General features: G+C 32.6%; 4 protein-coding genes across 4 annotated transcripts; 2 read left to right on the top strand and 2 right to left on the bottom strand.

Moving 5' to 3' along the window:
- The first annotated feature begins 30,373 nt into the window (after positions 1–30,373).
- LOC134683367 (secreted frizzled-related protein 3-like) lies at positions 30,374–46,207 on the top strand. Its single transcript, XM_063542629.1, has 6 exons — positions 30,374–31,267; positions 35,499–35,579; positions 37,371–37,436; positions 40,768–41,042; positions 43,835–43,971; positions 44,751–46,207. Exons 1-6 carry the CDS (start codon positions 30,805–30,807, stop codon positions 44,782–44,784), a joined length of 1,056 nt encoding a protein of 351 aa, XP_063398699.1. The 5' UTR covers positions 30,374–30,804; the 3' UTR covers positions 44,785–46,207.
- Positions 46,208–50,289: 4,082 nt separating this feature from the next.
- Positions 50,290–68,272, bottom strand: LOC134683366 (nuclear receptor subfamily 1 group D member 1-like). Its single transcript, XM_063542628.1, has 7 exons — positions 68,154–68,272; positions 63,933–64,225; positions 62,899–63,049; positions 58,494–58,723; positions 56,207–56,435; positions 53,486–53,725; positions 50,290–50,652 (listed from the first exon to the last, which is right to left on the bottom strand). The coding sequence occupies exons 2-7, from the start codon at positions 64,191–64,193 to the stop codon at positions 50,393–50,395; spliced, it is 1,371 nt and encodes a 456-aa protein (XP_063398698.1). The 5' UTR covers positions 64,194–64,225; positions 68,154–68,272; the 3' UTR covers positions 50,290–50,392.
- An 8,750-nt stretch (positions 68,273–77,022) lies between these two features.
- On the top strand, positions 77,023–89,438 carry LOC134683365 (synaptonemal complex protein 3-like). The gene is made up of 8 exons (XM_063542627.1): positions 77,023–77,210; positions 80,239–80,299; positions 81,199–81,233; positions 84,590–84,707; positions 85,299–85,398; positions 87,426–87,524; positions 88,574–88,678; positions 89,251–89,438. Exons 1-8 carry the CDS (start codon positions 77,093–77,095, stop codon positions 89,302–89,304), a joined length of 690 nt encoding a protein of 229 aa, XP_063398697.1. The 5' UTR covers positions 77,023–77,092; the 3' UTR covers positions 89,305–89,438.
- A 21,203-nt stretch (positions 89,439–110,641) lies between these two features.
- LOC134684920 (chitin deacetylase 7-like) lies at positions 110,642–111,736 on the bottom strand. The gene has a single exon (XM_063544237.1). The coding sequence runs from the start codon at positions 111,734–111,736 to the stop codon at positions 110,642–110,644; it is 1,095 nt and encodes a 364-aa protein (XP_063400307.1).
- Between the last annotated feature and the right edge of the window lie 32,443 nt (positions 111,737–144,179).

The raw sequence follows: 144,179 nt of genomic DNA, 5'->3' as shown, positions 1-144,179 counted from the left end.
TTCTTAAGGTTTTTTTAATATTTTGGTTACGAAACTTTTATCACTTATTAGTTTTATGAATTACTATATGCTTAACATATAATGAGATAATCTGTATTTACTATGAAGAAGAAACTAAAGTTTGTGTCTAAATTTGCAATTAAAATAACCTCAATTTTAAACAGTCCAAACTTCGCAAATTTTATAGATTAGAAGAAAAGAAAATACTGAATAGAATATTTTGACATATAAAAATAGCTTCAGGAAAAACTATTTCAATTAAATGTAAGCAAACAAAAACAATTTTTCATTTTCAAATAGGGGGGTTGAAATTCTCCAATATTCTACTAGTCATTAAAACGACTTTTTAGAAAAATGTGACCGTTCGAAATTTTGACGACATGGCAAAAACGAAAGAAGACATATTTGTCTTTAAGTTAAGACCATTTTTAGCCGTGTGTTATTTTGGGAGATTAAACTCGCGATCTGGAAAATGGCATTGTTTATTTCATGACATATTTGAACGGGGGGTGTCCTTTCGCGCACTTTACGTCCAATAGTGTCCCATACATGCTCGATATGGTTCAAATTCGGGGATACGATCGGGCCAAAGAAGATAAATCGAATTTCATTGGAACAATGGATCTTCCTCCACGATGCAGATTTCCAACTTTGGCGAGCTCTGCACTACATTGAATACGGGGAACTGTATGTCTGTTCGTAAGCAAAGGTCCCTGAAATGGTTTTATCGCACGATAACCAGTAGCAATGAGTCAATCTCGAACAGTTCTTGTTTAAATTCTCCTGTATGGCAACCACTCTCTTTCAGAATTTTATTGTTTGCAATTGGTTTCTTTCTGACCAACCTCAATTATGCTTGATGTTCCCTAGCAGATTTTATAGGGGGTCTTCTTGATCTCGGCAGGTCTTTAACATCGTTAGTTGCCTGATTTGTATTTTCAAAACGGCTAAGGGGCCATTTGATATTCTACAAATACCTCATGTAGGAAATTTACAAAACCAAACGCTTGTTTCCATATCAAAAAGTAAAATCACAAAAATACTGAACTCAGAGGAAAATCAATTAGGAAAGTCCATAGTACATGGCAAAATCAAATAACAAAACGCATCAAAAACGAATGGACAAGAACTGTCATATTCCTGACTTGGTACAGGCATTTTCAAATGTAGAAAATGGTGAAAATTGTGTTCACGGCAAGTTCCTTGCAATAATCAAGTTCAGTTTTCCCTCAGACATAGCCTTGATTTTTCGGGATCAATTTTTCTTATTTATTTGTCTTTTTTTCATTGATTGCCCTTCTGCATTCTGTTAGTGTTGCATTCCTTTTGTAATCTAGTAATTTTTGTATGAACTTGATCATGGGTTTAAAAAAACTACTAGTATATGCATTCCAATTTTGCTTTATCATGCACATTGGTCTCTTAATGTTGTCTCTAGAAACTTAAGTCTTACACTGAATTTATACATTTTGCTTTGAGACCAAAGTATTGTCAAAAATATATTATAACAAAACTTTCATTTTTGGATTATGAAAGGGTCTTCGGAACATCCAGAAAGCATGATTTTGCATCATCTGTTCTATTGCTTGTTTGGCCTTCAGTGGCTCCAAAACCCTTCAAAAAAATATTTTGACTCGCTCCGCTCGTCGAAATATTTGTTTTCTGTAATTAGTTAATACTTCAGTTTCATTATGTATATCTCTTTCATATTCATTTGTTAAAATTTACTGTTTGCAATAGCATGAATTGTTCTATATAATAAGGATTTTCTTATCCCGGTCATAAAAACAATGCCGTATTTGGCAAAACCTTTTCAACTTTTGATCTTCAGTGCTGTACAACTTTGTACCTTTTTCACTTTCGATCTTTTATATCTGGGCGTCACTGTTGATTTTAGTGTGGATTAGGCGCGTTTTTGGCGTATTGAATTTTTAACCTGATGCTTTTTGTTATCTATAAATCATGTTTTTCTTTGTCTAATATGTTCTCCTATTTATTTGTATTGTAGTCCTGTAATATTATGTTGTCATCTCAATGTTATATTTAACTTTGCCATTAAAGTGCGAGGTTTGGCATGCCACAAAACCAGGTTCAACCCACCACTTTTATTTCCCTTTACAAGTGTTCTGTACCAAGTCAGGAAGATGGCCATTGTTATATTATTGTTCGTTTATGTGTGTGTTGCATTTTAACGTTGAGTCGTTTGTGTTTTCTCTTATTTTTGAGATATTGAGATAAGACGTCGCACGGTACTTGTCTATCCCAAATTCATGTATTTGGTTTTCATATTATATTTGTTATTCTCGTGGTGTTTTGTCTGATGCTTGGTCCGTTTCGGTGTTATGTCGTTGTTCTCCTCCTATATTTAATGCGTTTCCTCGGTTTTAGTTTGTTCCCCCGATTTTGTTTTTTGTCCATGGATTTATGAGTTTTGAACAGCGGTATACTACTGTTGCCTTTATTTGCCAATACGCTCAAAAGAGGCTAGTTAGAACCAAACTTTAATACTATGTATGTTTATAATACAGAGGATGATGATAAAATCTGAAAAAATGGTACATGACTTGACTATATATGTATTATTTATAATAAACAAATCATTTAAAAACTGTATGTTTTCGAATGGGGTAAATATCATGAATATAGTGAAAATAAATAATCAGTCTCTTGCTTTAATGAAAATGAAAATTCTTGCTTCAATAGTGCAGGAAATGAATAATGTGTCCTCTTAATTTACAAAAAAAAACAATTACCGATCAAAAACAAATCTCCTGCCCACCCCTCTACCCCCGAAAATCAAATGGTCGCCCCTTATAGTGGAACGATGATGACCAGCAATACGTGCAATTGTCACAACGATATACCTGCTTATCTCATGCTGATAATCGGCCGTCTTGCTGCAGTTAAGAGTTGTGGAGGACACATTACAAGGTGTCAATCACATAACTCTATAAACTTAGTTTGTTGAGAACAATGAGGATAAAAAACTTCTGTTTTGCTGTTTATTGGTACAGTAGCTGCATGTGCAGATAAGAATTTATCGAGTCTATATTTATTGACTAAACTAAGGTGAGATTTAAATAATGTTTAACTAGTTCTATTTTAACAAACTAAATCACAAAATAGAGTGTTTTTGTTTTAGTTTTAATTTCAATTATGTGTTGCAATACTTTTTTCCATGTGTATATATAATAGATTGTATGCTTTTGTCATGAGTAAATATTTTGTATTGCTTAACCAATCATGGCTTTCTTTATGCATGACAGTATCAAAATACACATATTGCAAGTACGACATGATGTTTTCAAAACAAAAAAGATATCACTTGCAACTGTGATATTATCAATGTAAATAAATATTGAAAAAATGACCCTGCTTTATGATGAGTTTATTTACAACAACTGGGTCGATGCCACTGCTGGTGGAAATTTATTTCCCCGAGGGTATCACAAGCCCAGTAGTCAGCATTTTTTGTGCTGACATGAATTATCATTGACATTGTTATATTTATAAATTAACTGTTTACCAAATTTTGATTTTTTTGAAATTCTAAGGCTTTTCTACCTCAGACATAGATTACCTCAGCTGTATTTGACAACACTTTTAGGAATTTTGGATCTCAATTAATGCTCTTCAACTTCGTACCTTATTTGGCTTTTTTTTAAACTTTTTGGATTCGAGCGTCACTGATGAGTCTTTTGTAGACGAAACGCGCGTCTGGCGTATACATAAAATTTAGTCCTCGTATCTATGATGAGTTTATTTAAATAAATAAAGTTGTAATTATTTCATTCAATTAAACTCATCAGTTGAGTATTTACAGGTTTATTTAACGTATTTACATAATTACAATATTTTACAAAATTTCTTAATCTAACGTTTGATTTAAAAAAGAATGTAACATAAAGTTTTCACATTTAAACATATTGATTATAACAAATAAGAATATTTATAAAAAGCCAACACAAAGACTTCAGTTGTAAATAACTAGTTCGAGTTATTTCGCCTGACGCATTCCATTTACATTCATTTTAGTGAGAACAATAAACCTTTGGATAGTTTAGCAATAAATAGTAACAAAATGAGTCTGTGATTCGTGTATTCGTGGTCTGAACGTCACTGAACTATATTCAAGTCTTTCCTTCCGCATCAACCAATATGAACTGGCTGATATCGTTCAAGGGGTGTCCATGGCTATTATCCTGCAAGTGGCTTTAATGGATTTGAAACGCAAAACGTACTTCAGATGAGATGCAAATGGTCATGACCTCATACAAAAACCGCTCATATTTAGCAGCTGTGTAGACCCTACTTACATATCCGTATTTTTTTTCATTGGTTTCCAAATTTCAAAATCAGTTGCAAAGTTACATTGCATGCATTATTTAAGCATATCCAAACGGATGATAAGTACACACCACTTGCCTAGAATGGTCTTGGGTAAACGATGATAGTCCATCGGAAGGGGACGAAAAATAACTGACCCGTGTTAAGAGAGAGCCATATCTCTTGCAGGTTAAAGACAACCTTGTAGATTTCGAAAAAGAGCAGACTAATTCCGCTACAATGGAGCACTCGTACCCGCAAAGTGGAAAGAATTAATAAAAGTTGTAAAACTTATTACCCAATCAACTATAAATAAATATGTTTAAACTAAACATGTGATGATCTACGTATTTTAAAAGAAGGAAATTTCCAAATCCCTTCTTTATGGTCTAATAGTGTTACTATTATTATTTTGTTTTAATACCATATTCGAACACTTTTACTGAAGACGAAACGCGCGTCTGGCGTAAAAAATTATAATCCTGGTACCTTTGATAACTATTTACACCACTGGGTCGATGCCACTGCTGGTGGACGTTTCGGCCCCAAGGGTATCACAAGCCCAGTAGTCAACACTTCGGTGTTGACACGAATATCAATAATGTGGTCATTTTTATAAATAATCTGTTTACAAAACTTTGAATTTTTCGAAAACTAAGGATTTTCTTATCCCAGACATAGGTTACCTTAGCCGTATTTGGCACAACTTTTTTGAATTTGAATCCTCAATGCTCTTCAACTATTTACCTGTTTGGCTTTACAAATACTTTGATATGAGCGTCACTGATGAGTCTTATGTAGACGAAACGCGCGTCTGGCGTACAAAATTATAATCCTGGTACCTTTGATAACTATTTACACCACTGGGTCGATGCCACTGCTGGTGGACGTTTCGTCCCCGAGGGTATCACAAGCCCAGTAGTCAACACTTCGGTGTTGACACGAATATCAATAATGTGGTCATTTTTATAAATTATCTGTTAACAACCTTTGAATTTTTCGAAAACTAAGGATTTTCTTATCCCAGGCATAGATTACTTTAGCCGTATTTGGCACAACTTTTTGGAATTTTGGATCCTCAATGCTCTTCAACTTTGTATTTGTTTGGTTTATAACTATTTCGATATGAGCGTCACTGATGGGTCTTATGTAGACGAAACGCGCGTCTGGCGTACTAAATTATAATCCTGGTACCTTTGATAACTATTGAATATAAAGAGTTGAGATCAACTGACACAATCTGAAATAAAGAAACTTAAAAAGGCAACACAACGCACAACGGGTTGAAAAAAAGAGAATAGTAGAAGTAAATATAATAAAATTAATAAGAAAAAATATAAGATAGGGAAAATCAAACAGAGGATGAATTAAGACTAGCAAAATAAATTTGAAATAAGTGATGTAAACCTTAAAAGGCCAAGAAAAAAAAAGAGACGATATGATGCAATCTAGTCGAGACAAAAACAAACAAGAAACATAAGAAATGTCGAATCAATTAACAAATTTTTAGAGACTTTTTGATGTCATCAAAACACAGAAATGAAGATTGCGGCGTAACTTGGTGTACACATATGCTTGCGAGAACACGTTTGAAGACTTACTTTTAACAAATAGAGAACACATTTTCGGCATTTATTTCCAATGAAAATATGCAAAATGTAGATAGAAGATAAATAATCTTTACCATATTTACCAAAAACACCAACAAAAATTTCTTTTTATGAAGTTGATGCAGTATTATAATCCAACAAGGTCAAAGAGGGGATACAATTACTAAAAGTACAAAGGTTCCTACCATGAAAGGGGTGACAATTTTTCGAGAATAGAAAGGGTGACAATTTTTCGAGAATACAAAAGACGACTTGAAATTGCTTATGCCATTGTCTCATCAATAGCAGAATGATACAGATGAAGTAAACTAGTCAGATAAGTAGCATACCTTTTGTATGATCAACCGAACTGAAGAAAGTTATAATCCGATGTATGAACTAAGAAATCTGTAAACGGACAATGGTGGCGAAGACAGAAAAGAAAACGAATGAAAACTTGGTGAATACATTGAATTGTTTGTGAAAAGGTACTATTTATCTACTGAAGCCATCAGAGAGGTTTAAAGGGAGCATTAAGTATTTCAAGTTAAAAAAGATGATGGAACACAAAGATCATTTAAAAGCATCAAATGACAAAACCACTTCAGTTTGCATTGAAGAGTAATGTAATGTTCACACCTTTGTTCTTCGGTAATTCAATTGCAGTAACTGTCGGTTCGGTGCGTGGTGTAAAAATATTAATTGTAAAGTACAGGACGAACGAACTCTTCTGAAAAAAACATGAAAAAGAAGACACACGGAATAGCACAACACTAATTATTATAATTAGAGAAAGTCTTACTAACTACCAAACATAGCACTGTTATCTGTGATTATTGTAAGTGCAATAATAAATATCTGTACTTCGTAGATGCCTTTGGTGTGAAAAGATATTTGAATTTAATGAAAGCTAAAAGAGGGGCGAAAGAAACCACAGGGACGATCAAACTCATTAAGCGATAATAAACTGACAACGTCATGGCTAGAAAAATAAAAGAGAAGCAGACAAATAATAGTACAAAAGACACAACATAAAAATCTAAAGGCTAGTCTGTGCAAATAGAATACTCCTACTTTATAGGGGTTTGTACTGTTTTTATGTTTTGTTTAAAAACAGTTTTCCACAAAAACTAATTTAAACAATGAAAACAGAATCAATTACTAATTGGTGTTTTTAAAAATCAAGTTCGGATTTATTAAATGAAACGCAAAGACTGTTATTGTGCGCTGCTCTCGCGCATGACGGACAGTGAAATGACCTTACCTTAACCAATAAAGAGATCATTTTAATATCAGCAAGTTCAGAACAAAGGAAATTGTATCAAAATCCGTTCAATAAGAATACATATCATATTAAGGCGACACTCGTTAGTCAACTACCAAATCTCGTAAATCGAGCAGGAAAAGAAAAACATTAACTCCAAACGGTGCATGCATTACCCATCATGCTAGTTCACACCAATAAAAATTGCATAACCAGAATCAAGACTCGCTCGGAAAAACGAAACATATCTGAATTTCTGTATAAGAATATTTTAACATACAGTGTAAACTTTAATTGGGTTCAAACCCCTCGTTTTGTATATAATGTAAATGTAAAACCACCTTCAACCTAATACGAGACGAATAGACGATTGAACGGATGCACAGACAGAAAACATAATGCCCTCTCCTATCGTTAAAAGGAGAATAAAACAGGTAAATACAAATTCTATGACTGTTTTCTAATAGCTATATATGGCACAACTTTCAGAACTTTTTGGTCCTCAATGCTTCTATACTTCGTACTTTATTTGGCCTTTTTAATATTTTTTTATTCGAGCGTCACTGGTGAGTCTTTTGTAGACGAAACGCGCGTCTGGCGCAAATATAAAATGTCAATCCTTGTACCTATGATGAGTTTATTTACCACTTGAATAACAAACACCAAAGTATCTGTGATGCCATTAACTGTTTGCTGGGTCTATACGTGGGTTTCCTTTCATCTATTTTGTATTATAGTTAAATGAAAATATAATTTCAAAATTACAATATATCATTTCCTATACGGTCCTCAAAATAAAACGCCTTGTAAAATAAACGAACGTCTGATAAGAGTTTAATTATGTTACAGCTTCGAATAACTCCCCCAACTTTTCATACAAAAGAATAAATCTGATGGAATATTAAAACCTTGATTAATGTTTCATTAAATATTAAACCAAATAATTGATTGTTGGTATTTTAGGAAATGAGTACTGATAGTGGTAATAAATTGGTCTATTTATGGTAAAATTACTTAAGAAGTAAGAACAAATACGTGGTTATGTAAAATGACTCTTCTTATTTTCTTGATTGAAGTCATGGAAAAAAATATTCTAGGCTACAGAAATGTGGATTATTAGCACTTTATATAACTCAAGAATAAATATAGGATAAAATCTAAACTATTCTTGCAACTCTACTTTAAAGTTAAATCTAAGCATGATTGTTACATAATGTTCATCTTTCTCTTTGTAAGCAAAGCCATTTCTAATTCTAATAAAACATGCACGTGACTGATGTCACAGTTTATATTGCAACGTCAAATTTTTTTATGACAAATGGACATCTCTGTTTGTTTTAACCCAGAGGAATCTCAATTAAAAGAGGGACGAAAGATACCAAAGGGACAGTCACACTCATAAATCTAAAACAAACTGAGAACGCCATGGCTAAAAATGAAAAAAACAAACAGACAAGCAATAGTATATATGACACAACATAGAAAACCAAAGAATAAACCACTCGAACTCCACCAAAAACTAGGGGTGATCTCAGGTGCTCCGGAAGGGTAAGCAGATCCTGCTCCACATGTGGCACCCGTAGTGTTGCTTATGAAATATGTCAAATCCTTCTTCAAACATGTACGGTTTTGATAGTGAAGCTGCTTGTTATCTAGAACATTTAATTTTTTGTTCATCATTTTTCTGGCATATCGTATGTGTCTGATAAAATGTACTACAGATCTGTACTGTATCGGTAAAGCTCGGTGAAAATATTTTGACAGATATGGTCTACACATGTAACATAACTATAGAGTATGACAAGAAATTATCATTCCTTAAATACTGAAGTAAATTATTTTTAATCTTAAGGCAAGAGCAAAGAAGTTTAAGTCGCTCACATTTCAAACACAAATATGCATCGGAAAGGAAGCTTTTCCATATGATAAAAGTGATATATGCTAATAGTACAATTGATATATACTACAAAAAGAAATCATAGAGGCATAACACCAAAGTATTACAAGTATTTGAGCCCTTATAAGCAGTTAAGTTTATAAAAAGTAAGTGATTCTTAAAACAGTATGATTGAAACTTTATGATGTGTCCTTACAAAACAAAAAAATCCATACGCTTATAACATATATTGACTCGAACGAATACTGTTATTATAAACACTGTTGATTGTAAGCTGGTAATTTTGGGGTCAGTCAAATTGGAAGAGGACAACAACACAGTGTTCTTATTATTTGTTTAGCATTTCTATCTCTTGAATATACATGTATGTCCTATATATTCTTTTACTAATTAATGATTATTTCATTTTGTGTTTAATGAGAATCCAGATTTTTAATTTTAGATAAAACAAAAAATAATAGGTTTTCACTTTGACTTCGTTATATTATAAGCTTATTTTTTTTTTATCAAGCTATAAAACCCGTTATTTAATTAGTTATTTTCCGTAGCTAAACTGTATTTTCGTATATGAATCTTCTCTTAGTCTTGAGATGGGAATGTACAGTGGAGGGTTGACTGGTCAAAGTTCAGGTAGCATCTCGTCAATGCTTGTAAAATCTAAATATTTTTTGTTTTTGTTGATCATATATATTTGCGGTGATGAAATAGTCTTATTTCACAGTTCACTTTTCATGGAAAAAAGTAAAATATTAAAAATACCGACCTTCAAAGAAAATGTAAAACGAAAAGTCCTTTATCAAATGGCAAAGGCAAAAGCTAAAAGAAATTAAACGAATGGAAATCAACAGTCATATTCGTGACTTGGATGAGACAGAAATAGACATACCAGTGCACGAAGCTATATACTTGGAATTCTGGGTACTCATGCAATGTATCGTCAGATGAGGACGGTGCACAAATGGAACAAAAGCTATTCATTATCAACTGTAATTAGCTCCAGTTTTGCATGGGTTTGTGTGATAAAAATGATTTACCAATTGCATGCGTTCGAAGCGCTTTTCTGGATTTACCTTCATCAGGAACGCTCATATCCAAATATTTGAAAGTCGAGGATGTATAAGTACCGAAACATTTGAAAAACTTTGGCAAATATCCCTGGAAATAGTGTCATATCCATCTAAGGTCAACTGTGCCTGGTCTAAGTTTCCATATGATTTTCTAAATTTATAAACGGACATTTTTAGAAATTTGCTTCAATTTTCTGTGTTGTATATGTAAATATTTACTATATATATCTGTGTGATTCGATTTTGTCGTCTACGGTTTTGTGTATCACATAAACGATTAGAAACTAACTTGATATTTTGTCGAAGAGAGCTTACCGACAGAATGTATATGCCACAAATCTATCCAATTACATGCCATACCTCGTGTAAATTTAATTGTCAATACATGTAAGAAAAGTGGCAAAATCATAATCACTAGGTTCCATAAGAAAGGTATTTTGAGCGAATAGCAGTACAGTCCAACAGTACTAGGATTATAATTTAATACCCCAGACGCGCGTTTCGTCCACATAAGACTCACCAGTGACGCTCAGATCAAAATAGTAATAAAGCCAAACACGTACATAGTTAAAGAGCATTGAGTAATAAGAATTCCAAATATTTGTGCCAAATACGGCTAAGATTATTTATGTCTGGGATAAGAAAATCCTAAGTTTTTCGAACAAATTCAAAGATTTACAAAAGGAAATATATAATATTGGCCACAAAGTTCATGTCAGCACCGAATTGCTAAATATAGTGCTGGTGATACCCTCCGGGACGAAACGTCCACCAGCAGAGGCATCGACACAGTGGGGTAACAAGTTATCAAAGGTACCAGGATTATGATTTAATACTCCAGACGCGCGTATCGTCTACATAAGACTCATCAGTGATGCTCAGATCCAAATAGTTAAAAAACTAAACAAGTACATAGTTGAAGAGCAGTGAAGACCCAAAATTCAAAAAGATGTGGCAAATACGTCTGAGGTTATTTATGTCTGGATACGAAAATCCTTATTTTTTCGAACAAATTCAAAGTTTTGTAAACAAGAAATTTATAAGAATGACCACATAAATGATATTCAACACCGAAGTGCTGACTACAAGACTGGTGATACTCTTGGGGACGAAACGTTCACCAGCAGTGGCATCAACCCGGTGGTGTAAATAGTTATCAAATGTACCAGGATTATAATTTAATACGCCAGACGTGCGTTTCGTCTATATAAGATTTATCAGAGACGATGGCTAAGGTTATCTATGCCTGGGATAAGACTCATCACTGACGCTCAGATTAGAATAGTTGTAAAGCCTAAACAAGTACATAGTTGAAGAGCATTAAGGGCCCAAAATTTCAAAAAGTTGTGCCTTATACGGCTAAGGTTATCTTTGTCTGGGATAAGAAAATCATTTATTTCGAACAAATTCAAAGTTCAAACCGTTCATGATACACTTACTCCTCTTTTTGGTCCGTTTAAAATAAATCCTTGTTGAAATCATTTGTATCATTCTTTCCTTGGTTTCCAACATATGTCAAATGAGAAATTCACGGAGGTACCAAACCGATCAGAAAGCAATCCACTTTTTCCTAATTTCATCGATAGTTTGCTGGAGTTTCTTATTGACAACATATTTGTTGACATTCGCGGTAGACTCTCTCTGATAACGTCTCTTCAGTTTCACTTGAATCACAGCCAAGAACATGAAGATCAAAGAAGCCTTTAATTCAACATACAGATATATTAAAAATGTTCTTTCCATTAACAATCCGAACTTTTCTAACTGGGTTCTATTCATATATCCTTCAGAACTAAAATTAAAGAAACATCAGACACGACTTCATTTGTCCCATTGTAATACTTATACCTCGAATTTGACATAAGCTGACAACTCAGTACCAGAAGATAAAGGAGATAGTTTTAAATTTTGAAATTTTCAATTTTCGAAACCTTAGTAGCAACAAACCAACTTCATCTGCATATGGGATATACATTTCCCAACTCATTAGATGTTCAAGCGCTTGTAGCTGCTACTCAGACTTTGTAAAACTGATCAAAACTTGACGAACCAGATGTATGTCAAAGAACGTCTCGTCCTTTTTCTAAAAAAAAATATCATCGGAAGATATTTAGACCTTGTTAATAAATATTAAGTATCAACTTCACAAATAAAACACGATAGTCTTGACGTATAGATTCTAGCTACTGACTTTGTTTATCATTTAAATAACGTATAAATATTTTTAATTTGTCTTTGTTTGTCATTACTTTTACAGCTAAGTCTATTTTGGTAAAATCGACGTGGCTCGGTCCTTATACATGTTATAAGCGGGAGGGTTGGCATGCCACTAAACCAGCTCTAACCCATCATGTTTTTTGTTAAAATGCCCTGTACCTAGTCAGGAAATTGTCCATTGTTGTATTATAGTTCGTCATATGTTTCATTTTCATGTTGTGTTTCTGTAAGTGGGTTGAACCTGTTTATTTGGCTAGCCAAATCTCCCGCTTTTATGGCAATGTTCAATATAACATTTAAATGACAACATTACATGACAGGACTTAGAAGCAAACAAATAATAGTTATCAAAATCTTATAATTTAATACGCCAGACTCGCGTTTGTCTACATGGGCATTTACCAAATAAAATCTACTTAAATGACAAAAGGATGACATCTTTGAATTTTCATTTGCAATGAAAGATAGACGTAATCGATAAATAAGGGAATACCTTTTTTCCTAGCTCAATCTGGTGGAGAGTTGCCTTTGATTAAAGAGGGATCGGAGTCCCAGAGGTCACAATGTAATTTGTCAGTGAGAAACGTCCGTTCCAACTGAAGAGGTTACAATGTATATACCAGCCACTTGTATGTAACTTACGGACTCACAATAACCTAACGATAAATTGATAAAAATTAATAAAAAAAAAAGATTCCAGTTTCAATAGTGTTTACGAATAGTTGAAGGTATTTCAAATTTTAACAAATTAAAATAAAAAAATCTGAATGAACTTTAAAAAGTCTCATCATAAAGTAACATCATGCAATCTATGATTGTTGTTACAATTTAAAATCTTGTTCTTGCATGTGTTGTTTTTTCTGGTACAAGAAGACATCAATTTAATGCAATCCTTTTTCCTTCATACTTTAAAATAATTTTTAATCTAAAATGACTAGCAAGTTAACTGGGCGTTTGTTTCCATCGGCATAATACTGACTTAATGTAAAATATCAATAGAAATCAAATGGGATAAAATAAATTATAAGACATTTAACGAGTTTTTTTCTTCCATAGATTATAAAACTGCTGGTCTAATATTGTATACCTTTGGTATGTTTTATGTACCCAATCTTGGTAATAGAAACAATCATAGTTTCTGATTGTAATTCTTAAGTTTGTATCCTTGGTAAACCGCAAATTATTAACACTTCGTTGAAGACCTCTAAATAGATATACAGTTCTTGTTTTTTTATTGACGAAGTTACAAAATCTTCATCAGATAAAAATTGTCTACATTAAAACTGCGTCAACTGATTCTACAAGTAAAACGGTCTGTCATTGTGGAAATATATAATTATAAGTAGACCATAATATGGACTAGTACTATCTATAATTATAGGAGAACCTCAGTAATTGAATATATATATATATATACCTTGATACGTCAAATTGTATTGAACTTTTGGAAAGAAAACTGCGCTTTTCCACGCCTTGAAAAAAAAAGCAATTTAACAATCTTAACTTGTTCTTAGTACGAGTGACCACTGTAGAATCAGCAATTAACAATCAATTTCAATTATAATGTTGATTTCATGATAGACTGAAACTTTGTCTCAATATTCATAACAAAATTACTGAAGGTTTTAAGGCTGCAACATTTCATAACATATTAATGGAGAACCTTTAAAAAGCTTTATGTTGTCAATTAAATACCAACAACGGTGCGACGCTCAATATTTGGAAAAATGACGGGAATTCAAGACTTGTAAGGGAAAATGATGAAGTATTGATTGAGTACATCAGGTAACATATGTGCCTTTCAAAGCTTTTTTGCCATTGTTCTTAAACTCGCAATAAGATAGACAATTCCCTACTTGCATTTAAAACGGACGTTGCTGCTTTTTTTTATACACCCCGTGATTACGTACGCTTTACATTCAACTGCGGGTGTGGATAGCTCACTGAGTTCTATATTATATCCCCCTTTAGTTGACTAAAAAAAGAAAATAGGCCAAACATATATATGTGCGTGTCTCATATACCATTTAAACTCAATTAAAAATAATGTCTCAACACTAAGTTGTTATATAGACGTAATACTAGTTGTAAATATTATACAATATTAATTTGGAATTATACTGACCCAGAGGTTGCTTAAATATTTAAGAAGAACTGACTAGTTGATATAATATACTTTTTGTTTCCGAAAAAAGACGAAAATTATCACTTCAAATAATTTTAAAGTACTTTAAATTATTTAGGTTCTGTTAGTTTTGTTTAGTTTAAACATTTCGAATTCGCACAAAGCAAAAGGGATTAGATCAACTACACAATAGATAATGGTAAAAAGGGATATGTTAGAGACAACAACCAGACCAAAGAGCAGAAACAGTTGAAGGATACCAGTGTGTCTTCACCACAGAGAGAAGAGAAGGCGGATTGCAGCTGGTCCTATAACAAAAATGTGTATTGGTTCAATGAAAATGGACGCCACACTTAACTTTAAAACATATAAATGACTAAAATTTGAAATACATACAAGAATAAAAAATGTTCTTCACTTTGGACAGGCACAAAAATATGTTTGAGTTAAACACACAGTATACATACAGTCAAACTCAGCTTAAGGGAAGTCCGAGTACGATGTCAAAATTGAAAACAAAAGTAACTGAGCAAAATGACAATGAAACATAAATAACAAATGACTACTAGTAGTTACTATATTGCAAGCTCCAGACCTTATTAAACTGATTGAAAGATTGTGTCTCCTTCAAATGAAAAGCAGACAGAATGTCTCCCGTTAGGGATTCAGTATCATAACATAGTTTAAAAGTATATGAGAAGAACATAAGCCGTATCATGCCAGCAACTAGTTTTTGAATAAAGGCGTTTATTTTCGATGCAAAGACCCTATGTGTGGATCAATTCAAAATATGCCATCTTCAATGACGTGACAACAGTAGCGCAATTATATCCATTTTTTATAAGTCTGTTTAGAGGTTAAGTTAGCTTAAGAAGTCTTCCCAACAAATTATGCAATATATTACAACAAAGGATGAAATATATAATTTAAACAACAAAAATATTTCTAAACTTTAATAACAAAAGGAGGCGACACAGAAAGAATAAGAGATTAGGAGGAGGATGTGATGATGACGAAATGTGGTTAACATACATGATTAACGAATAAGGTTCTCTTGAGTAATGAATAAGAATTAGCGAATTAAGGTTCTCCAGGTCGGTAATGTGACTGTTGTTGTCCATTCGGTTGATGCGTTTTATCATTTTATTTGCCATTTGATTTGGGATTTTTTGTTTCGAATTTTTCTCAGAGTTCAGAATTTTTATGAATTTGCATTTTTTGGGGAAGGAGGGGGGGGGTAATGAAAAAGAATAATGGAATTTATGTTCTCTTGGGTAATAAATAAGAATTACCAAATTTAGGTTCTCTTAGGTAATGAATAAGAACGAGCAAATTAAGGTAAGGAATTGAAATTACCGAATTTATGTACGTGTAGAGATTTCTCCGTCGAGAACAACATTTCAAAACTAATAAACACAAATTAATCTTCTTCAATTGAACTTACTGCTAAAAAAATACAATGTTGGAATTCGGGAAGCTTCGATCGATCAATATTCTTTCAACATAACGGTAACTTAATATTTTTGTATAAATCATTATTTTGAGGAAAAAGCTATAAATTGCACTCGTTGACTTGGTTTTGAAAAAGTGTCATTATAAACTCTTGTTTTTAAAACATATACTGAAAAATAACACACAAACAAAGATATTTAGGAACATTTCTTAAGACTACTCAAACAATATAATTATATTTTGAAAAAATGAGTTTCTGATATATACCATGTTATTTTGCTCTTTAGTGTTCTCAATTTTTTTTTATAAAACTGAAGATATTTTTCCTGATCCAATTTGTTTCAAATCAGTTACAAACGACAATTCATTAACCTTTGACTAGTTATAGATATAAGTTAAATGGTTGTAAATGTTTTCACCATATTAAGAAGACTGATTAATATTCAAATTTCAATGAGTGTAGTAAGTGCAGTTGAAATTGGCCATACTTCTTATACAGTTAACAATGACGTTTGCATCATCACTAGCTAACACGAACCTGTAAAAAGGAAAATACTTTTTGAATTAATTCCAGCGCAATTTAACTGAAAGAGATGTAATTATAAAAAGACTGAGAATTTTTTGAAAATCATTTTATTAATTCTATTGGGTGAACATTTTAAAAAAGACAAGGGTTCGGGTTACAATTTAATGATTCATAACACGCAATGGTTAAAAAGTGAAAATGTACCATTCATAAAAATCAAGGACATTCTATCCAAAGAACATCTTAACGCCAAAACTATGAATGAATATGAAATAAGATCATAGAACCTGAAGATGATATCTGTCTTTATTTACAAGGTAAGTTGATCATAAAATATGATACCAATTTATTAGGGTGGAGATGGTGCGATAGCATTACAATCATTGCTCTGTTAATTGTTAATTTAACAACCTTGGGACTACACGATAACATATGTACACACCTGATTATACATACTATAGCCCAAGGGTTAGTAGTACCTATAGAATGTCGTAGGAACATGCATTGGAATTGGACGATAACGTTGGTGACCAGAGGCAAATTAGAAATAAAAAACATATTTTCAAACAGAGATTTTGAACTCGGTAATTATCGGGTGTTGTTTTGTTTTTTATAATATTTCCTATTTCCCCAAGCACTTAACAACTTTCTGATTCTTAAAAGTGCAATACCCTAATTTCATGAACCACTTCGGTGGTCTCTTTGTTTTGCATCGAGTCAATCTCTACCTTTATTTGGCAAAACCTTTTGGATTTTGAAATCAACTTCGTACTTTTGACTATTTTATATTCGAGCATCACTGATGAGTCTCTTGAAGATTATATGCACTTAGGTCGTACACAGTTTTAATCCTATGTGTGATGAATTTATTATCAAGAAGTAATATTGATATTGTGGGAGGTTTGAATCCTGACTGGGTCAAACCAAAGACTTGAAAATTGGCACTTGATGCTTCTTTGCCAAGCATGCGACAATAAAGTAGTAAGAGGAAAGACTTTCGGCCAGGATAAATAGAAAATGTCCATGTATGGTGACATGTAATTCTTGTGGTAGTTCCAATTATTTACCTTAATTATTTAAAAAACTAAGGTTTTTCTTCCTCAGGCATATTTGACAAAACTTTTAGGGGTTCTGGTCCTCAGTGCTCTTCAACTTCGTACTTTATTTTGCCTTTTTAGCATTTTTGGATTCAAGTGTCACTGATGAGTCTTTTGAAGACGAAACGCGCGTCTGGTGTATATACAAAATTTATTCCTGGTATCTATGATGAGTTTATTTGCTAATTCTTATTCATAACCCAAGAAAACGTTGATGCGCTAAGATATCAGTTGCGAAGTTGACGCTGAATATTTATGATCTTTATTTAGAAAACTGACAATACATTACAAGAAATTAGGTTCTATGGATGCTAGAATTGGAGAGGTTTGTTTGAATGAGGAAATGCTGCTAGATCGCATTTTTTTAATGATACATTGAGAGATCCGGATGACTTACTGAGAAAAATGCCTTGATGAATTGAGTGATAAGGTTGTGCGATGAAATGATACATTCTTTTCTACGATTGATTAAATACAGCACCAATATAAGAATTAGGGGATGTTGTATGATTGCCACTGTGATCACTATCCTTCAAAGTTTAACAAGTTAGGCTGCATGACTGACGAATGCGATATTTATTTGTTTGACTGATTAAATGAGGTATTGCGTTTTTAACTGAAAATAAGAAATCAATTTGTTTTATTGCTGGAGTGAGATATCAATTTTAATGACAGATGACATGCGATATTGCTTTGACCGATAAAACGCAAGATAAAACGAGATATCAGGTTAACACTAAAGGCAACAGTTGTATACCGGTGTTCAAAAATCTTAAATCGATTGAGAAAAAACCAATCAAGATTACATTTTTTTTATAGCAAAACCGAGTAATACAAAGGAACAACAGCAACACAAAAGTGCAATAAAAACAAAAGTCAAGACACACAGAAACGGACTATTCAGTTTTAACTGCCATATTTCTGACTTGGTACTGGAAATGTTAAGGGAAAATGGATTGAACCTGGTTTAATGGCTAGCCAAAGTTCCCGCTTAATGAAAATGTTAAAAATAAATATCACAAAATAACACCACTACATGGCAGAATTGCAGTACAATCACACGCAAAAATAATCAAAGCAGAGAAACCAAGTTATAAAGCCAAACAAGTACAAAGTAGAAGAGCATTGAGGACCCAAAATTCCAAAAAATTGTGTCAAATACGAATAAGGGGACGACCATTTGATACTCTAGGGGGCAGGAGGATTTGTTTTGGATCGGTTAATTATTTTTTTAAGTTAAAGGACAGGTAATCTATTTTCTGCAATATTGAAGCAAGATTTTTCTTTTTCATTAAACCAAGGCACTGATTATTTATTTTCACAACTATATTTATGATATTCGAAAACATACAATTTTTACATTATTTGTTTAATATAAATAATACATGTATAGTCAAGTCATTATGTACCATTTAATCAGAATTAATCATCATCCTCTGCAGAAATGAATCTTTTTTATTTCAAACTACATATACATGTATTGCATACAAACACAGTATTAAAGTTTGGTTGTATCTATTCTTTTTTTAAAGTATTTGCAAATATAGTTCGCCGAGCAGAGCAGTGCAAACATTTTTTTTAAAGGGTTGTGGAGTGGAACCACTGAAAGCTCAAGAAGCTGTAGAATAAAATCATGCTATTTGGGTGTTCCCCAAGACCCTTTCTTAATCTGAAAATGCAAGTATTTTTTTACAATATTTTGGTCCCAAAGCAAAATATATAGGTTCAGTCTGAGACTTAAGTTTCTAGGGACAACATCAAAAGACCTGACGATCAATCAAATTAATAACTAAATTACAAAATGGATGCAACACTACTAGAATACAGAAGGGTAGTCAATGAACAAAAGACAAATAAATAAGAAACATTGATCCCGAAAAATCAGGGGCTACGTCTGACAGAACTTGTTTCTTGCAAGGCACCAGCCGTGAAAACAACTTGATATGGAGACAAGCGTTTTGTTTTGAAATGTCCTACAAGAGGCATTTGTCTCAATCCTACATGAGGCATTTGCCTCAATGTTAAGTTACGGCCCTGTCATAAAAGCGAGGTAAGTGTTCCTCTGAAAATATACCTCAAGTTTAATGAAACCAATTTTTAAACATTTCAAGTATATTTAAATAATATTTATACTTTAATTATTTTATTACGATTTTTTTGTGGAAAAAAAAGAATTTATGAAGAATCTGAGGCCATCTCATACTTTCAATTAGAACTGCTGAGTTATTTATTTTCAATACACTGCAAGTCAGGTAATGTATTTTCTAACTACCACAGAACAAACCATTTATTTTTATCAAGGCTGAGTTATTTATTTCAAAATCCTCCTCTGCAGTGGCAGATGTACTAGGAAAAGCGAAATAAGGTTTTTTCGTTGAAGGATTGAAATATCTGGATATATAACCAATGACATAAAATATCTGCTTGTTTGTCTCTTGTAATTAGAGATTAGTTGTATGACTGAGGAAACGATAAATAAAATAAATGCTTAACGTCAAGAGGCAAAAGTGTCATGCATGCTCATGAAGAGAAAAAGTAAAACAATAAATGCAAAGGGGTCGATCGGGACTATTCTTGATAAAGAAATAACCATTTAGCCTTGCAACAAGCCACCAACGGAATTATCGTAGAGTTTTTGTACGGGTTATTAACATAGTGTGGGACTTTCTATACACGAGGTATCGGATTTAACGTCCCCGTTCTGAACGGATGTTGCTGTGTATTTATACATCTCGTTTAGTCAAACGAACACCTTACCTTGGTAAGGGATTAACTGCCTGCCAGAGGAAGATTTACAGTGACCATATTTATCTTACCCAGTCACTGATTAAATGAGATATCAGCTTGAAAAACTGTTTATATTAAATAATATCAAAAACAAAACAAAACAAATGATTGGTTTCTTCTTAACTCATGGGGTGATATCATAAAATGTCTAAAAATATAAGATTGTTAAATTTTCATTTTTGGTTTTTGGCCTTTCATAACAAATTTTAACATAGAACTCGTGATAAATTTAAACACTGCCCTAATGTAAGTTTTTATTCACCTGTCTTAGTGGAAGTTATAATTTCTGTATTCAATTTTAAGACACTGTTAATTTATATCCATGGAAGGGATCGTACTATATACGGCAAAATTCAGAGAAATATACACATTAGAATCTCAAAAGAGCTAACTGCCTAAAGCTATAATCAGTGATACGAAGCCGATACCTAGCGCGTCGGGCGCAGTGTAAAACGATCTTGTCCCCACGATATCTCTGTAGCTTGAGTTCGAATTGTCTACTAGTTTAAAGTTTTTGAATTCCTGCAAGGGAAGAACAAAAATTGCTAACATTTATTGTTCACTTGATATTCAGACTAATTAAATATATGAACCAATTCAGGAATATGACAGTTGTTTTCCATTTGTTTATTGTGTTTGATCTTTCGATATTGTCATTTGATAAAGGATTTTCCTTGGCTAATGGTATCTTTGATATTTTACTTTTTACTGTCCAAAACAGAAACTTAATGTAACTACCGCGGTGATTTTTAGTAATGTAATTTTAGTATCTGACCACTCAATAATACAACAGCGAAGGAAAATACAGCCCTGTTTTTTTGTACTGAGTACGATACAGTGTCGTTCATCGTCGGATGAACGTTACAATACTATCTTCAATGTAATAACAATGCTTTCAAGTGATCTTAGTTCATGAGATGATTACGAAAGTATTTCTGTATATTCTAGGTTCGATTTTTTCAATCTTTTTTCGCTTTTTGATTATTGTCTGAACATGAAAAAATATTGAGAGAAGAACTATCCTGCGAGTGTTTAGACTCGTCTAGGTTACTAAAGGTAACTAAAATGCGATTTCAAAATCTGTATTTTAATATCTATATTTGTATTAGAATTAACCAGGGTTTGGCTTTCAATCAAAAATTCTAAAGATTCGAATTTTGATATACTTAGTACTGCTTAAACGTCCAGCGGCTGATATAAAAGGTGTTTTCTGAACGAAAACCTGCTAATAAGAAATACATTTACTCTACTATGTGCTTAAAAATCACAATGAGAGGGTTTATAACGTGTCAATTGGCATGGTCATGTATTGCCCACAGAAAGCATTATTCTACCTATGAGCCGTCAATGTTGACTCTCTCCTATAATGAGAGCATGGTTCGCGTAGAACCAGTAAATGCAGAATTGTATAAATCGTTGGCTTAACACAACTTAGGAATTTAAGCCATGACTAGTGGCCTCCCGCACTCGAGGCGAGAATGGCTATTTTTTCAAAATAATATAATGTTACATAACATTATATGTATATAATGAAGGATACTTGAGGTGTTGTGCCTTTTAAGATAATATTATAATCTTGTACACAGCAAGTATCCTCGTTTTGTCTTTAACAGACTAAACCCTTCGACTTTTAACGTCGCTTGTATTATTCTCGTGTGGTGCAGACCTATTTTATCACAAGTAAAGACATAACCATATAACGATAATTATCCGTGTTAAATTTTAACATTAAAATATAAAGTTCTCATACTTTAATTCAAAATACTCATAATATAAAAACCAGTTCAAGAAGTAAAAGTAAACAAAAATATTTTATATTCTGAAGCCAAGCTTTGATGTTGTAGTACACCTGTGGGACAGACGCATTTTTTCATACTGGATTCCATATTCCATGCAAAGGTCTAGCAACAAATGTATTTAAGATTGAAGACGCGTGTATTCATTTATGTGATTCATACGGGAGTCTACATTAAAAAGTTTTCATATGAAAATTCTTTATGACTTAATAGAAAGGGGACTTTGATATAAGAAAGGAAAAGAGTATTTAGTTGGAGGTATTAATCATTATATACAAGCTAAATAAATGTATCCTCTTTAATGTTTAATGACAACACACCGAAATTTGATGAAGTATCTCGAATAACATAGCTTCGTATCGCTTCTGTTTCTTTCATATCACCTTACAGAAAGGACAGAGAATAATTATTTAACAATAGACGAATTCCTGAAGGGTTTTAATATTAGAAAGAAAAATCTATGTAAGAAAAACTTCAAAGAAATTAAAGTTTATATAAAACTTACTTCAAAGAAGAGAAATTACATTATCATTACGTTGTCATTGTAAATTTTAACTTAGAAATTTGTCTTTAAGACACAATCATTTTTCGTTATGAATTATAAATTAAAAATAAATTGGATAGAAAAGGATCTCATGCACATAAATGGCCGCATTAAACGATAATACATCTTAGTATGTGTCTAGTAATAAACAAATGCTTTCCTCCCGCGAAGTCGGACTTTGTTATAAGTTCTAAATAGAGGACTTTGATTAACTAACTCAGTAGCATATACATCTTATTTTATTCAAAGTTGATTTTACCACGACGAAGTGTATGATTAATAATAAATCTTTCGGTCATTTCATTTGGAAAACCTTGAAGTGTGTTGCTTAATGTCATGTGGTATATATTCTAATTGATAAGATTGCAGAATTAAGTTAACTGAGATGTGGTCAATTAATTTTGTACAAGGGATGATTGATCAAAGTCGGAACTTTAGACTCAAACAACGTAGTCCAAGAATCTCTGCGAATGGATCTTCTGATCAGTGCAGAATCGTGTCAGAACTTAACACCGCTGATTCATCACAGTAGATTGTAAAGTATTGCATTTCGCCTAAATCAGCTACATTTCAGGACAATTTTAACTGAAACTAGCTATGTGGTATGGGTTTTGCTCATTGTTTAAGGCCGTCATTTTGGTTTCTTGTTGAGAGTTGTCTCAATGTCATTCATACAATATCTTCCTATATCTAATCAATGATATATGGGAACGAGAATTTTTTTAATTTTTTTTTAGTAATTTTACCTTAGAAACACTTGTATACATTTGTATCTATATATCGAGAATCAAGCACTTAAAAGTATTTGAAAGAATTATGAACGATTAAATTTTCGGTGCCTTACCTTTTTAAAAGATGGTGATTTTTAGACCAGAATTGAAATTCCTTATGTTTCATGGCTGCAATATTTTTGGACAAACTGGTAATTTTAGAAAGAACAAACATAATATAATTTGTTGTTGTTGTTTTTTCAGGGGGAATGCTGAGCAAAATATGGGTATACCTGTTGTCGAACAGCAGAAGTTCCAGTGGCAAATATTACATGTTTATTGCAGTACCGGGTTAAGGTAATACCAATGAAATAGCTACGGTTATATATTAAACTTATATATTCTACTATGTTATAAGAGATAACTCATGGCTGCCCCAATGTTAAACAAATTTAATCATACTACATTTGAGCGAGTACAGCTGTGTTTGAAACACGATGGATTGCTTTTTTGCTCATATATTGTGAAGTTGCTGTCGCATTGATAGATACCAACGTCTTAATTTTTCATATGTATAAAAAAAAAAGTGATTTTAACATTATTGAAGATGAAAAACATGTGTTGTTAGGATGCCCAGAATGTGCAGATTTGAAATGATCTTTTAAACAGTGTATAAAATATAGAAAGTAGTTTTAGTAAATTTTGTAATGAGGAAAAGTTTTATTTATGTTTCATAATGACCGAGGAGCCCAGTTTGGTATTTTACAGCCAAAATCTGCCTTGAAGTACTTTTTACATGAAAGAATATGTTTTCTCGTATCAACGGTATAAATGTTGTTTGTTTTTTTATATAATGGCTTCTTAATATTATTTTGTTTAATGCTGAATTATATTGATAGATGTTATACATGTATATGTGATATAAATATATTTTTAATGCATGTGTGTTTTACAGTCTCTCATAACTCTTTTTATATTGGCTCTTTTATAAATTGATATGTTAATATTATATTGTGTTTTATATCATATGTTTTAAAGAGGTGAGACTCTAATGAAATATTCGTTTGTTTGTTTGTTTATTTTGCAATTTTTGCCTAAAAAGTAATTTTAGTGTTTACACAGATTCAGATTCATTATTTTAATAGAGCCTAACCACTTGTTTTACAATGAATGCACAATTATTTAATTTAGCTATATCATGCCGTTTGTTATCTTTATTTCTGTAAAATTTTCTATGTAAAATTAAAATAACCCTTTATATGTACAAAAATATAGTCCATAATACCGGTATGCGTTGATATATGGCCATTAACAGCATCGTAAGCAAGAGCTGCGTGGGAGCAGTCGTTGTGGCGCATTCATGGGGACGATTACAAAATATTTCACACTAACAGAAAAGATAGGAGGGTGATAATTGATGATAAGAACTATTAATCTCACAATTATTACTATTAAATTGAAGATCTCATTAAAATTCATGGTACAAATTACAGATTTAGTTCCGCGAGTAGTACGAGGTGTTTATAACTACGATTTGTCTTGATATTTCAATAACAAAATCGTGTAACGTGGACTTCACGTTGTTATGAACTTAAGGTGATCTCGATTACGCTTTGATCTTTTCGGGACTTTAAAAGAATTCGGTATTTCAAATTGGTCTCCACAGCGTGTCGCTTTTCATTTTAAGCTGATAAAACATGCCTCACTCGGTTGTACTTTCCTATGTAAAATTTGATCGAAGTTGTACAAACACGCTGGAAGTGTTTATAAATACACGTGTTTTTGTTAAATGTCTTTGATGTTAAAGTTAAATCAGATAGAATCAGCCAAGTATAAATTTAAGTATTAATCGTGTATTGTGATGGGATGGCTTTTTGATTGACTTCATTTCACACTCAGCTAGACTATCATCACTGGGGCCCACCATAGGGAAAACTGTAATGACATTTTACTTTTAGGTTAGCGTAGTCGGGTGATGCTCACACTCATCTAGACTATCATCACTGGGGCCTACCGTAGGGATCAACTGTATTGACACTTTACTTCTAGGTTAGCGTAGCCGAGGGATGCCCCTACGACGCATATTGGTATCGTTAGATCCCAGAAGCTTAAGCCGGGTGATGGCCCTACGAAGCTGGTTGGAATCGTCAGATCACAAACGCATAAGCTATGTTAGCGTAGCCGAGTGATGCCCTACGGCGCTCGTTGGTATCTTCACATCACAGAAGCTTTAGCCGAGTGATGTCCCTACGAAGCTGGTTGGTATCTTCGCATCACAGAAGCTTTAGCCGAGTGATGCCCCTACAAAGCTGGTTTGTATCTCCACATTACAGAAGCTTAAGCCGATTGATGCAAATACGAAGCATGTTGGTATCTTCACATTACAGAAGCTTAAGCCGATTGATGCCCCTACGAGGCTGGTTGGTATCTTTCCATCACAGAAGCTTTAGCCGAGTGATGCACCTGCGAAGCTGGTTAGTCTCTTCACATCACAGAAGCTGAAGCCGAGTGATGCACCTACGAAGCTGGTTTGTATCGTCAGACCACAGAAGCTTACGCCGATTGATGCACCTACGAAGCTGGTTGGTATCTTCACATTACAGAAGCTTAAGCCGAGCGATGCACCTACGAAGCTGGTTGGTATCTTTCCATCACAGAAGCTTAAGCCGATTGGTGCACCTAATGTGTAGGTTGAATTCTCCTTATCACAGAAGCTTTAGTCGAGTGATGTCCCTAATTTGCAGGTAGATTTCTTTGCATCACAGAAGCTTTAGCCGATTGGTGCACCTACGAAGCTGTTTGGTCTCTTCACATCACAGAAGCTGAAGCCGAGTGATGCACCTACGAAGCTGGTTTGTATCGTCAGACCACAGAAGCTTAAGCCGATTGATGCACCTACGAAGCTGGTTGGTATCTTCACATTACAGAAGCGTAAGCCGAGTGATGCATCTACGAAGCTGGTTGGTATCTTTCCATCACAGAAGCTTAAGTCGATTGGTGCACCTAATGTGAAGGTTGAATTCTCCTCATCACAGAAGCTTAAGTCGAGTGATGTCCCTAATTTGCAGGTTGATTTCTTTGCATCACAGAAGCTTTAGCCGATTGGTGCACCTAATGTGCAGGTTGATTTCTTTGTATCACAGAAGCTTTAGCTGAGTGATGTCCCTAATTTGCAAATTGTTTTTCTCGCAATACAGAAGCTTGAGCGTCATCAAAGAAATGAGTGATTCCCTTAAGAAATGAGTGATTCCCTAAAGTAACTTTTTGATAAAAAAAAGTATATTTGAATTGGATTCCTGCATCCTATTTGCAAATACGAGTGAGTGCATGTCTTTGAGGTATAAATATATGCATGTTATCGTAAATTGTAGAAAGTCGGTGATGTTTTGTATGAAATTGCACACATGCAAATGTTTGCTATTCATTTAAGGTCATTGCTTGTTTTAGTACTTATCTAAGCACGAAGAATATTTCATGGTCTCTTTTATTTAGTAATGAGTGAAACACATACATTGTATTGGTTTTAGTTACTAGTAACACAGACTCTTGTGTTTTCCTCTTATATTTTTATTTTTCATTCGGGGAGGATGTTGCAAATTAAAAGTTGAATGCCGGGAAACAAAATAGTCCACAAACATATATATACACTAAGCATTATTCTAGACTAATCTCAGGAGCATAAATGTCAAAAATAATTAAAAAAAATGTAAGATTAAATATATCAATAATATATGTGTGATATAGTGCTAATGTATGTCAAAACATTGAAAACGATGCACACCTTCTGGACCAAAAGTTCACCAAAAGCAGAATTGGCCGTCTTCGATTTCGGATCGCTTTATTTCATTTATAGAAATGTGTAAGCGTTTCAAGGCTTAGACATGCATACACGAATCGAAAACACGGGAAGCAACCCAACCAGATACTGTGCATCCCGCCGCTAAATAGATAAAAAAAATAACCTAATGATTATCTAGGAATTTCAAAAATCTAACCCTTTTCAATTTAATTTTAGGTTGTGGTCTCTTAAACAACTTTATTGGTGAACCACTTTCTGGTTCAAGTTAAAGTTTAATACTTTTATTGAAAAAATAACATACTTTTTTCGTCATATTTAATTTAATTTTAAATAAAATTATAATCGTAATAAAATTGTGTTTTCTATACCTTGAACTGGGCCCCTGAATGTACACATTTTATACTATGGGAGAATGTTTACCATAAAACGATGTTCTAAGCTTTAAATTAATATAAATGAATTCTAATGTTACAGATTGAATAGAATATTTGTGAATAATTATATAAATTTGTTGACAATTGTTGCTGGTAATCGGTTGGGATTAAACAGTGTGAAATGGGGACATACCACAAAGATCCAATCTCACCGCATGTAAAATATGTATAGATAAAACGATGGTACATGCTGGCTGGTATGTATAGATAATAAGATGGTACATGCTGGCTGGTAATTACTATTTTTGAAATACAACACAGAATGTGCACCTTTTCTTGATCAAATTATGAGTGAAGCCTTAGGAGAAAGTTAGCATACGACTTGTGTGGTACTTTTACTGTAAAAAAAAAAACCTAAGGTGTACAATTGACTTCTCAAAAAGCATCAACATGAGGTTTGCAGGAAATCATTTCAAGGCGTGGTTATTATGCTGACTATTACAGAAAAAAATATGGTTTTCTAGGGATAATAAAAAATATGGTTTTCTAGCGATAATAAAAATGAGTTAATATGTAAATGTGAGTGATAATGAAACTTCTTAATGAAATTGCGGAGATTTTTTTGTCAAAGGGACAGCAACCTTTAGATTTTCACAAAGTAAACAAAAATAATTTAGTGGTCATGAAATAGTCTTCATAGACAGACGTTTGTCAACCATATGCATTACCATATAGCAAGCTCTTAATCAGTCCGCTTTGGAATAATTCTACACAGACCAATGCTAAAAGTTTGTCATCAACACAAAAAGATGTAATCGGGGCAAAAACCAATAAGCTACAACTGAATGATTTATAGAATGAATGTTTCATTTTAGTGTCCAGTTTATATATGTCATGCATATTCGGGACGAGATCTATTGATGAATTAATACTAATGGTAGACTCTACAAAGTGACGGATAAAGGGGAGAAATTTTGAACATATTGCTTGGAGTAGATAGTTCAAGTATCCAAGGTACCCTCAAACGGCAATTGTAAGGGTTCGTAAACTAGCAGGCCATGATATTCTTGACATTTTCCTTAAATAAGATATCGGATATACTTCCCAAACCACCACCACCACCATTTCCAATCGAATGTGGCTGTGTATGTATATCATCTCGCACAGCCAAAGAAACGTCTTTGATAGATGCAAACTCATTAACTTGTTTTTAAATATCAAAATCGAATTAGTATTTTTACTAGCTTTTTTGGTTATTAATATATATGTATTGAAGAATTTAGTTTTAATTTAACATACTAAGCCAACAGTTGCGGATTCAGAATTTTTCATAAGTGGGGGCCCACTAAATGCCTAAGATGGGGCCCGCTCCGGTCATGCTTCAGTGGTTCCTATATATAATCAACCATTTTTTAACAGAAATGGGGGAACCCGGACCCCCTGAAAAACCGTCTAAATCCGACTCCGTCTCCTTATGGTAACCAAACCAGATTTAAAATGACAGTCTGACCACTCTAACGTTTTTCTTACTATTTTATCCTAGAACCTTTACTAGAAATAATATCTGACATTATGAAATTCGTTCATCGAGATTTGAAACCTATACGACATGACCTTTTCCGGATTCCATGCAAAGATTTGATGAAGACTGTTTTCTTCCAAAGTATCGTTCAAGTTACATATACATGTATATATTTATATAGAATTGAGAATGGATACGAGGATATTGTCAAAGATGTAACAACCCGCCCAAAGAAAAGAAAACGTCAATTGGCCACCAAATGGGGTTTAATTCCAAAATATGGAGACTGGCTTCAGCTAGCCCCTGAACAAAAATGTATACTAGTTCAACGAAATGAACTATGTCGATGTTCATTCGTACGAAGGCGTCACTAAGTTCTTAAAGATACTATTTACAAAAATAAATAAAACATACATATCAAAAGCTTTAAACCCTAGTCATTAAAAAGAAAAACAAAATTAGAATTATAGTCGTAGTCATATATTTATTCTGCCAATTCAAACTGAACGTTGTACTTAAATAGCTAGAATTAGCCAAAGATGATACCATTTTTATCCTTTGTTTAAAATATTTTTTTCCAATAATTTGTACTGAAAACTCATGTATGTTTTCGCACTGAATTATAACGTTATAAAAAGTATTAGAAGTTAATTTGAGAGCACCGACCTGCTAAATGAACTGTTTAACATTTTTCGCGTGATTATTGTTTTTGTCTTGTGGTCCAAAATACATTTAACAAATCATAATAAACTATCTTTAATGTGCATTTAACAGTTTTTTATTCGATTTTTTTCGTCTTTGTAAATGTAATCGAAAAACGAAATTAATTAGTTAACTTACAAATTCATTTATATTATAAAAACTCGTGGTTTGAAACAATCAAAACATTTTTTTATGACAAGCCCAAAAAATGTAAATGGAAAATTTGAAGGAATTTTAATCACTCCTTTGTATTGTAGTGATGTTTGTCAATCTTACTGCTATTTTTTCTTTAGTCCAGGGGTCAGTTGGTGTATTGAAGGGTAATATATCACAAATAGTTCAGATGAGCGTGTACAATGCACACAAATAGAAATCCGATATTTTTTCTTTGATTTATGTATTTTGTTTGTTGAATTTGTTTAATTCAAATATTTGCGTATATTAACTTTAATATTTCAAGTGGAAAGTAAGGTAATTTTGTTCGTAAACTTTAGTAATTCATAAAAATTACGAAGGCGTGGTTTGAGAATACGCCAGAAACGCCTCTCTAATAACATAATTCTTTATGAGTGACGAGTACATCGGATTTAATTTAATTTGTCAAAGTTTACAGACACGATTTAAATTTTAAATTTACTGATTGGAATTATCACTTTTGATTTGTAATTTAATTAATACCTTTTCATCGGACGTTGATGACTGTTTGCTGGGCGGGAATTAACAGCCTTGTCGTCTGCGAGATTTTTATGAATGGATTTGTCAAGTGATTAAGTATTAAATGGATTATAACGTTATGATGATTTATAAATTCACCTGAAAATCACCACTCAATTTTATGAATGAAAACAAGTGCACGTGGTTTTTTTCTTCTTTAAAGAATGTATAAATAAGCTGAACCAAGAAAGTAGCTTTTTCCGATAAGCAACTGAAGAGAAATAATAATAATAATTTTATTATCAATAAATTAATGTGACAAAATATCGTGAATATTTGACGACTTTTTGTAAATAATGGAGAGATATACACTGATAATTATTACAGTTTTTGATTTGTCGTTTGGTATTATGAACCACTATAACAATAGACGGAAAGACATCTGTGAACCGATACAGATACCAATGTGCCAACATATGAAATACAACATGACACGGATGCCAAATCTTCTACATCACAGTTCACAAGAGAATGCAAAGTTACAAATAGAACAGTTCACAGAATTAGTGGATCAAAAATGTAGTGACGTTTTGTTGTTTTATCTTTGTGCAATGTATGCACCTATATGTACAGTAAACTTTCAGTCAGAACCTATCCCGCCATGTCGAAGTGTCTGCGAAGAAGCACGTGCAGGATGTGAACATATATTGAATGAACATAATATTTCATGGCCGGAATATTTAGACTGTTCGTCGCTACCAAGATATGATAGAGGAGTTTGTGTCAGACCTGCAGCTATTGTTCCCTCTTTAGGAAACAGTTAGTATTATATTATCTCAGAATTTAAATTCAACATTTTAAAAATGTTCTTTTTAACCAAGTTTAAAGCATTTCCTCGTTCTTTTCCCTCTTTCACTTCTCACGTAAAACCTAACCCCCGAAATTTGAAGATTTCGAAAACCCTACAATGCAATAAAACAAGAACAAAACAAATAGATATTATTTATTTCGTATTGGTTAAGGAAATGTGGAAACTACTTTGTCAATTTTTATGACATTCAGCTCATATAAATTAATAATTTGGTCGGAATATGATTGAAATTTATGCAAATTATTTTATTTCAGCACGAAAATCAAATTTTCAGACATAAAATCAGTGATAGACGTATAATAAAACTATAATTTTTGCTCTTGTTTCACTGAGGTTAAGACCAATTTCATAAAGTTTTATTTGACTTGTTGAACCGCATGAATAAGCTAATTGAAATGAACGTTCTAATACTATTAGCATGGTTTAAAATGATCAGCTACAATAAGTATTACATGAAAATGCTTAAACTACACAATAACGTATGGCATGCATAAACCTTTGCATTGCTAGATAAAGTACTAGCACAGGTTGGTCACTTGTATCTTGAATCAATAATTCATCAAAACTTATGCATGGAGATGTCAAAACCATTTACAAAAAGATTTTCGGTTATAAGGTTGTTTTTATTATTTCCAGAGAAAAGTTAAATTCATGCAGTCAGTTATGCACGTTGTTGTTGACATTTATTTCAATATTAAAGATGCAAATAAAATTTGTTACACTTTTTACAAATTATACTTCATAGAAAGACAACTGAAACTAGAATTAATATTATTTGTTCCGTAAAGATAATATATATATAATTTGCTCAATGTTGAAGGTCGTACGGTGGCCTATATAGTTAAACGTTGTTTGGTCTCTGATGAAAATTGCCTCATTGCCAATATCACCACATCGTCTTACTTTTATATTGCTCTACATTTTTTATTGAGTTTTTTTATTGTGTTACGTGTATATATTCATTATTGAAAGAACTTAGATTTTACTGAAAAAAGTAATTTGGATATGATAATTAAAATATTCTAATAATTTGAGATATGATAGTGTGATGACAGAACATATTAGTTAGCGTATTAAGGTTTTGGGTAAAGGTTGATTCTACGATTCCTTCCGGAGCAAATGAGTTAATTGCAAGGAGTTCGTGTGGCTCAATCGTATTTTTTTGTTAATTTGGCGGTGCTTTGGTCGCCCTTTCTTCAGCACTTTAAAAAAAATATGACCGTGATAGGGAAATAAATAAAAAAAATGAACATGTCCTTTCCCTTTATATAGTTAAAATATGATATATGAACAACTGGAAAAAAAAATGAAAACGGTTGTCACCATACGCAGCCAACCTCTCACGGATGACAAAAATAAAGATAAAAAGCACATAAAAAACGGATGCCAAGCATTGATGTGTTAACTGTTTTGTTGATAAGGCTCAAGGCTTAGTTAATATTGGTTTATAGTCTGGCTGAGCTCATACAATATTTCAGGTTGAAGTTTTTTACAATTGCAATACATGTATTTGGGATAGTTATTAATCGGTTTGCAAAATACTTCCATAATTACCCATGCGTCTTCCGACAGTAAAGACCACACATGAAAACCAGGGCGTTTGTCTATTGTGAATGTGCACATGTCAAACTGGAGCTAGAAGTCTATAAAACAGACAAGTAAATGTGTGATGTGTTAAAAAAAAATACAAACGTGAATTGCGTAAAATTAATCTAGAGCTTTAATTATTAATTGATGGCTTTTTAATGTTAACCAATGCAATATTTAAACGAACACTCGAAGCCAGAGCCGATCGAAGTGAACATTGCATGAACGTTCGGTTTTGTAAGATATTTCATGCCTGCTGGCTGGAGTTGAAAACGAAAATTATACTTTATTTTAAGAATTGAATGCTTCTTTTTGTAAATTTATTGGGTGGTAAAAGCGTTGACAGAAGTACATTTTGTATGAAGCGCGGAAGCGCTTCATTCTAAAAATGTACGCACGGTCAACGCTTTTACAACCCTATAAAGTTTCAAAAAGAAGTATTCAATACTTATAATTACATTTTTTTAAGCTAAAATCATGAAAACACGATTTTTATCCAGTTTTATATAATTCACCTGTGCACTTTTTTGTGGGACCTCGTGTCATCATGCATGATAAATGTTATTGTCTGATGCAATTGTTTACGGAATAACATGTTAGCCAATCAGAATAACGTATTCTAATGAAACTTACATCTAATGTAATTATATAGAGGTGAGACTCAAATAAAATATTGTCTTGTCTTGTCTTGTCTATAAATTTTGTGCGACTAAACTGGAGCGTTTTACTGAATTTACCTTCATCAGGAATGCTTAAAACCTAAATATAAAGCCAAGAAATTTTAAGTACTTGAACTGTGTGACGAGAAGAGATATACGATCAAAAAGGGGTTTATTAGAATAGAAAGACCCATTTAAGCCAGAATAGTCTCGTTTATTATTTACTTGAAGTCAGAATAAAAGTGTTCACTACTCAATTCATATAAAATGCTGATATATGACTGAGAGATTCGACAAGTGCAATTTATGCCAAACAATACCTTGTTCGCAAACAGGTTAACAATTGGAAGTTAACACTAAAAGTAGGAAAAGAGATAACTAATCCAAAAGACAACTTGATAAGAAGTATCTATATAGCATTAGCTATATTTGTTAAAAACGATTGAATTTATTTGGGGCATATATTCGTATTGTCTTTATCGATATTTTTCTATATTTGAAATAATAATAAACTTGAAAAATATATCGCATAGTAACTGAATTAACTTATACAATGTTCCGTTTCATCATACAATCTAAATTAAATTAATGTTTGAACTTGTTAATTCTGTCCTCAAGTGTTGAATTTACACGAAATAAATGTACTTCAGGTTAAAATGGCTTGTGTATTGGACATCAAACAGGATGTGTGTTTCTGATTGATGTAGTAAGCTAAGACCTAACACGCGCTTTACTTTTATAAACATCAATTGGATTAAGATCAGTCGAAATCATTTGACGCTTCAAATTGCAAATATTTACATACTGACAATGTTTATACGTAAATGTCTTTGTCATCTTCACTGTAAAGTTCAGTTCAAACGTTGCTTTTCACGCCAATCATACGAAACAAACAAAAATATCTATGTTGCGTGAAGATGACAGAGACCCTCAGCTCTTTTGATATGAAGGTACGAAATGTCATCAAGTATTTGAGATGACAAATTGTCTAATTCACGTGTCGATTTTCTTAAATTTTCATTTTACATCGTTGACCTGACTATATAAGATATGAATAATTGATGTGGGATATATTTTAAGTTAAAGGAAATTACATTTAAAATTGAGACGACAAATTTTATTTAGAAAGAAGTGTAGGGGGTTATTTTTGTCAAAATAGGAGATAGCGGGATCCTTTGAAGTTTTCTTCATCTCTACTTAATAAACTGTATTTAAAGTAAGAAGTGATAAAAACTTACTGAATAAAAACTTAATTAAATCTGAAATTTTAGTAACTGAAAAATGGACATGAAGCCTTTGAAAAGCACACCTGTCGTGATACAAACGAAAACTCTCTTTAATTTTTGAAACTTTTTTATGGTATTTTTGTCAAGAGTAATGACAGTGAGTTTAGCTCCCCATGAACATCGTTACAAGTTTGCCTTGGTTTGATGAACTGTTAAGTGCTTTACATCATTATATTTACATAGAACATAAGTGAGCATTGAATATACAATATTTATTTCTAACATTTGCCGGTGAATCAGAGAATCCATGCAAATTGTACAACAATTGATTATTATTCAAATTGTGAATTTTCCGTTCTGAGGTAATGCTTTTTCTGATCTGTTTATTTGGACTTTGTGCTCCTTTGATAATATTTTTTTTTGCTATCCGAATTAGTCATATATAGAAGTCAACAAAATCTTTTTATAAACCAATTTAAGAATTAACAAATACTGTATTGATATGATAAATGCATGGTATATATTACATGTGAGTTCCACTTTACTTCTGTGTTAAATGCTGAATTACTCTTATACGAATCTTTCAGCATAAGTTTGGTTTTATTACCGCAAACTGATGCGGATGTTCCAGAACTATAAAGTTAACATTCCATGAACTCTTTGTTAACGGTGTTTAGTATAAAAAATGTTTTAAAATTCCATTGCAGAAGATAAGTCAAAATTGGACAGTCGAGGACCAAACAACAAAATTACAGACTTTGATTTATCAAAAGAAAGTTATTATGAAGGTATATCTTTACTTATTTCTGTTAGTTATAGCATGAATGGCACCAACTTAAATCACAATCAACATTTCGGCGTACGGAAAGTGATACACGAGATCTGATTGGTGCACACGAACCTCATTCATTGCTGTTCTTTGCGAACTGATAGAACGGTAATGTTTTACCAGTCAACCGTCTTATCAAGTGCCAGGCAAAGAAGGCTAATCTACTATTTCAGTTCCATAATACCACTGGACCATTTCTTGGTCTGTCCTCTCAGTGCATAGACAGTTCAAGTTATTTACAATTATAATCTGTTATGCAACTTGAATTTTTGAGCCTTTGTTTTAAAGTCAATAAGGTTATGATATGATATTTAAATAAAACATTTCATATCATTCTAATTAATATAGACCAGGAAATAGGCCTATCTAATAAATTAGTTTGATCTTACAAGTGTTTAATAATTAGTTCCTTTACACAGTACCGTATCATTGTCCTCGTTATCTCGAATATCTTGTATCGAACGATTCTATAACAAGTACAGAATGGCGACATTAATATTTTTGTAAACCTTCCCTCCTATAGTTAACTTTGGTCCCCTCTTATTAAACTAAATTGACCCGCTGATGACGGTACATTAAGTTACGCTTGTAAATGGCCATCAGGGCATGTGTCAAACGAAATATAATTTGTACCTAGCTATTAACACCTTGTGGCGTATTATTACGCGAACTAAGCCTTTCATCGTTGTTTGTAAACGATATTTAATTTTAAGTTTATCTTCTCTTCCTTTTATCTCCTGATTACGGATAAGATAAGGGGAAATCTTTGTTGAAACAGTTAATTCATATGCATAGTTTGTGTATGATAATTATTTATTTATGTTCTTGTCTACAAAATCCCTTTCATATGACAGTAACGAGGTTTTATTTCTGTCATTTTCTTTTGACAATCATACTTCTCCCTGTGACATATACTTATTAACTTACAAAACATCCATGATAGAGCTTGCCATTTTGAACTTTCGTAATGTTGTGCGTTCTTTATGATCATATCAAAAGAATAAAAACTGGGTTAATAAATATTTAGTTGTATAATTAATTAATTAGGCATATTTGGTGAAACCGGTGTCTTCTTTGTACACATTTTCTATTATAGTACTTTGACCACTTCCGTACGTTGTAAAATTTATAATGTTACGTACGCTTATTCTATAAAGAATAAAAATGGGTAATTAGCCTTGAAATTTTTAAAACGTCCAACTTCAAATAAAGATCAAGTTGCTTCTTAAAATAAAACAAAAGAAGGTGTGGTGTGTACGTCAATGAGTCAGTAACCCAACTACACAAAAACAGCGTCTGGGTAAACCATTATTATCAATTCCTTCAATAGATCGGAACTTTTTCCCGAAAGAAATTAAAAACAGCCTATATGACATACTTTAATTATTCCATCAGATGCGCCCAATATTCTAGATGCATGCTATATTTGCTGTTTCGTTTTTGATTTTATATATGCAATGTCATTTGTTTTAACTCTGTTAGATAGTTGTCTCACATTCAATCATTCCATATCTCTGGTTTTTACTAATGAATGATAAAACGTCCATGATATTTTTTGTATATAGTTTCTGATCGAATTACTTATTTGCTTTAGTATTTTGTCAAATGTACCAGAAGAACACATGTCTGTCAATACAAAACGTTTGATATTAGTATTAACACTATTTAAGGAAGATGTTTTAAGCATTTACCTTCTCCTTTAACAGGAGATTGTCTATTTTGTTTTTAAATTTGCATTATTTGTTATCAGATTGCAGGTGTAACAGAAAATCAAAGCTTAAAAGAAAGGCATATAGAAAAGGAAAATATCATTTTTGTAAGTATGCGTAACAATGCTATAAACTGTATTATTTTCATTTGTAAATGTATGAATCATTTGTACAACTACATGATGAGAGTTAAGGTAATGATTTCTCTGATTGTCAAGCCTGATGTTCTTCTATTCACCAAACTGGTTATTTTATCCATTCAAAGAATTTTAGTTTCTTGTATATATATATATATATTTCGAAGTTTAGTATATATAACTTTTATTATCACTAAACAAGCATATATTCTTGTTAAAGAGCCATGCAGCTGAAGCACGCCTCCTGGTGCGGGAGTTTCTCTCTGCATTGGAGACCCAGTGGTGGTCTTTGGCTGTTGTCTGCTCTATGGTCGGGTTGTTGTCTCTTTGACACATTCCCTGTTTCCTTTTTTAAATTTTATATAACATTTGGTACTAAATAACTACTCGAACTCCAATGTAATGAGTTTTCTACATTACTTTTTATTGTTTAAGTACTTCGTAAAAAACTCGTTAATTTCAATTTTTTTTTTTATCAAATCCGTATTCATCGGTCAATATAGACCTCATACATGCACAAAGTACCAAATGAAAAGCCTGTTTTGTAGAAATGAAACTATTTTGGGATCACGCCATTTCCCAATTAAAACAATCCTTTGATGTTTATATAATTCTTTAATCACCCATTTTGATATAAATCTTGTGAATATGTTATTAATTTATCCGTAATACTCTATCTACGTTCAGTATTTAATCTTTTATGTTTGCAGCTTTCATTCTCGTTTTGTACATTTACATCTCGAGTTCATCTAGTCCTCACTTAGTTCTGATCAATATTTGAACAATTCCGAATTGTTTTCGTAAATTTGGCGACAAGATGAAATTCGATAATTTTTCTTTGATCTTGGAGCAGTTAAAATCTACCCTCAGATGACCAATTCTTTCAATACAATACTATTTCATTAGATTATTACGATTTCAATTAGATATTATAGATTGCACTGTAAAGTTCAAAATAGCTAGAGTGATTTCGATGGCGATTTTGGTAGATAAAATGACTGTGAAGTTTTATCAAAATGGATTTTTGTGACGATTTTAGTTAACTTGATTTCATTTCAACTAAGGGAAATATGTGTTTCCATGTCGTATTATATCGTTATAAAGTACATTTGATTAAAACAATAACAACACAAAAGATAAATACAAAATATGCCGTCATGCATTGTTTTTGTTCATATATGGTGAAAAACTCATTAAAGATACATATGTACCGAAGTCTTATAATTTGGTATGTCATGCGCGCGTTTTGTGTAAACAAGACTCATCGGCGCTCGAATTAGATAAGTTAGAAGGAGAAATAAAATACGAAGTTGGAGAGTAAGTATTCAGAAAGTAATTATGTCGAGAGCATCGACCAAGTTAAGACACCATAGATGGTGTTTATAGGAACTTAACTGATAACATGATTCATATACCAGTAATTTACTGCCAAAATCATCATTTGAATCTTGTCAGTATTTAAACACCAATGGTACCATTTTGGAACTTGCAGTCAACAATTAATTGAATAATAACCCTGCTCGACGTGAAGTGCAGTGATATTTTGTTATGGCACAAGTTTTCATTAAAACAGTTACAATTACATTCAATCAAAAATAAAAGTTCAATTTTCTGGTACAGAACTGCATCAACCAAAACAACTCCATTAAAATCATTAAAATTAAATATAAGAAATACGAAAACATTCATTTTTATTCCTATTTCGTAGGGACAAGGGTAGGTTATACAATGCAAGAAATATATTGATGTTCATTTTACTTTCATGGCAATATAAGGAAATAATTAAGTGACCTCGGGCTTTGTTCTCAGTAAATATGATAGTCTTGGGTAAAAAAAACTTTGTTAACACCTCATTTAAAGTCATTTTGATTGTTCAGCGATATACAGATTTCTTTGTGTATGGATAAAATATAACCATTACGCTCATATATAATGGACAGATGGCAATTTCAACAGTTTTACATAATAAAAAAGTAAGTCTTTATAATTATATTTCAGACGCATGTTTAAGGAAGTTTGAGAACATATTTTGAAAAGAAATTTTCGCATAGAAAATATTTGAAATTATTCTGTTTCATCTTTTCGATCTACTTTTCTTTTAAAGTAAGTATAAAAAGTCCTCAGCAGAACAAATATTTTTTCACTTAAGATTAAAAGTCATATAAATTAAGTAAATATGATTTTAACAAAAAGTACTTGCGCCTTTTCTTTTGATTAAATTTAAACAGCAACGTTAAATTCCTACTTATATTTACAAATTATCGAACTAAAAAGATTAACTTTTTTACAAATTTAAATTCAAATCAGCACGCATGCTTTAAACGTCTTAAGTAGATCGGTTGTGTGTTAGAATGAACATTTGAATAAGTCGGGATATCGCTGTCTTGCTTTTGCTTAACAAATCATGATGGTGTCGGGGGAAAATGCAGGTGTTTTTTCCTTGAGAAATGTTAAACTGTTTCACCTGTTCAACTAACGACTTAAACATATCAAAATTTATGTAATGCAATTATGTTTAATATACCAAACAAACGCGGAAAAACTAGATGGAAACACATTAGATATAATATGATACTTTTAATATTTAGATTAATTATAACACTTTATAGATAAGAATGAAAACCCTCTACAGAAATCAGCGTTTCTAAAAAAAACACCAGTAAATGGACACATTTTCGTTTAATTTTTACATAGATATATGAATTGTATATGAATTACAATCGACTTATAAAATGGAGCCTTGTAAAAACATCACCTTAACAAGTAGGGAAACAATATCAAAACTAAGTGAAAAGTACGAAACTAAAACAAAAACAGTTGAGTTTGATGAATGTTTCAGCTATATCACGCTTTCCTGTGTTGTGCCATTGATCTGCTGCTTATTCAGTTGCATGGCATTCTTCACATATTATATATATATACATTTTTAAGTTGGCCTTTTTCGCTTGTCCGTTTGTCTTCGACTTATGAGTTTGAATATCTCTTTGGTATCTGGCTGGCCCTTCTCTTGTTTTGATATTCCTGTGGTATCTGGCCCTCAGAGATCTGGCCCTTCTCTTGTTTGGATATTCCTGTGGTATCTGCCGCTTCTATTGTAACGTTGAAGCTACAAAAGAGTGATCAGCATATGATAACAACATAACAAAAACAGGGCTGGAAACAAAGTAAACGTCGAAGACTGTCGTTAGAATTGTATTTTAAATCGTTCATTTGTTTCTTTACAAATTGTATCTTACATCGTCCATAATGCTTGTATACAAACTGCATTTTACATCGCCTTTTTTGTATTTATTTATTTTAGCAATAAGAGGAGTCGTAAAAGGACAAGCCATTGCCAATACCATTAATACGGTTACCAGGGTAACTGTCGTAAAAGTTTACCGAAGTACCAGAGTACACATACAGGAAGGAAGTAGTATAGAATTATGGACCAATTCCACGTGTGTTTGTCCGGAACTGACGAAGAGAAAGGAGTATCTTATTGTTGGATATGAAGATTTATCAACACAAAGACTTTTGTTCTTAGACAGTTGTTTATCTGTCAAGTGGAAAAACAAATTAGATCGACGGATAAAGGTTAGTCAAACAATACGTAGATGATTACTATTTAAGTAACCCATCCTTTTTCTAGCATGTTTTATTTAGAGCTTTAAACCAGTTTTCTGATTATAATTATAATTGGTCAAGTGCACTGTATACCCTAGACACGATGCTTGGAAATCTTAACGCATTCAAAGAAGATGTAGTATGATTGCCAATGAGACAACTTTCAACCAAATTTTTCGTTCAAAAGACCAAATGACTTTTTTCTGTCGAATTGTAAGTTTCACAAAATTATCAAATAAATTCCTTCAACTGATTATTATATTTTGTTCTTATGTTGTTCTGTTACACCACGGTCCCAGGTTAGGTGAGGGTTGACACCTTCAACCCCCCTTTTTTGTTTACTTCAGTGTTACGTTGTTCATTTGTTAAATACTCTTTGAACACCGGTATACTACTGACCTCTATTGCCTTTATTTTAGGTTAATGTTAAGCCCTTACACTTATTTGTCTTCTTTTCTCTGCACACATATTGCGTTATTTAAATAGTTCGGTTTCCATATTTAGGTAGAATTTATGAAGGTCTTTGTAAGAAACACGTTTGTCAAACTTCTCAATGGTTTAACACATTCGGAGTATGAGGTTGGTTTTATGATCCGCAGTAGAACCAAACAATGGTGTTTTACTTGACCATTAAGTTATATCTTATTTTTACGGCATGCATTATTTTCATACTTTTTAAGTGTTGGCTTTAAAAAATTCGATTGAGAGCGTTAATCAAGAAAAGCGATTTTCCGAGACTTGGAATTTATAAAGTGTTGTTTCCAAGTTTTTCAAGAAGAAATATCTTAAAATGTAAATTTATCCCTCTTTCTGCTTAATTTCCCTAAATAACTTTATGTTTTACATGTGTCGTCTGGGACTTGTTATATTATGTGTTAGCCACCCATTAAACAGTTAAATTGGGCTGCTAATGTTTTGTTTAATTTTGTTATTTTTGTCGTTTATCTATTTTCCAAAAATATATGCTATCAGATTTAGTAATTTACTAATTGTAATTAACATGAATGGCAACCTGTTTCTATATTGAATTGGACGAAATTTCTAAAATAGCAGTAAATTTCTGACTGATCGTGAAAACCGTCCCGATACAAATACTGACACTTCTAATGCGTCTTTTTACAGCAAATAATATCTATTTTTATCTTATAAATGCACTTGCTGCAGAACACGCATTTAAAGTTCACAACGGTCAATTAAACTTAATTGGAAAATGCAGTGGTTGATGAAACAAACATTTTGGAATCGCCAGAAATGAATTTATGTTTTTCATCGTATGCTATTCAGGGAGAAATTTATTGTTATTTTTTTTTGTATATGAACACAAGTGTGGTCTTCAACAATAGATCGGTGTCTTACGATGTATCAATCAAAGTTTCAAAGGATTTGAAATAATTATATTTAGAAATAAACAGAAATTTGCCATCAACACCCAAATTTCTAAATTGGGAAAGCAATATAAAGAAATGCCATACGACAACGACAGACGAACTACCTAAAGCGCTGTTGTTTATCTCTTACGTCGTCCGTTGTCAACTTTCACAATTATCCTGGAATTACAGCAAGTTTAACCCTGTAATTTCAGACGTTACCCCTCAATCATCATTTGAGTATCTTTAAAAATGTATCAGATGACACCGCCTTCCATCTAACACGATCTACCACCTACATGGCTAAATAATGTATCAGATGACACCGCCTTCCATCTAACACGACCTACCACCTACATGGCTAAATAATGTATCAGATGACACCGCCTTCCATCTAACACGACCTACCACCTACATGGCTAAATAATGTATCAGATGACACCGCCTTCCATCTAACACGACCTACCACCTACATGGCTAAATAGGACATAAGAGTAAAATGTATCAGATGACACCGCCTTCCATCTAACACGACCGACCACCTACATGGCTAAATAGGACATAAGAGTAAAATGTATCAGATGACACCGCCTTCCATCTAACACGACCTACCACCTACATGGCTAAATAATGTATCAGATGACACCGCCTTCCATCTAACACGACCTACCACCTACATGGCTAAATAGGACATAAGAGTAAAATGTATCAGATGACACCGCCTTCCATCTAACACGACCTACCACCTACATGGCTAAATAGGACATAAGAGTAAAATGTATCAGATGACACCGCCTTCCATCTAACACGACCTACCACCTACATGGCTAAATAGGACATAAGAGTAAAATGCAAGTTGTCTTTATGACCTTGAAAACATCTCAGGACAGAGCAAATCTGACAGGGGCAAAGATGATCAAAATGTTGAGCTCTGACTTCTGTATTACAAAATTAGAGATCACAGTCGGACTCTATCGAGCCTTTAGTTTGTAAAACTATACCCAACCGCATTTTAGTCACCACTTTACATCTGTCTGTTTTTTAAGTCTTACTCTTAAAGCAAATCAAATAATGTTTCTTTCGTTGATTAGAACTGGACATACTAAATTGGGAACCGAAACATTATCTGAATAAGTTTTAGCGGCAAACTAACAGAACAGAGTGTTTTGAAAACATACTAGAAAGAACCTAACAACCTTACTTACACTTTACCAGGAAGAGTTTGAATGTTAGACTTTTGTAAAATATGCAGTTATTATTAACTGATAACTTTTCACTTATAAAGTGATGGCTTTATTTGAATTAACAGCCATCACAAATTCTGAAATTTCCGCCTTAATTAGTATACCTGCATGACTGTTCGATGGTTAGTTAATATCAATTGGTATTTTTCAGAATTGGGAAAAGAAAATAGCAAGAAGTAAACGAAACCAGAAATGCCGTAGGAAGAAAGGAAAACGGTGTAGAAAAAATAGAAAGAACAACTCAAAGAGAAATAAAACCAAAGAAAATAGGAGAAATAAAATGATCAGGTAAATATTATTTCCTTCAAGGTGCATTTGTTTTTGAGACAGGCACATATTAAGCAGTGATGGAAAACTGTTTCACAGATGACGATGGGTATATTGTGATTGTCGTAACCATAATTCTGTTCTTTTTTACTCGAATGTGACCTCCTGAATACCTCCTTATACCAGGCTAGACGCACGTTTCGTCTACAAAAGAGTGATATGTGAATCTCGAATCAAAAAATTAAGAAAAGGATCAGTAAAGACAAATTTGAAGGGCCATGCAAAAAAGGAAATCGACTTATAGCCGGGCTTGTACGTAAATGTACAAATGACTTCTGCCACATGTGCAGCTTTTGATTACCATTCAAGAGTACCTGAAATGACCCCTGGGTTTTGGTGGGGTTCGCGTTGCCAAGTCATTAATTTTCATTGTTTTGCTTTGTATAATGTTAAATCATAATGAAACCATTGCAATGTTACAATCAAGAATTACACCGTTTCCAATTGAGAATGTACAAGGTGTCATTTATCAATGAGAATTAGTTGTTTTCCATAATATCAAATGCATGTTCAGAGCGAGAACAGATTGTCCAAAAATCATTCAGTAGACATGACAAAAGATTTGGTAAGAAGAATAGCCATTTGTTTTTAACTAGCAGATGATATATTCATAGACAGTTAAGCCATTGCTACAATGGCCATACATTGGTAGGTAAAAATCAAACCTACTTTATATTTTAATGTCATACTGCCAAAAATTATTATTTATCCTTTTTTAATATTTTTTAATCTTTTTTCAGAGACAATTCGCTGTCAGCTAATAAAAATCCATGACAACACATCATTTGCGGGAAAACATAAAAATCCACCATGGAGAATCACTGTGATAACTGACTTGTATATTATATTTTTGTTTTAAATTGTAAATAAATATCATCTAATTTATGATCATGTAAATCGAACTGTGCTATTAACTGTCTCAAATTATCTTGAGAAAATGGTGAAAAGGGTTTGTACAGCTGTTATCAGTTTAGTTAGGTATATGCTACCTAAAATAAATACAGGTATATGTTCTAACAATGTTGTGATTAGTTTTTCATCAAATATACAGGCAGCCCTCCAACTTCATGAAATGAGAAATAAAATATCGTAAATGCTATTGTCAAAAATGTGTTCTAAACATTCAATCAATTTGTAAGTTCATTTTATCCATTTATTGGGTTAAACCAAAAATCTTGTACAGGAAAATGGCAGGTGCCTTAAATACTTTTCTATCCTGCTAATGTTTCAAGACAAGAATTACTGATTTATACAATTTTCCGAAATTAGGATATACTTTTACTGTAAACCTTGTTCAATAATGCTGGGTATGAAATTTTGTAACATAAAAAATCCCATCATATTAAATCCATTTGCAACAATTTTCAAGTACAAAAGTGTAATCAATATGAAATAATAAGTAAAATGAACTCACATCCAACACCTACTAATACGTATGGTATAGTCAGTGCTTTTGTTGAAAGTAAAATGTACATAGTAATTACATGGTGCTATCAATATAACTGTATAACACATTTTAACATTAAGTTAGTTGTATATAAATATTGTTTGTTATTGTTATTGTTTTTGTAATAGTTACTTATTTTGTTGTTGTAATAATGCAATTTTTCTTTTGTTTGCATGTAAGACGTATGTTTTACGTGGATATGTTTTATGTTGTTCATATCATGTGACTGTCATGTGACTGTCAACGCATTGCCTGTGTCGACAATAATCATACTTTCTTCTTGCAATTTATACTTCTTTTAAAAGTAAGTTTGATTTAGACTGCAACTTATGTAACTATTTCAAAATGTTTTACATGGAAAACACATATTACAATAATAATTTAAATGTCTTTTGATTTTGAACATACATACTGGTTTTGTATCAAACATTGTAAAGTCTATGTTCTATATTGCTGGCCCGGACTGTCATATTCTTTTATAGTTTCCCTACAATTGGAATAAAATTAAAACAAAGCTATTCGGGTCATTTGATAGTTTTAAACAAATCTATGGCATGCATGAAATATTTCATAATCAAACAATGTAAAAAAAGTCTGATTTTTGGGGGATCATCAAACTTTACTACCTTAAAAAGAAAAATGTATGCACTTCAACTTATTAATTGTTAGCTTGTTTGATAATGGTTGTTATTATTGAATTGCATAAATCATGTATTTTGTAAAATATTGTCAATAAAAATTTCAAATGAATTGTAATTTATCTGACCATATTCATGTTATTGTTACACAAACTGAAAATTCGCCAGCATGCTTGTTGATGTATTGCACTAAGAAGCAGGTCAACAGTATGCTGGAGATTCCTATTGACAACATATATGGAGGTAGACTTTTTCAACAAATTGTCGACATTCCTACGAGAACGACCTGTGCGTCCCATTCCTTGCCAACCTTTTCTTATTTTCATGAGTCGGAGTTCCTTTAGAAACTTGTCAAAAACAAGAAAATCAAAGAAGCCAGATCATTTGATTTCACATTTAGATATATTGATTATGTTCTATTAACAACAATACAAACTTTTCTGATTTGGTTACATTATTATATCATCTAGAACTAGTAATTAAAGAAACAACAGACAAGGCTTCCTTTGCCTCATTTGTAGACCTATACATCAAATCTGACACAAGCAATCATCATTCGGTATTAAAGAGCTCGATGCAGCTACTCAGACTTTGTAAAATGTCATTAGTGTTAAAGCAGAAAGTTGAGGAACCAAGGGTATGATAAATAACGTCTCGTCCTTTTTCTTCGTTCATCGGCCTTGATGATAAATATTCCATGTCAACTTTAAAAATAATACATTGTCTTTAAGTATATATACAAGGTACTGACGTTGTTGTAGTATTTTTGTTTGTTTGTTGTCTTTTTAAATCATTACTTTTACTGTCTATTTTTGTATATTCATATAACGTGGCTTGGTTCTTCCCGTTATTGTGTTATTTTGATATAGTAATTTTTTGTATTATTATCTTTGGTTTTTACTAATGTGCCTTGTCTTTATGTCTGATATATTTGTTTGTTTTTATAGTGATTCAAAATACTAGTATGACACAATGTTGGCTGATGTACCCCTATTTTGACATTTTTACCTATTACTAGTATGCCTGTTTTATTTGTTCATACACCTTAGTCAATATAATGGTATTTTCTGTGACTGTCCTACAAGTGAGATGTTTAGCTAGCTATTAAACCAGGTATTATCCACCACTTTCACATGAGCATATGCCAGTACCAAGTCAGAAATATGACAGGTGGTATTCTTTCGTTTGATCTGTTAGAGCTTAAGATTTTGCAATTTGCGTAGAGATTGCCTGTTTAAAGTCTGTGCAAAGTTCGGTATTTTTGTTTTTTTCCTTTTCAGTAACTTGTGCGACTGTAATATAAGCAAGAGGTTTAGCGCTCCATTCTTTTGTTGTGTTTTGTGGTTTTATTTTGCCATTTGATTATGGAATTTCATAATTTTGTAGCTATTTTCTTTTGCCTGTACGTCAAATGATAAATGGTCTTTAAAGGTAATCAGATAAAATGTTTAGATGCTATAAGAGACCAACCTAAAATACAAAACATCTACTACAGATGATATGGTTATGGATTTGATGAGTTAGTTGAATAGCGACTATGGGCCATCAAATTGTTGACCCGATCTTTTTAACCGAAAACAAATTATTTTGGATGAATGCAGTTGTCGCCTTCTTGTCAGACCATCCTACTTGCCCAATGTGATCTAATAACGAAAGTCTTGGATTGAGTATATAAATTGATTTTCAACGGCCATGTACATTTTGTACCAAGGGATATTCATGGTAAAGTTTAATCATCGCTTCAAAAGTTTAACTGCTATCAGTGTACCAATGTTGATGCTTAAACAACATCTATGTTACAAACGTCAAGACTAAAGTTTCAGTTGGTCGCAACAATTCTTTTTTTTTCTGCCATGGATTATGACAAATACCAATTTATGTAACCTATCACTTTTTTGTGTATCGTTTTAAAACTTTGATTTTTTTTCACGATCCTAACGATTTTCTTATCCCAGGCATAGATTAACTAAGTTGTATTTGGCACAACATTTTGGAATTTGTGATCCTCAATGCTCTTCAATTTTGTACTTGTTTGGCTTTATAACCATTTTGATATGATCGTCACTGCATGATCTTATGTAGACGAAACGCGCGTCTGGCATACTAAATCATAATCCTGGTACATTTTATAATTATTTGAGGGTTTGTTTCGTAATTGATTTTGGGCGGTGTGTTGTCTATCCTTTTTTGACTAAATATTTTGGTATTTTCTTCGATTTTTTCTTGTAAAAAAAATCCTCTACGAAGTCTTATAAGAATAAAAAGAACAATTCGACATGCAGAGAAGGATAACTGGTTCCAAAAGATATACTGATTGTTTGTTCATAAAATAGATGTAAACAACTTTGAAATAGATTTTATGATGCATATGAAAAAAACAGTAATAAGTTATTTGTAAGGACCATCGTGTCATTGCGGAATCATGTCGATTGAAATTGATGATTAAAATCACTTGTGAATTCTTTAAGGATGTACTTAGGAGGTCTTAGCTGATGGTTGGTGAAAATAAAGAAATGAATTTAAAATATGTCGGGAAAAGGCTGCCTCGGACTTTTACCTTATATTTGCATTATGGGGTTTCAAATCAAAAGAAAAAATTCAAAAATCTTTTTAGATTTTGGCAAATGACCCTTTATGAGCTATTAATTCTTATATAAAAAGATAAATGGGTGTTATGGGGTTAAAAAGGAGTCCGAACATTTGACACAAATTCCAAAACCTCTCCTAAGTACATCCTTAAATGTATTTTTCCCATTACAATTTAACCAGTTGTTTGTGTATTTGAACACATTGTTTGTTTCTTTAAAATTATCGAACCAAGAGTGCACACATTGAAATATGTCGCCTTCTGTATTTACCATTTTAATTGATAGTCCTAAATATAAAGCTTTATATAAAACTATGCCATCAATTTAACATGATTAAAGAAAACGAAGTCAAGGTCAGATAAACCAAAGTGGAAATACATTATCACTTTACTATCATTCCATACACCTCATATGCTTTAAATATAGTTAAGCTTTAGCACGTTGGAGAAACAACTTAAACAAGGATAACTTAAAATGGACCAATGAAACATGAATATGAGATCATGGTCAGATGATGGATTGCCAGACAGACATATACACCTTACAATCATTATATACACTAACTTTAGTTGACCTATTGCTAATAGTATTAAAGAACAGACCACACAAAATACGTTGAGCAGTGAGCATTAAAAAGGAGGTCAAGGTCAAATAAAACACACCAGACTGACATGTACATCGTAAAATTTTTGTACATAAATAAAATAGATGACCTATTATAACTTTAACCACTGAACCATGAAAAAAAGGTCAAGGTCAGATGATACCTGCAAGATGGGCATGTACATCTTACAGTCATTCTATACATCAACTTTAGTATACCTAAGGCATACAGTATTCGAAAAACAAACCAAACCACATTAACTAAACTATAACTACTGAACCATGTCAGTCAAGTGAAAACTGAAATCTGTCTAACGGGTATGAGAACTTTGCAAGGTATAGACATACCAAATACATTTATCCTGTTACTCATAATAAGAGAGAAATTAAGAATACTAATTTTTCCAAGTAGTCATTGAACCATTCAAATGAGGTCTAACAAAATGGACATATAACAGACGGAAACTGCATAACATAAGGCATCTAAATACAAAGTATGAAGGATCCAGGACTTCCAGCTTGTGTATTATTAATCTTTTAAGAGGTTAACTAACGCCGCCGTCTTATCTTTCAGCGACAAAAATAATCTTGTAGGATTTGGTTTTAAATGACGATATCAAAATTAGAAGTTAGAATATGTTGTATGAATGCAAATGAGACAAGTATCCACAAACGTTCATATGAAGAGGAAACTGTACGACCTTCAAAATCGAGAAAAAACATCGAGAATAAATAACATACCGAATAGTCGGCTATAAAAGGTCCTCACATTAACAACATGTAGAAAACTCATTTAAGGGGACTATTGGCCTTATTTATATTTAAAAATAAAAAATACGACAACAAAAAGGACAGACATGAACCAACGACTGTACTAAATGCACTTAAAGAATGTTGTGGTGTTAAACATGTTTGTGAGAGCTGGATCCTAACTCTAACATGGGACAGTTGTTTTACAGCACAACATAAGCAAAAAAAATAGTTTTTCTTTCAAACAAGGTGATAATGTATACCTTTATTTAATAACATTGGTCATGGATCGAAAAAATAAAACATTGATTGGCACACAATTAACAGTTAGCAAATAAGAGGAATGTACTTCCGGTTCATTTTGATTGGTTCGCAATTTCTGAGCCAATTATTTCTAAAACAAGAGGGTGGTCTTTCATCACAGGCCACTGAGCTTTGATATTGTCCATTTCACGTAAATAATCTGAAACGCTACGAAGTAGTGTAAACTTGTCAAGTATTTTCCAGAGTCTTTCGTCTGGGTTCTTGTAACTTTTCTTTGCTACATTTCGTAAACAGTTTATCAAATACAACTGTATTTTCTCCACTTTTTCAGGTTCTTGTAATGTGCACTGATCTACAATACAGAAACATTTATTTTATGTTTATGTACCAAAACGTATGAATAGTGCATGTCTTGTATAAACCAAATCGTCATCTAAGGAAAAATTAAATAAGTATAAAAACTATGGTGATACTATTCCACATGTCTTAATAAAGGCAATCTTACTGTACCGCTGTTCAATAGTCATAATTCTATTTCATTGAAACAAATCGGGGTCAAAAATCCAACTGGGGAAACACATCATCTATTATAGAGGAAACATAACGGAACAACAAAAACATTTACTTCTCAGTATAATAAACATAAAATACCATTATAATTTAAGATAAGTTTCTGGAACATAATATTTCACGATACAAAAAATCTGTCAAAGTCCATATCTATATATTCTCAACGTTATAAACTTATAACGTGAGAGACGACATTTGAACTTATATCTATATAAAGATGTTTTCAAATTTTTTTTAAAACCGTATAACAATATCTTAGATAACAAGTAGGAATTTTGTAACTTTGAATAAAATAGTCCTAAAAGCCTGGTTCTTGTTAAAACAATGATTCCAAATTAGAAAAAAATACATATTTTCAGCGACGATAACTTCGTTTTACTATGCAAAAATAACTCTTCATAGTTATCAGGTTTTAACTTTTGTACTACAAAACACTCAAATCAAAAACCATAAAAAAAAGCCAAAAAACTTAGCTTTGACATTTACTATATATTCAGTCGTTCGCTTGATATTCCTGCAATGTGAAATAATTCGGTAACGAAGTAAGGGAGACAAATCCGTCATATTAAAAGTAAAAATTAAACAAATAGCAACAAATTCAATAATCTTATACGAAATTAAAGAGAACAAATTAATACTATAAAGTAAAAGCAAAAAAATACTGAATTTCGAGAAGAAAAAAAAGAAGTCCTTAATCAAATGGCAAAAACAAAAGCTCAAAAACAACAAACGAATCGACAACTAATACTAAAAGAAAGATTGAAGATAAAATAGCGTTTCCGAATTAGTAAAATGAACATATTTTCATTGACGATAAATGTGTTTTACTATACAAACGTGACTTCGTACATAGTATGTCGTCCGCTGTCTAAAAAAAACTGCAGTGTGAAAACATCCAATAAAGAAAATAAGGAAGACAAAACCGTAAAATGAGCGTTTCTGATGAAGAGACATCCTTAAAAGTTTTGAAAATAAGCATAACAACTACATACGACAACATATGTGAAAATAAAAAAAAATTTGGATGTAGACAAAACAAAAATAAGAAAGCGAATGTAGGCACGAGTTAAAAGCAGTTATAGAACCAAAACAAAAATCTTAAACATGCTTTTTTTCTGCCCTATACAATATTATTTTTTCTAGCTTATCCTTTCAGCTTTGAATTCTCTACATTTATACAAGTGTTTAATACAATAGACAAAAAAGAAAAAGAAAACAACCAATTTAAGAGAAATAACTCTTACAAGGATACGCCTGACAGTTTTGGTCTTTATGGAAATTTGGTAAATCTAATCATTTTGAACATTTATGGTCCTGTCATTATCTTTAGCAGTTTACAAGATAAAAGATAATACTTTCATTTTACCCGTATATACTATTATAGACTTAATGGCCATGAATCATTGATGGCTGGTAGTCTTGAGTCACAGGACACATTTTATAACCTAGATGCTACTAATATGATTGAAGACAAGATATGTTTTATTCGGCTAAGTAATAAAGAAGGAAAGGATTTTGGAAAGTTAATGGACGACGGACACAATGTAATAGTAATAGCTTACAGCGGACACAGGTGAAATATAGGAAAATAAACACTTTATCAAAATACTGACATTTGATTCTTCAAACCGAGATAAAAACCAAGAATATCCAACATAAATTCAGATTTAAACAGCCGGATGGAACAGAAACGTGATACAAATTATTCAACTGTTTAACAACAACAGACATAGAATAAGTAGCAGTAATTCATTAACCAGATTGAATATAAGAAATGAAAGGTACCACTTTATATATATATTCTTTGTGTCCAAAACGTATGAACTGTATGTTATAATGTAAGTTTTAATGTCATAGGCTAAGTTAGTTCGTTCATTGTTTAAAACATACGAGGTAAAACAAATAGATACCTCCACAGTAAGAGCAATATTAAAGAACATTTACGCAATATGCGGCCTAAAAAAGCATCAAATAATTGGATACAACAAAAATGTATATGGAAATTACACTCCATAAAATCACCAAATATACCAGGTACACAAGAAAATTAAAAATGTTTATCATTGGCGCTTAAATCGAAATAGTTGAAAGTACAAATCAAATTTGTAGTTGAACATTTTTAAAATCAGAAATATAAGAAAAGTTTTGCCTAATACCACTACGACAGTCTATGTCTGGTGAAGAAAATCCTTAGTGTTACACCATTCAATATATAGTTAAATTGTCCCCTTAGTTTATTCCCTGGGCAACTTAGGGTTGATGTAACAGGTGATTATTAATAAAATATGTTTAATATCAAAAACATTTTTTTTAAAATATACAGATAAATTAAGGAACATTTTTTTTACCTTTTCAGAAATGGTGATAATGTTTTTGATTTCGTGTGGACTGTATATGGTTCCACATGCGACCATTGAATTGCATATCAACGTTCATGTATGTAATAAATCTAATTTGAAAGTTTGAGTAAATACAGAGGAGCTTATGTTCATTTAACACAAATATTGGTTAACTCTACTGGAAAGAATCACCCACTGTCCATTTAGTAAAATGACTGTTCACCAAAATTATTATCTTAATTAGTATTCGAATTGCTAAATTGTAATAAAACATACCTGTAAATGTTAAAACAATTCCTCTAGCAAGAGTTGCCTCTTCTGCAGAAAGATTACACTTTCTTAAACTTGCTGCACATTCAAACATATAATCTATGTTTTTGTGGTTTAATAAGGAACTCATTTCCGACTGATGAGCACCAAATATACCAGGGTTTGAAGGATCAGTAATTGCAATCACTCTCAGTTCTGGATGGACCCTTCGATGAAATTCAAGAAACCAATACTCATGGAATCCAGCTAAATGAAAGCAAGATGTTATAATTTATGTAAATTTTGATAAAAAGGAACGGTTTTGAAATGAACAAACAAAAACATGTCAGGAATGTTACCCTTTTTTTTTATTGGTGCACCTTTGTAAATTTGGTCTCTTGTGGAGAATTGTCTCATTTGCAATCATACCACATCTTCTTTTTTATAAAGACAGCTAGAATAATACAAAATTATTTTAAACGCAAAACGATAATAGGTTAATTGTTTTTTCTGAAAAAATATGCATTATCACCTACACATACCATATATGGTCAGACTATATAAAATGGAGTCAAAACTTATTTAATAAAAAATATATTTTTGATGGCTAGTTAGACAAAATTAATATTTTATTTTACCCTGTATGATTAATAAAATGTCGTCTTGTCTTTCGACTACTCACAAAAGACAACATGATTATGATTTAATATACGGACGCACATATCGTCTAGACCAGACTCATCAAGTCAAAACAGTTGGACGGAAAATCAAATTCGAAGTAAAAGTTCATTTAAAGCAGAAAAATCAGAAAAGTTGTATCAAATACGGCTAAAGCGATCTTTGCCATTGAGAAGAAGCATATAATTGCTTCAAATAATTCAAAATGTAAATTGATTGACTGTAAAAAAAATGATATCCCATGTACTACTGACTACCTGGGTTAGTGATGATCTCGGTAACGAAACGTCAACCAGCAGTGTCATTGTAAAATAGAATCTATTTCTTGATATTCAAGACACTTCTGTCCAAGTTAGAAAATAAACTATGATGGTTTAACAAAGTTATAAAAAAAAATTAAAATAAAAAGACTAGAGTGTTGGTATGCTAAGTACAAGCAACTTTATCAATAGTAAAATAAAAAAATAATACCGAACTCCGAGGAAATTTTAAAACGGAAATTCCCTAGTCAAATGTCATAATCACACAAAGCTCAAAAACATCTGACAAATGAATGGAAACAACTGTCATATTCCTGACTTGGTACAGGCAATAATCAGTACAATACGGAAAACGACAAAAACCAATCAAAATTATCTTACATACATTATTTGTAAATACAATAAGGAAAACTTTCATCAAATTGTATGGATGATTATGTTTGACAAAATGATTGATGTCTAGAAACTAAAAGTAGAATTAGACAAAATTCAGATAAAAACTGATTCATGATCTTTTTTTGGTTTCAAACTTTTATAAAAACAAAATTTGGAATAATAATTTGCTTAGCAACCAATTTCACTTTATGTTCAAGAATATAACTGGTGTAATATTGGTCCACAAGCAAATATTTCTATCTCACTTGCATCCGTATTCTAGCCGCCTTTAATTTAATTCTAAGTTTGAGATGGGTTACGTATGTGGTATAAAGCATATTTAGTTAGAAGAAAGAAAAAAATGTAAAAACTGAAAAACGTGAAACAAGGAAGCCTACAGGAAGAAGTATTTTGATGAAAAGTCTTTGAATTTCAAAAAGTTTTGTAAAACAGTTCATTTATAATTATAATCATATCAATGATAATTCATGTCAACACAGAAGTGCTGAATATTGGGCTGGTGATACCATCGAAGAATATAAAAAAAACACCAGCAGTGACATCAACCAAGTACTTGTAAATAAATTCATCTGCTGAATATTGGGCTGGTGATACCATCGGGGAATAAAAAACGCCACCAGCAGTGACATCGACCAAGTAGTTGTATATATACATCATAGATACCAGGATTAAAATTATTTGTTTTTGCACCAGACACGTCTACAAAAGATTATTAGTGACGCTCGAACATAAAAAAGATTAAAAAGGCCAAATAAATCACCAATATACAATTCCATGTGTTTGGCTTTACATTTGAAATTTTTCTTCATGATTATGACAAGTAAGTGATACTTAGTTTAAACATATTTATTTATAGTGGATTGGGAAACAAGTTTTGCAACTTATATTAATCCCTTTCCACTTTGCGGGTGCGAGTGCTGCCTTGTAGCGGCATTAGCCTACTCTTTTTCGAAATCTACAAGGGTGTCTTTAACGTGCAAGAGATGTGGCTCTCTCTTAACACGGGTCAGCCATTTATCGTCCCTTTCCGACGGACTATCATCGTTTCCTCAAGACCATACTCGCAGATGGTGTCAAGGGAGAGCCGAAAATGCTGATTTCTAATAAGATAACTACTATCTAGGGCCGATTATGATTCTACGTACGATGTCTCTCTCTCTTAAAGTCGCTTAAAATGGATATCATGTGACGTGTTCAAACTAGACAAAAACACATTTATCCTTCAACTACTCATTTAATGGGTGTTTTTTTTCGTATATCACATTTAAGCTTGAACCCGTGTATTTTCAAATAAATTACTTGTAAACAGATAAACATGTAAAGAAAGCAGATAAACTGATGTAAAGAAAAAGTAGATAAACTCTAAGACGAATTGTTGTTTACTGTAAGGGGGTAACTTAATAGATAAAAATACCTTTTAACAAAACAATCTGGTCAGTTGTTGACAACGCACTGAATCCGGGAATATTTCTAGCAAAGTTTATCATGGTTCTAATGAATCGATCCATGTGAGAAGCTATTTTACTCATTTTATTTTTTCTGCCATCAATGTCTATACCAGTAGCTTTATAAAATTCGTCATAAACATTTGAGGGTAAGTATCCTAACTTGCCAAATATTTCCTCTTTTTGTTTAAATGTTTCCTAAAACAAAATTAGATCATATTATATTTCTTTGTTTGGGTTGATAATCAATTGTTTGAAATACAGCTTTGAAATCGGACATCGAATGCAGAAGTCCATAAGATAAATAAATATATCAAATTGGATTCGACTTGATCTTGTAATGTATTTTAACATCAAATAATTGATACTTCGGAGTTCTTGAACGATTAGGAACGTCCTATTTTTCTTTCTTCTCTGACTAATCTCGGAGTGAACAAATGTTATAACAGATACAGACAAAATAGGCAAAAATGTCAACAACAGGGATACAGCAGTCAACGCTGAATCTTTACAAAGCAGTCCTTAGAACTGAGGGACTAATCTCGGAGTGAACAAATGTTATAACAGATACAGACAAAATAGGCAAAAATGTCAACAACAGGGATACAGCAGTTAACGCTGAATCTTTACAAAGCAGTCCTTAGAACTGAGGGAGTCAGACCCATGTCATACAAGCTAATGATGGTGTTTTTACCTAAATTTGTAATTGAACTCTAATGTGTTCTTATATTCCATATTGTATTTAATATCATTGTATTGCATTGTATTCAATAGAATTGTTTGGTTGTATTGTTTGACCCTTAAGGGTGTAAATTTGCAATAAAGATTATTATAATCTTAACCCTTTAACCCCCAATCCCGCCTGTAGGCGTGATGGCGACAACCATTCTTTGATGGTCCGTATGACCCTCCATACATTTTTTGAACAGCACCACCTGTACTGTCATGATAGCAGGGACTTCAACCAAGCAGTGCATGGGCCATAAACTCTTGTCAGACGTCTGTTTATAAAAATATGGCACTTTTAAAGCCTTTTAAAAATTAAAAATCGGAAAAAAGTGAAAAGTAGCCAAAATCAGGTGGGGGTGGGCATCTTGTAATTGCCACTGCGTAAATGGTAGTCACTTTAGGTATAAACTATTATCGTAAATGCATGCCTAGGTGGTACAGGAACACAAAGAGGCATAATATAGCCAATAGGGAACTAGTCTGTAAAATCTAGGTCACCGTGTTGTCAAAATTCTGTAAAAACACACATTTAGGCAGACCTGACTTGACAATAATAATTCGCCAGCAAGACACTTAAGTCCCATATACTCGCAGTTAGCATGAATGGACTGCAGTAACTATAGGGTAAGACTTAAATGACAAAGAAACACAGTCTGGTCAACGTTCACCTCTCAAGGTCGTTTTAAAATCGGAAAAAAGACGGAAAATGACAATTTTTCAGTGGGGGTGGGTTCAAACCCACGAGAAAATCATTTATAATCCATGTGCAAATGAAGTTGGTATATTGCTACTAACATTGGGGAGAATAAAATTGTATAGTTTGTCATAGATTTTGGTACTTAGATGACCAAGTATGTCACATTCAAGGAATAAATCTGAGCCTCGAGGAGGAGGAGGAAGCCATGTCCGTTGTTTCTTTAATTTATAGTTCTTTTCTAGCTACTAGTGATTCGTCGAATGCGACTAGAGCACTATGTTAAACGCATGTGTTGTTTTACTTTCCGTTTTTTGTTTTCTTTTTTGTCATGATGATGTATTTCTTCCACATTCCTTTTTGATGGACCTTGATGCCCTCTGTTTTTATTAATATATTCGCCTGCTATACTTTACACCACAGAGTTTTACCTGATGCTTGAGGAAAGAATCAATTTTAGGAGATTCATTTGTAAAATATGTATAATCTTAAGTATGTGCCTGTCCTACGTAAGGAGCCTGTAATTCAGTGGTTGTCGTTGTTCATGTGTTACATATTTGTTTTTCGTTCATTGTTTTGTACATAAACCAAGTCGTTAGTTTTCTCGTTTGAATTTTTTTCATTGTAATTTCATGACATTTTATAGATGACTATGCGGTATGGGTTTTCCTCATTGTTGAAAGCCGTACGAAAACTGCAGTTGTTAATTTCTGTGTCATTTGGTCTCTTGTGTAGAGTTGTCTCACTGGCAACCATACCACATCTTCTTTTTAATATAGTTATATCATAGATGTAATACTCATATCATGAACTATCAAACACTGAAAACCTACATATACAGTCTTCTGCAATGCCAACAGTCCATCAGCTTCAAACAGCTCAATAAATTCACCATTAAAGTCTTGTTCGATTTGAATTAAATTTTCAACTAAACTGTCAACTTCTTTATCATCTACGTAAATTTCAGACGATTTTTCTTCTATCTTTTCTGTCACTTTGATCTTCTTTATTTCCTTAATGTTGCTTGTTCGTTTTTCGTGTGTGTATCGTCCTATCTTTATAGCTGTAAGTGTCAAAGGAAAATATTTTAATTAAAAATAGAGAAAACTACATGGTCTTATATCCATCCCTATTTATGAAATTATTCCGTACTTGTTTAACCATAGAATATATCTTAATGTTTTTAGTATAATGTGAACAAGCTAGCTCCATTTATATGGAAAAAATATTTGTTATTATTATTTTTGAAATTTTAAATTGGACACTTTCTTTTCATTCATTAAATTAAAAAGAAAGCTTCACTCAATATTCATGAAAAGTTGAAAAATGATTTACTAAGTTATTGATGTCAAAAACTTAACCCATAGACTGAACGTTAATGTTGATACAGACATCAAGGGAATGCAAAATCGATATATGTCGCTTCCGCTACAGAGTCGCAGGCTGGCCATAAAAAATAGCACAACTTTGGTTAATACACACCTCAATACAAAAGAAATCAGAGGTTTATTTTATTGCGTGTGTACCTTTTATTGGATTGACTTGTATTTTGTTTCTTTTGGTAGAGAGTAAAATCCGTTTGGAGATTGATAGTATTTCTCCAGTTCCAATTGTTTGCTCAGATATTGAGTTAAACATGGGAATTTAAAAATAACTACATATAAACTTACACTGTAAGTGTTAAACTGGTGGGACCCGTATGTAATGAATTGACTATAATGAGAATCAAACTATAAACAAAAGTTTTAGTCATCATACATTGAACCTTTTCAGAAAATAAAGTTATAAAAATAATTTATCATCCATGCATAAACACGAGTAGTAAAAATGTATCTCGCACAAAAAGATCCAAATAACGAAAGCATTAAGAAGATAAATAAGAACAACAGAGACAAAAACTAAATGTCACACACAAACCAACGAACAACAGAGACAACAACTAAATGTCACACACAAACCAACGAGCAACAGAGACAACAACTAAATGTCATACACAAACCAACGAGCAACGGACACAACAACTAAATGGCATACACAAACCAACGAGCAACGGAGACAAAAACTAAATGTCATACACAAACCAACGAGCAACGGAGACAACAACTAAATGTCATACACAAACCAACGAGCAACGGAGACAACAACTAAATGTCACACACAAACCAACGAGCAACGGAGACAACAACTAAATGTCACACACAAACCAACGAGCAACGGAGACAACAACTAAATGTCACACACAAACCAACGAGCAACGGAGACAACAACTAAATGTCACACACAAACCAACGAGCAACGGAGACAACAACTAAATGTCACACACAAACCAACGAGCAACGGAGACAACAACTAAATGTCACACACAAACCAACGAGCAACGGAGACAACAACTAAATGTCACACACAAACCAACGAGCAACGGAGACAACAACTAAATGTCACACACAAACCAACGAGCAACGGAGACAACAACTAAATGTCACACACAAACCAACGAGCAACGGAGACAACAACTAAATGTCACACACAAACCAACGAGCAACGGAGACAACAACTAAATGTCACACACAAACCAACGAACAACGGAGACAACAACTAAATGTCACACACAAACCAACGAACAACGGAGACAACAACTAAATGTCACACACAAACCAACGAGCAACGGAGACAACAACTAAATGTCACACACAAACCAACGAGCAACGGAGACAACAACTAAATGTCACACACAAACCAACGAGCAACGGAGACAACAACTAAATGTCACACACAAACCAACGAGCAACAGAGACAACAACTAAATGTCACACACAAACCAACGAGCAACAGAGACAACAACTAAATGTCACACACAAACCAACGAGCAACAGAGACAACAACTAAATGTCACACACAAACCAACGAGCAACAGAGACAACAACTAAATGTCACACACAAACCAACGAGCAACAGAGACAACAACTAAATGTCACACACAAACCAACGAGCAACAGAGACAACAACTAAATGTCACACACAAACCAACGAGCAACAGAGACAACAACTAAATGTCACACACAAACCAACGAGCAACAGAGACAACAACTAAATGTCACACACAAACCAACGAGCAACAGAGACAACAACTAAATGGCACACACAAACCAACGAGCAACAGAGACAACAACTAAATGTCACACACAAACCAACGAGCAACAGAGACAACAACTAAATGGCACACACAAACCAACGAGCAACGGAGACAACAACTAAATGGCACACACAAACCAACGAGCAACGGAGATAACAACTAAATGGCACACACAAACCAACGAGCAACGGAGACAACAACTAAATGGCACACACAAACCAACGAGCAACGGAGACAACAACTAAATGGCACACACAAACCAACGAGCAACGGAGACAACAACTAAATGTCACACACAAACCAACGAGCAACGGAGACAACAACTAAATGTCACACACAAACCAACGAGCAACGGAGACAACAACTAAATGTCATACACAAACCAACGAGCAACAACGGAGACAACAACTAAATGTCACACACAAACCAACGAACAACGGAGACAACAACTAAATGTCACACACAAACCAACGAGCAACGGAGACAACAACTAAATGTCACACACAAACCAACGAGCAACGGAGACAACAACTAAATGTCACACACAAACCAACGAGCAACGGAGACAACAACTAAATGTCACACACAAACCAACGAGCAACGGAGACAACAACTAAATGTCACACACAAACCAACGAGCAACAGAGACAACAACTAAATGTCACACACAAACCAACGAGCAACAGAGACAACAACTAAATGTCACACACAAACCAACGAGCAACGGAGACAACAACTAAATGTCATACACAAACCAACGAGCAACGGAGACAACAACTAAATGTCATACACAAACCAACGAGCAACGGAGACAACAACTAAATGTCACACACAAACCAACGAGCAACAGAGACAACAACTAAATGTCACACACAAACCAACGAGCAACAGAGACAACAACTAAATGTCATACACAACCTTTATTGCACAAATACCAAAGAGCAACGGAGACAGCAACTTCATGGCACACAAACGATAGAGCAAAAGGTGATGCCGGAAGAAACTGAATGGCACACAATCCACATGACAACAGAGACTAATTTTAAGGCAACTTGATTGCACACAAACCCCGGTGAAACTTAATTGCACAAAAACGAAAGAACAATTAAATGGCACACAAACCAAAGAGCATCAGAGACAACCCTTATTGGCACAAAAACCAAAGAGCAACTTAATGGCACACAAACTAAAGGGCAACTTTATGGCACACAAACCAGAGTTCAGTTTAATGGCACACAAACCAAAGAGCAACAGAGACAACAACTTACAAGCACATACACCAACGAGCAACAGAGACAAGAACTAACTGACACATCAACCAAAGAGCGATAGAAACAACAACTTAATGGCACACAAACCAAAGAGCAACATAGACAACAGCTTAATGATACACACAAACCAAAAAGCAACAGAGACAACAACTTAATGGTACACACAAATCAAAGAGCAACAAAGACAACAACTGATTGGTACGCAAACCAAAGAGCAACAGAGACATCAACTTGATGGCACATAAACCAATGAGCAACAGAGACAACAACTAAATGATACACACAAATCAAAGAGCAACAGAAACAACAACTTGATGGCACACAAACCGAAGAGCAACAGAGACAATATGTTATTGGCACACAAACAAAAGTGCAACAGAGACATCAACTTGATGGCACACAAACCGAAAAGCAACAGAGACAATATGTTATTAGCACACACACAAAAGTGCAACAGAGACATCAACTTTATGGCACACAAACCAAAGAGCAACGGATTCAACAACGTCATGGCACTCAATTAAAAATACATCTACAGGTTTTATTGTATGTCCTCCAAAGATGAGTGTCTATATAGTGTCAAGCATGATCTTATTATACAGATATACGCCAACGAATTGGCTAACTAGGTAAAAGACCGGACTTTGTCGTATCCGTCTGTTTCCCATCCATCCTTTTATTTCTAGTATTATCTTACATTATATTGAATTCAAATCAACTTGCAATTATTTGGCCATTCCATAGGTCCCCGCAAGCGAAAGCGGGTAATCTTTTTACTTGCAATCTAGACCCGTATGACCAAAGGCAGCATAATTCAAATGAGCGAAAACTTACCATCATGAGACATTCCTACTGCCAAACACTTTTGATATCTACAATATGAGCAAGACATTCTTTTACCACCACCAAGTTTACATTTCTTGTCCTTTATGCATTTGTATTCTTCTTTCTTCTTCATTTTAACAATGCAGCGACGAAAAAGTCCCTGTGAAAAATGCATGTAAAAATGTAACATGTGTCACTCCTTCAATATTTTGTTTGGCACTTTTTAAGCAGAAACTCTTATCACTTCGGAGCATTCAAGTCACCCCCGCTACACATGTGGCATCCGTCGTGTTGTTTATATTATTACAAAGCTGGTAAATAATCTAATTTGGTAGGTCGCATTCATGAAAAGGGAACGGGAATGTAGCTACGACATAAGGAACAAAACGATATCATCTGTGAAACGTGTGTGGAACAGATATTCCATAACGATGCCATATATCGTGAAGGCATCCGTAAAATTTATGAAGTGATGATTTCAATTCTTGGTTTAGAAAAGGTCGCAATTGGGAAGCTGAAATTATCTCTTTTGTCGTAAAGTTTTGTTTTCAACCGACCCTCCGTTTTCCTACTTTCCTAAAATAAATACCACTGTGAAATTTTAAAGAAATTTTTTTATGTGCATAAAATTTGAATGAGGCCATACAAATAAAAATAGAATAGTAAAAAAACTCATCATCATCACCATCACAATCATTGTCGTCATCATCATATAACAGGCTTATGTAACTTTGTACGCCAGACGCACATTCCGTCTACAAGAGACCTATCAGTGACGATCTACTTAGAATGTTTAACAGCCAAATAAAGTTCTAAAAAGGTTTGCTAATACGGCTAGATTGATGCATGATCGTCATTTTTGTTTCATTTTAAAAAATCGACAAATAAATAAACTCATCATAGATACCAGGATTGGAATTTTATATTTACGCCAGACGCGCGTTTCGTCTACAAAAAGACTCATCACTGACGGTCGAATAAAAAAAAAGTTAAAAAGTTAAAGTCGACAAACATTGAAACGTGTTGCCTTCTTGTGAACCTACCTTACATGGTTCACATGTATTTGCACCATAATGCCATCCCGATGCCTTTTCTTCACAAACTCGACATGGAGGTAGCGAGCTGCTGTCTGGTGGACAATTTCCCCATTTTTTATGAATGTCTTGCACACCATTGGAACCTTCTTCGTTTTCAGTAAATCCACTATCTACAGAACCAGCTGAACTTTGAGGTGAGAAATCATCTGTTTCTATAATCGTCTGTATCATTTCTACTGGAGTGATCAAACCACATGCTGTCGCCATAATGTTATATATTTTCGCTGTATGTCTAATATCTAAAACAAAAAGAAAAAACAGTTACAAATAAATTTTATGCGACCGAAGCTCTTTTCTAAATTAACTTCATGAATGCTAAAAATAGACATCTTCTGAAAGCCAATGATACGTAAGAACCGGTACAATCGATAAGCTATATGACAGAAAAGGACCTTTAAAATAGAAAAGTCCATCAAGTGTCAACTTTACCTGAGGAAGTTAGGATCTTAGATTCTTAAAAATTCATCATTCTATAAAGGGACATTTGGGAAAAGTAAAACAATCACACCATTCCAAAGGTACTGACTTTTGAGTTAATGCTTTTCTAGAAGACGGACAGTCTAGACGCAGTCCCGAAGTATTGACTACTTTGGTAACGTTTCGCTTGTAGACTGATAGTCAACGAGCAGTCCCGAAATACTGTTTACTGATATTATGATTCCTAGTAAACTGACAGTCCACCAACAGGACCGAGGTATTGACTACTGGTATAATGATTCCTAGTAGACTGACAGTCCACCAGCAGGCCCGAGGTACTGACTACTAGTATAATGATTCCTAGTAGACTGACAGTCCACCAGCAGGCCAGAAGTACTGACTACTGATATAATGATTCTTAGTAGACTGACAGTCCACCAGCAGGCCCGAGGTACTGACTACTAGTATAATGATTCCTAATTGACTGACAGTCCACCAGCAGGCCCGAGGTACTGACTACTGATATAATGATTCTTAGTAGACTGACAGTCCACCAGCAGGCCCGAGGTACTGACTACTAGTATAATGATTCCTAGTAGACTGATAGTCCACCAGCAGGCCCGATGTACTGACTACTGATGTAATGATTCCTAGTAGACTGACAGTCCACCAGGAGGCCAGAAGTACTGACTACTGGTATAATGATTCCTAGTAGACTGACAGTCCACCAGCAGGCCCAAAGTACTGACTACTGGTATAATGATTCCTAGTAGACTGACAGTCCACCAGCAGGCCAGAAGTACTGACTACTGGTATAATGATTCCTAGTAGACTGACAGTCCACCAGCAGGCCCGAGGTACTGACTACTGATATAATGATTCCTAGTAGACTTACAGTCCAACAGCAGGCCCGAAGTACTGACTACTGATATAATGATTCTAGGTAGACTGAAAGTCCACCAGCAGGCCCGAAGTACTGACTACTGATATAATGATTCTAGGTAGACTGAAAGTCCACAAGCAGGCCCGAGGTACTGACTACTGATATAATGATTCTAGGTAGACTGAAAGTCCACCAGCAGGCCCGAGGTACTGACTACTGGTATAATGATTCCTAGTAGACTGACAGTCCACAAGCAGGCCCGAAGTACTGACTACTGATATAATTATTCCTAGTAGACTGACAGTCCATCAGCAGGCCCGAGGTACTGACTACTGATATAATGATTCCTAGTAAACTGACAGTCCACCAGCAGGCCCGAGGTACTGACTACTGATATAATGATTCTAGGTAGACTGAAAGTCCACAAGCAGGCCCGAGGTACTGACTACTGATATAATGATTCTAGGTAGACTGAAAGTCCACCAGCAGGCCCGAAGTATTGACTACTGATATAATGATTCCTAGTAGACTGACAGTCCACCAGCAGGCCCGAGGTACTGACTACTGGTATAAAGATTCCTAGTAGACTGACAGTCCACAAGCAGGCCCGAGGTACTGACTACTGATATAATGATTCTAGGTAGACTGAAAGTCCACCAGCAGGCCCGAAGTACTGACTACTGATATAATGATTCCTAGTACACTGACAGTCCACCAGCAGGCCCGAGGTACTGACTACTGATATAATGATTCTAGGTAGACTGACAGTCCACAAGCAGGTCCGAGGTACTGACTACTGATATAATGATTCCTAGTAGACTGACAGTCCACCAGCAGGCCCGAGGTACTGACTACTGGTATAATGATTCCTAGTAAACTGACAGTCCACCAGCAGGCCCGAGGTACTGACTACTGATATAATTATTCCTAGTAGACTGACAGTCCATCAGCAGGCCCGAGGTACTGACTACTGGTATAATGATTCCTAGTAGACTGACAGTCCACAAGCAGGCCCGAGGTACTGACTACTGGTATAATGATTCCTAGTAAACTGACAGTCCACCAGCAGGCCCGAGGTACTGACTACTGATATAATGATTCTAGGTAGACTGAAAGTCCACAAGCAGGCCCGAGGTACTGACTACTGATATAATGATTGTAGACTGAAAGTCCACCAGCAGGCCCGAAGTATTGACTACTGATATAATGATTCCTAGTAGACTGACAGTCCACCAGCAGGCCCGAGGTACTGACTACTGGTATAAAGATTCCTAGTAGACTGACAGTCCACAAGCAGGCCCGAGGTACCGACTACTGATATAATGATTCTAGGTAGACTGAAAGTCCACCAGCAGGCCCGAAGTACTGACTACTGATATAATGATTCCTAGTACACTGACAGTCCACCAGCAGGCCCGAAGTACTGACTACTGATATAATGATTCCTAGTAGACTGATAGTCCAACAGCAGGCCCGAGGTACTGACTACTGATATAATGATTCTAGGTAGACTGAAAGTCCACCAGCAGGCCCGAAGTACTGACTACTGATGTAATGATTCCTAGTAAACTGACAGTCCACGAGCAGGCCCGAAGTACCGACTACTGGTAAAATGATTCCTAGTAAACTGACAGTCCACCAACAGGCCCGAAGTACTGACTACTGGTATAATGATTCCTAGTAAACTGACAGTCCACCAGCAGGCCCGAAGTACTGACTACTGATATAATGATTCTAAGTTCACTGATAGTCCACCAGCAGTGCCAAAGTACTGACTTCTGAGTTAATAATTCTTAGTAGCCTGATAGTCCAGTAGCACCGGTTTGGTAAATAAAAAGCGTACTGGTCATTTATTGAAACTATATTTTTTTTTTTATTAATTTGGTGCTGCTATATGTTGTTAAACTGTTTAATGTCTCTATGGTAACTTTATATGTATGTTAGCCGTTTTATCGGTGTTTATATAGATCTAGTACCTGCTTGTTTCAATTGAATTTGAAAACTTTTCTCAAATTATTATTATAAGTTTCATTTTTACTAGATTTTGGCCACTTTTAAACTATCAACTATAAAGGTGATGTGTTAACCAGTTAAATAAAGATCTGTAAGATTATATACCATCAACAATGATCAATGTCGTTTTTCTTTATGATGACTGATTGAATGGCTCATACAGGTACAGAACATACCCGTAGCCAGGGAGTTCGGGGGTTCGGGCGACCCCCCCCCCTTTTGAAAACAAATAAGCACTGTTAAAGTCAATGTTCTGTTCGAATTGTGACTGTTAAAGTCGAGTTTGTGAGTCCAACGAACCTTCCCCCCCCCCCTTTTTGGAAATTCCTGGCTACGGGCCTGTAGAATATCGACAAAACATTGTTAAAGGCCGTATGGCAATCTTAAGTTGTCTGTGTCATTTTATATATTTTTATAGTCTCTTGTGGGGAGTTGTCAATTATGATGTCACATCTTGTAGATGTGTACGGTTTGCTTCTTAAAAGAGCTATTACTTGTCTAGAGCATGGTCTATTAATAGCCTAAAAAAGTTCCGTGTTAGATTTATTAACAAAACTAAAATATATTTACTCAAATAAATGCTAAGATATATGTTTTTTTTTTTAGTAGAACCACAACGAATCTTTAAAACTATTTTCCGTAGTATTAGTACAATATATGTTCGTATACAATGTTTGTATAAAGGTCGTCATCGTTAATATCGATCCGGTTCAAAAGGTGGAATTATATTCTTACGACACATTCATACACTACAAATCAGTTATTAAATATCCTGTTGATTATTAAATAAGGAAACATTTTGTTAATTTTATAGTAATAATAATAAATTTTACTCTATGTATGAATAAACTTACCAAATTATTTTCGTGTTATCTCAGGCCAATATAAGTGTATGATCACGTGACTTTGACGTAATAATTGTTTACCTGAACGGTCTAGTTATTTAATAACGTACTACATTGTGAACTTGGAATATTGTGGATGATCATTTAGAACATGTAAAGTGCTGTCGACCAATCAAAGTGTAGCATTTGATGTTCCCTGATTGTGAAGAATGAACCTTAGTCTAGGGATATACTGTTTAACTATTTATACAATTTGCACCTGTCCTTAGTCAGGAATCTGATGTACAGTAGTTGTCGTTTGTTTATGTAATGTATACATGTTTCTCGTTTCTCGTTTTTTTATATAGATTAGACCGTTTGTTTTCCAGTTTGAATGATTTTACACTAGCAGCTTGTTGTTCGGTGTGAGTCAAGGCTCTAGAACTGTGTTGCAGGCCGTACCTTGACCTTTAATGGTTTACTTTTATAAATTGTTATTTGGATAGAGAGTTGTCTCATTGGCACTCATACCACATATATATATATATATAAAGAATAGAAATATGTCAAAAATTCAAGAGTCACATTTGTTAAACGGACAGGATTATTTTTAAGGGGAAAACTAGTTGATTATTTTGCTTTGACGCTTTCCGTCGATGTAAGGCGTCAAAGAAAAAGATATTATAGCCTTTCAAGACGTAATTATTTGGACTAATATGCATGTAAAAGGTATCAAATTTTTAGCGGGTGCATGTAGTTCAAAGAAATTTTATTTTTCTATTCATCCGATTTACAGCCAAATAGGGACATTTTCGGATCTATTTTTTGTTTCTTGTTTACTCTTATATATTGATATTTTGATTTACGAGTGGGCCGGGTAATGTGTATACTGACATTAGCTAGCACAACAACCTGTACCTGCTGGCTTAAAACTAAATGGGACAAATGGAACTTATGTTTACTCCTAAATGAGTGTTTTCTGCATGACGTGACCATTCTTGAGGGGGATAGGAGGGGTCCTCATCCCGAAATCCCGGGCTTAAAATCAAGAAATCCCGAGGTCCCGAATTTAAATAAAGTAAATCCCGACGTCCCGAAATTCGAAACAAGAATTCCAGGATCCCGAAAAGGTCAATCCCGAAATCCCGAGCTTAAAAACACCCGATCCTGGAGTCCCGATAAAGGTCCTACCCCCCTCATTCTTCTAATTCTTAGTTGATATATGTCCTTATTTGTAATGTCATTTTGAGCTGTATTTTTATTTTAAATATGGAAAGTATTTTCATAGATTTGCATAAACACTATAAAACAACACAAGTTAATAACAAAACAAAATTTTAATAGAAAAAAATAAACAATTAACTAAGTGAACAAAAGAAAACAATAAACAATTTAATAATTGAACACAAGAAAAATAAACAAATAAATAAGTGAACAAAAAAAACATCTCATTAAATCAAGAACAAACTGTATCCCTATCTTCATCATTCTGGTTACAGCAGCAGCAGCAAAGTTGTCTAAACCATTTCCTGAAACGATGAAATCTACCGGTAGAACCACTGTGAACTGGTATTTCAGTCGGATCTGATTTGGTTGGTTCATTGAGCAGAAATTGGTTGATTGATTCAGCGACTTTATGATTGGTGGAACCAGATAGCTTTGATCTTGTTGTCTCGTGTGTTTCTTTTAGTGGAGTAAAAAATGGCTTTAGCCTTGGCCTTGGTGGTTCTTCAATATCACTGAGTGTGTACCATTCACTGTTTGATGTTCTGGCTGTATCTGGATGGTCTAAATCAAAGAAAAATTACAAGAATAAATTATTACCCTAACTTTTATTGTATTTTAATCGATACGATGTAATGGTACCGATTCTAGACCACATGACAAATGTTTCCGGAATAATCGATCAATAATACGCTTAAGACCAAACGTTTGACAGGCGGAATTAAAAAATTCAGATTATTAAATACAAATAGATGGAAATTATCAGGGTTTTTTTTTAATGTAAGGTGTTGCAATTATGATTTTATAACAACGCATATACACTTCAATCATGTTTCAATCACAAAACTAGCGATATTGATTGTGTCTTTTTGGATGGTGAGTACTCTGAGGCACTGATTTCCCATTAGCTGTGCATGTAATTTAAAAAAAAAAAAGCTTCACTAGATACGCTTGACGCTGTTCATATACTCAGACTTGAAAAGCTTTGGCAGAGTTATGGACAATTACAACAACAACAACAACAACAATACAACAACAACATCAAACGAGTGAAATGTTTGAAATATCATAATATTGAGGTTATTACCTTCCTCTTCACAGTCTTTCTCTTTGCTATCGTCTAACAAGGACAAATCTAGCTTTAGTTCCTCTGGGTCTACCTGCTTAGAACTGAAATCAGCTGTCGTTGATTTGCTTCTCTGGAAATAAAAAAACACTCAATTTAAATACTATTTTTCATCAAAATTAAATATCATGCAATGGTGTTTTAATTGTTAGATAATTGTAAATGGTCAATGCCAAGGTAACGAGACAAAATTCATATATATGAACAGATATATGCAGTAGTGAACTGAGATACGGGGTATATATACAACAGTGAAATGAGATACGAGATAATTAAAGTAGTTAAACGATCGCGAGATACGGGATATATGAAAATTTTTAAAAAATCCAAACAATATGATCAAAGCAGATATATAAGTTTTCTCATGAACATATCTTTACCTTGAAAACCCTGCTTACAAAGCGTCGGACAGAGCCTGTTTTCTTTACGCCATTGGTGCTGTCCTCTAAACGTATGATTGCATCACTTCTTGTTCTTATGCTGATGTGTCCTATTAAATATATTGTTATAGTTTTTAAATACTTCATCTTTTGTATTTGGTTCACGTACTTGTTAAAATATAATATTAGTTATATGGGTTGCTACATCCGTTTTCATAGAAGGTAAGTAAAATCAATAGAGGATCTAGTCGAATCCCTATTTTCGGCCGATTTTACTAACTCTTTGTATATAAGTAGGGAGTCAGTAGCAAATCGTATAGCAAATGTGTAACACACAAGAAATCCCTGCCATAAAGTTGAATTTATATAATATGTATAAAAAGTAAACAATGAAATATTACATAACCTTATTAGATGCATGACGGCCGATTTGAAAGCAATTTTATAAGCTCTGGTTTGTTTTGGTTTTTTTTGGTTTGTTTCCCTCTTTTTCTATTTGTCAACATGTTCCCTTCTTTCCAAATCACACATACTAGTATGCGTTATTAGTTGCATGTGTAAGTGTAATAATTGTAACGGCTTAAGTTAATGAAATCTGAATAAAACAAGTTAATATATCGCGAAATAAAGACAATTATTATAAGTAGATAAGAACAATGATGATATATGAGTAAAACAAGGAAAGGCGCCTGCACCACATGAATCATACAGATAACGACTTTTAAAGAAAATAAGTCCATCACAAGTGAATGGACATACCAAAAAAACAATGCTTTATTGAAACTGCAACAACAACAAACCAAGACACACCACCTAATAATTTTTTCCAAGTTTATACGTTATAATTAGCTTTGATGAAATCATAATAACATTAAAATTTGTATTAAGTTTCCCAGAGAATCATCTCGTCTGCTATTAGTCGACTAAGCTATTCCGGTTAAACCGTTTTATTATCATAATCCATTTTATAGTATAGAAAATATTAATAATCTTAGAATTTCATCTCAGCTGAAAGGAAAAAAATGTTCTTCGAATATACTAAAATATTGAAGCGTATGGCCAGATTATCAACTTAACCTTGGTTGTTGCCGAATTAAATGAATTTACAGCATCTTTAGTTGTTTCTTAATACACGTCTTACTTTTAATATTCCTATTTCAATAAATCTTATTATAAACTTACTATTTTCTTTATTTGCATCTGTATCCGCTCTGGGTTTTGTGGCATGTGATTGTTCAAGTTTTCGCTGGAGATCTTTTTGTTCTTCGGCGAAAGCTTTCACCCTCTCGTGGAGTTTTGAGACTGAGGCTTTCAGCATGATATCATATTCAGCATTACTGCTGCTTGGGTACTTTAAAATAAAGAAACCAATCATTTAGCAATTACATTTGTATTACATTAGTCATTTTCTTTTCTAAAAATATTCAAAACAAACATTCGCGTTATCAAGTGAATATACTCAGTCATGAACTAACTTATTAACAATTTATCAGAAATAAAAAAAGTTAACATTATCAAGATAAACAACGACTAGCCTGAATGCGATCGAATGAAACGTATTATGGTTCAAATTTAGGACTTCGTACCAATTCATACTGAGTTATATAATTTTCATTATTTTAATATTTTTAATAAGGTGCCAAATAGGATATAATTGTCTACCTGCTGGTACGGCTCATTGGATGGACCTGGTTCTTGCACAGGTGACACATATGACGCTGATGATGGACCCACAGCTGGTTTGTGAAATTCCTCAAACATTTTTCGTATTTGTTCTTGTCTTTTTTTCGCGCGTCTCTCTTCTCTTTCTTCTTTCCATATTTTTTCTCTTTCAAATGCGTCAACAAGTTTTTTTCGCTCTGCATCTCTAATCGATTGAAAAAATGCTACACGGTCCTCTTCACTAGCTGTTTCTTCGGTATCTAGTGCCTCTGTGTCGACTTGATCTTGTATAATCTCATCTGTACGAATTACTGGTTTTGCTTGTACGTCCTGATTCTCTGCTTTGTCGACTTGTGTGTTCAGTGTTGCATACATATTGTCTAACTCTTTGGTTCTAACTTCTTTGAAGAAAGAAATTCTCTCTTCTTCTCTCGTTGTTTCTGTGTTCTCTGCTTCAGTGTTTTGTTCTTTCATTGTTGCAGTAAGTCTCTCAAACTCTTTGGTTCTGGCATTTCCAAAGAAAGCAATTCTTTCCTCTTCGCTCGCTATTTCTGTGTTCTCTGCTTCAGCGTTGTGTTCTTGCATTGTTGCAGTAAGTCTCTCAATCTCTTTGGTTCTGGCATTTCCAAAGAAAGCAGCTCTTTCCTCTTCGCTCGCTGTTTCTGTTTTCTCTGCTTCAGCGTTTTGTTCTTTCATTGTTGCAGTAAGTCTCTCAAACTCTTTGGTTCTGGCATTTCCAAAGAAAGCAGCTCTTTCCTCTTCGCTCGCTGTTTCTGTTTTCTCTGCTTCAGCGTTTTGTTCTTTCATTGTTGCAGTAAGTCTCTCAAACTCTTTGGTTCTGGCATTTCCAAAGAAAGCAGCTCTTTCCTCTTCGCTCGCTGTTTCTGTTTTCTCTGCTTCAGTGTTTTGTTTTTTCATTGTTGCAGTAAGTCTCTCAAACTCTTTAGTTCTGACATCTCCAAAGAAAGCTTCTATCTCCTCTTCACTCGCTGTTTCAGTGTCCTTTGTTTGTTGAACGGTCATTGAATCTGTTTCCGTTTCACTACAAGCAGCATGCAATACAGATAGAGTAAACCCGCTCAAGTTGCGTTCAAAGATCTCCTTATCTTCATCCATTGCTGAAAATAATTTAAAATATATTAAAGACCATGTGACGATACTAACCATAATGTAATGTTCACAATTTTAACTGAAAGTTTAATTAGCCAATGTCCACTTGATAAGGTTCATCCAAGTAGGTTTATTCAAACAAAATTTAAGTTTGATTTTATATTCCATTTTTCCAGCATTTCCTAAATAGAATGTCTAAAAATCATCCAGTTCACATTATTTTATACTGATGTATCAATTTCTAAAGCCTGTTTGCTTCATGGTGCCGAATAAAAATTCGGTGACCTCCGAACTTTGAATCATCGCTAAGTTCCGCATCTTGAATTTATATTTTTTCATTGTTAATTTAATAATGGAAATAAGTTGATCATAACTTTTAGTTATTACCCTAAAATCAAGAGACTATATTTGTAATGCCTTCGTTATATGTAAGACGTTTATCATGAAATAAAAATATTTATTATACGAGTAATTGTAAAGTTCCTTCATATCCCCGTAATTTAAACACATTAACTGCAGGACTAAATAAAATTGAGTATGGAAATGGGGAATATGTCAAGGTGACAATAACCGACAAAAGAGTAGATAACAACCGAAGACATGTATCAATGGTTCTTCAATGCAGCGAGCAAATCCCGCACCCGAAGTTGAGCCTCAGCTGGTCTCTAACAAATATGTCTACTATAGTTCAGTGAAAATGGACGTCATACTATAAAACTCCAAAACATATAAATGAACTAAAATTTTTAAAAAAAAATACAAGACTAACAAAGGCCAGAGCCTCCCGACTTGGGACAGGCGCATAAATGCGGTGGGGTTAAACATGTTTTGTTGATATCTCAACCGTCTCCTATAACTCTAGTCAATGTAGAATACTATGTCTTCATCATATGATAATCAAGTACAATTCCTCCCGTTACGTACGGGTTAAGTATCATACCAACATAAAATAAAGAAAGAAGAACATAACCCATAAAAAAGATATATCCCAATCCAATAATAATATTTCTAAGACATTAAAGAATAAATAATACTTACTCAACTCTTTAAATTCCTGATTCATCTCCTAGATTGTAAGCTATTCTTTCTTTTCTCCTTGTTCTCTGTGCATAAAATAAATATAAACTGTTTCGCTCGACAACAACGTTGCTACTGAAGATATTATGACGTTCGACGTCAATCGAAGTCGTCACTAATTTTCTCCTCACTTCGCGACGGAAAGAAACGCTTTGTATATAGAATAAGTAATCGACGGTGATGAATATTTTCCATGAATCTTAATGCAATTTTTTTGCTCTTATAAGCAAGGAAAGCGGGGAAATACTAAATACTGTTTACAGCACATTTCAGTCAGTATGTAGCTAATGGTAATATCTTTGGTTAGCTTGCTTGTTAGCTGAACCGTGAAGGCATTGTTAGGTAAGGTAAACTTCCCTCCTTTTAAAGTAGCTTAGTCCTACAGAGAGATAGATTTTAATCTGTCGGGCTAGTCTACTATTAAAGGAGGGACGTTTACCTTACCTAACAATGACTTCACGGTTCAGCTAACAAGCAAGCTAACCAAAGATATTACCATTAGCTACATACTGACTGAAATGTGCTGTAAATGGCAAAGAAATCATACATAAAAATCAAAAGCATAAGAGCGGCAAACAAACATAATCTTACGATTAATTTTCAGAAAAATCGGACGATCATTTTGCAGTTACCGACCTTTAAATGTCGATTATTAGCGAATTTTGTAGTGTTTTGGTTGTTTTCTTCATAACGATAATTGAGAAAATAATTTGATGGACAAAAGTATTAACATGACCTATTAATATATATTATCAAATTATTACACATACAGCAAAAATGGCATTTTAGGATTCACACATTACGTAAACAGTGATCTCTGTGTTTAGGATTCACAGATCGATATACCCACTTTTAATAAGGAATGATAATGTATCCTACCATACGTATCAAGTGTCTGCTATTACTTGTTCGAACCTCGTGAGTTTTGCGGCTCAGTCTGACTGAGCCTAGCCTGGTGACTCGGTAAAAAAAATCAGTGAACAAGAAAATGGTAATCTTTTTTTGTCTCGGTTAAATTTAAGCCCTCTTGGTCATTTAATCGCTAATACTCCAAAATGAAAACATAGGTGCCTCATTGTGGGCACTCCTTGTGGTTAACTTACTCCTGAAGTCCAGCTAACCCACAACCCGACTGTTTAGTACAAGCAGGCATGCATTTTTGATATACCATTTGGCATTTTCATACTTGTTTTTTTTTTTATTTGGCTTCTTGCTTTATTTATTTGCAATTTGAATGTATATACCATTTTGCATCCCCTCATTTTTTGCAATAGTTTTTATAATAATACATTTATAGTATACGGCATTGTGGTTTAACTTATACTATTAAAACTTATAATAAATTGTAAGTCCTTGTAAGAGAATTTGAATGCAGATAAAGTTTTTTTTTTTAATTCACTGGATACTAAGAAGCAGTAAGTGAAATGTTTATTTAGACTAATGATCCAATTATCAAGGTGACTAATCAACCAATTTCCCCTACAAAATGGGGGGGGGGGGGGGTGGGGGGGGGGGGGGGGGGGCGGCTGCAGTCCCTCTAAATCCGTAGATTTTTATTTGATGGTTATTTGTAAATTTGAATTTAAACATATTTATTTATAGTGGATTGGGAAACAAGTTTTGCAATTTATATTAATCCCTTTCCACTTTGCGGGTACGAGTGCTGCCTTGTAGCGGCATTTATAGCCTACTCTTTTTCGAAATCGACAAGGGTGTCTTTAACGTGCAAGAGATATGGCTCTCTCTTAACACGGGCCAGCCATTTATCGTCCCCTTCCAACGGACTATCATCGTTTCCTCAAGACCATACTCGCAAATGGTGTCAAGGGAGAGCCGAAAATTGAGTTCCTGAAATTTTCATCCCGAACCAATCGAACCAGGAACCTTTGTGTAATACTTCTAACTAGATAGTAGTCCGATGCACTAACCAGAACCACTACACCACGGCTCTCTGGTTATTTGTATACTTTTAAGTTTCTGTCAATCGTTTACGGTTTATAGAGACACATTTGGTTTCAATCTGTTCAGTTTCAGAGAGGTGTATGCTACCGATGAATGACGAAGGCTATGTACAATAGCTCATACCATATATGGATTTTTTGACCAGGTGAGCAAAAATTAAGTCGAAAGTAGAAACCGCGCATGAATTTGTTTCCGCAGTCCTAATCTATTATAAAATGAAATTATTTATAATTTGGGACAAAATTATTATTGCACACACATAAATTATAGATAAAAAAGTATATATTCTTCAAATACGACACCCATCATGAAGCAGCTGCAAGATATATAACGGACTTTGTGTTTCCGCGTAATGTTTTACCAAAGCACTACCGGATGTTAATGGTTCGTCTGCATCTTCTCATACTCCATCAACAAACTAAAACAAGATGCCGAGAGCACAGAAAAGAAAAGCTGATGGAAACCAACAACTTGAGCAAGGAAAACAACTCATTGATGATGATAATAATGGTTCAGAAAGCAGCCAATCTAGCAGTCCAATCAGAGGTGCTCAGAACATTATTTCAACTATGCAATTACTGAATTAGCAAGAGAAGTTTTAAAATACTTTTTTTATTCACACACCTTTTGTGGGGAAATTTTGTTGATTATATCTCTATATAGCCTATATTGGCTATGATATAGGGAATCACTTAAGCATAACTTTTATAGAGGGCCCTCTCTTATGGCAGTCAAAGCCCCCCTCCCAGTTTGTTCCTTCATGCCTTTTGGTAAGTTTCCTGTAGCAACAATATTAAAGAAAACAACTAGAACTTGTTAGGTTAACACATGTAAGTCTAAGAGGTAACGACAATCATTACATTGATTCTCTGTAGAGCAAAACTAATTTTACTATGTACACCAAAAAAAAAAGGTTAAAATGTCTTAATTTAGTCTTTAGTGAGTGTCAACTTGACACTATAATCTCTGGTAGTTTTATGTTGCTATTGTATAAAACTCACTAGTACTTTTGTATTGTAAATAATTAACCCTTATAAAACCTTAACCTTCTAGTACCTTTAATAAAGACCCCTAACAAATGTTGAACATCTTCTATGTGATGTTTGTAATTTTCTTTTTCTGTTGATGCTAATAATACTTCTGATTCAAGTGTTAGTTTTGATGTAATGAAGTAGAGTGCAGAAGGAGTTTCTCTCTAGCCTTCTCATAATTATCACAATTCAATAGATAATGGTCAACTGTTTCTATTTGTCCACAGCTGCATTTGTTGTTGAGTGCTGGGCATATTATTGATTGTTAGAGTTAATGTAGAATAACAATATCCTGTTCTTAAACTTGTTGATATCTGATACATTTCAGTTGAAGGTTTGTCTTTTCACAGTCGCCTGCAGATTTCATAATTATAGCGAAAAAATGGGGGAAATAAAATATTTTTTGTGGTATTATATAGAATATATAGCGAAATTTTTTTTTCGCTATAATTATGAAATCTTCAGGCGACTGTGGTCTTTTGAAAGTGTGTTTTTTTTTTACATTTTGTTGAAAGGAGTAATATCTTCCTTTATCACTGTTGTTCCATCAGTTTTGCCATTTTACCATTACACTGTCTTTTGCTCCTTTTTGTATATCTTGTTTTGTGAATATTGGAATGGTTTCTATTTTTTCTGCCTCTTGTGCTTCTTTTTTAGCTAGTTGGTACAGACATGAGTGGTGACAAAATGTAAAAAAAATCTCAAATTAGAAAATAAAAAATAAAATTATTTACAAAAGAGAAAAAAATGATTACCACCTTTAAAAAAAAATTTCTCCTGATTGTAGGGACTTGCATGTTGTGTTTTTGAAACCAACATTCATTTTCCCAATACCTTATACATGAGTAATATGGTACATATATCAGTGTATCACAAACTCTGTCTGACCTGGCAACAAAATTTCAGACAATAAATTCATTTGGGCAGACAGAAATTTTATTTTTTTTAAGTTGAAAATATAGAAGAAAAGGTGAGTTTGGCACAGACTGATATATGATATGCTTCTTATTACTGTGCTTATCCAGTGACCTTTGGGGTATCACATTAGCAAAGACCAAAACAGTTTACCAAATTGCAGTCAGATTTCTACTCCAACTAACTGATCAACTGGTAAAATATTTTAGCAAATTGCTCAAGTGAAATGTTGTTAGTATGAAGTGAGTGCTGTAAATTAAAAAGTTATACTTACCATCCAGATCCAGTCAGTTGATACCTTTGTCAATCATTTCTAACACAAATAATATCTTACTATAGTATGAGTCACTGAATAAAATGGTCTAATTTTAACATGGATACTTCTATCATAAATAAATATTATAAATGAATAGTTCAAAACATTGTTTTGTAGGTGTATATTCTATAGCTTTGTCTTCTAAGATGAAGTTATTGTGCAATTGTGATTCGAATAACATTTTGTATACAAATTACTGATCTGCTGGCAATAAAGGGAAATAATTTACATTACAAATAATCAGCAAAATTTTGTTCTGTCTGACAAATATCATATTTCCCCATTTAATTTGTTGTAACATTATTTCTGTTATTATTTAACTTTTATCCTCTGTTCTAAAACGAACAATGAAACTTATTTAATGATGAAAGACGATTAACAGCTGTTTTGCAAAATGTTGAATTGTTCAAAGTATAAAGGATTGTCTACCAAGGAGTACAAGATATCTTATAAGCAGTATTTTGCAAAACCTTTCTAATTTGTGTTTTACATGCCCTTCAATTTCATACTAATTTTGCATTTCATTTTTTTTTTATGAATCTTTTGTAGGCAAAATCATAAGCCTCGTATCATTGATTAAATTTTATGTGTACATTTGAACTCAATATAAATTATTTCCCTTTAATGACAGCAGATCAGTAATTTGCATAAAAAATGTTATTTGAATCACAATTGCAAAATAACTTCATCTTAGAAGACAAAGCTATAAAATATACACCTACAAAACAATGTTTTGAACTATTCATTTTTAATATTTATTTATGATAGAAGTTTCCATGTTAAAATTAGACCATTTTATTCAGTGACTCATACTATAGTAAGATATTATTTGTGTTAGAAATGATTGACAAAGGTATCAACTGACTGCATCTGGATGGTAAGTATAACTTTTTTTTATTTTACAGCACTCACTTCAAACTAACAACATTTCACTTGAGCAATCTGCTAAAATATTTTACCAGTTGATCAGTTAGTTGGAGTAGAAATCTGACTGCAAATTGGTAAACTGTTTTGGTCTTTGCAAATGTGATACCCCAAAGGTCACTGGATAAGCACTGTAATGCAAAAAATTTAAAAGGTACAGACATAAGTGGTGACAAAATGTAAAAACATCTGAAATAAGAAAACCAACTACCTTTTAAAATTATTTACAAAAGAAAAAAAAATGTTTACCACCTTTAAAAACAAAGTTGCATGAACAATGATGAAAAAAACTATTTTTCTGAGGTATTTTCATGTTTCTTATTTAGCTTTATACAATTGTCTGTATTTAAAAAAAAAAACTGTTTTACACATTATATCATGTCTTCAGATGAAACTCCTATTATACCAAGAAAGAAGAAGAATGATGGTGCACCAGATGAAGATGTTGGGTGAATATTTTAATTTTGTTGCCACATAAAAAATGATAGATCCAAGGACTTCATAGTTTATTTGTAATGACATTTTTGCTCTGATTGGGAATTGGCAAAAATGCTGTTTTTTTTTATTTTGATGATCTTCTCAGATTAAAAAAGGTCATTTAACTTTTAAATCATCAATTTTGAACCATCTGACACAGATAAAAGATAAGTTTCAACTACACATTTTAATTACTTTCAAAATATCAACTGCAAAAATTGATTGGAACTATTTATATTATTTTGTATTTTCGGAAAAAGCAACAAGACTTCTATTGTGAATGAAACTAATATTCAATCCAGAATTGCTGAAAAGAATTGTAGCTGAAAAATACATGATGCACTGCATTAATCAAATGACAAGAGAAATTTATATCATGGTCCTCAACCTTTTATACCATAATTTTAACCTTTCATCCACCTTCAATGAAAAAAATATTATGGTCTTCAGAATTTTAAATTTTCTATGTTGTTTTATGTGTCTATAAAAAATAGTAGATGCAGTATAATTATCAATGAGACAACTATCTAACAAAGGAGATTGAACAACAGTAGGTCACAATATGGCCTTCAACAATGAGCTAGAAAATTCCTTGTATGAATTGAAAAATGGATAAAACTTCTAAAGAGAAAATTATTGGGCTGAATATTATTAAAAGATTAACCAACAACAAGCACGGTATTATAGGTTCCTGGCTCAGGAAACGTACATCAAGATTAAGGCCTGTAGTCAGGAATTTCCAAAGAGGGGGGAGGGGGTTGTATTTGGACTCACAAACTCAACTCAACAGTCACAATTTCCACATTGACTTTAATGCTTGCTTATTTGTTTTCAAGGGCTAAGCAAATTAATGAGTTGTTTTATTTTTCAGACAAGAAATGCAAAAGATGCTGGAGTGCTTTGGAGGTATGAATCTATGCATAATTTATCGACACTTCACTGAGAGAAGAGTTGTCCTTTACTTTTGAACACAGTAAATTAAATACAATTATTTACATGTCTAGTTTGAGAGTAACATATCCTTCAAAGTTTTTTAACAAGTTTTCTGGGTTCACTGATTATGGAAATGTGATAGTTGGGTTAGCAAGTTTACCTTTTTAGTTTTCTTTAAGTCAAAGTGTTCTGAAAACTATTTATGCTCAACATTTTGAAAATCAAATTCAGTCATGTATATCCTTTTAGAAAACCTAAGTTATCTCTATCAAAATTACATAAATCAAATAACTAAAACTGGTGATCAACTCCTTATATGAGAAATTTAATGTTGACATTTTTTTAAAATTCTCAAGTTTGACATCTTATTGGTTATTATCTTATGAAAATTATAATAGATAGAGAGAAACTGTAAACATTATATATGATCTTCCGTAACATCAAGTGATGGAAGTCCTAAATTGACCGTTAAATGTCAGATGAAACCATTTTTATACCCCATTTATACCCCTGCTTTAAAAAAAGGGGGGGGGGGGGGTGTATACTGTTTTACCTCTGTCTGTCCTTCAGTCAGTCCGTCCGTCCCATGAATATTTTTCATTGCATTTTTCTCAGGAACTACAATACAAGGATTTCTGAAATTTGGTTTCAGGGTTTATCTAAGTCAGCTATACTGTGTGATGCGTTTTCAGATTGATCACTTGACAACTTCCTGTTTACCGAACACTTGTATGATTTTACACATGGTAGCCAAGTTGATAATTTTCGTCACATTTTTCTCAGGAACTACAATACAAGGATTTCTGAAATTTGAATTCAGGATTTATATAAGTCAGCTATACAGTGTGATGCGTTTTCAGATTCATCACTCGACAACTTTCTGTTTACCAACCTGTACGAACTGTGACGCCCGTATATGACACGGAAACCAGGCGTAAAAATCATACTTTATCCTGGCGGCATTGCAGTGTCTACAAAATGCATGTCCAGGCGTCAACCAGGCGTCAACCAGGTGTAAACTAGGCGTAACCAAGGCGTAAATCAGGCGTAAAATTAGGCGTAATATTTAAATGAGTACGCCTGGTTCACAAAAAAATAGGCGTAATATGCAAATGAGTACGCCTGGTCAATAAATAAACCAGGCGTCATATCTTTACATAATACTACACTTATTTTAGTTCAGTGTATTAACCTTTCTGTGTACTTTTGTGTATTTGATACATACTTCTATGCTGTTGCTTTTATTTCTTATTGTTTGACAAAAAACTTGAAATATTAACCATTGAAGAAGCTAATATAGTAATAGATATATTTTATGCAGACAATGGCTCAAATAAGCTCAAGTTTTAAGAATTATGACAATATTTTTTGCTTGAAATAAAATTAGCATTTTAACTAAGCTGTTTTTAAAAATTATTGTCATTTGATCTAAAATATAAATGATAATACTGCAATTTACCTTAAAGTAAAAGATTTTAATGTTATAATCCAAGGATAAAGGTTTTGGGATTTCAAAAATTCTAATAGAATAACTAAGTTATACTCACATTATTATTATTAAACCCTGTATTACTTCTTTCCTTTTATTTCACAATTTTCATTTATTTATTTGATTCAGTATTTCCAATTTCAGATTCTTCCAAAAAGCACATAACAAGCAAATTATCCCTGAATATATGAAGCTGCCATGTGTCCAACTCTTGCAAACTTAAACCAAAGAGCCAAATTTTGAAAAAAAATCCCATGATCCTCTAAACAAAGCATTATGGGTATTTTTATTTACGCCTTGCTTATTTCAATTTACGCCTGTAAGAAAACTTACGCCTTGCTTATTTCAATTTACGCCAGGTGTACTGCTTTTTTCTACGCCCGTAAGGACTACAAATTTACGTTTCCTGCTCCCTTACGCTTGGATCTAGACACGTAACTACCACTTACGCCTGGTTTACGACTTATTTCCAGGCGTAATACGCCTTATAATTTCGTACGGGAAACACTTGCATATTTTTACACTATTTATATTATCCACTTGCGGCGGTAGTATCATCAGTGAGCAGTAGCTCGCAGTTTCACTTGTTAGCTTCTTCTCTTCACTTAGCATTCCTCCTTGTCCATTAATTATTACATAAATCTTTTCCTTTAAAACCACTGGCAAGAATTTATCCAAACCAGGCCACAATTATTAATTGGGTGTGTTATATCAATGTGACCAATGACCCTACCTGTCAGCCAACATGGTCAACATGGCTTAAAAAAGTGTAGCCTTGCTGTCTGGGTAAATTGCTATAAAATCTGGCAGGGGAAGAAATTGTCAGAATGTTGAAATCTACTGACTGTCAATTTACATCAAAACTGTCAGAAGACTAATTATAGGAGTTATTGCCCTTCAATGGCAACATTTACCAGTTCTTTATTTATTTTTGGATAATTACTTGAAAAGTATGAAACTTTTTATAAACAAAAATGATTAACTAGACCAGATTAAAAAAAAACTTTTTCAGTGTTTTTTTTTTATAATTATTTTCAGAATGTTATCATAGATAAATACTAACTTAAAAACAACCATTAAGATCTTCTAAGTCAGTTGACTCTTTATTGCAGTTATTGCTCTTCAAAGACAATTTTAAGTGATTTTGCCTTTTAGCTTTAGAACTATTATAGAGATTAATTAATACTTTAAGACAAAATTTATCAGCAAATACTAGATTTACAAAGAAGTGAAATGTCTGAAATCTTTGGTCTCTTAATTTAGTTCTTGTTGTTTAGTGTCACCAAATGTTTTTCGTCTTTTAATTATAAAAGAGAGACAGACAACAGAAATTTTCAGCAATTGGGGTCTACAAACAAATCAAAATTTTGTGGAAATCTTTAGCAGACCTCTTACAGTAATAATTGCCCTTAAATGATGATTTTTTTATTTACCCTTTTTTGTGTTTTAGACAAAAATTAGAGAAGATAGAGAGACACTGCGATATGAAAAAAAAATCATTAATACAAGATAAAAAAACAAGCGACTTTTGTATAAATGAATTGAATTATATTTTATAGACTAACTTTCTATTATAGTTGTGATTTATTTGTGATTTCAGAGTTATGGGACTTTAACCATCACATTGCAAAACAATTCAACACATGTATCTCTCTAGTTTAAATACTCCAAACTTCCTATACACCAAACACAATTTATAACCTAAGTTTACTTTATTGTATTAATTTGTATTAAAATCCAAGTGGTTATGCAAATTGAATTTGGGTTAATCAAGATAGTATAAGTCTGCTTATAATCAAAACCCCTTGCTCACTGATAATTGTGTTTTTCTCTTTTTCAGCTGACATAACAAAAACTATGGTAGCTAAGAGGAAAAGATTAGAACAGTTGACTCAAAATTCACTGAAAAATACCAATAAAAAGGTGGAAGATATCTGGACAACACAAAAGAATGAAAGGTTTGTCGGGGAGGATTTATTTTGCTCTATCATACTTTCATTTTAAGAATTTGTAATTATTCAATGATTTTCTAACCCATAGCTATGTTGTAATCAAAATGAAAAATGAATGTGTTACAAGAAACAATATTAATACAGAACTAATTAATTCAGAGAAAATATAAGAAAAAGATATTGAGCATAAACTATAATGTGAATGTATGGTAAATTTTAAAAAGTTAACTAGAAACTATGCAACTATCTCTTCCATAAATGGTAAATGTTTCACTTGTACTTCAATAATAGAAATAATGTATTTTCTGATGGTGAATAAGTTCTGTGATAATCAATACAATGGTAATGTGACATCAAATTTATATTTGTTTAATGATTTATAGAATAACACTTTTTCAAGGTCTTGACAGAAATCATCTTTTTATGACAGCTTGTCCTGTTACGAATTAGTTTATTTTAAATATGCATCACCACAAAACTTAATTGTTATCACTATTTTAAGAGCGTTATAATATATCAGAAACAATACAGCTTAAAGCCTTAGAGAATTTCAAAATACTTGCTGATATTTGAGGGTAGTTTTAAATTATCTTTTAGGGTAAAACTCCAGGATGAGTACAACAGACAAATAAGTAATGTGTTGGGCCAATGGGAATCAGATATAGAAAAAACAAAAGAACAAGAAGAAAAATTGACAGTAAGTTATCCCTGTCTTTGGGAAGGCCTATAGCAAAGAAATGTATAAGTTATCTTTTTTATGCCCCACCTACGATAGTAGAGGGGCATTATGTTTTCTGGTCTGTGCCTCCTTTCGTCCTTCTGTGTGTCCGTGCGTCCATTTGCTTCAGGTTAAAGTTTTTCGTCAAGGTAGTTTTTAAAGAAGTTGAAGTCCAATCAACTTTAAATTTAGTGCACATGTTCCCCATGATATGATCTTTCTAATTTTAATGCCAAATTATAGTTTTGACCCCAATTTTATGGTCCACTGAACATAGAAAATGATAGTGTGAAGTTCAGGTTCAAGTTTTTGGTCAAGGTAGTTTTTGATGAAGTTAAAGTCCAATCAATTTGAAACTTTAGTACACATGTTTCCTATGATATGATCTTTCTAATTTTAATTCAAAGTTTTTACCCCAATTTCACAGTCTACTGAACATAGAAATTGATAGTGCGAGTAGGGCATCCGTGTATTATGGACACATTCTTGTTTTTAAATTTCTTAAAATGCTATTAGTAATTGTCATGCAAAAAAAAATTCTAATTGGTTGGATTTTTTATATAAGTACTAGTAATTTGCACTTTGATTTTTTTTCTCAAGAATAGAGATGTATCATCAGTCTAGAATAACTACTGCATAAGATTGAATATAAAAGTCTTTATAAATCATGTTGTGAGTGAGGTAAATGGACTTATCACATATTTTGTACTGATATGTACGTTTTTGCATGGCCAATAATAGTCGAGGCTGGTTATCAGCCCTTGGGGCCAATATCGATATCAGCCCTTGAAATCCATATCAAGCCCCCGAGTTTAACTTCCAGTAACCTGTCAATCAAAGACTATTTGTAAACAAGTTGAACACAATGAAAAGAAATTTAGAAAATTATGAATTTGTAGTTGTAGAAAAAAGTAGACCTCAACAGTGAAAATCACAAAAGTTCCCGTAAAATTTTGACGTCATAAAGAATTTAGAAAATATATAACGCCACACTGGAATGAGTAGCGATATAGGATTCTTCCTAAGAATTTTTTAACATTTGAAATGTAACACTTAAAGTCATTTAATATTTGCAATTCTTAGAATTAATATATTTATTGTAAATTATTTCTGAAACTTTTCACAAAACGTTGTTTACCTACTGTGATACAAACTTTTTTTTAACTCGCAGTGTCAGATACATTTTTTATTTATTTTTGGTTAATATTTCTTTTGATTTTTGATGAAATATCAAACATAATTTGGTGTAAGATATTTATTTTCTCTTGCTTGAAAATATGTGATAAATAGATTATTACATGTCATTTTCCATATGGTCCATGGTATCAGCCCACGACCCATATCAAGCCCTCTGGGAAGTTGGCACCTTGTCCATCATTCCACAACAAACCATTATACAGAGTTTTTTTCTGAACACCTTCAGATATTAGGCTGATTTTTGGTTTGCGAGTTTACTATTATGAGTTACAGATCAAGTATAAGTTTCCTTCTGCTTCATTAACTTTTGCCGTAATTTCAAGATTTGGACTTAGAGAAATTGTTGAAAATCACAGTTATACTGACTTTTTTTCTAAAAGGCCTTCAGATATTGGGCTGATTTTTGATATGTGAGACTACTATCATGTTTGTGTCCTCGTGTGTTTATATTGAAATTGCAGATTTTTCAACTTTTTGGGAAGGGGCAATTCTTGGTGCTTTTGACACATCTAGTTCAAAATTGTATCTCTTTGACACATTTGAAAGTAAGAACTGATCAAATATTTTAAAGAATTATTTCCCTTGGAAATATAGATTATAATGAAAATTACATTGCATTTGCTCTGAAGCCTTTCATTTCTCTTTGGATATTGATACAAAAAAAACAACTTGCTATTTTTAGTAATTGTACGTGGATAGATAAAGTATATGCAAGTGGGTGACATATTGGAACTCTTTTCTTTTATTAAGTTTTATTCAATATTTTTTTACAGCAATTGCAAGTACTTAAAAATTATTTTTATTTTCAGTTACTTTTCAAACAGCAACAAAAATTGTTTCAGCAAGCAAGAGTTGTTCAATCTCAGCGACTAAAAACAGTTCAACAGCTGCATGAACAATATTCCAAGGTAAGGTCATCACTTGCATCTTTCTGAATGTTGTCTGTTTTTGTTTTTTTTTAAATCCGATTTGGACCAAGACTTGGTATATTTTTAGCTTTAATAGCCTATTGAAACATATTTTATAGTTTGTTCTTATGTTGGGCTGTAACACAACTGTCCCATGTAAGGGTGAGCATTCACAAACCTGTTTAAACCTTCAACATTTTTATGTGGCGGAGGGTTAAACATTTTTTATGTGCCTGTCCCAAATCAGAAGCCTGCAGATCAGTGGTTATTGTTTGTTCATGTCTCATATTTCTTTTGCTTCACATTTTTTATGACCTGCCTCTTATAGCCAACAATGAGGTGTGGGTTATCCTTATTATAATTAAGACAATCTTACTAAGGCAAAAAAGTTAACAATGTCTTTCTATTGTTTTTTTATGTCAAAACTTTTGGACAACTATGTTAGAGTTATTTATAAGTCAATATTAAATCTTTAGTTGGCTCCTTTTTACAGTTATTGCCCTTTAATGAACATTTGGATTTTTTTTTTCAGTTTTGGCTTATATGTAAAAAATCTGTAATGGATAAATAGAAATTGAAAGCAAAAATCATCAGCAAGACAAGATCTACAAAAAAAGTCTTCAATGGCCAAAATTGTTAGTCAACTCCTTATTGAAGTTATTACCCTTTATTGCTGAAACTGCTGAATTTTATGCAGTTATATATTCATATTTCCTTTAAAAACATTTTGCACAGCCAGGAACTAGGAAATAATTTTAGAGAAGCTTTATTTTATAAAGCTATGGACATAACCTCACCAAAGTGGAAAGGGATTAATATAAGTTGCAAAACTTGTTTCCCAATCCGCTATAAACAATTAGGTTTAAAGTTACCTCACCAATTTTTAATTTTACCTAGAGTTCAAACCCATTATACACAGGTGGAAAACAATCAGGTAATTTTTACAACCAGCTTTTGAGGTTTTCACATCTATAAATTTCCCAATGCAGATGACTCAAGTCAATTTAGAAACATGCAGCATGATTAGTTTTTTGTTTATCATTTTTCAGGGAATAGGAGATCTGGACCAATGTCATCATAGTCAGCATTCCACTGTACAATCTGAAATGAAGAAGGAAATGTCTCTGTTACAGAAAAGAATTCTAATGGATACGGTAAGACATAATGATTTCATTCTTTATTAAGTTTAATTTGAAATAGTTTCGTATAATTGTCTTATGTAAAGATGTAATCATACTCCTATATTCCACAACTTTTTGTCTTTACTGTTAAAGCTCACCTAACAAATGCATTTACCCATTATAATCACTTCCCAAGTATTTGAAATCGATGTCTGTTTTAATGGACAAGTTTCAAAAACTGCTTCATATTTTTTTTTATTATACTAGTACCACACTGACACACAAATATTGATAATTTGCTAAACAATTTCTTTTTTGTTTTGTATGGAATTACTCAAAAAAAGAAGTCAAATTTAAAATTAAATCTATACAAACGTTTTTATGTACCCTTTTCTTTTATACATGAAAAGATGATTGACATTGATCTCCCTCTGCTAGTAGCATATCATTTATCTGCTTCTCGCCACCTTCTTTTAGTATGCAGCGTTGGATGTTTGAGAGCTGCAGTTTATAATTTCCATTTTGTGTCATTTAAATTTGAAAATAAAATTTAGCATTTTGTTAAAAAAAAACGTTATTACTTATGATGTGCACTTTTTTTTCAGCAACAACAAGAGATGGCAAATGTGAGAAAATCCCTACAGACCATGTTATTTTAGACAGAGAGAGAACATTATGTGACTGGTTGATTATTGATATGACTTTCATTATTTATTTATCATGTTGTGCAAGATTGTTTTTGAATGAAATATTCATTGTTATTGTAGAATGTATTAAAATGTTAGTAACAATATCAGTTTGTTGTGAGAACTTCTAACAAGCAGGAAATGTTGGTTACAACTAAAGATTGGATTCTATAAAGTGGTTGTGAAATAAACATATATTTAAATAGATGTTTTAAAAAAGGAAGGCCAATTAAAAAAAAAACTATATTTAAATAGATGTTTTGAAAAAAGATAGTCCAATTAAAAAATCCTATCTTGAGAGTAGACAGACATAAATTACCATGGCCAAAGGCAAAGGAAAATGATAAACTAAAAACTAATAATTCTACACAGAATTTCAAAAATCTAAAGATAAAGCATTACACACCCAACAGAAGGTTAAGTTGTTCCTGTCAAGGTCCATCTCATAAGACGAGATCAGATATAAATAAGGATAAAACATTGACTAAACAATATAATATTCTAAAGGCCTTAAAAGAACTCACAAGAGAATATTTGTATTAACTATGGCTTATGCCATAAACATTTTTATAAGACAATCTTTTTATTCATTCAGTTTTCATTTAATTTATATGAGCAGCAGTCGTTTACATATAAAAAATATTTGAATAACATTTACATCTTGAAAAGATCTGGGCAATATATGGTACTGCTGTTGGTCAAATGTTAATATAATTAAGAAAATTACAATAACATGCATTTTGACTATCAAACCGGTTATTGTAAATTCAGAAATAATGCATGTATTTATTATTGCGATATGATCATTTTAGACTAAGGTGCAATTTTAATTTTTGTGATATTGAGACAAATCCTGTTTACTTCATATAGAAAATTTCCAAAGGCGAGTTTAAATTTTGGTGAATACAACCCTATCGCATTTTCGCAATAATAAAAATATTGAATTTACAGTAATTTTAAACAGGAAATTGTTAAGTGTTACATGGACCATTTTTGATGTTATTTGAACATTCTCACATTTTGCTTTGCCATATAATTGGTATTATGCAATTGTTTTACTGGTGTCTAGCTACTGGTGTAATATATATTTCAGAATACTCTAGTATGTATATAGTTATTTGCCATTGGTGACTTTGACTGACCACAGTCCCACAGAAACTAGATGTAGGGTTACATATTTTTTTCCATTTGCATATTTGAAATGCACACTAATGAGTTTCCTCGGAAATTTCTACAATTTTATCCTGAAATTACGTTATTACGGTCAACAACTTTTTGAATTATTCGAAAAAACTAAGGATTTTCTTACCTCAGGAGTAGATTACCTTAGCCGTATTTGGCACAACTTTTTGGAATTTTGGGTCCTCAATGCTCTTCAACTTTGTATTTGTTTGGCTTTTTAACTATTTTGATCTGAGCGTCACTGATGAGTCTTATGTAGACGAAACGCGCGTCTGGCGTATAAAATTATAATCCTGGTACTTTTGATAACTATTTACACCACTGGGTCGATGCCACTGCTGGTGGACGTTTCGTCCCCGAGGGTATCACCAGCCCAGTAGTCAGCACTTCGGTGTTGACATGAATATCAATTATATGGTCATTCTTATAAATTTTCTGTTTACAAAACTTTGAATTATTCGAAAAAACTAAGGATTTTCTTACCTCAGGAGTAGATTACCTTAGCCGTATTTGGCACAACTTTTTGGAATTTTGGGTCCTCAATGCTCTTCAACTTTGTATTTGTTTGGCTTTTTAACTATTTTGATCTGAGCGTCACTGATGAGTCTTATGTAGACGAAACGCGCGTCTGGCGTATAAAATTATAATCCTGGTACTTTTGATAACTATTTATGAGTTTCTGCAAGTTGTCAGTTTGGAGACATTGATTATTTTGATGTTTCAATTACGGTTATAACATGATAATGTTAAGCACTTGAATGGTTTAGATAATCAAGTAATTCTTTAAAATTTCTTGGTATAAGAACTTCAAACGAGACTTGTTTTTTGTGTTTTTTAATTCAAAAAGGATTTGGGTACGAAGTTAATCATATGCTCCAACTAACAATTTTGGTTCAAATACTTTTATTATGCAGTTGTTTTTAAATCTTAGTAATTACAGGTAGAAATCTGAAGTAATGGCATCGTAAAAGATATTTAATACCCATTGCACCATGAAATGGATTTCACACCACATCTTCTTTTTTATAGTTTATGAACAGAGACATATATACAAATATAATATGCTTCCTTTTCATCAGTTTATACCTATATAAAACCCCTCTGTCTTTTATTATAGTTTCTCTTGTGAAATATTTTCTTATTTTTATGTCCTGTTTATAATCCTGGTACTTTTGATAACTTTTTATGGGCATTATGTTTTCTGGTCTGTGTGTCTGTTCGTCTGTCTGTCCTGCTTCAGGTTTAAGTTTTTTGGTCGAGGTATTTTTTTATGAAGTTGGAAGTCCATTTAACTTGAAACATGTTCCTTATGATATGATCTTTCTTATTTTATGGCAAATTAGAGTTTTTACACCATTTTCACGGTCATTGAACATAGAAAATGATAGTGCGGATGGGACATCTGTGTACTAGGGACACATTCTTGTTTACACTCTTTTACGATTTTATCTTTTTGGGTATTCAAACATTTTGTCATGGTCGTATATTACATGTAGGTTATTCTAGAAAATAGTGAACAAATATCATTTGATTTGTTCCTTCTATAGCGTTAGTACAGCTCAGTCAGCAGTTTCTGGACTAGCAATCCCTGAGAATATATACCCTATTTGAAGAATCTTCTTAAGGAGGCTCGCGGTTATAAAAAAATCAGAAAAAAATAAAAATTTGTTTTTTCATTACAAATTAAATTTATTACGGTCTTAGCTATTACTTTTTAATATGGTACAAAAATCACCCAGAAAAATCGATTTGGTTTGGCCACAGATGACTTTAAAAATGTTTATATCATTGAAAAAGCTTCAAATTATCTCCCTTTGGTGCAAAAATGTCTTTTTTTGACGTTTAAATTGAAATATCTTTTTTAACTCATTGGTGACCCTTATCTTTTATGATTGTTTTCAAACAAGCTGTACATAAACTGAATATTTGTAAAATTTTAGAGATTTCTGTAAAAAAAAAAATTATTTCGATATTACCAAAATTTCTTGTATTAGTTCAACAGAAAAAAGAGACATTAACAAAAATGTAAGCTGCTTCCAGAAGCAGATTGTCAGCTTAAATGAATGGTGACCCCATATTTTTATTTTATATTTCTATTCGGTATAAGATAAAGTTTAATCATAGAAAAAAATAGCAAAATCCTATATTAGAAAAAAAAGTAGATTTAGAGCCTCGAGCCCCCTTAAGGTAACCAACCACTAACTGGGATCTGCATGGTCAGTAAGACAGTAATATGATGCCTTCTCAGAATGGAGTACTATTGGTTATCAGTTCACAAAAAATGTTCTTGTATTTGAAAGAAATAAATGGCCAAAGAAAAGGAGTTGATTATAATTATCATATTATGTAATGTTTGTGTCCTCTTAATATATAACCAAAAAAGTAACATGATAAGGTTGGTAGTTGGTATATATTGTAGATGGAATTTGCTTATAATATCAGAATGTAGAATTTTTTCACCAAATTAATTTTCAAGCAAACTTGCCATATAAGCTTAGATTGTTCATGAAAAACCATTTCTTGTGAATTAAAAGAAATCCATGAAAAAGAATTTTGAAATAAATATAAGAGATAACAGGTTTTAGATTAAGGAGAAAATAAAATAAAAAAACCGGTGTCTATGACCTTATTTACTGGCAACAAGCAAAAATTGAAGGTTTTTCTATCATACCTCAATGGAGAAAACAAAACTATTTGAGTTATCTCCCCTTGCATGGAAAAGTTGATAATTCAATTCTAACAAACACATACATTTGATATACGATTAAAAAAACACACAGTCTAACCCTTTAATCTGTCACAAACGCAGATTAAAGGAAACTTGAAAATTTGTCCTATTGTGAACTTATTTTACAATCCAAGATTGCTGTAATCAAATACTAGTAAGTGTTGATGAGTACAGGTTTAAGCTGCTTATTCAATTGAATAGAATTTCTGTTTTAATTTCTCATCTGGTATCTCGATAGTCAATACCAATAAAAAGTGATACAGTTGGTTACACTTCACGAGGAAATCAACAGCTATTACCCTATTACTCTTTTACCAAACATATACAAGAACACCTAGAACCCAGCACTTCATACCTATAAAAAACGGTAAAAAATATTTTGGAAAAATATATCAATCATAAAAAACAGGTTTACACAGTAAGTGAATAAGTTCCTTTCGGAGTTTTGGGTACCAAATATAAAAAAAACCAAGGAGATGTAGAATGATTGCCAATAAGACAAATATCCACCAACTTTGAAAGTTCAAATGCAGTGGATAGAAGCAATTATAGGCAACAATCAGAAAAAAAACATACCATATATTCCGCTATAGAAGACACCGACATGAAAAACATCAAACAGTTCATTTGAGAAAACTTACAGCCTAATTTTAGCAAAACAATTCACGAAAAACAAAAATGATGGACACCAAGCAACGATAACCACTGAACCACAGTATTCTGACTGGGGACGGGCACATACAGAACATAGTGAGGTAAACATGACTGTAAGCGCTCAAATCTGACCTGGGACAGTGGTGTTACAACACAGTATACAATCAGTTAATAAGGGCTAAACTCGTCAAATCAGTTGACTAGGGCTTAGCTCACCAATGCTCTTCAACTTTGTACTTTATTTTGCTTTTAACGTTTTTGATTATCATCACAGAATGAGTCTTTAAAGACATAAAAGCCTTTTATTTTTGATGATATTTTTCTTTTTAAAAACAGCTATGGGTCTGAATGCGGTTGACAGACAATAATAGAAGAAATATAAAGTAAAAAAAAAAATAGAGAAAGAATAGAGAATAATAATGCATGGGCAAAATTATAAAGAAGAGAGGAAAACTATCTCTACAATTAAAAGGAAAAGAACAAATTCCCAATCTAAAACTATCAATGTTGGACGATAAAGAAGTGATATATTAGGTGTTCGTCTTATTATCAATTATCAAATCTTTTTTGTCCAGATATACTATAACTATATTTGCATCTGAAAAAGCTAAACAACTGAAAAAACACTTTTATAATTATTTCTGCAGGAATGATCTAAGGTTGCGGATATACGACATTTAACTAGTATATTTCAGTCAAATTGTGTGCAGTGGTGGATCCACCTTCAGTTTACTAACAGTCATGCTTCAGTGATTCCCTATATATAATCAACCAAATTTCAAATACACCCCCTACACAGCTGGATCCGCCTATGGTGTGTATATTTATTCATCAACAAATCAAAATAAACTTTTATGATAAGACTGTTAATTGAATGTTTGAATGGTTTTACACTAGTAATTTTTGGGGCCCTTTATAACTTGTTCAGTGTGAGCCAAGGCTCCCTGTTGATGGTCGTACCTTTACCTATACTGCATCATGGTGTACTGTTATAGATTGTTACTTTGATGGAGAGTTGTCTCATTGGCGCTCATACCACATCTTCCTATATATATCTATAAGATGCAGTGATTGTATTTTGAATGAACATAAGAATGTTTGTTAAGCTGCAAATACTTGATAAACAACAAATACTTTAGAGTTCGGCAATCATGTTTAGAAGTATCATGTAATTCTCCGGGATACTCAAATTGACATAGATAATAATTTATGTTTCAAGTAAGTTTGACGTACAAACAAAATGAAGGACAACAGCCATAAAAACATGACAAAAAGCGGCGGTTAACACGAGTTATACGTTAAGGAACGGTAAAGATATCATATCATAAATCATATTTGTCAAATACAGCTGGATCTTTATCTCATTTTACCACCTCAAAATTAATGAATTTTCCATCAGCCATAATTCATAGATTAACCAGCAAAATAAAACAGGACGGCAAAGCAAGAATGCTTTTAAAAACATAAGCTACAATTTAGCATAACTTATCACATGTGTCTGCATCTATAGTTCGAGTAGGTAGTTTGTGCATAACATATTATTTCTATAATGCAGTATAATATAATTACTGCATTTTATGAGGCAAATGTTTGGTTTTATTTACTTTGGAGAGGGCAATAAAATTTACTTGTCTCGAATGAAAAATCGATGGATAACTTTTCAAAACATCGCTGTATTATAAATCACATCGCTAATTAATAATAGATTCGATACTTGAAAACAGATCTTTTAAAAGAGGTATGCTCAGTTTCTTCATATATTTTTTTAACTCGGGGTCAAAATATGAAAGTTAAAAGCAACTGGCATTGGAATATAAAAGAATTAAATAATAAACATGCTTTACATATCATTTAAATCACATTCACAATTTTCACCACTGAACATTGATGTCGAAGACAGATTATTGTTCAACAATATCGCACATACTTATCATCGACATCATTAACCAACACGAACAGCAGACATGCACATGCATCTCAAAAACCAACCTCTTAACTTTATACATTTTCGTTTAGAATTTCCTTTTCCTATTTTTGCTGATTTCTCAAAATTTGTTTAAATCTTCCAAAATCTTTATTTCGAGACGCTACAGTGTAAAGTTACACACATGACTGAAGCTGTCGAGGCATGAATATAAGGTTGGTTTACATTTTGAAAATACATGTACCACTTTCAGTGTATGAGAATTGTATAATTTCTCTTTATTTTATTATTTATATGTGTGTGTTTAGTACGTTACTCCCGGTTATAAGCACAAAGGCACATATTTTCTCAAAAGACACTTAATTTTAAGCGATTTACAACTGTCATTTAATGAAGTGCATTGAAGGACAAACCGAATTAAGTGGACAAAACACATGATAATCAAAGTACAAGAATATTAACCTAAAACATTCCCTGTATCAAATATAAACAGATACCCATATGAACGAGACCAAGGTGCACTTTGATCCACATTAGAATCAACATGCATAGAAATCACATGCATAATCAGCAATAAGTATGTTAGAATTAAATTAATATGAAATATAAAAAACAAAAGACGCGTGTTCAATGACATTAGTATTTTTTACTGTACAAAGGCTCCAAGCAATCTCCATCTGATGAGTCAATTACGGCCAATAGCTAATATTTTCTCTGAGAAATGCCATTTCAGGACATTAAGGCAGTAACTATTTACACTATCAATCGACTTATCGTAAATAACTGTTACATTCTATTTACACTTAACGAACGAGCGTCTTAAAAGTCATCAGCAATAATTTATTGGCTAGGCTGTGATTTATTGTTCTCGACATGTTATTTTCACAGCACAAGAAAAAGTTTGAAGATACCAAGGTGGACAATGAAACCATGAATTGGAGTTGGACATAAATCGACCCGCATTATTGTTTGTTTACCCTTCTCTCTCTGCCGAATGGACTAAAATTATATTCACCTTTCAAATTACTCACTAGAATGCAATCAAAAGACATTTGGTTTTTTTTTTGGTTTTTTTTATTATATCAGAGAACACTGGTAAACTAATTCTACGATAAAATGCAACTAAAAAAACACAAAATGCTTAAATTTTAAGAATTTTCTTATCAACAAAATATTAGAATGATATTTTCTAGATAGATGTATATAGCCATAGCTTGCTGCTGTGCGAAATGAAGATCTTGTTCATTTTTCGGTAAAAGTTCAAAAAGGCTTGCTTTAAGTTCTGAACGGAGAAAATTACATATTTGAGATCAAATCAACCTACAATTTGTTCGTAATCTCTTGTTTATATGGTAGGATTGTGATCTCTAGACAGATCCCTTTTGTTAGTCTTGAATATATCTTTCCATAGAAAAAGAAGATGGTTGCTTGTTCTAAACTAAATCACAATAAGAGCATGTACGCTTGCGAAAGCGATACGTTTTATCCAAGTGATGAGGTGACTTCACAAACGATAAGTTATACTGTGTCCGGGTTTGCTGTCTAGCATTGAATGCTTGTAAATTTAGAGAATTAACTACCATTTGATCATTGCCGTTTCATGCCAGTCCCTGAGGTACTATTTAACAATGTCAGTCCCTGAGGTACTATTTAACAATGTCAGTAGCATGTGCTCATGTTAAGTCCCTGAGGTACTATTTAACTATGTCAGTCCCTGAGGTACTATTTAACAATGTCAGTAGCATGTGCTCATGTTAAGTCCCTGAGGTACTATTTAACAATGTCAGTAGCATGTGCTCATGTTAAGTCCCTGAGGTACTATTTAACAATGTCAGTAGCATGTGCTCATGTTAAGTCCCTGAGGTACTATTTAACAATGTCAGTAGCATGTGCTCATGTTAAGTCCCTGAGGTACTATTTAACTATGTCAGCTAGTATCATGTGCTCATGTTATGGTTTTTATAGGTTATATCTCCCTCGTGGGAAGTTGACTTAGCATGAATTAGGCTATTCTGATTTGATCCATTCGGTTTATGTACTCTTAGATGATTTTGTGTTTCATATCCCTTTTTACGGATTATTCCCGGAACACATGTCATGCCAACTAAAATCTGTATCAATTCATAAAAAACTAAGATAAAAAAAGTGGTGGAAATCTAGAAAATTAACTCTTTGATTGTCACATTTCTAATATATATTTGTATTGAAACTCATTACATTTGCTAATTACTCGATAAAGCAGTTGGCATTATATATTTTTGGCTTCTCTATTCTGTTCCTATTATTAGTGTTCTTTTACCGTTTTAAACTTCCCAGAGCATTTCTTATAAAGCTAATTTAAAAAATAAGTGCATGTCGCACAAACAAATTATTCCAGATACATATATGAAATAATATTTCAACGACAGGATCGGTTTCATTACTTGTGACGGTCAGTTTCCTAGGGCACCACCTCTTCAAATCGCCTGTTCTTCTGCTCTTTTTTTAAATCAATGTGTGTCGTACTGAATCATAATCACAGACTGAAGTTTCTTTGATATGGAATTATGTACGTGTACTGACACACCCTCAATCTAAGTTGAACATTATAATTTCTTTTCTGTTTTTATTGTGCCATTATCTCATACCTGTAAAAAGATAGGTTATTTTTTATTTATGCATTTTGAACAAAACAAACAAACAAACTAGTTAATATGAGACTACGTACGATTGTAAAAATGAAAAACAACACTTCAAAAAATGTGTTGTGATCGAAAGGTTTTTCTTGAATTTTCTTCGCTCTACCCAAACTAAAATGAACTGAATGAAAACATTCCTATTAAGTTTAAATATCAATAAACACTATTTGAAATATTTATAAAAAAGAACATTCCTTAATAATTATGTTGAGCATTTTGGTACCTGCACTCTCTAACTTTGATAATCGGGATTCGCATAATTTTATTGGTCACTGAAGCTATTTACACCCAAATGGTTCACATAAGAAGTTATGAATAGTCGATTGAACGGACAGACACTATCATTTTTGGTTTAATTTTAATATTTTATCATATTGTTGTGTAAATTTGCACTGAATATTTTAATGTATATGTAAATTTCCATTATTGTCAATTTATGTTCTTTAAAAATATGAGAGTATAGACATTTGTTTGGTTGTAAACCCAGTTGTAAATGTTGATATAAGTTTTATGATGTAGAGAATATTAAATTTATACAATGCAAAAGTTTTTTTTTAATTTGCTAGAATATTATCCCATCTGTGTTAATCAAAACCACACGTTTAAATAGTTTAGACATTAAGTTTTAAGTGCATAAAATTTAAATATATACCAAAGGCGATATGTAAATGTTTTAAACTGGTGATGATTTTTTTGGGCATCAAATTGGCCTTATCTTAACAATACCAATTCTTTGGAGGGGGACAACAACACAATTTGTTTTACCTAATGGGGAGAACCTTTTATTCTGAGGGGTCTGGCAAATTTGACGAGGTCAGAATATTTATATCCACTGACATAAAGGCGACCAGATTATTCATTTTCATTTAGACTAGGACCAGAAAAAATACTTTTCAGTTCATTCAAAAAGAGTAGACAATATGAAGTCTTGACTTTATATTCTATTGATATGAAATACAATCAATGGTGGAATCAGGTACAAAGGAACGAGGGTGTTATTATCAAGTATTGTAAAATTTCTGGCGAGCGTAGCGATTAAAAAAAATTGAAAGATTTTCTAAGCAAAATTATTTTTAGTGTCGAAAGGATTGGATGAAAAACACTATGCTCCTAAAATAATGTTGTCTGGTAAACTTTAGAAATGTTATAAATGTCCACATGCAGTTATCACATGGTTATATACAACAAATGTAATGTGCATAATTCTTTATTTGAAACAACTAGTTAGTATACATTCATCAACAATAGAGAAAGTAGAGAACCGTTATATCAAGCTCTAAATGAGTTTGGTATATCTCTCTTTTCACAGATTAATTTATTAGACCACTTTCGAGTTCATCCGTCACCGGAAAAAAGTCGTCAATTATACGCGCCTTTATCGCAGTCATCTGTGCGTTTAGGGGCGTCGTCACTTCCTTACAAAGTTGAGCGAGTGGTTGGAAAATTATAATTCTATATTGTACGAATTATTCGGCAAATTGAATTCTGAAAATAGACAATCAACACTGCTGTCATTAGGGAATTGTCAGTAAGTACCTACAGAGCAACCATTATTTCTAGTTTATCCTGCACAAAAACTATCACTAAGACGCTTGATGAACGTAAATAGTGCAGGGATACAGGCGAGCCCCTCTATCTGGTAAATGACGTCATAAAGGCGTGCATAATTGACGAGTTTTTGCCGGTGACGGATGAACTCGAAAGTGGTCTATTCATTTTAAATAGAACTGATTGATTATGAATTTTCAAATGAACACTTATTTTTGAGCAAGATATAAGCCTTTATACTACGGGAAACCAGGACTAAAGTAGACTTATATGAATAAACACACCTTGACGTTAAAATATTGATTTATGTATTTCATTAATATTTTCCAGACATACATTGCAAAATTATCTAAGAAATTCTAAGTTTTGAGCTGCCTTTGTAATATTGGTTTTAGTAAAAGAATTGTATTATGTTGCACCTGAATCGTGTAACTGTCAAGCTATTAAGATTTTTACGTAGGTACCAGATATCATGTAACTGTCAAGCTATTAAAATTTTTACGTAGGTACCAGATATCGTTAGATCTAAATAATTTCTTAGTGCATTTCATGACATATTGCTATGGAAAAAAAATTTGGAACACAATTAACATACGTTATGAATTTAAAATTCTAATAAAACAATATATACATGGTTTGGGAAAATGTATATCTTAACATCTTCATTCTCTCTAAATGCGATATATGGTGAACCAAGGTTCAATTATATTATAATAACTTTATTGCAAAAAAACATGAAACCCTGATGGGTTAAAATGCAAACATAGTACATTGTATACAAGTGACAAGAAACATAATACATGATAAATGTTTTAAACAAGTGAATTTGATATTAATAACATATATCTATATATATATATATATATATAAATCTACTCTAACATCGTTATGTTGATTTTCTAGGCACTTATATATATATATATATATATATATATTAATTGACCAATGTGGACCTTATTTTCGCAATTCCATATATATATGTGCTATGACCACTCCAAAGGCATCATGGTAGATAAACAAACGTTTTAAGTTGATGTGTGCAGTTATTGTCATTTTCTAGTTTCAGCAGGTATAAAGATGAGAATCACAATAAACGTACATGTTTAATATTTTTAGCATACTATATCGAACTCCTCCAGTATAGAGTCGACAACAAATGTTTTCAAGAGTAATAAACACGCTTTAGAAATAAAGACAAATCCTAAGCTTAAAGTCATGACGATATAATTAATGCACTGCTAATAGACTTTTAGAGTACATGTGTTTCTGTAATTACTATCTAGAAAGGGAGGGCGACTTCAAAATCTAGTTACCCTTTTCGTTTTGGTTTCTCGTGCTTTGAGCAACGTATAGTCCACTTTGTGGAAGGGTTCGAATTTGATAAGATATAATCATATTTTTTTACTTCTTGAGACATAATTTTGAGAATATTCATAAAATGGAATACACTGTACTTTGTCATGATATTCACAATAACACAACAAAGACATGAGCAATACTACAACCCAGATAAATCCACATCTTCGGTATTCGTCAAATTTATAAAGATTTGTGCAATTTTTCTTTAAAGGTATTGTAACAAATCCCACAAACAAATAAGTTGTTTTTTTACGATAATGTGTATTGGCTCCTTTGGTATTTAAGCTTGTAAACGGTTTTTTTCGAGTGTACCAGAAAACGTACTGTACGTGCCGATTTATTTAAAATTTGAATATTTTATGTGGGAAATAAATCTGTCCATGATACAGAAAGTTGTAAGATCACGGATTAAGTCCATTTTATCCATATGTAAAAGTGAATTCGTTTGATGTCCTCTTTTAAAACGACCATCGAAGTGTATCGAAAAGAGGTAGGACCATTTTCCCTTCATTAATTACACTTGGGTAATTTCTTAAAGGTTGACTATCTTTACATAAATTCAAAGTATCAAAGCTCATGTCTACCTTATATATCTAAACTAATTCACAATGATAAACACAATGTGATGACGTCCTCGACCCAAAATTTGTCCAAATTGTTTCGGGTACCGTACAACATTTTGAGCAGGACATAAAATTACATTTCCGAAGCATCTGATATTACCATCGGTTTTTGGTTGGTTGGGCTCGTATATATCGGCATTTAGTTTCTTATTTATTGTTTTTTGTGTACATTTGTTTGTCTTTTTGCCGTTTTTTCATTTTTTTTTAGCATGGCATCATCAACTTTTTTTCGACTTGACTTGAATGTCCCTTTGCCTAATTTTACTTTTAGTAACATCGCATGAAACATGCAAGTACGGTTAAAAGACAACATCATCTACAGCAATTCACATTACTTTGATGTGTATCATTTATAATACAGGGAATTCTTGTGTTATTGTACCCTCATTCTACGACCGAAAACATATATCTCAAAACAGTAAAATAAGTAGTTATAGGAGGATAGGTGGGTAGATAGTTAAGTTCTGTTTTGTTTTCTTTGTTCACATGGTTGTTGTTTTATCGAGGAGTCAGTTGTTGGTGATTGGTGAGGTCAATTGTCTTTTTTAAATCTTGTGATCTCCTTTGCTGTGCATAGAATGTGTTTCAGAATTCAACTTCTAAACGAAAAACAAAGTGAAAGTAGAGAGTTGTAGAGAGAGAAATGTTTACTTACCTATCATAATCAATGCATTCAAATATAAAATTGAAAGTGACACAAGTTAGATTATTGTGTTTATGTAAATGCATTTCATAGCACGTGTTTATCTCAATTTTTACACAATGAAGCAGTAAACGAGAAAGTTTAAAGTGTTTGAGAGTTTTTCCTGTCACGTTATCAATATTCTGGTGTGTGTCAAAGTAATCCTGATAATTGTATTTTACAGTAACTCTTTAGGCATGTGCCAAAAAAACGAAAAAATACCAAAGGGGAAATAAAAAGTCATAGTCGGAGTGATTTATACATAATCATGGCAAAATTCGAAATATTTGATTCAATAGTCTTCAAAAACACTTCGCAAAAAGCCGATTGCGCAACATGGACGAACACCACTAAAACTGCAGAAATCAAAGTTACAAGTGTTTTCCTAATTTTTGCATAGTAGACACTAGTGCCCGTATGCATAAATTAAGCTACTTCAGTACAGATATCCAACCGTAGTTCTAATTTATCGTTGGACATGTTGAAAAATACGCGTCCGGTCGGAACAAATTAATCTTACCTTAAGTAGCTTTACACATACGATCCCAGTATCATAGATAGATATAATAAATTTGTGTATCGAGGTCTGTTTAAATATCAAAATAGAAAGGAAAACAGATGAAACAGCAAGAGTTTCAAGCATATTTGAAAAGATTCTACAAAAGACTGGGCAACACGAAAACCACTCAACCAGCAGATGTCTGTATACAATGTAGCAAGTGTTTCCCTCAACCAGCAGAAGTCTATATACAATGTAGCAAGTGTTTCCCTCAACCAGCAGAAGTCTATATACAATGTAGCAAGTGTTTCCCTCAACCAGCAGAAGTCTATGTACAATGTAGCAAGTGTTTCCCTCAACCAGCAGAAGTCTATGTACAATGTAGCAAGTGTTTCCCTCAACCAGCAGAAGTCTATATACAATGTAGCAAGTGTTTCCCTCAACCAGCAGAAGTCTATGTAAAATGTAGCAAGTGTTTCCCTCAACCAGCAGAAGTCTATATACAATGTAGCAAGTGTTTCCCTCAACCAGCAGAAGTCTATATACAATGTAGCAAGTGTTTCCCTCAACCAGCAGAGGTCTATATACAATGTAGCATGCAAGTGTTTCCCTCAACCAGCAAAAGTCTATATACAATGTAGCAAGTGTTTCCCTCAACCAGCAGAAGTCTATATACAATGTAGCAAGTGTTTCCCTCAACCAGCAGAAGTCTATATACAATGTAGCAAGTGTTTCCCTCAACCAGCAGAAGTCTATATACAATGTAGCAAGTGTTTCCCTCAACCAGCAGAAGTCTATATACAATGTAGCAAGTGTTTCCCTCAACCAGCAGAAGTCTATATACAATGTAGCAAGTGTTTCCCTCAACCAGCAGAAGTCTATATACAATGTAGCAAGTGTTTCCCTCAACCAGCAGAAGTCTATATACAATGTAGCAAGTGTTTCCCTCAACCAGCAGAAGTCTATATACAATGTAGCAAGTGTTTCCCTCAACCAGCAGAAGTCTATATACAATGTAGCATGCAAGTGTTTCCCTCAACCAGCAAAAGTCTTTATACAATGTAGCAAGTGTTTCCCTCAACCAGCAGAAGTCTATATACAATGTAGCAAGTGTTTCCCTCAACCAGCAGAAGTCTATATACAATGTAGCAAGTGTTTCCCTCAACCAGCAGAAGTCTATATACAATGTAGCAAGTGTTTCCCTCAACCAGCAGAGGTCTATATACAATGTAGCATGCAAGTGTTTCCCTCAACCAGCAAAAGTCTATATACAATGTAGCATGCAAGTGTTTCCCTCAACCAGCAGAAGTCTATATACAATGTAGCATGCAAGTGTTTCCCTCAACCAGCAAAAGTCTATATACAATGTAGCATGCAAGTGTTTCCCTCAACCAGCAGAAGTCTATATAAAATGTAGCAAGTGTTTCCCTCAACCAGCAGAAGTCTATATACAATGTAGCAAGTGTTTCCCTCAACCAGCAGAAGTCTATATACAATGTAGCAAGTGTTTCCCTCAACCAGCAGAAGTCTATATACAATGTAGCAAGTGTTTCCCTCAACCAGCAGAAGTCTATATACAATGTAGCAAGTGTTTCCCTCAACCAGCAGAAGTCTATATACAATGTAGCAAGTGTTTCCCTCAACCAGCAGAAGTCTATATACAATGTAGCAAGTGTTTCCCTCAACCAGCAGAAGTCTATATACAATGTAGCAAGTGTTTCCCTCAACCAGCAGAAGTCTATATACAATGTAGCAAGTGTTTCCCTCAACCAGCAGAAGTCTATATACAATGTAGCATGCAAGTGTTTCCCTCAACCAGCAAAAGTCTATATACAATGTAGCAAGTGTTTCCCTCAACCAGCAGAAGTCTATATACAATGTAGCAAGTGTTTCCCTCAACCAGCAGAAGTCTATATACAATGTAGCAAGTGTTTCCCTCAACCAGCAGAAGTCTATATACAATGTAGCAAGTGTTTCCCTCAACCAGCAGAAGTCTATATACAATGTAGCAAGTGTTTCCCTCAACCAGCAGAAGTCTATATACAATGTAGCAAGTGTTTCCCTCAACCAGCAGAAGTCTATATACAATGTAGCAAGTGTTTCCCTCAACCAGCAGAAGTCTATATACAATGTAGCAAGTGTTTCCCTCAACCAGCAGAAGTCTATATACAATGTAGCAAGTGTTTCCCTCAACCAGCAGAAGTCTATATACAATGTAGCATGCAAGTGTTTCCCTCAACCAGCAAAAGTCTATATACAATGTAGCAAGTGTTTCCCTCAACCAGCAGAAGTCTATATACAATGTAGCAAGTGTTTCCCTCAACCAGCAGAAGTCTATATACAATGTAGCAAGTGTTTCCCTCAACCAGCAGAAGTCTATATACAATGTAGCAAGTGTTTCCCTCAACCAGCAGAAGTCTATATACAATGTAGCAAGTGTTTCCCTCAACCAGCAGAAGTCTATATACAATGTAGCAAGTGTTTCCCTCAACCAGCAGAAGTCTATATACAATGTAGCAAGTGTTTCCCTCAACCAGCAGAAGTCTATATACAATGTAGCAAGTGTTTCCCTCAACCAGCAGAAGTCTATATACAATGTAGCAAGTGTTTCCCTCAACCAGCAGAAGTCTATATACAATGTAGCAAGTGTTTCCCTCAACCAGCAGAAGTCTATATACAATGTAGCAAGTGTTTCCCTCAACCATCAGAACTCAATATACAATTTTGTCTTTACGGCTACGGTTACTAGGATGTCTTACTGCATCTTGGATTTAGAAAGAACAGATAAAAATCGGTCTGGATTTTTAGTGAAATGTGCAAATTTCGAGATGAGTATATAATTCATGCTTAGATTTTTCATGTGAAAAAAAAGTTGTGTATATTATCATTTTTACTCGCTGAATGCGTCGATTTATAGGAGTGCGTAAAATTGCCAACTGTCTGCTCAATAAGGATTCAAACACTCTCCACAAATTGTTGTCGATTAAACGGTTTAATGATTTATTTTTTACTTCGACACCATTTGCAATTTGATTAATGTACAAAGAACAATTTCTTTCTGCTTCGATTTCTTTCTGCCTAAGGTCAACCAACTGATATCTGAGTTCTTCATCTTCTTCCGGTAGGTAGCCATCGTCAACTGGTTGACTATTCCGCTAAATTTTGGAGTGGCCGCAAGAATTTAATAAACAAATATTGGTGCAGGCCTTGTAAGACTCAGGACTAGGATCGGAGACAGTAGTTGGGCAAGGTATTCCACGCTCTAATTATTCTAGGAAAGAACGACTTCTCCCGTACATGCAGTTGTTTTCATGCTGGAATTCTAAATGATTTTTATTGTTATTTTTTAGAAGGGCGTGTATTTGGTATTAGCTTACTGGCTGTATCAATTTTGACATAGTTGTTCTGTACCTTATACATCATTATGAAGTTTATAATTCATAAAAGACAAAACACTCGTAACGAAGAAGATGTAGACTATCATGTACTTTCTAATGAAAAATAAATGTCGACTGTCAAGAAGATGTCAAACGTTTAATAATTAGGACACATTTAGTGACTAAGATTGATAACTTTCGAGAAAATCTGTAGACTGCAAATCGCGTTTAAATCACTAGTTCTCTTAACTATCAACTTTTTTTTTATATTTGTGTAGGTCTTTTTTGGTTTGTTAGTAATGTTGTAGATTTTTTTAGGATGTGTAATTTCCTTATATATGCAACATTCTTTAGATAAATATAGATATACAGATATAGATAAAATTGTGTATATTATTTTAATCAGTAGATTGGTTGATACTTTAAAAAAAAAACGTCTACTCACAGGTACTCGTCTAAGACCCCCCCCCCCCTATATACCTTTAGTTATATATAAAGGTATATAGGAGATTTTTTTCTGAGACGAGTGCCTGCGCGTCTACTAATGAAATAACCCGAACTGAATTTATCAAACAAATACATTTTGAACAAAAAAAATACAGATGATATTTATACAATTGAAAATGACACAAATTATATCATATTGACGATTGTATATTTTTAATGCATTCTCAAAGCATGTGTTTCTCTTAACTTTTAAATAATTCTGCAGCAACTGGGAAAACTGTGAGTGTTTGAGAGGTTTTTATGTCAGGTTATCACTTACTGTGGGGTCTGGTAAATGTCAAATTATAATGCAGTGAATTCTCAAATCAAAGTTTGTCATCCTATATATATATTGTATCATTGAACTTCTACTGAACTTATTGTAGAAAAATCGACCATTCTGTGGTATATGATCTAAAACTTACTTATATATGTTCAATAGTCTGTTACAATTAGTCACAACATTTTAAGACTCCTGTCATATTTCGATCTCTAAGATGTTATTTTATGTGTTTGTTGTTGAGTTGCTGTCACATTGACGTTAACTTTACAGCTATACTGTTATTCAAAGCAAAATCGTTACATCGTTACCATTGAATCTTACGAAATGAAATCATTAATATTATAACCTGCATGTTTTCCCCATCAATATAGATATGAATGGAACCACGGATGATATGAACATAATCAAAGCAGTATATCACCTACTAGGTTTATGCAAATATACATTTTTAAACATTTCAATATCAACCTCCGTTTCACTTTGTCTTTTAATCATTATGAAAACAGCGGTATATGTTTGTTGTAAATGACTGACTGATTTTTCCATTTATGAGTAAGATCCGGACTGGAGCGTTCATTTTGCATTGTTGAATGTTAACATGTGCAGTTGGATCCTGTACACACTGGGTGTGTTCTCGAAGGTAAATAGAGGTTCTATGCTCTAAGAATGTTCTGACCGTACCAAGTATATATACGGTAGCATTCGTGTTTGTAGTGACATTCTAAATCATACCTTTCTGCTTTTCATCCATTTACAATATGATATTTGTATATTAACTGACCATGTTTTGCCAATGTAGAAAGAATATACATGACATATTAGCCACTAGACCTATACAACGCCAATACTCAATCAATCAGAAATCCATTAGCAAAATTAATGTCCAAGAACTTACGTTGACAATTCTTTTTGAATAATGCAATTTCCGAATTATACTCATTAATAATTGCGAAATAACTTCAAAATGTGGTTTGTGCATACAAATAGTTATCAAAGGTACAACGGTAGGCTTATAATTTGACGCGCGTTTCGTCTACACAAGGTTCATTCGTGACGCTCAGATCAAAATAGTTAGAAAGCCAAACAAGAACAAAGTTGAAGCGTATTGAGGACCCCAAATTCCAAAAAGTTATTCCAAATACAAACACCGTCCATTGAAATGTAAATAAAATTAATATATATCTGATAAAGCTTAATTCAGAACTAAGAAAATGTTTTCAAAAATAGTACGCAAGAAAGGAGATCGTTACAAAATGTATTATGATTTTGCTTGTCGACTGCATGGACAGTTCAACCATCCACCGCGGGGAACACATAAAGTGTCGATGAATATGTTACCTCGCTATAAATTATAAATATCAAAGAGGTACTAAGCTCATGCAACAGTAAAACAGCAAATGTAAATTTCTTAGTTTTATCTGATCTCCTTTCATTGAAAAAAATAAAAAAATAAAATGTAAATGATTCCCTCATAACCTAAACGTAGAAGGCCGATCTTTTGCAGGTCGTTTCAATCAACACAATCGATCTGTCTTCTGCTTCTCTTCCTCAGCTGTGCACATGTACATCTATGCTTCATCAAATGTTAACCCAAGGGTCACCAATACTTCAGTGGTGTTGTTAGTTGTGTTTTGACAAAATTAAACCAAACTGACTTCCAATAGCGAAATTGTATAATTTCAATTTTCGATATACATGTATATAGATAATAGATGATTGAAAGAAAGCAAATCATATTTTTTTATTTTTTGTCTTAGATTGAGATAATACCCTTTAAAATTTCCTCCCAGATGGAGATAAGAACAGGTTTAAAAGTACCATTGAAAATTATATTTGTTTCTGTTTCATCCTCAACTTTACTTTGATTATTTTCTTGGCTACTTGTTCAGTATATATGTCGAGCAAAATAGATTGACACGTTTTCCTAATAAACTGAACATCTGTCAAATAATTATGTACAATAAAAACTTACCCAACCCTTATCTGGAGACATGTGGCTAGAAGTGCAAACACATTTAATCAACTTACAATGGTATTTTTAAGCGATGTGTATTATGTTTTGTTGGATTTGGGACTAATTGAAAAAAAAGTAAATATATCCTCTCATGTTTGCTACTTCATGAACTGTATAAAATAACTAAAAAAAACAACAACGACTGCTTTAAATGAATTAACATGTAGCTAGAATTTTTTTTACCATACTTTAAGTTTCCTTTTTCTTATGTTATTACAAATCTTTATTTTATTTTTTTCAAATTGTATTTTCTTGGAGTTAAAATAGAGGCCTCAAAAAGCCAATTTAATTGCCGTCAGTGTATTATTGTGTATTGAGGACGAATTCTGTTTTATTCTAGCGTGTCCGAAATGTAAAGAATTTAGAGAAAAATGCATTAATCTGGTGAAGTCCAAGTGTAAAATTATTGCACTTTTGAGCATAAAGAGAATCATTTTTTTTTTTATCTAAAGTATCTAAAATCAAATATACAATGTTATAACATGCACGAACATTCAATCGTTTACTTGTGAAATATGTTTATACTAACGAACTGTAAAATTAAGGTAAAGAAGAATATGAAAAAGAGAATATACTCCTCGATCTCAAATAGGTTCCACAGGATAAATAGTTTGTTCATTTTATCTGGTTAAAAATTCTTGGATGTTAATTTTATCAGTTATTATACTGAATATACTGATAAAGGATTGACTATTTAACGCAAAAATGTCAAATGCGATATTATAAATACGTACATTTCAGCCGATCTAAAAGTGGAAGTTTCAAAGTTACTTTTGTTAACTAACATTGAAACCAGTGTACAACTTGCAGCAGACTTTACTATTGATCATTCCTTTAACTCTTTAGAATTTTGAAAAAAAAATATTTATTAGATTTAAACTAAACAATTTAGTTCAAATAATATCAAATGCACAGAGAAATTTTCGTTTGTATTGTTTGAATAGTTCAAAATACACAGAGATCTATTAAAAAAATATTTGTATATTGTTTTGCTGATTGTAAATGATGCAACAAACCCTTCCAATTTCAAGATATCAGAAAGACGAAAGCAAAGATGTTAAGAAAAAATTCAATACCACAGCTATCATTTTTTTACCATATAACTAACGGTACCCCCTTATAATATAAAGGAGTGTATGTATTATTGTATGTGATTGTAATTGACATTTAGAACAGTGAAGAACGTGTTGATTCGATTGTCCAGTTATTTGCCGTGGGCGTGAAACAGTGACCAGAGAAATAAGAGAATACTTACTATAGAAAACAATTTATATCACAAAGTTATCAACACAATCAATAACAAACTCAATAAAAATGGAATTCTCATGAAATCATTAGCAGCACTACTGTTAACATTGTTAACATTGTTCGTATCAACAAAAGGTTGCACAAAATTCAAATATCGTTTTGGACAGTGCCATCCTCTAAAGTTATTTATATCTACAAGCTTCGTTGGGTTTTGCATCCATTCAATTAACTGTTGGTAACTTATTATAAAAACATCAGAATAATAATGTAAAATAGTTAAAAGAAAGTAATTCATTGCGTCGTAATTGTGCTTTTCCCTGAGCCAAGACGAGTGCATAGTGTAAAATAACGGGGCTCTAAAACCTTTGTAAAAACTGTGAAAGTTCACCCAGAACAATTGGAATGCTTCTTCTTTATTTTCTGGACGACATGAGTCAAGGTAGAGACAACCTATCGGTGCGAATGGTTTCTCTAACATCATGACTGGTACTTCCCATAATCCAGAATAACTTCCTTTGGGACATGGGCGAACGTTGCAGTCAAGCTGCCATCCAAAGTCTAGTGTGTTTGGCCAGAACTTACTGCTGAAGCCGTTTTCTGTCGCTACAGTCATTGTTGAATCGTACTGAAAGTTTTCCTCTTGTAAAATTGAATAAAGTTTGTCACCTGCTGATTGTAAAAAAGGACTTCTCCATCCTGTTATATTCTGTATTGGTATTCCCGTTTTCTGGGCCAAGTTTTTTCGTTGTTGGACAATTTCGTATCGAAGCTGTTCTGTTGATGCCTCTTTCCAGAAGTCTGTCGGCGTCCTGTGTGTGACGCTATGGACAGCAACCTCCATTCCCTTGCTATAAAGATCCCGCACCAAATTGTACTCTGTATAATTATGCGAAACAAACATTGTCATAGAGATTGGACATCCATTTGGATTAAAACGATTGTTTAGGAATAATTTTTCATACATCTGGTAATTTTCCGAATTCACTGCATCATCAAATGAAAACACAATTATTTGAGGAATTTCTGAAGGTAACAGATTCCCTGGGGTATCCCTCCCCCCACAGTAACAATTCGGTAGTCGACAATTGCTGTCTTGTAAACATATTTCCGCGCCAACCATTAAGACACATATTAGTAAAATGTATTGTAAAATATCAGGCGAAAACATGTCCTTTCTGGTAAAATATGGCAAATGACAGATTTTTGTAATAACCACTAATTAATATAATTCCACGGAATGTAATCTCATACAAACGACTGCTTTTGTTTTTTATGGGTCCGTCCTAAGGCCAATTAGTTTTTGTCCTTTTTGTCATATCACACGCAATCTGTAGTATACATTTTATAGCAAAACGTAACATATAAGTTAACATCCATTTATAAATTTCTGATAATGTTCACGTATTTCCAGTGTTTTGTATCAGATGCTATTATAGTATGCATCTTAAGTTATCATCTATTTTCTATTGATAACATATGGGATATTATTACCAGCGATAAAAGACGAGAAATTTCACAATAAAATTGCAGTCACTATAAATTTCCCAGTATTGTAGTCGACTGTGTTATCTCTAGTTAATCTTACAAGTTAGCCATTGGCTCAACAAGATAACAACAATCACGCCTCCGTCAAAGTTTTATATATACAATTTATACTTTCAAAGGCATTTATCTCCTCAGTACTTTGTGTGTGTCCGTCAATTAGTCAATTTTTGTCAGTGAAATGACGCCCCTTTTCTTCAGCAACATTAATGCATCTACACTGCTTGAAATGCAGAATCCAAATAAATGTATTGAAGCACGTGATGGGATAAGCTGGTAATGCACAGCGGTTTACTTGTGTTGAATTAATTAGTTTCCTCGCTGACATTTCTTCTCAATTTCAAACGAAATTGACGAACAGCATGAATATTTTTCATTTTAATGTATTTTAATATAAATATTCATACAGATAAACGACTAAAAGGTTGAAAGTTTTGATAGAAATATTTTATAGAACATGACAGGGCATATTGATTTTGTAACATCGCTAGAAAAATGATACTTGAATAAGATCTATAAGATCAGTGAAATGAAAATAAATTCAGTGTGCAATAAAGTCGATTTCTGAGAGGTGGATTCTATTAGCATTTCAAGAAAGAAAATAAAATAAGAAAGTTTTTACCAATCGTGTAATTTCTCATTGTGTATAGGTTCTACTATTACAAAGATCAAATATATATTCATACAGGTTGGTTCGTTTGCAACGGTGTGTCTGGTTAGACGGTGTACATGCGAATGAAAAAAAGAGGCGAAAGATACCAGAGGGACAGTCAAACTCATAGATCGAAAATAAACTGACAACGCCATGGCTTAAATTAAAAGACATACAGGCAAATAATAGTACACAGGACACAACATAGAAAAGTAAAGAATAAGCGAAAAACCCAGAAAAACTTTGGGTGATCTCAGGTGCTACTAATGGTAAGGAATAATCAAACTCACAAGTCGAAAATGAACTTACAATGCTACGGAAGTACTTAAGTGAAAAGAAGCGCATATATGCAAACTGAACTAATATTACTTAAAATTTTAGTATCATTTAAAAACTTAATTTCTTTGCCCTTAAGGATTCATTGTATCATATTTTTTTTTACCGTGGTGGAGTCTTGTAATGTGCCTTCATACTTGATTCTATATTCATGCCGTACCCTTGTGCATGGTGATTGGTTCCTTGCTTTTAAAATACTTGTTCTGTCATGTTGCATTCAAAATTTCATAACAACAATTGTCTTCCAATACAACACAATTTTCGAATTTCGTATTGTGAAAAAAACTCAACTAAGTTCCAGTAGTTTACTTAGCTTGTTATGTGACTCATTTAGAAGCTTAAAACACAAGGTTTTTATTGCTTTATAGATTTATAAACTAATCATTACATGTAAAACATATAATTGATTTTACGACCTTACAGGATTAAATGACATGTCATGGTGTGTCTCTTAAATGACAGTAGTCTTATATGTATCAGAAACTTCATTAAAACAGTATCAAACCTTCTAAAAAGTTATGGCGATCACAATGTCGCTTTACTACAACTGCGTCCAGTGGAGCTTGTTTGATGAATTTCTTTTCAAAGTAAAGTAACAAAATTCAAGTCATAGAATTTCCAATGCATTTTGGGTAGAAAATTATAATAAATTAATGAAATCTACCCTGTGATTCAATTATAATAGCCACATCTTTTACGGGTGTGCACAAGTTTTTACTTTAATCTATAGTCTTGTTAATCGGCGCTAACTTCTGCTCGACATTAATTATTTCGCTGTTATATTCAGCACATATTTATTATAGAGAAATGAAAAAATAATCCTCTGATTCCATATTAAGTTTTGATTAAGGAAACACAGACCTGGTATACTCCGCCTTATCCTATACATTTGTTATTATTGATTGAAAGATTATTGGAATACTTGCCACTGACTGGAAGTCGATCAATCAATCAACAAATCAATAGTTTGGATTTGTAAAAGCGTAACATGGATACGTGTATATATTTCAATGCTTACACATCTCTATAAAATTGATTGTATTTAAGATTCACTGTTAAGTAACCATCTATTTTTCTACCCTGTAATTTTCCCATCTTTTCTGAAGATTAATTACTTTATACGACATAGAGGTGACAAGGGTCAACGTGCTGTAAAATTTTATTACATAGTTGAAAATAAAACTAAAGGACTACTTCAACATTTTCACATACGTGACAATTATTTTCTAAACCCCTTAAAAACAAAACTTTAACGACGCACTTCAATGCAACTCAACATATTTTACAGTCACATAATTTATTTCTATATGGGATACTAAAAACATTTGTAGTTTGTCTACTGAAATATTTGTAGATTGATACATGATCAAATCACATGTTACACAAAAAAGCATTGATTACTACAAATAACCAAAAATTCATCTTCATAGCAATTATGATTTTTTGACGTTGTTTTTGGATCAACGATTCAGAACTGTTAGACCAACATGTCTGTCCAATATAAAGTTTAATTATAAAATATATATAATTTGACTTGATGTATTTCTTGGACATTCCATCATCTAACATGCTTCATAAGACTTCATTTATATACTGACCACCTTATATAGATATAAGAAGATGTGGTGTGAGTGCCAATGAGACAACTCTCCATCCAAATAACAATTTAAAAAGTAAACCATTATAGGTTAAAGTACGGCCTTCAACACAGAGCCTTGGCTCACACCGAACAACAAGCTATAAAGGGCCCCAAAATTACTAGTATAAAACCATTCAAACGGGAAAACCAACGGTCTAATCTTAGACCGTTTACATGTATGTTGTGGACAAGCTTTCTTAAAGATAAAATCTTCTCACAACTAATTTAAAATTTCTATATATTTTTTTTTATGCAAACAATTGTGTATTTTCATAACCAAAATAACCCAATTTAGGCAATTTTCAACGACTCATAGCTTTGAAAATAGCACGGTGACCCATACTTTTTATTATATTTTTAAAAAAAGCATAGTAAAATCTTCATTTTGTCAAAGTACAACTAGATTTCTATATCAAGAAAAATATACCTATGATCTACCTCTTAGAAATGGGAGGCCTAAATAAGGTAGATCATAGGTTTTTTGTTTTCTTGCAACAAGTAAAAATAAAAAATAAATCCCTATCCGTCCAGTATATATTTTACACTTAAGGAGTTATCTCCCCTTAAATGGTTGATTTGAGAGAAAAAATGTTTCTAAAAAAATTGATATTTGTATAAATATTTTGAGTTATAAAATATATCACCAAGTTTTCTTTATATAAATAAACAGTCTACAAATTTTCAGATTTGGGCAAATAATTAGACCGATCTTATACTGGGATTGTACAGTCCAAGATGGCGGTATGCACCTCGAATCTACCTTAGACCTGGTTAAATACATGACTATTCCGTTGAACATGTCCCTTCAAAGTAAAAAAAAATAAGATGACGACCATTTCATCCGCCGTTTTCTATTATTTTTCGCCGTTCGAATTTGATTATTCATGTGTTTAAGTTATTTTAAAAATTGCTTTCCATTGACGCTTTAATTTGGATTGAATTGTATAAGACTTTTTTTCCTGACATATTTGACATTTTAGATGAAAGGAGAAAAATCATCTAGGATACGAAATTATTGATTTTATATTCTTATGATTTTCAAAATGCCAACAATTGTCTAAATAAATACAAATCGAATAATGATAAATGTATGATAGAAATCTTATCATATATAATTTTGCTATATTTTTATTTACCTAAATACTAACATCTATACATTAACAGAGATGAGCAGCACGGATATGAGACATATGTTTATCTCGAATCAATACAAATAGTTCGCTACTGGCCTCGATCTGATAAGGACATATAAACGTACCCTCGGAGGAATACCATAATGGTGATCGTTGTCAAAATTATTTAACATATTACTGTATCCGCCAGCGGCTAATGTTTGTGCATTTCGGTGAAAATATTTTTTTTGTGGTGACATCTGGTGGCTGTCAGTACGAGGATTCATAGATGGTTATACTTATAGGTTAAACTTTTCAGGGCGATCGAATTCCGTTTGTCAGCATATACAGGTCCATGATGATCGTATCTCTTATTTTTTTACTTTTTATTATGGAAATCACGAAAAGAACGTCATGTGTCATAGAAACAATTTATTATATCATTTATATAAAATTGAGAATGGAATAGTTTATGATATTAAAGTCAAAACTAAACAAAAACTTTTTATTGCCTTTGCCTATTCAATGCAATTCCGTCATTCTTTTATATAATTTTTAAATGTCTCAGTACTAAAAAAAAAATGTCCACATGTTATACATTTCTGCTGTAAAAATTATATGCATACTGCATCTGTTCAAGTTTAGATATAAAACTGTTTACCCACCCATTGTTGAAAATATAAAATGTATAAGAAAGCTCCAGTTAGCATCGAGCTCACTTAAATTTATGTTTATTTCTGATAATATCGTTTTTCTAGTCTCAATCTGATATTTTTGACAGAAATCTACTTGACTAACGTGTAACGAAAACACCCACAGTTTATACAACTGTTTGCTCAAAACAGAAGATGGTTACTATATATAGGAGACACCATTTGTTTACTAAATGTAAAGCGAATATATCCTAAAATAATTTTATTTATTATATACTCTAACAAGTATGGACACAGACGCAAATTGTCAGTGGGGTTAAAGGTCGTTACAACTGCATTGAAAGCTAGACTGGAAATGTGTATTAACAAATTGAGTTGATGTGTACATGTCTTCATTCAAATGAATTGACTGATAAAAAAGGGGGCCTCAACTTCCACCCCTCTCTATGAATTAGTTATTTGAGTGCTTGCTTAAAGGTTGAACTATTTTGTTTTGTACAATTATTAGTCTATTTGTTATCTCATTTCATTTGTTTTATATTTGTCATTTTAAGGTCTTTTATATATATAGCTGACTGTGCTGTATAAGCTTTTGTCATTGTTGAAGGCTATTTGGGGACCTGTAGTTGTTAATATACTCGGTAATCTATTCTCAAAATGTGTCATTGGAATAATGTGGTAAGTCTCTGAGAACTCTCCTGTTCGGAAGTAAAACTTTCTACAGAAATGCCGTTTTAATGTATAACTACAAGGAAACTTCCGGTCAAAGGCGCAATGCGTTGCGTAGACATGGTGCATCGCACTTTGCACGTGAAAGAACCATTGCAGCAACTCTGTGGTTCAGAAGTTGGCCTGGTGCAAGGGAAAATATAGCCTTGCATAATCTATATCTCTAACATTAAAAGAAACTGGACGTTAATAAGCAAATATCAATCAATTAATTTATAAAGTATAAAGTGTTTTCCTCATGTGCGTATAGTTTTGGCTTCTATAGATGTCTTAGCCGTCAATAGATCAACCTTATAAAAAAAATTATAATTCATTTAGTTGAATTTTATAAAATGTGCACATGACAGCATGTCACTGTTGAGCTAAATTACTTGATTAAATCCATACTCTTAGCCTTACATCGGTCGAAAACTAATTTCACATGATATCTGTGTCTTGACACATCCTTCAAAGGGCATTGTTCAAGCTTGAGTGACTTTTCAATCTTCATCCTTTTAGAAACTGTCCACGGAAACCCTGTTTAATCCGATCTGACGACCAGTGTTCGAAGTTGAAGTTAATTTACATTTGTATGTTCAATAGGCCGATACTGTGAGGTTCTATCGTTTGTTAATGAAATAATTTTAATCGAAACATATCTAATTAATTCCCTCGGTTAGAGCGGAAGCCTTTTAGTTTTTCCAGAGTGCAAATATTGAGTGGATGTCGCATGCTGTATTGTTCCTTTCCGTATTCAAATCCCGCAAACCAGCCGCGGCCGTTGTTATTGAATGGAGTGACCGCAATCAGATGTAGATTGTTAATAATGGCATTTTCATTGAATGTAACAGAAAATCTGGTATCATCGGATTCATATGATCAATAAGGAGAATACAGATGAGTTGAGTTCTCTTAATTATTTCCATTAACTTTAATAACGTTGAAAGCATTCCCTTTACTAAAAAATATTCATAAAATCGAAAATCACAACAGTTCGTATAGATTGTTTTCTTCAAAGACTTTATTCTTTATAAAATATATTGTTCATTAAAACAGTTATTCTAAAGGTAAAGCATATCGTTATCGACTATAGAATTAATCTATATTAATGTGCAATGCTACTGAAATGATATAAAATCAGCCAAATTTGATCACAAATCTACAACACTTAATTTTTTAAAACTGGTACGTTATAACACTTGAAAGATTTATTTCCGAATATCTGGGTATTTTTATATCTTGGTTGAAGATTAAGATGCTATAACTCCAAATAGGGTCTGCGATTTTAAAATTCAATTTGTTCGAATCATCGTTTATTTCGTCAGTTTTACCCTTCACGTCTTTTTTTCAGTTATTGGTTATATAGTAATTACTTTACTAGTGAGTAATGACTTCTCTCATTTTTTTTCATTTTAAAATACACATTAACCATCCATTTCACTGTTTGTTTTTCAAATGTCCGTTCTAATTTGGAGTTACTTGATTAATCTTTGAATTTAACCCATTTTATTGTTTTCCGCATTTTTTTATTGATAAAGCCAAGACAAGATAGCTTTAAACTGAAAATAAACTTTATGTTTGATGTAAGTTTCCAAAGAACTGAGCATTCAAATGTGTATAACAGTACATGCATGTATATATATCATAAAGTTAGCGTTGTCCGGCAAATAAAACTTCAAGTGGACAAAATGGGTACACGCAAGATATCTTGTCAAATGGCACTGTGCAACCAATACGATGTATACAGCCACTTGAAATATGTCACTTGAAATTTTATTTGGAAACATAACGTCAAAACAGCTACCTAATTTGTTCAGAGAAAAAAAAATAAACTGGTCTTGGACGTGTTAGCGAATTAAGAAATAAAACGATTTTTAAGTGTAATACTAATAATAATAACATGCCAAAGATGTACAATGATAAATTATACATATTTCTATATCATTCCTTTCAATCCATTGACACTGAAATGAGTAATAATTAAACATTTTACTAACTTCACACGGTTGACCAGAGATAATCCATAAGTTCAAGTTATACTTGATGGTGTATTGAATTTTTATCAAGTGACCACATTGAAAGTTGTGTATTAAAGATATCATACCACCAGGTGGCGGACAATAATCTTTTATATTACACGATAAGCAGCAATAACTATCACCTCTTATCATATGTAAACAAAAAGTTGGGCTTATGTTATTAAATAAATGCCAACTTACATTAAAATGACACGGCGTGTAAAGATAATACACAGTACACTATAATACTCACCAGAATCAGAATAGATATCGGGAAAATATAATATGCTAGAAATTGCAGTAAAGTATTTTGTATGGCTTTTAATATTTTATGATTTAACATGGGATCAATTCCTTTGCTAAAACCGATAGATAATCGCATGTCCTTTTGGATTGATGAAAGAAAGAAAAAAATCTTTATATGTGGTTTTGTCTCTTTTTATATCTATAATATGCTTTAAAACTATAGGGGAAGTTTTTTTTATATATTAATCTGATCACCTAAATTCACATGCATTATTTGCCACTGAACTTTAGACAAACCGGCAACAATTAATCAATACTTTCGCATGTATACCCATACCTCTAACGCTATTCGTTGAAAAACTGTATCGAATACGCTAGATTATCCACTGAAGTAACATTGCTTGTTACAATATGGCCTTTAATCAGCTAATCGTTACTAAACAAGTAGTGTCAGCAAGTATGAACTAAACACACACGGCACGTGCGTAACATGAATGCATGAAATCGATGTCCTTCGGAATTTATCTCGTTACTAAAACATCTGCACGTGATACAGATCGAAATATCGTAATGACAATAGCATGTAACACACTTGATCTAGCGTGCAGTATACACAGACTATTGACTGATTGATTGTTGATTGGTTAACGTCCAGTGGCAAATATTTCATGCATATTTAAGATGACAACAAATTAACAACAAATCTAAACTGCAGATGCAGTACAAACAGTCGAGAGAGATGAACATTTTTACTATCATTGACAAAATATGCCTTGCAACCAGAAAATCGTAAAAAAATACGTCTTGTTATCATTTAAGCCCATTGACGTATAGTGTCTCGATATAAATAGATTGTCACTGTATTTTGTTACTGCATCATAACAGTGTATGGTCGATATTATTTTTGTATGATTATAGGGTCCATAGAGGTGCCCGGGGGCCAAAAGTCTGTATATTGGCAACATTTTGTTTATGTCCAACAGTTTCGCAGCAAATAGTCCTTTTGAAACGAAATGTACATACATACACATGCATGTACACTAATTTTTGCGAGTAACTGCTATGTTTCTCTATGCATGCATGGTATAGTATAAATAAAGTATCATGCATCAATTATACTCGACTACCATATCTTGTGATCAGATAACGCAAATTTCAACATGAATTAAAACTTTTAAATAAATGCTAAGGCATCTTGTTTAAAATTTACAATCAAACAGATAATCTAAATTCGGAAATTATAGAGGTTATAGATATGGGAAGATGTGGTATGAGTGCCAATCAGACAACTATACATCCAATAGATATAGGAAGATGTGGTATGAGTGCAAATGAGACAACTCTACATCCAAACCACAATTTTAAAAAGTAATCCATTATAGGTAAAGATACGGCCTTCAAGACGCAGCCTTGGCTCACACCAAACAGCAAGCTATAAAGGACCCCCAAAATTACTAATCTAAAACCATTCAAACGGGAAAATCAACTGTAAATATGTTGTTAAGCGTTCCCATGCAAGAAGGCTAACAAGGAGAAGCGATGCACCAAATGTATTGTTTTGCATCATTCGCTTTTCATCTCAGTGCGAAGCTATAAGTTTCAGCTAATATAAACGTTATCTTGCAATTATCACAAAAGCTAGTTCTGTTTGGTTGCATTATGATGAGACAACGATTCATTAGCATGAATGAGTTATAAAAATATGATCATTTCAGGAAGGGGAGAAAAAAATTACACACACGTGATTACACACTGGTAATCAAAATCCTAATTGAGTTTAAATACAATATAGTTATATTACCACCCTTTTTCAAAACCAAAAAATAAATAATATAAAACATGGTAAAATTTATTTTATTATTAATCGTGAATTATTATTCGATACGATAATATACATCAAACTGGTACAATCAAACGCCTATTTCATTAAAGAAATAAAAAGAAAATGCAAAGCATCCTAGTTCCCTGTGATATATGACAACCGATACGCTTCGGATTCTAAACAGACTAATTAAATCAGATGTACGTTTTGACTTGTTAGTAGATTCAGAACAACATGACAATATTTGAAAATGTCTAAATAAGACTAATTATATAATTGACGCCCGTCAAGCAAAAACCACCCTTATCGCATTTGACGTCGTTATCGGTAGTCAACGCTAGAATGTAACGTAGAACAAACCGATAAATTGCACGTTGAAATTGAAATATTTTTTCTAAACATAGCGTAATCCATGTGAACTGAACAGTCTATTCTTATATTAATACATTTAAATACTTCTGTAAAATAATGCCGTATTTACGATTTAAAATTTAATTTTGTGATAAATTTCTATTAAAACTTTTCAAATGCTTGTTTTGACACGCGGTATATTCTTACTGTCTTGATAGGAATGATTTATAAACAATATAATAAAATCCCACACATCAGCAAGTCTCATTATGACATACATGTAGTACGACGATATGTGATGATTTACGTATTAACCTTCTACAATATTTAAATAATACCAATGGTGTGTGAAAAAAAAACCCACTTAAATATTTTCTAAAAAAACACTAAAAGTTTTTTTTCCGCAGCTAGATTTCTTTTATACTTTTAATACGGCAAGTTAGTGTATGAAGAACCCAAGAAAATAATCTAATATTTGGCACAACATTATTATGCATGCCAACTACGGAAAATCTTATATGGTTAATCACACGAGAGAGTTTGCTTACAAGAAATTAAGTACGACAGAGAAGAAAGTCTGTCTGAAATTTTTCGTCTTTTATTTTGCCACGCTTTAATCCGCAATATAAACTACTGTACATAAAACAACAAACCATTTGTTCAAATGAAAACATTCTATGACTGTTTTATCAGAAAAAATATCACAAGAATGTGTCCCAAGTACACGGATGCCCCACTCACACTATAATTTTCCATTTTCAGTGGACCGTGAAAATCGGCTAAAAACTCTAATTTGGCATTGAAATTAGAAAGATTATATCATAGCGAACATGACTGTGTACTAAGTTTCAAGTTGATCGGACTCCAACTTCATAAAAAAATACCTTGGCCAAAAACTTTAACCTGAACTGGGACGAACGAACGGTACGACGAACGAGCGAACGACGGACTTACAGACCAGAAAACATAATGACCCTCTACTATCGTAGGTGGGGCATACAAATTTGCAATGCGTTTAAAACTGTAAGTATGAAACAAATATTAGTTCATAATTATATCACTCACTTTATAAAAGTGGGGGTAACCGTATACTGTTTTGCCTCTGTCTGTCCTTCAGTCAATTCATCCTTCAGTCCGTCCGTTTTTCCCATGAATATTTTCGTCGCATTACAAGGATTTCTATAATTCGGTTTCAGGGTTTATATAATTCAGTTATATCGTGCAATGCGTTTTCAGATTCATCACCCATTAATTTTTCTTTCTCAATTTTATTCACTTTTATCGTAATTATTGTTTTACATTTTCTAAAAGTGAACAAAATATAGGTGTTCTGCTTCCATTCGAAAAAAAAATCTTTTTGAGCTTATTCGAAAAATGGTTAACAATTTTGGATGCATACACGAGATTGCGTAAGCTGGTTAATCATTGTTACAATGTTGTCAAATATATGCATATTATTAAATGGTTGCAGTTCAATTTCATTTGTCTTAATTTTCTTTGATTATGAATAAAACGAGATGCGGGATATTGTTTGACTTAAATTGAGTTGTTAACTTTGTTGAAATAAATATGCAACTCCAGTACGAAAGGTTATACAACGACGAGAAGACAATTTTTAAATTGATGTTTTTGACTTAATGATCAGAAGTCACTGACTGTATCACCCATCGTGTAAATCTCTTAACTCACGGATAGATAAGGTTAACAATCCGATAATAAACTTTCAATGGCATTTTTAAACGCCATGTAAAAATCAGAAACAGAAACAGAAACAGAAACAATTGCAATTTTGCAATGTTGCGTTAATTTTCAAAAAAGATGATGCTGGATATATGACAATGATCTGTAAACATGAAGCAAGGACTAATTGAGGCAGCACAAGCTGAAAAAAACACCATATACTTAGATCACATCAAATAATCTTTTTGTTCTTCATATTTTTTTCAATCTTGAAATGTCATACTTTAGATATTAAAGAACGACCTATTTTACTTTTGCATAATATTGAAATTTTCAAGTTCACTTCGAATCGATATCCAGCGAAACTTATTATAATTATAGTAATACATAAAAACAGTAAATGTTTATTACGAAGACGGACAGATTAAAATTTCGCTCTCGAGATATATTTTTAATGTTATTTAATAAAGTTTTTAAATGTTATTTTTCGTTTAAATCACTTTTAGTTTAACGTGCGTTATAGTTTGTTTTGTAAACATTTGCATGCGTATATATTTATTGCAAGAAATATATCTGAAACGAACGAAATTGCACACACAGCTGCAGTTCTCATTTAACGATAACATTGCAGATAATACATGTAGAAATGAACTATCCAAAGAAGGCAAAGATATGTATTTATTGGGTAAATTAAAATAAAAAGGCGTAGATAAATCCCGTTCTAGATACGGAGAGCGAAAGCGAACAAAATTTTACATAAACTTTTGACAACAGGTAAGTTTGTCGAGATGTATTGCTGTTACCTATAATATTCGAGAGTCTCGTTTAAAATCTTTGATTAAAAACATCAACAGTAATAGAAATACAAAGAAAATATCAAAATTTTAATAGACGTTTGAGGGAATTTTCAAATATGGTACAATATTTGAAAAAAATAGGCTAGTCTGCATGGTTTACCACAAACAGTACCTCATAACCTCTGAATCTCAGATTGTGTTATCTTCTTGTGAACCAAAACAGTCGGTTTTTGACACATATGTACCAGCATTTCAGACAAATGGAACTGGATGTAGATATAAGAAGATGAGCATGAACATGAGTGTCAATGAAACAACTCACCATCCATGTCATAATTTAAAAAGGTCAAAGTACGGTCTTCAACACGGAGCATTTTTAGACTAGATATATCCACTGATCAGAATGAACAAAATGTCTGGTCGCCTTGCTGTCCGCACATAATGTTTGCATCTATATATTTTTATGTCGTAGGTGGGACTCTTGTCCCATGTCGTACGTATATGCCTTCAACATTGAGATAAAACATACCGTATTGTTGGCTTTAAAAGATCCCGATATGAAAAATCTGAAACAATTACATTAATTACAGCCGATTCCATTGAGTTGTAGGCAAGGGTAATAACTTTGGTTAGCTAAGGTATACGACAATCCTTTCGGAGTAGCCTGGTCTTATAACAGACAGATATATAGGTTATCTGTCGGATGAGTTTACATTTAAAGGAGTGTAGTTCACCTGAACTAAAAATGACTTCACGGTTAAGCTAGTCGCGAACCAAGCTAACCAAAGATATAACCTTTGCCTTCACACTCAATAGAATCGGCTGTAAAGTAATACCAGTATTAAACGCCCTATTGGCAACATACATTCCACTCCTTTAGATTAAATGTTCAAAACACTGACCTTCCACGACAAATTCCCACATTGAGCTCCTTTAATCTATATTTCATTTCTAATTTTATTGTCAATTTGATTTTGAATGGACAAAGTGTTTTAACTGGCAATATGAATTGATTCAATCTGAATCTGAGAAAGTTAAAATAAGAGTAAAAATGAGTCAAGTTGATCCTTCATATCAAATAAATATAAACAAACACCACGCGTGCAATCATAAAATATAAACAGAAAACTCAGATGACCATGTCTGAAAATCAAACGAGTGATACACAAAATAACACAGAAATTCTAAGTTTGAGCAACACGAACCCCATGAAAAACAGATAGTGCCCTGTAAGAATCAAGAGTTCACACTTCAGTGTTTTTTTTATTACATTTTAGATAACACTGGAATTTCTACCAAAATAAAAAGAATTCTTTTATATTTGAAATCCAACAAATGAAAGTCTTTATTGTTCTGTTATTGTAGGAGAAAAAAATCGGTATATGACTGACTATCTGGCTTTATGTGTGCTACATGTAACTGGACAATATTAGAAAAAATAAGCCTTTGGTCATACTAAACGTTTGGTAGATTTTGTCAGGCTAAAAAAAAATATTGACGATCAAACTGTGATACTGTATCGCATGTGAGAGAATTCTTCCAAAAATCATCATCAATAAGTTAAGTCGGTTAACATTGTAAGCAATAGAACGATGAAACTACGTAGAAAATGGATAGATTAGAAACCAATTTTATCTGTTTAGATTAAACCTATTCTATGGTATCAGAAAGTACCATTATTTCATCGTTGCTCATGAAAAATCAGAAATTAATTTTGCAAAAAAAATATGCACAAAATAAAAGAAATAGATACTCTGCATCGTCCTTGATAATAGTTCGATAAGTTGGCTCGTCCTGTAGATATTCATGCAGCCAGAACTGCACGTGTTAGGTAGGAACATCTATACATGTATAAAAAAAATCGTCCATATGCTAGGAAGGGATATCATGTTACAGTTTGTCAAGCACCAGGAGAAGAGTAAAGTAGTAAAATGCAGCAAACTTAAATCGACGTCAAAGTGTATGATTTCAACGTTACGTTGAATTTTACGTTAGAACACATTTTATGTGTTACCAAAATTGAAATTTCTAAACTAATTTTTCACCGATCGTTTTCAAATTTTTTATATTGTGTTGGCATAAGTATTTTCTGTTTTATTAATTAAAAATCTGATAATTCATAATTTTTGCCATAAGGGTCGTTTTTGCTTGTCGAGAAAATAGTTAATGACGTCACACATCTGGATAGATATATCTTAGGGTCGTGTTTTAAAGTAAAAGTAGACCGGATATTCTCAGTATTGAGATTTACCACAAATCGTTTGATTCAACGTTATGACTGTTTACATTGTGACTAGATCAAAAGACGATATTGTCTTGCATGCAGTGATCAGAAATATGACAGCAGTTCTATTGATGTTATTGATGTCTGTTAATTTGACGAGAGAGTAAATTCTTAATCGATCTGATGATTCTATTAACAAAAAAGGTTGTGTAAAATGTCTCTTTGCGTGCAACACGAGTTTCTACAATAATCTTCAAATGTAAACTCAAGACTAGAAAGCCAAACACATTCAGGTTATCTAAATCATGCATTGTCCGTTCTTGCTTGTTATATGTCTTCATTTACCGAAACTACTTAAAACGTCTCGATTTTTTTTTTTTTAAACCAACAAACTGGAAATTAACTGATAAATATCATTGAAATCATGGCAATACTGATGCAGTGGCTACTGTACTATTGGTGCTATCGTGGGACTGATCACGGTGGACTGATAGTCCATCACCAGCATCACCAACCTGTAGTATAGAAGTATTGACATTCATGTTCGAGTAAAAGAGTTGGAGCAATTCTACCATTTGTTCTTGATGCAAATCGTTCTCCCTTAACCACCAAACAGTTAAAGGGCGTCACGAACACCTTTAGGTTACTTCTTCAAGCTATTACTTCAGAAGTAAACATTGCTCAGGAATTTTAAAAGGATATCTAATATTCTTGTTAAACTTAATGCTTTGTTTTATGGTTTGTTAAGAAATGGTGAAAATGTGAACAATTTACGACGGTCGATTAAACCAGGTGTTAGAACCCATTATGATGTGCTGTTACATCAGAGAAACAAAACATTAAAAATAATAATGTAACGTTATTAAGATGCTTCGTGTGATACACGTTTTTGAAGTATGAACTCAATCAACTTCTTCCTAAAACAGGAAAGATTAAAGAAAATGCTGATTCTCCAATATTATATACTTCAACGGGTTCATTAACAAATGCCTGATCGAATAGCTAGATTTTTCGAAGAAATGACTGAGGAAGTAAAAAAACCCTTATAAATAACGTATCAAAAAGCATAGGGTTCCCTCTCTGTGGCTGTAATTAAACTGTCCTTTTTGCGGATCTATTGGTAGTTGTTTTGTCTTTAATTGTGTGCACACTGAAATCAGCTAATTATTGAATATTTCAATATCTACATTGGAGTCTAATATAGATATTATTTTGCACCTTAGACTGCCAAGAATTTACACGAGCCATACGTTAAATAGCAATGCAACCTCTTTGTTTAATTGTATTTCTCTGATTTCAATTAAGCGTTTTCGTTCAGCTGTATCACTTACAGTGAAAATATTATACTTCAATTCTCATAATTTGGAAATCAATTCTATAACATGGCTCAATTTCAGCCTTCAAGTTTATCAACATGCATAACGATGTTTTTTAATTATAAAATGTATATATTGCGTATACATTCATATAGAATATATCACCATAGTGTTTGCTTCCGGGTTACATTTAAAATGGAAGTATTTTGCCTCGAACACCAAATGCAATTTCACTTGTAAATGCTTTTTTTTTTTTAAATAATTTGTCTATCGGATAGTTCGGACAATAAAAGAGGGACAAAAGATAACAGAGGGACAGTCAAACTTATAAATCGAAAATAAGTTGACAACGCCAAGGCTAATAATGAAATGGACAAAAAGACAAACAATAGTACACATGGCATAACATAGAACACTAACGAATAAACAATACGAACCCCACAAAAATCTAGGGGTGATCTCGTGTGCTCCGGAGGTGTAAGCAGATCCTGCTCCACATGTGGCACCCGTCGTGTTGCTTATGAGATAACAAATCCGGTAAACAGTCTTATTCGGTAGGTCACAATCATGAAAGGGACGGGAATTGCAGTTACGACGTAAGGAACATATCCGATATCATTTGTGAAACGGTCATTCCATAACGGTCAACCAACTCGTGATGGCGTCCGTAAAATATACGAAGAGATGATTTCAACGCACATTTGGAACTCTTGATTAATAGCTTCCTTGTGAGCAACAACCCTCTATCAAGAAACCCATGATAGGAAATGCACTATCAATTTGGGGGGGGGGGGTATATACAACGTATTCAGGTGCTGCTGGAATGTTGCTACTTAGAAATGGAAAGTTCACAATTGGAAAGGAGAAATCGTCTCTTTTGTCGTAAAGTTTTGTTTTTAATCGACCCTCATTGTCAATTTCTAGATGTAAGTCAAGATATATGTTTTCATATAAACACTATCTAACTTTATTTTTCATCCTTTCATATTTGACAGATTTTTGCTGTTACAGACTTGGTCGTAAGTGTAGACGTGTGTGTGTTTACACATTTAAGAATTGTCATATTAATCCTTGACAAAGGACTATAGTTATCAAAGGTATACCAGGATTATAATTTAGTACGCAAGGCGCGCTTCTACTCATTTAATTATTTATCTATACTGTGGTCGTTTGGGTAATAATTCACAGATACTAATTTCTTATATATTTTCATATAAATCTGACAATGTTATTCGAAACTTTATATGAACATAGTAGAATGGCGTATGTTATTGTGTATAATCTCCCTGAACATGCATGCAATATTTGCCACTGGACGTTTAACAAACAACAATCAATCAATTAATTTTTATTATAATGATATTCATCTATATCTTTAAGTATTCAAACTAATGATATCTTATTGTTAGCTTTAATATACGATATGATTGATATATGTTTATAGACACTGATTTTAAAAATGAATTAACTCCTTTAATTATACATGTTGTTGCTTCGGTTCTGTAGCTCCTTCTTGACGGACTGTTGAAATGACTATTATCGAAGCCTGATATTTTATTCCAGATAGCCGGTACACCAAACACCCCGTTATATTTTCAATACAAAAGGAATGGAACTCCTTTCTTCCGTCTAATAACGGTTATATATGCTTTGTATTTATTATTCATGAGCTGAAATACTTCAGATAAAAACTGCATTATTATCTTATTTCATAAGATAACAATAATTATATATTTCATGTACGGAATTGCCCATTCGACTAAGTCAAGGAGACTTTGATTAGCTTCAAAAGTTTCTCCGTGTAAGATATAAGAAAATGAAAGTAGAACAAAAAGTTCACGCCTGGTGGGTCGTATAAAATTGGTTTGACATTGTAAATCTCAACTTGACTCCATTATCAAAACTATGACTCAACTAGTGGGAAGATTGTTTTAACTTTAAAGAACAATAAACGATGAATAATTTAACCACCAAGATATACACTTATACGGCTACACTACTTATCACTTTTTAAAATGATTCATCTCTCTATAATATATTTTGTATTCTTTAAAAATGTCAATCGTACGGAGCCACAAAATAATATATTGTGCGCACAACTTAAATATATTGTGCGCACAAAATAATATATTGAGCGCACAAAATAATATATTGTGCGCACAACTTAAATATATTGTGCGCACAACTTAAATATGTTGTGCGCACAACTTAAATATGTTGTGCGCACAACTTAAATATATTGTGCGCACAACTTAAACATATTGTACGCACATTTTAATATACTGTGCGCACTAAAATAATATGGTGTGCTCCCAAAATTAGGAAAACAGTTTTCACTTGACCATGACCTCATTTTACGTGTTCGTGTTATGTGTTCGTGGTTTAGACAAAATCTAAGATACCAAATGCAATAGTTTTTCTATATTTGGTTGGATTGAACGATTTTAATGTCTTAATGTCCACTTCACAGGTGTCATCTGACCTTGACATCATTTTCAGGGATAAATGGTCCGGCAAAGTAAAATGTTTGTGTTTTGGTGTATTTCTCGGATACTTTAAGCATTAAGTTAGATATATTTTTTGGAGTATGGAATGTTTGTATAGTGAAATTGTCTATCTTGCAATTATATTAATCTGACCTTGAATTTATATTCATGGTTCATTGGTCCATGTTATTTGATTCTTGTTTGGTATGTTTTTCAGATACTATAAGGAATAAATTAACAATATTTGTTTTATAGAATGATTGTAATGTATATATATTTGGCTGGTCGGTATAGTCATATCTCAGAATTGGTCTAATTTTTTTTTAGATACGATGATAAAGGTATACATGGTATAGTTAAACTGTATTTAATGTACAAAATAATTATAAGGCGTGCAAATCATATAAGGGTTGTTTCTCAGATATATTTGGTTCTTCAATACAACAAGAAAAATCCCGCACCAAAATGCGTGCTTCAGCTGGCCTATAAACAAAAATATGGACTAGTTCATTGAAAATGGACTTCATACTAAACTTTACAGTTGTTTCTCGTTTCTCGTTTTGTATATAGATTAGACCGTTGGTTTTCCCGTTTGAAAGGTTTTACACTAGTAATTTTGGGGACCCTTTATAGCTTACTGTTTGTTGTGAGCCTAAGATACTTGTGAAGACCGTACATTGACCTTTAATGGTTTACTTTTATAAATTGTGACTTAGATGGAGAGTTGTCTCATCTGCACTCATACCATCTCTTCCTTTATCTTTCCATAGTGTATACAAAATACTAAAATTAAAAATCCAACAAGACCAATAAAGGCCACAGGCTCCTGACCTTGGACAGGCACAAAAATGCGGCTAAGTTAAACATGTTTTGTGAGATCTCAACCATCCTTTTATACCTCTAGCCAATGCAGATTAAAAAAAAACACACAGCAATACCGACAGTAAAGAAGCACGTGTCCGTTGTCAGAATAGGTAACAAATGAAACTTAACAAAATGACAATGATACATAAAATAACAAGGACTCCTAGCAGTTACTGACATGCCAGCTCCACACCTCAACTAAACTGATTGAAAGATTATGTTTTAATCACATGAATATCAAGCAAAATCCTTACCGCTAGGGGTTGAGTATCATGCCATCATAAAAATATATGAGAAGAATATAACCCGTATTTGTATGAGCTATGTTGTATATGTATATAGTTGTCTCTTTGGCAATCGCATCGAGGGTCACAAAGTTTTGAATAAACGGACCATATTTGGAAAAAATGAATCATAAGTGTTTCGTTTATTTTCAAAATATTCCACTGAGGAATTTCATTGGCTATTCCTAAATTGTTTCGTAACATTGAATACAAACATCATACTGTAAAATTTTATAATGAAATCGATCAAAAATAGATACTATAAGTGACCTCTTATCCCCTCTTCTATTAAAGACCATTAAACAGAATGAAACTATAACTTGACCTGAATCATTTGTATTCAACGCTTAAAAATTTAAATCATAATGAGCATACTGTTCAATGTCGGGAGCTTGTTTTTCAGTGATTGTCGTTTGTTGGTGTGGTTCGTATCTGTTTATCGTTTTGTTAGTCATTTTGGGCCGTATAGTTTGCGGTTTGGTGTGAGCCAACGCTCCGTGATGAAGACCGTATTATAACCAATAATTGTTAACTTTTAATAAATTATGACTTGGATGGAGAGCTGTCTTCTGCTTTATATATTATGTACCCAGTTTTATCTCTATTTGATCACAACTTCAAGGTGAATTTCGAAGACTTAACACACCGTCACATTTCAATAACGAACAGTACATTTTGGGTAAGAACCTTACTTAACCATGATCAAACATAGTCATCTTTGATAAAATAAAAACGAAAAAAAGAAAACAACAACAACAAAACAACTTGTACGTGTATTCAGTTTTCAGTGGATTTGACTTACTCTACACTTTTACAATGATACCTTCTTAGAAACCACATAGTTCATTGAAGTTGGTGACACTAAAACTTCATCATAAACTATAACCAAAACATTTACAATAAACAGAGACGGGCGGATGAACGGACGTAAAGACTTTTAAATATACACAATGTAATGACCATCTCTGTCGTCGAACAGGGTAACAAAATCAAAGTCATGAATTGAGTAGAAGTGCAAAAAGTACTTTTTTCATATTTGTTACAAGAAAACAGGTAAAGCCATAGTATCAAAGTGTACATAAGTTCGATAGTTTCCTCGCTCTTTTGCCAAGTCTGTTTCAAACCGTTCCAATAAACTCTGATGTAAAGTGGAGGCTTCCAACGCATTTGTTGGTAAAGCAAGTGTCAGACGAAATAAACGTTACTTCTTCAGTATTCCTGCCAGGAGTTGATACAAATGCAGTGATGAATATTTCCATGTATTCTAGCCCCATTTTAAAAGAAAACTTTATGCATTTCTCCATTCTGTCACTTAAAAAAGGAGACATTGAAGACCTGTACCATGTGTAAGGTCAAAGAATTTAACGTACACTATATTATTTTGTACGCACAATATATTTAAGTTGTGCGCACAATATATTATTTTGTGCGCACAATATATTTAAGTTGTGCGCACAATATATTATTTTGTGCGCACAATATATTATTTTGTGCGCACAATATATTTTTTTTTCTTTGTATGTCCCTAGCCGGGCTCCGTACAATCGCATTAAATAAATTCAGATTTTAAAAGTTTAGATATTTGTCAACACAATTTTATATATCTCCGTATATAACCATCATATATTAGTACCATGATGCAAATAGTTAGACTTATAATGACGGTCAATATTAAAATTCTTGCAAATTAAATTAATGTAAAATACATGAAGTCCATTTCCATAATACACTATTTACACATATGTAATATATAAAATATGGACTCTCCTTCTGTCTAAATGTAGCTGTATCTAAAAGTCCAAACATAGTCAGAATAGCAGTCATGAAGTATCTTTTTGAATATGAAACAATTTCAATTGTGGATACTTGAATTTGTTTGACGGTTCCGAATTCCACGTTCTATGAAGTGTTTTGACGGAAGTACTTATTCTATGTAATTGAAACGTATCACTTTGATGAATTTGGAAATTATGTTCAACTATACATAAGGTTCCAATTTGGTTAATAAAACTTTTCATTATTCTTTATATATTTTTTTATGTCAATTATCTCCTGAAATGATGAACCTTGATACATAATCGTTTTTTAATGCAGGGGTCATTTGAAATAAAATAATTTTTGATGAAGATAAATTTAGAATAAGCGTTCCGGAAGCACACTATCTATCAATATTATACATTTGGTGTAGAAAGTAAAATTACAAAAATACTGAACTCCGAAGAAAATTCATTCCCTAATCTAGTCCAGTAGTCAACACTTCGGTGTTGACATGAATTTCAACAATGTGGTAATTTACAAAACTTTGAATTTTTCGAAAACCTAAGGATTTTCTTATCCCAGACATAGATTACCTTAGCCGTATTTGGCACAACGTTTTTTGGAATTTTGGATCCGCAATGCTCTTCAACTTTGTACTTGTTTGGCTTTATATTTTTTTTGATATGAGCGTCCCTGATGAGTCTAATGTAGACGTTCCGTCGGAACGCTCGTCTGACGTAATAAATTATAATCCTGGTACCTTTGATAACTACTAATGACAAAATCAAAAGCCCAAATACATCAAAATGAAATGATAACAATTGTCTTATTCCTGACTTTGTACAGGCATTTTCATATTTACAAAAATGGTAGTTTGAACCTGCTTTTATAGCTAGCTAAACATCTTACTTGTGTGACAGTCGTATCAAATTCCGTGATATTGACAACGATGTGTGAACAAAACAATCAATCAGGTAATTAATTTTTGAAAATACAGCAATCAACATTGTGTTATAACCTTACTCACTAAATAAGCAAACAAATGTGTAACAAAGGTTTACAAAATGGCATATATACCAAGCATATCAGCAATAAATTAATGACAAGAAAACACAAATTTACCATAGTACAATACCACAATGACGAGATGAATAAATACAGAGTCACGTCATATATGTAACAAAGAAACAAGTACGTATTAGATTTGCTGGTTGGTCCCTTTTTATAGACTTCTAAACAACATATACATCTATGGAACTTTTTCTTGGTTGCCATACCACAAATGTTAGTTAACAAACTGTTTTTCAGATAACTCCCAATTCCCGTACAATTACATGATGGAATGTGCACGGTTATTATAGACTATGATAGCTAACTGGATTCATATGAAAAGTCTTAACAAAATTTGTTATATCATGATCGAAACGGGATCTTGGATTTTGAAAGGAATTTCATGACAATTCGGTAAAAAGCAGGACGATTAAACAAATATGGATTTCGTTATTAATTTATCTTCAAGAATCATACCCATTGAAAGAATAAGGGACATTTCAGTGAGATAAAATATAATTTCTTATACTGAAAAATGTATAGCATATATAACTGATAAACTTCAAAGTACCTTACGCAAATTATACATTTGGGATTTCTCATGGTTATAGTCTACTGTCTAATACAATTAATTATAAACCCGTTATAAAACTTTTTACAAGATATGATCGTTTATATTACATTCTGAAAAATATGGAGCCATTGTTTGCTCTTGCTGTCAATTAATCTGATGATTTATTGGTCTTAGTAACAAAATGTTATCACAAACATTTATATCAACAGAAAATGTTCAATGCACAAGAAAATATGATTCATAAATTTCGTCATTAAAAATTTATGTTAACAAATACTGCGTGAAGGAAAAGAATAGTTTCCTTGTATTAAATAATTCTTTGCTCTCAATATCACTTTTGCCATTCGTATGCTTGTATTTCATAATTCCTTCTTCTCATTATCGCTTTAGACATTCGTATAATGATTTTGTTTTTATTTCGGGAAAGAGAACACCCCCTCTTCTTGTATGACAACTGTAGGTTTCTCTGGTCCTCATAAGAAGCAATCATCAGTCATCAGTTATTATGTTGCGCCTTATAGACTTGGTTGTATTTAAGCGTCGACTTTTGTTCTTGTCATTTCGTTATCAGTTTTTATTTAATTTGTAAGCTTTGAATATGCCAATGGCATTTTACGCCTTTTTCTGCATTGCAGTTCCTTCTGAGATTGAAGCGGACTTATTGACCGCCGGTAGTTTCAGAGGAGAAAGACGTCATGTAAAAAGTTCCGACAAACGATAGACGTAGAAAAAATACAATAACTGAGCTGATATGTATTGTAAACCAGGTGTGAACCATTATAAAGTAATACAAAATTAAAACATAAAAATGATTAAAACTAAAGTTATGACGTTACATCAATATAGTACATATATCAGTTCTTTTAAGTATGCGTTAAATCGATCTTGTGATGTTTATATGAGAAGCGATCAAACAAAGTATGATAATTTGACATAGCTGTGAAGATTTCGCTGTTGGGTATAAGTAAGCAAATATCACAATCATTGAAGCAACTACGGATTTTGTATAGAGATAACCTAATAACTGGTGAAGTTTGTAGCTTATAGATCTGATAAACTTCAAAGAACCTTACTTAAAGAACCCAATGGGGTTTAACACGTCTCCATTCTACTGTTAGATCGTGACTTAACTAAAGTCAAGATTGTGTCTCTGAGAGAGATTTATAATATACATACTTTCAAGATATACATGTCCGCCGGAACTACTTCTATTGTCACTTACTATGGAGATTTATTACATTTAGAGGCTAAATAATATTGATAAAAACCATACCACCTACTCGGTATGTTCAGCCTTGAAACTCATAATAATCCGCACTTTATCATTTTCTATTGTATATTATATAGTTTGTTATGGTCCAGATTTATTACCATGGATTCAGTTTTGTTATAAATGGAGATAAAGTTTTTGTTTCATAAAGAAATACCGAGGTACCCAACCCACTGTTAAATTTCATGACTTCATTATTTATAGCTTTTTGTTCATTTTAATTTGATATCAGAGGGGGTTAACTTAACCAACATTGTGACATCAATTTTAAACAAACAAAAACCGAAAAAAACAAGAGTCAGTTATACATTTCTGTTTTATTTAATTATGACATTTTTATTATTTCCACTGAAGCTAAAAAACATGAATTAATTATTGAGGTAAATGTTAGAATCTTAAAGAAATCATAACTTAAGGGTAGACTATTAACTTACAGTAAAGTTTTTAGTTATTTTATTTTCAAATATGAAAAATTTCATAAATCATAATTGTCCTAGTAATGGGCCTATGTATAACTAAAACTTAGAATCATTTAACCCTGGATCCTCGCTCACTGTTCATTAAAAAAAAATATGTCTTATAAATAAAGGCAACAGTAGTATACCGCTGTTCAAAACTTGAAAATCTATGGACAAAATCAAAATTGGAGTATCAAACTAAAACTTAAGGAAACGCATTAAATATAAGAGGAGAACAAAGACACAACATTAAAATGTAACACACACAGAAACGGACTAAGCATTAGACAACAACGATACAGATATATTTCCATGTCTGAGCCTTTTTGCACTATGAGGCGGTGTAAAGCAAACAACAATCAATCATACCGACACAGCAATAACGTACAAGTAGATACATGTATTCCTTCTATCAAAAAACTACTCGTTAACATTTCAACATAAATCATATACAATGAAGTGGTACGTGCTGTTTTAAATATAAAATTTCTAATAATCACAATATTTTATCAAGAATTTCAAAACTCAAAAATATACGAGATACCACAGACCATTTATTGTGATAAAAATAATTAAATCATTATAAAAACGATAAGCCGTTCTTCGTCATGTTGTTTTAAATACTTTTTGTTATGATTTATTGGTGATTTTCTATCCTTAAACTAAAATAAAACTTGACAAGCTTCTGAAACAAGAATAAAGAAAACCCAGGTGTACACACAAAATATCAGACTGGTTAAAAGGTACTAAAGGTTTTATAAATAAAGATATGAAAATAGACAGGTTCTGAAAGTAAGAATGAAGTTTGAAAAGTGGAATGCATCGAGATTTTAATCAGTATAGTGAGTAGACTGTGAGAGCAACTGTTTCGAAAACATTATGCTAAATACATGCTAAACAAAATACATGTTCATCTGAATACGCAAATGCTATAATGTTTGACTTTTACAATGCAAGAGGTTATTAAAAAGCTCTAGTGTAATTATATTCCGTTTCACTGTTGTTGACAAACAACCGTTAAAGTGGCTGATCAAGTTATGGTAGATTTATGGTCCCTGTAATCTATTCATTGTCACTTACTGTGAAATAGTATAAGTAATTGGTCCTAGTCAAATATATATATAACTGTCAAGAGTTAAATTGTCCGTTCAAAACAATCAAGTTTAATCCATTTTATATTTGTGTTGCTGTACAACAGTCATCAAGAAGCGATATAAATAGTATCATATTTAAACACAAGTCCATACAATATTGATCTGCTGTTAAAGTTTGGATATATTCAGTCATAAATCGTTTACTGAATACTACGCTTCATGATTTTGTTACTTTTATGTTAAATGGTTTCATACATGTTAGTAGCTATATTTGAATACGTGTTGAACCACTTTCCGTTTTAATGGGTTTTTTTTTGTTTTCCGTATTGTGGTTCAGGTTTGTAAATTTCGTGTTATTGGTTTTTTTTTCATTTGGTACTGCTCTGATTTTCATAAAATTGTGGTTTTTTTTTATTTGCAACTTTTTCTCCCCCCCTTATTATTCATTATACCTAACAGTGTATCGCTGAATACTGACATTGGACATCTGTTGTATTATTATTTGAAAAAAAGTTAAATATATTATATACATTTACACGCAATTTCGTATCTTCCATTAGAGATGTCAATATGACAATTGTGGACAAGAATAAAAACCATTTTTTACTAATAATGTCTATAGAAGAACATAGAATTATATTGTGTGATGTCAAATACATTCATTTAATCAAAATGTTTGTCCAAAATTAAGGCGATTTCATACAAAGGAGCAAATATTTAGTCTGCACTGTTTTATCCTTTCCAAAAATATCAGAATGTCGTCCATCCTTGTAGGCAAAATAATATCCAATAAAAAACATCGGCATTACACAAGAAATATGTTTTAGTATCTTCATTGTATCAACAGTTATAAATGTCTTGCTCTATAATGACCTTAGTTGGGAACATCTTGTGACATCAGAATATGTCCTATAACATCAAATGATATACAAGCACTTGTTTTGTATCCATACCGACCATGTAACAATATCGTATTTGTACCCTGATACCTCTATATAGGAATTTCCAAACTGGAACATCTTGCTTCTGTTGGCTTAGCTATATCTAATCATTCTATCGGTTGATTAAAACATTTGATTTATAAATTATTTGAGTATTATTCCTCTGTCAAAGATCTTTTCAGGAGAGATATTTTATTGCATAAAGCCCACTATTCATTGTCATAGCTAAAGTATTAAAATTCAAGGAATGAACTTCTTAACTTGTTCTTATTCAGAAAATGTAAATGTAAATCATGTTTACTTTAATTCGTGCAATTTGTTAATTTCTTGCTCTAATGAAATATCTTTGTTATGTAACAGGTTTGTATTAAATCACGAGCTGTTTTAAAGCTAACAGGAACATATTTGTTTATATTTAAGGTCAAGTTACAGTAAATGGGCTATGTCACAGATTTCAGTAAAATTTTGCATACAACTCTGATTCGATGAACTTCAACTGAATATCGAAAAAACAATACATTTATCTCTTTTATTATCGGAAAAATTGCAGATTGATTTCTTTTAATATGGGTGAATATTTGTATAGAAAGCACATAAAATCAGCGAAAATCCTTCTACAATTTGTCTTAAAATCGCCAAATCTCTAATTTTACTCCATAGATTTTTCTTAAAAAACTATATGTTGTTGATACATAAATTTCCGTTATAATGATGCAAAATAAAGATAGGGTCACCGACTTCATTTCCACAGTATTCATCATTCAAAGTTGCGTTCTTTGTGAAAAAATCAAACAAAACGTCGAAATAACCGTAACGTTATCGCGTTGCAGGCCGTAAAACGTTTGATTTTTGACGTTTTTCACTACCAACAAGGAAACAAATTGATTATTAGAGAAAAAACGAAGTCGGTGACCCTATGATTATTTTATATCATTAAAACAGAAATATATGTGTCAACAATAAATAGTTTTTTAAGAAAAATCTATGGAGTAGAATTAGAGATTTGGCGATTTTAAGACAAATTTTAGAAGGTTTTTCGCCGATTTTATGTGCTTTCTATACAGATATTCACCCATATTAAAAGACATCAATCTGCAATAATTCAGATAATAAAAGAGATAAATGTATTATTTTTTCGATTTTCAGTTGTAGTTTAACGAGTCAAGGTTGTATGCAAATTTTTAGCAAAATCTGCGACATAGCCCATTTACTGTTCCTTGACCTTAAGAATTGAATGCTTCTTTTTGTAAATTTATTGGGGTGTAAAAGCGTTGACCGAAGTACATTTTGTACGAAGCGCGGAAGCGCTTCATACTAAAAATGTGCGCACGGTCAACGCTTTCACAACCCTATAAAGTTACAAAAAGAAGCATTCAATACTTATAATTACATTTTTTTGCTATGATTACGAAAATACGAATTTTACAATTTTTGTATGTTATTCACCAATGCACTTTATTGTGGGACCACGTGTTATCATGAATGAAAAGTTTTATTGACTGATACAATTGCTTACGGAATAACAAATGATGTGCAGCTAGCCAATCAAAATAAAGTATTATAATGAAACATACATCAAATGTAATTATTTAGATATAAACGAAACATTGACTGTGTTTTCAAAGACTATGTCAATAAATTTTGATTTCTAGTAATATCTACATATATATGTGTTATATATTCCTTCTGCTCATAATGTCAACATGTCAGCTATTTCTGTCATCAAATTTGATAAACGTCTCTTTAAATCACAGACACATCGACATTTCACAAGTATAATTCACACGGTGTTCACAAGTGGAGCAGGTTCTGTTTACCCTTCCGGAGCACCTGCGATTATCCAGAGTCTTGAGTGTTTTATGTTGTGTTTTGTAGACTGTTGTTAGTCTTTTGTTATGACTTTGTCACTTGGCTTCGTATTATGAGCGTGAATATCCCATTGTATATTCACGTTATATTTCGCCTCTTTTCTTTAATCGTGTTCTAATTATTTGCTTTCTTTTAAGCTGCATTTTTTTCTGCTGTATACAAGGTATGAAAAACAGATCACTACACTGTATATTTTTAAAGTAAGAAGTTGTTTTGTTTAATGCATGTTAACGGGTTTGACTTTGATTGATCCGTGTTTATATTATCATGTATATCTCACCTATGACATGTTAATTGCACAACTGTAAAAGTAGATCCTGCAAATTAAAAAAGTTGCAAATTACAAAAAATTTCTCACAAAACCATACATAAAGCTGAATCCAAGATGTGAAAAAATAACAAAACCATAGGTCTAATTGTTTTCTTTTTTGATGCGTCATTTGTGAAGATCAATACAGAATGAAAACACGCGGTAAATCATCAGCTTCGCCGGGGTAAAGTTCTGCATCGTTTCTTCTAATACATGCAAGGATTCCTTTCAATTAAAAACAACACCCGTAATTCTAATTAGTATTCTAGTCACCTACAGATTTTCGTGTAAATGACAAAACAGTATGGAGCGAATAGCGTTTACATGGAAAGGTTCAGAGGTGTTGCGAATTATATATTATATCAAGGACGTACCGTTACCACGAATAGATAACAAAGTGGTAAATAAGATACTTTATTCTCAAACTAAAACTTTGTTTAAAGACATTTACCCATCTCTAAAAAAAACTTTTTTTAAGTGGGAACCGCAATATTGTGATAAATTGAGAATGAATATTCAAGATTTGAAAATAAAAAGAGAAACATAAAACTTCATACTTGTAAAGACTGAATTTGTTTTTCTCTATCTCAGCATGGGAAATTAACAACATTCTATTATTATTTAGTTGTCCGGCATACAATTATGATAGATAGTGATTTCAAAGAGTTAATTAAGACAGTGTTTCAGATCTCTCAAATAAGGAAAAAAAATAACTTCTTAATTCGATAATGAAAATATGTCAGTATTGAAATATTAAGGTGAATGTCTATAAATGATAGACGAAGTATTAATTATCATACAGCTATAACCATTATTATGATTTTTTAACTAGATTTATGGTTTCTGGTCCTGTTTTAAATCACATCTTGCTGATTTATATTATATATTAGAAGAAATCGATGTTTTTTTAATGTGAATGTCATATCGCCCTTGATGGGCACTTAATTGAAATAATAGATATTCTTATTTTAAGATTGTAATTTACGTCCTTACTATGACATTTTTTGCCATCACTAGCTGCTAAATATTTATATGTATTTGAACCAAGAGAACTTGTTATTCAATTTGTATTTTAAGCGTTATAGTTAAGCAGGTGGTCAATAATGCATAAACTGTTAACCTGCGCAAGAAATTAACCCGGGCAACAACTTTTATTGTTAGGTCATTTGTTTCATGACACAGCAAGGTTTAACATTTTTTTTTTAAATATACAATTTATTTTATCTGGAAGACTCTTTTATTTAATTTCTCATGCATAAACGTTATAGGGTTTACACTTATTGACTGATAGGCATTAATGAATTGAAACTGAAAATGACTAGTGGGAGGCCAAACCTGATTCAACATTCCCCTTTCATTGAAAGCATATCTGTGTATAAACTAAAATTAATAGAATGATAGTATTTTTTTTCCTTTATGATTACTCGAATTATTTTTGGTCTTTTTTTTTACTTTTGAACGTTTATTTTTTTCTTTTATTTTTATGTGAAGATGGACATTTAAACATAAACAGAATATATGGATGTTTTCACAGAAGACACAGTTTTTAAACTATAAGCACTCTCCGGATAAACCATGTGTTTCCTATTTGCCTGTGATATGTTGAAAGCTTGTTTCAATTTTTGTTTACATCGTTTCATTTACAATTGCCGTTTCTTCTGAGAAAATTTAAATACAACACAACTTTGTATTAGTTCAAATGAAACCCCTCACTATAAGGAAACTTAATTGTTTGTTTCACCAACAGTGGTTTTCTAAGAAAATCGAATCGTAACTTATATGTTTCTTGTCAATGTTTTTATGCTTGAACATCAATCTTAACATATAACGATCGAGTGGTAAGTTTGTGGCATAAATTTAAATAAACGAATCACATTCAAAACCAAAAGTATAAAGGGTATTATATATGCGTTGATTTCTCTGCTAATTATTTAAGCGTAAATGTGGGGTTTGGATGACACTAAAATACTTATTACTTTACACAAACGTCTAAAACAGAGTCACAGCACTTCAAGCGTACTTTACGAAACAGGTGATTTGACTTAACTTGTATTTATTCTTTACAACCCCTTCTAGTCATAATTATGAATAATCACATTTTTAAGATACAAAATATCACACGCATGCTTGACTTTATTCAGTTGTTTCCCCAAAAGCATCGTTATTAACATATATGTCTACAAAAACGTGTTACCATTCCCCGACGAGATAATATATAAGCACAGTATTCTCCATGGCAAATAGAACTGATTTAAATTCAGGAACATGCATATGTATAAAATTAAACTAAAAGACAATCAATGATCCAAGAAAATAGTAATGAATCACGAAATATAATGAAATGCTATACGACATGAGGACACAAGGGGTATAAATATTTCTGATTCAAGACATTTTCCTACAATATTTTCTACGGCTTCACTTCCAATTATATTGTCTTTTCATGGTCTCTCCAATTTTTAAATCAATTTTATCACCCCACACTAGAACACAAACCTACACTGGTTTTGCCTGTTGTTGCTTATTAACATATAACTTTAGTAACACATTGAAATATTGCATTAGTATGTCCATGTTTAAAGTATTATCTTTCCGAAATATACTTGATAAAATGCAATGTAGATCTACAGTATTTAAACCGAGCATAGCATTATTCTGAACGGCGCATGCCTATACCTATAGGTATCATATTTTTCTGAAACTATCACTTACTACTAAAAAAAAAACCAAAAACATTTGTATTCAACGTTGCCAATCTATCATGATTTATCATTATTCTACAAGAGAAACATAAAACTTCATATTCGCAAAGATCTCTTATAAAGACTTAAACAAACTTTTCTCTTTGTGTAGGACATTAACAACATTTCATCATTGTTCATCATACAATCATGATAGATTGTGATTTTCAAAGGGATAAATAGTGTTTCAGATCTCTAACATATTAGGAAAAATGTAACTTCTTAATTCGATAATGAAAATCTGTCGGTATTGAAATATCAAGCTGGAAGTCTAGATGATAGTATTAATTATCATACAGCTATAACCATAATTATGATTTTGTAGTTGGATTTATGTTTTTTTGTCCTGTTTTGAATCACACCTTGCTGATTTATATGATATATTAAAAGAAATCGAGGTGTAAAGTCATAGTGTTTGTTAATGTAAATGTCATGGTGTAAAGTCATAGTGTAGTGTGAATGTCATGGTGTAAAGTCATAGTGTAGTGTTTGTTAATGTGAATGTCATGGTGTAAAGTCATAGTGTAGTGTTTGTTACTGTGAATGTCATGGTGTAAAGTCATAGTGTAGTGTTTGTTACTGTGAATGTCATGGTGTAAAGTCATAGTGTAGTGTTTGTTACTGTGAATGTCATGGTGTAAAGTCATAGTGTAGTGTTTGTTACTGTGAATGTCATGGTGTAAAGTCATAGTGTAGTGTTTGTTAATGTGAATGTCATGGTGTAAAGTCATAGTGTAGTGTTTGTTAATGTGAATGTCATGGTGTAAA

This window comes from Mytilus trossulus, chromosome 9 (assembly GCF_036588685.1).
Source record: "Mytilus trossulus isolate FHL-02 chromosome 9, PNRI_Mtr1.1.1.hap1, whole genome shotgun sequence".
Taxonomy (NCBI): Eukaryota; Metazoa; Mollusca; class Bivalvia; order Mytilida; family Mytilidae; genus Mytilus; species Mytilus trossulus.
Note: the sequence above shows the minus strand (reverse complement) of the source record. Positions and strands in the feature narration are given on the sequence as shown.

Bases quoted from the DNA above. Each gene is read 5' to 3' on its own strand.
- LOC134683367 (XM_063542629.1), top strand. From the start codon at position 30,805: ATGGAGAGATATACACTGATAATTATTACAGTTTTTGATTTGTCGTTT. The intron at 37,437-40,767 runs GTAAGTATGCGT...TATTTATTTTAG, and splicing joins AAAAGGAAAATATCATTTTT to CAATAAGAGGAGTCGTAAAA. The intron at 43,972-44,750 runs GTAAATATTATT...ATCTTTTTTCAG, and splicing joins AGGAGAAATAAAATGATCAG to AGACAATTCGCTGTCAGCTA.
- LOC134683366 (XM_063542628.1), bottom strand. From the start codon at position 64,193: ATGGCGACAGCATGTGGTTTGATCACTCCAGTAGAAATGATACAGACG. The intron at 58,724-62,898 runs GTAAGTTTTCGC...TGACACTTACAG, and splicing joins AGTAGGAATGTCTCATGATG to CTATAAAGATAGGACGATAC. The intron at 50,653-53,485 runs GTATGTTTTATT...TCTGTATTGTAG, and splicing joins AATTGTTTTAACATTTACAG to ATCAGTGCACATTACAAGAA.
- LOC134683365 (XM_063542627.1), top strand. From the start codon at position 77,093: ATGCCGAGAGCACAGAAAAGAAAAGCTGATGGAAACCAACAACTTGAG. The intron at 84,708-85,298 runs GTTTGTCGGGGA...ATTATCTTTTAG, and splicing joins ACAACACAAAAGAATGAAAG to GGTAAAACTCCAGGATGAGT. The intron at 87,525-88,573 runs GTAAGGTCATCA...ATCATTTTTCAG, and splicing joins TGCATGAACAATATTCCAAG to GGAATAGGAGATCTGGACCA.
- LOC134684920 (XM_063544237.1), bottom strand. From the start codon at position 111,736: ATGGTTGGCGCGGAAATATGTTTACAAGACAGCAATTGTCGACTACCG.